Source organism: Trichoplusia ni, chromosome 4 (assembly GCF_003590095.1).
Source record: "Trichoplusia ni isolate ovarian cell line Hi5 chromosome 4, tn1, whole genome shotgun sequence".
Lineage (NCBI taxonomy): Eukaryota > Metazoa > Arthropoda > Insecta > Lepidoptera > Noctuidae > Trichoplusia > Trichoplusia ni.
Window position 1 is genome coordinate 1,695,817 of NC_039481.1, and position 121,896 is coordinate 1,817,712.

Here is a 121,896-nt window from a genome sequence, read left to right on the forward strand (position 1 = left end):
AAAAAAATACAACACCTACTAATTGACAAAATTCCGAAGCAAACAGCCTGTATATAGACTTTTAAACATGACAAGGGGTCAATCTGCGTCACAGTCGAATTGTCGACAACAAAATGGCACCCTTATGGTGCCTATTTAAGGGTAAATGCCAAGGGAGACCATTATAGCACAGTAAGGCGTCGGTAATTTCAATTTTTTTTCAAAAAAAACACTCCTTTGTCGCCGACCTTCGGAGATTCACGGATCGCTGGCCCTTTTATCTTAAGATAATTTAGTTGGAGAAATATTTTCCTACGAAGGCCCGACCAAATTATTGGAAAGATTGTGTTTATTCAATTTAAGATGGAAATTGATGAGTATATATGTATCTTTGAAGCTGTGTAGTCTGAGAACGGTATAGATTGGTCTGCTGTTGTTGTTTTTATAGAAAAGAGAGATTTTCGACACACATTGACCCTGATGGTCATTTTTTTGGGTTTTATAATAGGAACCTGCTGAAAAACATATAAATATATTCACTTGTGTTAAAACTTGTTGGATTTCACGAGAAATGCCTTGAATTGAGCTAAACAAAATTCGTTGAAATGGCTTCAGCCGCTTGCCATATATATATTCCTAAATACTATATGTTACAGATAAATTAAATCTACATACAAAACAAATAATCATGCTCATCACAAATTATTCTTCCAAGGTGGAAATAAACTCGCAGCACTCAGGGTCACTAATGAGGAGACCGTCAGGCTAGTCAATTCAATATGATTATATAGATGATTTTTGTTTTATATACTGCCAACACATATAAATATAGTTTACAAGACTCGATTACATAAGTATTTCTGGAGTGTGAGTGCGAATAGATGATATGTCTGTTCGTACGTTTGTTGAATTATTTATAGGCCCAGCTTATAATGCGGGGGCGGTCCTAGATCCATGTGGGAACGGCTGGTGTTATATCGATGTTGATGTAATTCTAGAATAGTCGTAAATATTGGATCCGTGTAGGATGTGAATAAATACTTTTTATATCATCGAGTTATTTAGAAACTCTATTATCTCCTTTTAAAACCTTTTTAGATTCGTTTCACATTGTGTTTTTGATTAATAGATAGCGAAGAATTGTATACGCAAAAAAACATATTATGCAAAAAAATTAAATACCAATTTTAATGTATGTACCAGGTATTGAACCCAAGCAGATGCAGAGCACATTCTTACTAATGCCGTTAAGGTAACAGCGTATTCTCAGTACATTCGCAGACAAAATAACATATTTACTAGTTTTCGAAATAGTAATTATTGATAATATAACATTACAAATGCGTAAATACCTTTTGTTTTGGTTCGCAGTTAGCTGATATATTTGCCATCGCTCTTAGCTAAGAGTCAATAGGGAAATTGGCAAACTTTCACACAAAGAGATGGATGTACGCAGTTCCATCACGAATAGAAAAGTTTTTTCTAGAAAATTATGTAAGTAATTCTTGCTGACTAATAAAATATCTCGGTGGGAATTCGTTTTTCTTTACGCTTTCAATTCATGGCTTAAAAAGTTAGGTGTAATCTTTGATTTTTTAATTAAATCAAGTGGTTTGTGATTTTTGATTATGTATATGTAGTATACAGTCTAAATATGAAACATTCCAAATCCGAACAGTGAAAGAAAACGAACAATGTTTATAGGTCAAAATATTTATTCGAAAAATAAACTAAACCTAAAATATCGAAGCCCTAAAACCAACAAAAAATAAAATACGAATTCTATTTCTTCATATTTCATGTTCGTTTTCAAATGATGTAATTACTAATGTAGTGGCCGTATACAAGCGGCACAAAGATAGTCAACAAACAAAGAGATTTTAATTAAAACGGGAATGGCTGGCCACGGCTGCCAACCGTGGACGCACGCCTTAAGATTTTACATTTAAATTAACCGAAGCATGACTATATAAATGTCACAAAGTCCATTCGAGGAAAATCTTGGAAATGCTGATCAGAAAATGGAAAAAGATTGCCTTTAAATTTAGTATTTTAATTGTCTTTAAATACTGTATAGTTGGAATTTTGCTGGTCTAGATTTAAAGATGTTTTGTAATTGACCTCATTTTTAAACCCCGATGCAAGAAAAATTGTGTTATAAATTTCATTTTTGAAAAAAAAACACCTATCTAATAGTTTTTGGAACTCAGGATGACGGATTAAATAGTTTTATTTTGTCAAATACCTAATTTAGAAAAATCGGTCCTGTTAGTAAATGATCAGCGTGCTATGCTGTGGAGTTGGTTGTATCATCATAGCTGGAGAACTTTTGAATCTACAGAGGCATATAATCAGGATGCCGTCAAATGTCGACCAATACAATATATTCCACACTTAACGGTGACAATAAAAAAAAGAAAAATCACTCAACTACCCAAGCATTATTCAAAGCCAATCCGACCCCAACCTTGCCCTATTAAAACATAATTAACCTCTTTTTTATCAATTCTCCGCGGTTAAAACACGCACCGTAGCACCCTGCTGAATACTTCGGCAGAATCTTTCCAGCCTCATTTACCACAACTAATTACTTGCTTCGACACTTAATCTGCCAAAGTGGCACCCATAGTTACGGGGCAAATTAAAAGGAACCACTTTGTTTTGAATGGGATGTCCCCGGTTTAAGGTCCTTTTAATCTGTTTTCTATTACAGGGTTTGGAAGGTCAGACGGTAATTAAAAAGAACTCATGTGACGGAAAGAAAATTAACTGATATATATTGAGTACTGTTATGAATGAATGTTTTTCTCAAAAAAGTACGTAACAGATCATTCAAAAACATCAACCTTTTTTGATGATAATTCTGTAGATATAGCCGTGTATGCCGTTTTCGAAACTTATCTACCGCTTTCTTTAAAAGTTGAAGCCACCATATAATAAAACTACAATCAAAATCTTTATTCAAGTCTATCACAGCATCCACGCAGTACTTATGTAGAATCTTTCAATTATATATACATAAACATAAATTAATTTAACAACCACTCTTGCCAATACTCGATGGCGTGACCTGGATAACACAGGCGTCTGGAACATTTACTCAGACGTTGCTCTACAATATACCTTTAATGAAGCATTAAGTTGCAAAACGTAGCCTTATTTCGTGGGTTGCGTAGATCGTAAATCGGAACACTATGAATGAAGCACTGCTGTCTAACCGTCTGCTGCTAGACTATCAAGCTATTAGGGTTTCAAGCTAATAAACCCTAATAGCTTGATAGTTGAAATTTTTACAGATGTTGTATTTCTATTGTCACTATAACAACAAATACTAAAAATAAAGATCGACGTTAAGCAACTTTTTGAAGTCATAAATTTGTTTAATGACTAAATTTGTAGATCCCCTAACTCACATTAATCCGTCAGCACCGATTTGTTTTTCAAACATTTTTTACTAAAGTGTCATGTCAGTGACCTCAGTGTCGTGAGTTTAACTAACACTTGACCCGTTATTAGAAAAGTTCAGCCTCTCTTAGTAATAAGCATTTCCTGATCCGGTATGGCCTCCAGGTGGGAAAAGCCAGGCGCAACAGCTAGTTTAAATTAAGCCTTAAGACAACATATTGCCAAACTGAAACCATATTGCGGTAAATCTCATGAACAAAGAAATCGAGTCACAGAACACTTCAAAATATTACCTACCATAACCTCGCAAAGTAACTCCATTGCAGATATGGAAAGAGACACCGCTATATATTGTGTAGAGTGCTATCTCGCTCACACACTTGCAAGAGCCTTACTGAAAGCGGTAGAAAGCCTCCGGTTTCTACAGCCTGTGACTGCAGTGTACTTGTTCCTTTATAGATTTATATGTAGCTGACATTGTTATAGAAAAGGAATCGCCGTCGGCAGTTCTGGAAAATTCGAATGCATTGGAATTTGTGTTGAGGAGGAGCTCGTGACTAAGCTATAACCGCATAAGTGATTCGATCACAGGTTAAGCTATGCTTGACGCGGTTGGTCCGTAGATGGGTGACCATCTTTGTCATAACGAGTTCCTCCGTGTTTCGGAAGGCACGTAAAATTGTGGGTACCGGCTGTTATTCCTACATCTTTGACAGTCGTTACAGGTAGTCAGAAGCTTGAAAAAGTCTGACAGCCAGTCTAACCAAGGGGTATCGTGTAGCCCAGGTAACTGGGTTGAGGAGGTCAGATAGGTAGTCGCTCCTTGTAAAACACTGGTACTTAGATTAAACCGGTTGGACTGGTAGCCGACCCCAACATAGCTGGGAAAAGGTTAGGCCAATGATTGGAATTTGTGTTGAGGATGTACATATGTATAGGCGTAGATACTGTATACATAATATCTTTATTTTAAAAGAGTAACTTATGGAGTTTTTCTGAATTTTCTTTTCCATAGGACGCGGTGTCGGTCTATTGGAAAGATAAACGTTTTTCAATAATAAAAAAGACGAATTTAGAAACATCTCCAGGGCTTATCGAAATATCCCTTTTAAGGATACTTAAATAAATCGTCATCTAAACTTACAGACAACGTCTTATAGTTAATACTTATAAATGCCTATGTCCAAATGTGAACAGCGAGTGAAACCTCCCCAGCTAGTAGCATACATATATTTATATGATAATATCTTTACAAACACAGACACACTGATACAAACACATATATGCATCAGCTAAAGATCTTTACAGAGCAAACAACTAGTAATCAACATAAAATTTCAATTTGGGGGTTATTTCGACGCATCATTTGTCACATGATACGTTAGCCCGAAAGTATAAGCATTGCTTGCTTATATAAAGTCGCGATGCGTTTCACTAACATTCTAGTCACATGCACAAAAACACACAGTCTCAGAAGAAGTATAAAAATGCTTATCCTACATGAAACCAGCAATACTCGCGTTTGTAAAAGTATTCACAAAGTTAAAACATACCATAACTTCAGCGCACACAAAAACACAACTTAAATCACAGAACTACCAAAAAAACATAGTTTACAAAATATTTCATTACAAACATGAATTCTGGGTTCACTTAATGACTTGTAAATAGGGGGAGGGTTGGGTCATTAATAACCAGGGGGGGCTGTCTTCCGCAGCTCCTTCGAGCAATTAACCCATCGCATGGCACTGTCGGGGGCTACCAGTAAGATGTCTCCACGAGAACCTTTGAAACAAATTTTAATGTAATTTTAAATAAATTGAGAAGATTATAATAATAGAGATGAAAATTACAGTAATAATATTAAATAACTTCAACAACGCCATCTCGTCTCTAAACAAGCAAAGTTGGTACTAGGCAACTGATAAGCATACTTATATATTTCTAAATACATACGTAATTTAAATAAATTGCACCTAAACACACAGAACAAACGATCTTCACACAAACATTTCTGTTTATCGTTTTCCTCTTATTCTAGAAAGAACATTTAAACACAAACCAAAACTGTTTTTTTTTGTATTATTTTATATTTTATTATCTTTACGTAACATTAAAATACAATTATAAAGTAACTACCCAAGCTTCGATACTGTTCTGCCTACACTGTGTCATACGAACAATGTTTATAATGTAATCGTGTGCCTTACCTACTTATGCATATAGAATATCGTCTCCACGAAAGGGAACATTAGTCTTCTCAAGTGTTCTAAACTTGATACTTTTTTGAAATCGATACTTGACGACCTATTAAAATAGACTAAGGATAGGCGAGTAGCTGAAGTCACCAGCAAAACCCATAGGGCGCGAGGAATCGCGATGTCGAACATCGCTTAGGACAAACGTTTCTATGATCACCGAATGCTTGTCTAGATCTGTGTCTTGTGCATGTGTCATGAATGTTTGTGAAACTCCCCGCGCCACAAGGATTAAACTACCTCGTGTGGAGTCATTTTCTTTACAAAGAAATCTCTTCTCTCTCGCTCTTTATCTCCATTTCACAACTCTATTTTCCTCGTGAATACAAAATCAACAAGTCCGTCTAGTTTGATAAGAAGTTTATTTGTTACAGAGTACATCATTTCAAAAATGCCTCAAAAACACGAGTGACGAAATCAAAATCAAAAGGTTTTATTTCAAGTAGGCCGTTTTCCAGGCACTTTCAAAACGTTAAGGTGATGGCTCTAGTTGCGCGACGATTTTTGTCTTGCAGAATTTCAAGTTTATTTCAATTTTTATTTTTAACCAGTGTTTTTTATACAATCTCTAAAACATACCTTGGTATAAAACCTTGTTTTAAACCTTGCTTTAGGCTTTCGTTTTTCCTTTGTCGCGTATAAATCTCACACACAAGCTCTCGAGGACAATACCTCTCTTATCCCACTGAGGAGTAGAAGAATTGTGGTATTGCATTTTGAGCTCTATTAACAAGAAATAGATCTGAATTGTTTTATATTTTTATGTAAAGGAATAAAAAACATGTTATAAGGTTTAGTATGGAATGCAATTCAAGCATATGCCTGAAACAAAACGTCTATTTTAAATAAACTCTACTCTTTGATTCCATACACCTAACGTTTTGACGTACACAAGCATATTCATAAAAATATCGCGTTTCACTTTTGAAACACATTTAATGTATGTTTAAACAAATTGAAAACGAATGACACATATTAGTTTTGAAAGCATCGTAGTTACAATTACCGAACTACACGACACGATTTAAACAATATAAAATCAAAACAGTGCAAACACGATGCATAAAACGCAACATAAAATAACGAACAGATGTAATCAGCGTACGAAAGCGTAAATCGCAACATAAATCGGGCGGCAACTTTTTAATTTTACGTGTTTACGCATAATTGCGCTGCGTTACGCGTAAACGACCGTAAATCTGTCCGATTGGTTATTTATACGCTATTTACTGAATGAAATATAAGCGGACATGAGTGGAGGCTTGAAACTGCGGCGAATTAGAAGGTTCCACGCTCAGGAGAGTTGGAGAGATGGAGAGGTTTTAATCAATCAGTGAACTCAAGTCTAATAAATAAATATTAATAAAACTGAACGATTAGTTTTATTAATATTTATTTTTTAAGTTATGGCCTTTCGCAGGCTTCTAAAATCAGAACCTCCTGATTAGCCAATTTTTCATGCAAAATGATGTCCATGAAGCATGTTAAAATGTAATAAACTGAATTGAATTTCATCATTTCGAACGCAACACAAGAGTTACTTCAATAGTTGCTTGTTTTTTGATCTACCAATTTAATTAAAAAAATAGCTGGTGATAATTATTGTGACTCTCGGTTTTGATATAGAAAATATTTTTTCTTGGTTATTCTAAAATTGATTGACCCTCACTCAATTGAAACCTTGATTCCAATAAAAACACAAATACTTAAAATATTAATATTATAAATTACAACAAGAGATAGAAAACAAACCTGTTCTCAAAATACAATACCTAAAAGAGCAAAATTATTAATAAAAAGAGTACTTTGTTATAAATACATGATCTGCCGTCTCACAGCTCACGGCAGTTAACTCAATTATTTCCTAACAACATCACAGAATCTATTTTTCTTCCATTACGGAAGCTCTCTTCAAGAGTTTTAATATTAACTTTACAAGAAAACTCGATTACTTCATTATCAGTTACTGCCGCTCCGTAAACTGTAAACATATAGTAAATTGATAGATATATAAATAACACTTGTTTCGATATTATTCGGTGAACGTGATGTGAAATATTAAACGGTGTATCATGTCAGTGGTTGTCAAACTGTAGTTAAATTTTATGTTTACGGTTCCGTATCCAAGGCTCTACTGCCTATTCGTCTGTCACAAGGCTTTTCCTCATGAACAGATAGCTACACAGTTGAAATCTACAGATGCAATGATTTTTAAATTTTCACAGATTGTCGCTATATTTACAAATAATTTAACTAACAAACGAAGCAACGCCAAGTCATTTCCATACATTCGATCATTTTCTTTAATGCTAATCATAAAATAGTCGACTGATTTGAAACTAATTGCATCAGTTGAAAAAAGTACGTTAAATTACTCAACAAAAAGTTTGACAACCACTGCCACATAATAATTTAAATAACAGTTATTTTTAAACGACACATTTAAGTGGTGGTATACACAGTCTGGACGAGTCGTTTAATTGTGTATTCATGGTCCCATCTGTTCACAAAAGCGACAATACCATTGCCTTACGCGCTAACGAACTATATGTATTTTATTTTTATTTTATTGCACTGTTTATAAACGTACAAAAAATAGAAGTTTTTGCTAAATATGTATATGAAATTTTCGTGAAATACATAAAGATGAAATATTTTCATTTTCAGTTTTAAATATTTCGTACGAAAACTAAAAATATTCATTTTTTGATAAACTTCAATTATTTCCTTCAAACTAGAACAAACTGAAAAATCTAAAAACTAAACTACGTTTACTGCCTTATAGTTTTTAGATCGTCATGAGATTGACACTTGAATTGTGGTCGATATTCAAAAACATTTCTCAAAAATAGGCCTGGTACAAATTGGATGAAGAATCCTATCGGAACCGAAGCTATCGAAAGTTAATGAAATACAGCTCTTCGACAGACTGATAGACAGACAGACTGCAGAACCATAGTTACAAGGTTCTGTTTTCAACTTTAAATACAGTACCCTGAAAAATAACAACGCGGATTTTTTTGATATTGTTGATTTCCAAGATTTTCCGCTTTCATCAAATAAATCTCTTCAGCTTTGTTTTATTAGTATGGATTAAACTGTATAACAATAAATAAAAACCACTTTCCAAAATATTATATTCCATGAACTACGTGAAAGCCGGTTTAATCCGGCTAAATCCAACTCAATCTAACTTTATTACATCAATTGCTAGCACCAAAAATTAAAATCCGCCTCCATTCGCGCTGGTGTTGCCAAAATATTAAAATTAAAAAATCGTAACTAGTTAGATTGTACTAACAGAACTCGATTTGAAGTTTTGAGAACGAATGTTTGTTTTTTAATGCATTTTTTGTAAATGGTGAAAAGTCTGATCGTTTTTTAGTACATATAAAAATGTAAATGATTACATAATATATCTAAAATATGTTCATTTCTATAGTATTTTGTTTTGTGTAAGGACGCTAACAATTATCTTTATCTGAGCTGTTACTATACATTCGTCAAAGGAGTATTCGTTAAAGCGAGACGCCGCTTATTTTAATCAGTGAAACCTCACTCTCTCGCAGCAGCAACAGTCCTGCTTCAAGACCTCATGCTGCAGGACTGACCTGCATGGTTGCTGGCTGGTAGAGGTCACTACGGCAAACTGTGCCGTGCCGGTTCGATCCCCGCATACAGGCAAGCCTTTGGCCTTTGTTTCCACGAATGCTTGCCCTGAGTCTGGGCTTTTTTGAGTATGACTCGAGTGTTTGTGCAACTTCCCGCGACACAATAATTAAATTACATACAGCTGTAGTCGTCTTCAAAAGAAAAACAAGGACTATATCTGCATTACATCCAATTCAATTCATATAATCCTAGCAGAGAATTCTAGTCAATAAGCAATTGGAATCTGGTCCAATTCCCATTGGGTAACCAGAACATTCTTATTTTATTAATTAGGTTAGGTTAGTAGAATTGTTACTAGAACTAAGTGCCAGCTCAGAGATCGAAGCGAGTTCCGTCGAGTGTGATTATCCGAATAGTACTTATTAAGTTCGAAAGTTCGAAAACTTAAGGTCTATATACACTCAGATTATTTAAGAGTCATTTGAAGAATATTTTCATAGTAATTAGCGTGCCAATGATTCATTATTGAATGATGCAACGGTTAACTCCCACGTACTTATCTGGATTGCCCGATTAGTTTTGGACCCAACCGGAGTGCTTAATCTGGCGGTGAAGTCGAACTTCAACTTCTTCGACTCACGACTCTAGTTGGATCCGAAACTAGTCAGCAGTTTCAATCCCGAAAAAGATAATAAACAGAAAAATTAAAACTCTCTCTCATTTGCTCTTTCATTTGTGTTATAATTCTGGACCAAGTTTTTATTTCATCCAATTTTAAGTATAACACACAATTTAAATACCTTATTCAAACCTCCTCGTAATGCACGTATAAGATAATCGACTCTACAACTCATTTAAAGGAACTCTACAAAATTTCTTCATCACATTTTAACAATCATAAACAGTGCTACATCCGAGAACGTCGTTCCTTGATAACTCCGTGGACAAATTTCATTAAGTCCGGGTTCCGTAAGTCTCATTTAGTTCGGTAAACACTAGAACAGGACAATATCCTCTTGTTGTGCTCTCAGACCCTCGAGATGAAGCCCCGCCTTAAACATAGTTGAAAGGTTTTTTTATTAGATTTTGTAAACGTTTACACTTTTTTGTTGGAGGGTTTTAATGTGTTTCTTTTGTCTTCGATTTTAGAACGTGCTGCATGTATATGCATGGTTTTAATGCGTATCAATTTCATTAAAATTCAGTTAAGGTTTAAATCGAAACCAAATTGAAACAAAGCTTAGTAAAGCAGGTAACTCACTGTTAATATATAGATGTAGCTTCCTCTTCTACGAAAAGTTGTATTCTCCTATTTTCTGTGTGTTTTCAGCTCTAAATCTGATAAACTGTTGGCCCTCTGCAGTACAATACAAAAATAGTACTGAAAAGACTCAACAGCATTCTGTAATAAAATCAAATTAGTCCCAATTCAGTCTGAAAACAAGATAAACATAGAAATTACTAACTAAAATTCACGAAGCATTTATTTTGTGTAAATTGAAAATTCGATTTGTGAAAGATTAGAAATAGCCTGACGACCCTTACTGTTTACACTAAATGAGTTATAGTTATAAAGTAAGATGTTAAAATATTATAAAAACAGCCATCTTGAAGGAATTGTAATAAGACCTTATTTAAAATGTGTCTATTTATAATTATTAATAGCTTTATAAATGCTACATAAACATGCTATGTAAGCTGGTTCCTATCCTGATCCTCATCTCTGTGAACTTACCATCAAGAAATTTTATTTAATCTTAAAGAATACTATACACTGAAATACATATTTAAAAAAGAAATACTTACTAAGAAAACCGAACACTTTATTTCCATACAAGACTTAAACTCGATCAAAAAACATTGTTTTGAAAAGAATATCTGCCCGCCAGTCCTCAGTTACATTCCAAACAGGGTGTCCACACGTCGCCTACGTGACCAGAATAATCACTCTCAAAACACCCTGTATAACGCGAATTCAAAACAAAATTATGTTATCAACTAATTTGTGGAAAATGGATTTGTGTAATTACTTTACGTTTGTCGAAAATTTTGTTATGACGTCACAGCAAGAATGATGGGTATGGTGGAAAAATGGTGTCATTAAATTTAGTGAACAAAGCTTTTTTGTAGAGCATTTTTTTTCGTTGTTTAATTATTTCATCCTCTTGATTCAAACATTATTAACCTACAACAGGAAGATATTTTTGATTTCACATTGATAAAAATCAGTCATAAATATTGTGGTTATGATAGAATTGTCTCGAAAGGTTTGAGATGCTGTTATCCATCTTCACATTTAAGCTACTTTCTTAATCTTCAAATCGCAACACGTCATGTCTTCTAAATCTCATCTTTATTAAAAAACCCATACACAAACCCGGTTCTAAAACAAATATCGTACCCCATAAAATGTGTACTACGCGAGAAATGGCCTACGACGCGTACCAGAGAATGCGAAGCGCTACGCTACGGTGCCTACGTAGCTACGAGACCACTCTACCGGCTATACTGATAATTATGTGTAGATTGTGGTAAAATGTATTCCACTTTTGGTTAATAGGATTAGAGAACTATTAATATAGAAAAGTAAGTAGATTTTGATAAGAATCAATATCTCAATTTATATATCATATCATATTATAGAAATATGTAATGTAGATTTGTAGTTCCTCCTTTTGATTTGCCCTAACAGGGTCCATGATATTGTAAATATGAAGGAGGCTTAAAGATAGTTTAAGCCTCTTTTACATCTATTGTAACATTATGGAATGCAAATAAATTTATGAATATGAATACCTGCATTTTACCTCTTTCAATCATGTAAAAATCTTTTAATTTAAATCTAGCTCAGAACTAATACCTTTATTTTTTTATTAAAAAACGCATAATTTTCATTTTAATCCGCTCACAAAGAGGTACCGTGCCCACTAATCTTGTCCACGCAAGTTATAAGTCATCCCTACGAGAGTAATACTTGTCTGCAGTCTAATTTTGTTTTAGGGGTCCTTGCACTATTAAATATAAACTTATTCTTGAATATAAGACTAATTTAATCAGAATTGCTCAGAGGAGCTACAATTTTGAATTTCTTGGAACTAGTTTAATATCAAAGCCAATAATTGAAACTAAACTGTCAACCGACTCCAAAAATGAGGAGGTCCTAAATTTGTCTAAATTTTGTTTTTTTTTTGTTTATTATACATATATCTGATACCCCAGAACCGATTTTATTGATTTTTCATTTAACTTGAAATAGCTTTCATTTGGTCCCATAAAATACATCAAGTTTGGCTCAGCTGTTAAAGTTTAAATTTACGGAAGTAGCATCGCAGTCTTCTTTTTAAATTCGAACACTTGTTCATAAATTTGAGGTACTGAGACTAGAAAAAGGAAAAAATATATAAGGGTACGGAACATGACACGTAAGCCAGCTATTACTAACTTTATAACCTGAACCTAAGTTGAGCTTACGTTACTTCGAGACCGCATGAGAGTTAGTTCAAAATCTTCTAGAATTTACAAGCAAGAATTATTTGACCAAAAATATAAGTGAGTCCTTGAGAGGATCAAATATATATTATGTAAGTATTTAAAATAAAATAGTGACGTGTTTCTTGAAACCTGCAAAAATAACATTTTGTTCATAAGCATGTAGAGAACAGTTTCTTCTTAACAACGACTCTTAATTTTAACTGGCGTCTTATTTAAACACTAGCTGTTGCCCTTGACTTCGTCCCCGTGGGTAGAAGATATAAGTTATGATTTATACCTGCCCTGTTTTTTTCACATTTTCCATTGCATCTTCGCTCCTATTAGTTGCAGCGTGATGGTTTGTAGCATAAAGCCTTCCTAGTAGTAGATAAATAGTCTATTCAACACAAAAATAATTTTTCAATTTGGACCAGTAGTTCCTGAGATTAGCCTGTTCAAACAAACAAACAAACAAACTCTTCAGCTTTATATATTAGTATAGAGTATAGATTAGTATAAATGAAGCAAAATTCTCATAATGTAACTTTTAAATCGAGCTCTCTTTTTTCGTTCGGTAAATATACGTATTATTTTAAAAAATAATTTCTTTATGCAATTTTTATTGACGAAAAGATGTTGGTCACGGCTTTTCTGACAAAATAAAAAGAATAAATTAACGAGCGCAACAGGCAACAAACACTCACACTCCCGCATTTTTTTTATAATACAAGTGTGAAAATCTTGTATCTTAATAAATCCAAAAACAAGTAACCAACACAACTGATCTCCAACCTTTATCAATCAGTAAAGGATTAGCTACAAAGCAATCAGGTCCGACATCGGCGTATCACTGGCATCGGTCACACGCAACAATTGTGAACACTTGATTAATAGTTTAGCATTCACACATCTGACTAGATCTCGCTAATCAATCATACCTGAACCCCCAGATTTGTATGTCGAAGGTGACGCGAAGCGACGTTCAGGTTTCGCGTTCTGTATGTTCAAAGACTTTAAAAGTCTTTCGGTATGAATAATTTTATGCTTGTATTGCAATAAAAAGAAAGCACACGGCTTTTTTTTGGGTTCTATATGTAAGGTACATTGGAAGAGCTCAAATCATTTGTCAGGGTATTTGATCAAAGAGTTTATATAGTCCGAGGGCCAGATTTCTTAAAAAAAAATCTGCATGTAATTTTTATTGTATTTTATCAAGAAAAAAAATACTGAATTTTAGTCGACCATCCCAAAACGTATCCAAAATAAATCTTTAAAATAATACACTGACCATAAGACGACTAGAAACTTTACTAGATATTTCCAAAGCCTTTACAGATTTGACAACACCATTGAGGAACCCTGTGCGGTGTCCAATTTGTATCTGTAACTTTTTTGTGTTACAATTTGCCATGACGCGCCGTCAGATGAATGTTGCCAATGTTTTGTTTTAGATTGAGATATTTTATTCCGATAAAACTGGACACGTATCGGTTGGAATTGAAACAATATTAATGGATGCAGATATTTGATTTTATGGTACATACAAACAAATATCACGAGTAAAAATGTTCATGTTATTTTTGTTTGAAACCGAATTATTGAAGTACATGTATTTAGTTTTGTGTATTGATATCGAATAACCTAATCACATTGAAGTTTTTGTTTGAATAAAGGCATGAAAAAACATATTTGGTTTTGACAACAGTCTATATATTATTATATACCTGTATGTAACTTATTGTACGGCCGAAAGGGTATTGGACAAAAAAAACTGTTTAGTAAACAAAATATAACGTGCAGTGAAATAAAATCTCGTATGACGTCATTTCACAGTACGCTCTTTACTAGTAAGTGATGTCACTGGTCCCACTAATATATATTTCATCATCTTAACTACTACTTTACTACTAATCTTTATTACTTCTTTATGAAGTGAAAAAATGAAAAATACTTTATATTTTTGGGAAACCTTATTGACAAGATTTTTTTTGACCAAAACTCGATTCGACCGTTTAGCTGGCCCTTAAACTTACTCACTCATCAATTAAATTAAAACTAATCCACCTAAGAACAATTTGATCATATTTAACCCGCTTAGCCCAAAACCCGGTTCACACATGTACTGTACAATACTACATCACATAATCCAGAATCGATATCACTCGATACGTAACAAGATCGAGTTTGGTGCGATTCGTGACATTTAAGGCAGCGCGTGACTCCATTTACCGACGATACAAAAGAGGCGAGATCAAAGGGGCAGCCCAGTTAAATACTAGTGTTGTACTCTGCAAGACGTATTTTAAAATCGATTTGAAATTCTATGACAAATATATCGATATTTTTTTACATATAATTTCCATTTTCCGATTAAACCTTTATTATTTTAATATTTTTGAGGTAACATCGCAGACCAATATCTGTTAAAATTAAGCTACTTACACTAAATTAAATCATTATTTAAAGTTACTCAGTTAAGTAATGGAATTATTCAATTGTTAAACAAAGGAATTTTTACTTTTCATTAATGCTCGCTGTTCATAATTAAATTTTAAAATTATGGGTCTCATTATGAGACCTGATTCTCCTTTTATTGTGACGCGAATTTAAATATCGATCCCTATTAATCGATTTTATTCGAAATCGATGCAAGTGCAATATTTTGTAATTTCCCCTCTCTAGTAGAAATCTTTCCTTTGTACGTGAAAGATGTTTTTGAGGGGTTAAATTTTCGAAATTATTTGGCAAATGTTTGTAGCGACGGTATTTATATTATAATACGTCCTATTGTAATGAGGCTGTACTTAATGAGGGTTCACTTTTACAACTACGATGTAGAAAGTTTACAACTATGTACTATTTTGCCTTGCTATGACTCTTCTTTTTTTCTCTATGTGTTTGCCGTTTCTTATTGTGTTTTCCGATGATTTCCTATTTTTTTTAACCTTTATTTTTGACATCATCACACGACAAAAAGCATTGTCTCTCTCAGTTGGCCTGTTTACCAGTAACCTTTTTTTAACGTCCTACGCACATTTGCTCTTACCTTACGCCAATATTGATAAACAGTTCAAAAACATCTACAGGTATCTTTTCACATACTGCCATATCATATGTGAGTTATCTCCCAATTTCGGTGCAAACATTCCAACAATATGCTTTATAGTTCCGGAACCAAAGAAAGCAATAAAATACGAGCATTTCAAACGCGTAAGATAAAGTGGGCGTATTTGATATTTTTCGTTACGCCCTATGAAATATGTAAGGCATTTATTACGTAACGTCCCAATAATAAGGCGCATTTTGGTTGTAACTTAAGCCTGCTATCATCTCTTACAGACAGAGTCGCAATTGTGGGAGAGAGATGCAGGATTACGCTTTATAATGCGCCATCTCGCTTTAGCATCAGCAGAAGTCTTATTTTTAGATGTGGTGGTATGATATTCCTTAAGTTATTTTTCCCACCTGTCCCGCCCAATCTTAGTTCTACTAGTTGTGTTCCAATAGATCCACAATTAATTCCATTTCTATGATCTTTCCAAATAATAAAAACAAATTCGTCTAGCTACGAGTAGTCGCAAAACCTGAGACTGTCTAAAAGTCAAAATATTTTTTTTGTGTTTATTATATCGACTTTATATTTCACAACACAAAACTTATAAGCTGACTTGATAATATCCAATTGAATTTCTTCTCAAATATTATGTATATAGGTAGTATTATCTATTGGGCACATCTTTTGTCACTTTTGTCAGAGTGAAACGTGACGACACGAAAAGGACCCTGATAGCGCTGTCTCCAAACTCAATTGTGTTCGACAAACATATCTTCACAATTTATCACTAACATCAAACGAGAAAAAAAAGCGAATTGAAATACGAACATACGTATGAAGTTACAAGTATAATATGTAATATTTCTTTCGAGCTCAAATGAAACAATTTTTTCACAGTCAAATTTTATGTTTAAGGCAGTCATTCGTATGTCCTGTTCTGTTTGATACACTAGCAACAGGTTTATTGAAGCTCCATCTAGTCTTAAACTAAGCAAAACTTGTATTACGATTAATAGACAACTGATAAACTTACTTGTATATCCAAAGATACAAATAAATATAAAAAAATACACCCAGACATAGAACAAATCGTCACCTTCCGCCCACCGCCGTCCACCGTCACCTCACACAAATTGGTCCTGGGTGGAAATCAAAGCCACAACCTCGCTAATCTCTAGACTAACAGGTACGATGTATTTGAATTAGCCTGAGTATACCGCCACGTCTTAAAGTACCTAATGCTATTTTGGGAGTGAAAGAGATACTTTCCTAGACTTGTCGTTAGACTTTCTGAAGACCTATCGTCTCCTCTTGGTGGAAGCGTGACAGAGCACTGCATGACGTTAAGCTGCTTCTCTATTTTGAGAGGCGAAAATTAGTGTTTTGACCTAAGTACTACTCGATAATCTTTACCGTGTAATTGCCTTAAAGTTTCTCGAACCTTCATACCACAAAAAAACATAAACATCCTAGACAACAAAACAGATATTTCTACAATAAAAAATATATAATATTAAATAGGCAAAACCGACAACATTTTCCTCACATTCAAAGCAGCGGGAATATTCAGTCGTTTATTAATCCTGACGCCACTAGACGGAGTCAATTACACGGAGAGAATATACAAGTCATTATATAGTCACACAGTCGCATAAACTTGGATGTGTGGCCGTGAGACACGCGAGAAACATTCACGCAATATTTCTATAACGCCATTTTATTTTAAGTAAAAAAAAGAGTACGTGTATCCGTCACCACGCGATTGAAATAAAAGTTTTTCAAAAATTTTGATCGATTTGTTTTTTTGTAACTGTCTTTTTACGAAATCAAAAATATTTAAAAACAGGATGGTCAGAAATGTATCGCCATTTGCCGTTACGAACTGTTGTTGCATTATCGCCCAGTTAACTAATAGTCGCAAATAAAAGCGCTTTTTTATATTTTTTTTAATTCCGCTTTAGTGTGTAATTTCGTATTAATTTTCTCTTAAAATAACCGAAGGATATAAACATCTCCTAAAGTAATATTATTATAGTTGTGGAAGCGTGATAGTGCAATACACGGTGTAGAGCGACATCTCTCTCACACACCGTGTAGTGATGAAATGAACTTCTTCAGAATTAACTATCAATTTATTAATATTTTTAGATACAAGTATTTTCCGCCGTCATAACAAATTAGATTAATCCTCTAAAACAGTCAGTTAAGCGAATTGTTCCTTAGCATTCATATCACTACGCCCAACTCGTTTTCTATTAAATCTGCCGAGTTGCTACCTCTTTAAATAATATTATTGTAGTCGTGGCAAAGAGGCGACGCTTTTCGCCGCGCGAGGCACAAGTAGACGTGCCATTGGGCTCATTCGAAGAAAACGAATTGTAGACAAAATGTACACTATAATTTAATTCTACCACAATAATTAAACAACAAATACTTAAGTAAAATTATACAATTCACTTTATAAATACAGACATTTAATTTGAACATTACAAACACTAATTCCCGCTGAAGGACGACCTTGTCTCGCTCAAAGTGAAATCAAAATCTTTAGTTTTACCAATTCAATTTGAATTTATATTCAGTTATATCTAGAATGCCTATTTATGCCTATTTCGTATTACCTTAATTTACCTTTGAATCTAAATTATATTAGCTTATTTGTGAGGTAATATGGCAGAAAAAAAGAGACTCGTTGCAATTTAAATAATTTGATTTTTGTTTTTAATATTACTTGGTGATCATAATTTTTAATTGTACTTCATTTTGTTATATCCAATTCTATTTATATTTATTGCTGTTAAATTATTGATCGGTTGATTAAATAAAAATTGATTCGATCATTTTTCTTCTTTAGAAAAAAGGGAACTGCTTAGGTACTTTTACACGATGAAGAGAAAATGGCCGTCGTAAAACAGCGTTTCAAGTCTGTAGTGTAGTTTGTTAGCCATATATTTCAAATCAGTAAACTAAATCAATACTAAACCCGCTTGTTTTCGATCCGTCGCATCAAAAGCTTTAAAGCCCAATCCGTAGACACATTTCGCGCCATATACACTTTTAAAGGATCGCACTTGACGTTTATTTCCATTTTTATTCTTTGTAATCTACGAATTTAATATAGCCGCCATAAAAATATGGCGTCTGAAAAAAATGACAAGCCTGTTTAATTTGAACGCGAGGGAAACAGGAATGGAACGCTTATATAAATTTCGAACTTGCTTTCGGCATGTGTTATTCTGTTTACGCGGGATTTTTTCGATTCGATTTCAAAAAGATTCTTAAAGGCCAGTGTTTTAATTTCCTTTTCTAATTACCATTTCTTTTTGAACGAAATTGCGTTAATATTGCTATGTTGGTGCTAAATTTATAATTCAATGGCGCAAAATGGTTGCCTAAGTTGCTGAATCAAGGAGTAGGTACATAAAACGTTTTAGGTCCGGGCAGGTACTTACTGAATCCATTGAGTACCTTTTGTAAAGTGTAGATCTTGTGCTACCTACCTCACAATGAACAGTCCTTTCCTTTGTATTATCCGCCATTACCAGCACTCTCATAAGGTTAAGGTCGATTCAATTCCTATTTCTGATCTTTAACGTCTTCAAGTAAATTGTTATCGACGTCACGTTACAAACGTTTCGACACAGAAACGATATTTTAACATTAAAGGTTGAGTAACACTTTAAAAATATTATACACGGGTATAGCGAATGGTATCTGGTGGTATTTATTCAAAATTGCACCTTATCTGAATAGTACAGCTGATATTTTCGAATATACTGCACCGCAAATTTATAGCGTCATTCACAGAGCGTCAACCGTCAACCGACTGTCATCGCGGTTGGAATATCCATTTTTAGTTGATCTCTGAAGCCCTTACTATGAAGCGTTGTTCGAGTTCTAGTAGGATTGGTGCGGTAGGATTATAATTTTTGATCCTGGGAGTGCACTAAACCATACACGTGGCTCATTAGGTCTTGATCTCGCGTTTAACGAGGCGTGCCTAATTGCGGAGCGCGCCCCTCTCCGCAAAAATAGCGGGTGGCGGAATACATTACGGTAATTTAAAATTTATGTTTCACACTCTTTAAACTTTTTTTATGGTAGAGTTGCTAGAATGTTTGCTTGGTGTTGCCAGATTTTTGTGTTTATTTTACTCGAGTTTCGTAATTAGAGTGAAGAGTTTGTATGGGTTTTTGATGTTGTATGTGGGCCTAGTGGCGAAATGTATGGGTTGCACTTAAATATATTGTTATTTTTAATGCAATTTTTGTTTTTCATAACTTTTATCTGTCATCATTGCTGTAGCGCATATAGCTTTAGCGTGCCCTTTAACTCAAAAAGACAAATGACAATCCAATTACAAATACAATCGATCAACAAATCAGACTACAGCCCAAGTACCGTCAATCTTAACAGATATTACACAATCCATCAACACGACGGCATATACCGATGTGTGACCGCATAAAAACACCATTCGTTTGTGGACAACGAATCATTATAGTTTCCGGCTCATTGCGCGCGCTCGTGCTCGGCCGAGCGACGCGAGCGACCAAGCCGCGCGGGTAAGTCGGAATGTCCATAACGAACGATGCATTCACCTGATATCTTAGCTTTAAAGAGAAAACAGATTCTACTTAGCTGAGTGAAAAATAGAGATAGGAATACAGAAATAATGTTCAACATACGAGGATGGTTTTTGTAGAGTTAAGGAGATTGTTAGTTGTACATGTATGAGAGTTTATCAACTTGGTTGTAAATAATTTATTGGTGGACAAAGTTTGGGTGCCATCTGCTTACATAAATAATTACTTTTTTAATAACGTTTTACTCAGGTGTAATGAGCAAACCGTCATTTAGAAAATTATTACGAATTTGCCTCACGAAATTTATTATAATAAAGATCATTTTAACAGAAAGATTTTTTTATTTTGCATTACAATCTATAAGGACCTAATAACATTTTTGACTCTTGTAATTACTAAATCATGCAGTAGTTATTTGGAATGCTGTTTTATAATAATGATTACGTGTAGAATTAAACTGTCGAAAAGAAAAAATCAAAGAAAGCTAACCGAAAACAAATAAATATCGTCAAAGAAATATTTATAGCTTACGATCGACGTGTACTTCACTAAAATGTCTCTCTTCAATCAAAACCCATGGTTACATAAGCCATACAAAGTCGATACTTATGTCACGCGCAACCATTTATCCGTTATGCCACCCATTTGTCGACCATTGTTAATGATAGAGACCATTTTTGGGGTACCGTACGTGTGATAAAAACGAATTTCAATGGATTTCCCATTAGTGATGATACGATTGGACACTACGCTATTTCAGAACGACAATCATTTAAATATCTGTTTCGGTTTTAAAGAGAATCCTTTTGATGTTAATTAGTTCACTTTGTTGCGATTCTGTTTCGTTTTATACGGTGGTACGGTTTTATGTATTAAAGATGGTATCTCAATGACGTGTGACTGAAAACTACTTTGTTATATAACTTTAAATTTTTTTATATATTTTTTTTAATATTGTATACGGATTTTTATACACTTACTTTTTCAAAGTTATATGTACATTTTTGATTATTTCAACATTACAGAAACAAATGGTGAGAAAAACATGAACTCTAAATATCTTAATTTTAAAACCGCAGTGATCTGGCGTAGTGATCAATACTCAAACCTTCCTTATAGGTATGGGAAGTGGCCAATGCGCAGCAAGAGGACAGTTACAGGCAGATTATTCAAGCAAAGTTTTCATTCCAAACAATATCAATCGGATAAGCACAAAGATTTCCTTTTGCCTTTTTATTTCTATTACTATACACCAAATAGGGACTGAAAGCGACATTTCATATACATTGGCCACTTCTTAATGATGGCCATTAACCACTTCGAAACCAATCAGTCACGTAGTTACCAAAGAAATTGTATTTACCTTATTACCCTGCCAAATATTCTTGAAGGCTGTCGTAACTACGGCCTAAGCACCGAAGTACCTACATAATACGGTCGTATTATGTTAGCCAACGAAAATTGCATTCACTAAGCGATTATAGGGGCGACGCACAAGGAGTTTAAGTCGGAGGTGCGAAGTATTTGTTATGTGGGAATTCCAACGTTTTTTTAATATATTTTTTTCTGTAAAAGGAAATTAACGACATCATGTCGACCAGCCATTTTGCTTCAAGTTCCACAGGGGTGGCTAGCAGTCTGGTTGCTAGGGTGGTCAGTGCAACCTGATCCAAACGAAAGAAATTGAACGAAAATGCGTGTCCCTGTTAGTGTCGTGTTCACATAATCCCACCCCACTAGTCTCAGTAATGCCACTTCCCACTAATATTATAAAGGCGAAAGTTTGTGAGTGAGTGTGTGTCTTTGTTACTTCTTCACGTCAAAACGGCTGAACTGATTTAATGAAATTTTGTAAGGAGTTAGCTGACACCCTGGATTAATACATTTTACTACGGGAAAAGTCCTATCCCCATGGGAAAATACTCTTTCCTTGGTCTAGTCTTGAATGGAAAGTACTTGGTGTTAGATTGTAAGTACTTTGTGTTAGATTGTAAGTACTTGGCGTTCGATAGTAAGTACCTGGTGTTAGATGGTAAGTACTTGGTGTTAGATGGTAAGTACTTGGTGTCAGATGGTAAGTACTTGGTGTTGGATGGTTAGAACTTGGTGATGGAAAATCTTAGAAATATGAACAAAAACTGTAAGTTTTTTCTTGTTTTTTAATATTTTTAAACATGCTGACTAAAAAAATCTCTTTTCAAGTTGTAAAACAGTTGTGTGCACAAAGGTGTAACAGGTTTTGAAAATTGAGAATGAGGCAAGTAAAATAATAGAAGCAAAACTTACTTTATGTAATTAACATTACTACAATGTAGTAATTACTTACTTTGACTGATTTCCCAATGGGTAATTAAAGAGGTATTCCTCTTATAAGTAGTAAAGGAAATTACTGAAGAATAGTGTTGATAAACTTATCTCCAGGGAGAAGGAAGTCTTGGAAATATAAGAGTTTATTAGCTAGTAATAAGTGCTAATTGCGACTGCGACGAGCTGGTATAAGTTCAATCACTGCCGCGATAACTGAATGGGATCCGATTGTTCTCCTAAAAAAAACGGACTTTTTGAGAAATGTAAAGATTTCATAAACATTCCATTCTCCTGCACAAGACACGCAGACTCAGAACAAGCACTTGTGGATCAAAAGCTTGCCCTAGCGGGTATCGAACAAGCGACACGTCGCACTGTTGGTTTGGCGTTGCGACGTTTGCCACAGGGCCATTCATGCAGTCGATTTATACAGTCTTTAATAACGAAATGAAATGAAATAAAATCATTTATTCTGCAAGTTTTTAGAACGTTGGAGTCGAAATTTCCTACCTGAATACCCTGAGAAGAAATGTCGAAACAAACCCAGGGGTCAACATACTCAGTCTCTTCTAAAGTCAACTACTTCACCCGTACTTCTCTAACTCGGTCGATTTATATCTACAATATAATCTAGATCTCAACATCACCTGTATCAGTCCACACAAAGACGCCGCCCAGTGCGAGCCTATCCTTCCCTCTATTATGTTCAAGCATTAGTATTCCACTCTGTCCGAGTGTTTCCCTTTATATTCCGAACGTGATTCTAACAATTCGGCGGATATCGAACGCGATTTGTAGGCCGCGGAACGATTTGTGTTGCCAATTGGTTCACAATGTGTAATGTAATCCTTCTTAAATTATCGCTGGATCATCGCTAGCTTTGAATGTAACTGTTGAACTACGAGTGGATGCGTTATATTGTGATAGCAGAGCGGTTGTTTTAATTTGAACTTTAATAATGTTTCAATTGGGTTGAATTTCATGTAGGGTTGCCATTCAATTATTTTTCTTCTCCTACACTAGGGAAACTTGTGTTGCGTTGTGTTTTACAAACATTCAAGTCGCATGTTCAAAGACACCCAGACTTAGGACAGGCATGCGTGGATCACACAAATGCTTGTCGTGTCATCAACACGTTGTCGTGTCATCAACACGTCGCGCAGTGATTTTCGTTTAGTCACTTCCACCACTCGGGTAACATCTCAGTCAAAGAAAGTTGTACGCCAAACAATATGAAAAAATAAGAACACTATGAATAAACACTGACGTTACAATAACTGACCTTCTTATCCGAAACGTTCTTGACAGATCGGTCGTGATCAGCATGAAACAGTTCGGGTTTACACATACACAAGTATAACTATCCTTCAGAACTAAATTGAAAACAATGGAGCATCACCAAAGAATTAAAACCTAATCTATCCTTCTCAGTCAATCTTTCAAAACGGCTTTACCGTCACAGAAACAGTTTTGACTGACATCATTCACCTCACTCCAGACCGCGTAAAACTTAATTGTGACAAGTTAAATCCCGTTACATTAATACCAACTTCTTCTGAAAATGAAGGAAAAAATGTGGTTTGCTAAGAACAAGAAGCTTGGTTGTCAGGTGATTATTATTAATTTGTGCTTTTGTCACGGAAGCAGACAAAGATGTAGATTCGCTGACGAAATTTTACAGATTTTTTTTTTAATTTTTCGAACGGGATTTTGCTGTACTAAGTTATTTTATTCTTGTTGGTGATAAACTCAAATGAGAGAACTATTTGTCTAATCGTTAATATCACACTGGGAAATAAGTAAAGTACATTAATTTTTACTACACTTCTTTTTATCTTTCGAGAGTAACTTATGTATTTCCTTGCTGTTTCTTCTCTATGGGAACTCAGTTAGGAACAGTGTACTAAAAGTCAATAATTATGTCATCTTACATTTCTAAAGCGCCTCTTTTGGGCCTAATGGAAATCCGAATATTTCATTTTTGGTTTTCTGTTGAATCGAAATCTAGATTCGCATGACCTACAGCAATATAACATATGATACGCCATAAAAGCCGCAGCCACAGTTAAAACAAAAGCAATAAGATTCCCATGACTTTATAACGTCTACTGCGACTGAAATGAGTATGTTTGTCTTTTATAGTACTACTCAAGACGCTGATATCGTATTGTTTTATATACATATTGTATTAACCCCAAACTAGATTATACAAGCAAAGATATGGCTAGAATAACTGAGGTTTAATAACTGTCATTCATCTGGTTATGATTTATATAATAAGCTTTTCTTGTATAACACTTTGAGTATATATTTTCTAATATGATCAAACTGAAGAGGTTATTTGTTTAACGCTCTATTCTAGAGTAAAGAAAAGAAGTTTTTGTGTTCTTCTTCTTCTTCTTAGTCGTTGCACTCTTGGCAGAGTGGTCGTGGTCGTCATTTTAGCTGTTAGTGGCTCGCCTAACTATACGCCGCCATTCCTGTCTGATGGCCGCCTTTCTGGTGCAGACGTGCAGGGAACTGTCCACAGCTGCTCTTATCTGGTCCGTCCACCTCATAGGCGATCTACCTCGTGCCCGAGTGCCTTCAACTTTGCCCTGCACTACTAGGCGCTCTATCGACTCATCGCCACGCCGGGAAACGTGCCCAAAGAAATTTAAGATTCGAGTTTGTACTACGGAAGACATTGTTTGTTTTTGTGTTACAGAATTTTTAAGAAAGGCTGTTTTTAGCACGCTGCAACCAATACGGCCGTATCGGTTGTAGATTATAAATGCGAGTGCAACCGCGAGAATCAATAAATCAACTGCAAAAATAGGAATGTATTTTTATAGATTCTCTTGCCATTCTTCTCTATAGGAATGATAAAAGCACATCTACCATACTAGAAGGTATCATAAAACCGAGTTCAAAAGGATACCATGGATTTAAATTAAAATACAAAAATATTTATACAGGGATTCTTTAATCATTTGTGACAACAACAATAGTGTTATTAGATAAAAAGAAAAACAATCTCTTATCCTAGAGATAATTATTTACAAGACTAATCTTACCGCTTCCCGATGTTTTAATTTAAATAATACGAAGGCGTTGTTTGTCGTTTCTATAACTTCTATAAAACTGCGCACCCTTCTAATTTTTCCAGGAACAGTGGATTAATACCGACTTTCTTTGAAACGCCTTTAATTAAAAACCTTAAATGAAAACCACTGTTTTACGACAACACTCGGTTTTTTTTAACGATTGTAGGCTAAGGTACGTGTTGAGTCATTATTATGACAATTTAAATATTTTACTTTTCATTCTAAAATATTTCACTCTTATTTTTAACCAACTTTTTTAAAATAGTGGTTATTTAGGTAAGTACTTCGCAAGTATTACGAATTAGAAAGGTAATTCAGAATAAAGTGATTATTTTTAAATAACTAACTTTTTACAGACGTATTAAAAACATTTTTCTTTTCAGACAAAGGCCTCTCTCCATTCAGCTTCCGGTTTCTTGTCAAACGTTGCTATTATCAAAACTTTCTTAAAAGAGTCAAGTTCAAAGTGCTAACTTCGTAAGTTAAGACACGGTTTCAGAGTAATATCATTTACAAAGGAATAACAAATAGTCAACAATATGTCGTGAGGAAATAAAAAAAAATTAAACAAGTATTTCACTGAGATTTTTTTTCTTTGGAATCGAAGTACTAGTCAAGACAAATCATATGGATGTGAACACGATGTGGCTATGTCGTCACAATGCCGATTTGTTTCTAGGTCCAAGGTGTACGCGAGGATCGGACCTGCGCCACGTTTTGTGTGTTGACCCCAACCCCTCGGCTATACGTGCAGACCAGTGGGTAAAAGAAAAAAAGAAGGACATTATTTAAACTTGCCTTCAAAAAACGTTAAAAGAAGCAAAGTAAAATTTCATACTCCGATAAATACCTATAAAAACCGATTTCGATAAAACAAATTACATTATTGATAAAACTTAATCCTGTAAAGGCCACAAAGTGCTCACTTTTCAGCACATTCGCGTTTCTCGTAGCGAAATGAATGAATAACAAAAATAACTGAAACACACACCTGTAAAACCAGATCCCACAAAATAAAACCAAGTTATATCCAATTTTCAATTAATCGAAGTGTATGTGAAATTGTGAATACAACACTAACATTATAAGGAGGGGTGCACACTGACGGTGAATATTTTTATCCGACGACGAAAACAAAAAGATGAGTAATGATTTTGACAGTTTCTGTATGAAATAAATCTCTCCAATAGCAAGCTATCGATCTATCTTCGGATGCTCGTATCCAGCTCCTGCCAGCCATCTTGCGCTGATCATTACTAATAATACCATAAACCCAAGCCCCTGCCGTCGAAAAATAATATTGACCACACCAGCCTATATACGTCCCACTGTTGTGCAAAGGCCTCTACCCGTATAGGAAAGGATTTCAGCATTTATCATAACGCTAGATTATTGCGGATTGCAATATTTGGGAACCAGAGAACCCCTCTTGGCTCAGACGTTCGGTTATTTCTTCACCCCCACAAATTTCAAACGGGTTAACAGATGTTTATCAAACATACAAATCTGTAGTTAAGAACACTCGCTCATAACACAAAACAAACTGAATTGGAATACTTCTTTCCGTTCCGGGGCTATGATACCAAAGACATACACACAGACATCTCGAACATAATACTCTCTTTTCTTACGTTTCTTGGTTTAAAAAGAAGTGTCTTTAGTCTTTTTACACCTTGAAAATAACTGAGTTTATAAAACGTTTCTTCTTGTTTATATTTGTCATAACTAAATTTAATCTGCCATTTTCTTGTTTATTTAGATTGAAAAGAAAATAGCTGTTGTTGAAATTACCTTACTTTCAGTTAGTCAGTATTTTTAACGATACCCAAGTTTACTCTAATCTAAAAATTATATTTATCGAGCAATTTAAAAGCTGAAAGAAAATAGCTCTAAAATTTTATTACTTCGGTAATAGGTTTTTAACATGTGCAACACTGTGGTTCGGTCGTTGCCATTTCGGTAGCCGAGATACGCTGAGTTGAGATTAAAAATTGTATTAAGAAGGTCTAATATGATGAAAAATGTTTTTATCACGGAGTAAAACTACCATGCCACATATTGCAGAGATTGGTACATGGGTACAGTTGTAGCAGAGAGAATTTTACGAATAACACATTTCATCGAAGTTTTAACAAAATGTTGTATTTTACAACATTTTGTTAAAACTTCGATTAGCAAAGAAACTACCATATTTATTAGAACCGAAAATGTAGCTTATGACCACAAGAATACGATGCAAAGCGCCGTAATAACAGTCCTGGTCTAAGTATTAATAATCCAAGCAATGTTGCTAACTATACAACTATAATCAATATTTTATTTTAATAACACTTTACTCAAGCATTTTTATCCTAATTTATCGCGCGACTAGTTTCACCGACGAAACTAGTCAGGCGATCCGGATAAAGACGTCAGAATAAACCATTATTAAAATACATATGTTAATATGAATCCACACGAATATTATTATAATAATATACAACGAATAATGTTATAAAGTTATTGTATTATGGACTGAAGTGGCAACAACCGTCGCCTCCCAATCTTCCACGAGATTAAGTCGGAGCAACAAAAGTTGAGCGAGTGTCCGCCTAATGTACAGGTACAGGAATTAAGTTCCATGATTTATTACCCCGGATCTTGCCCGGGTATAGTTTTTGCAACGTCTAATTATGGTTGGTAGTGTAATTAATTCGTTTTCTGCTAAGCAAAAAATTTGTAGTGCTGCCATAATTACAAAATACTAAAATAGCAATAAAAAAATGTTTTTTTTTTTAAGATACTGAACAAGATTTATAACTTCTACTAGTAAATTATAGATTGATGTTTTATTAAAGTCGACTTGCTACCCACGAACGCTACTTAGAATCGTGTGACACAACAATATGGTTGGGCGCCATGTTTCTGAACCAAGAGTTTTGACAGTTTAAATATTTTGTCATTATTTTTTAAAACTAAATATTCATAACGACTGAATATAAATACTATTTGTAGGGTCTTTATACACCGATAAATAGTGAACCGGTTTTTAGAATCTAGACTGAATGGATAATATCGTTAAAAAATACCTACATCTTATGAAACTGGTAATTTTACTAAGATAACATCCAAGAGTAACCTCAACCATTGTATACCGGACTTTACACCATGCAAAGTGTATTAACATATATTTTTCAGATTGCAGCACGTCTCATTAAGCAGCGCTCAGTAACGAACCAATTTAATGGAGTGCCTTTAGGGGAATTTCGCAGTATTGTTTTTATGTGTGCATTACCGAAGATTATTTTACAGTTATTTGAGTATAAACATACATATATTATATCAACGGCTTGCTTATGTTAAGCGCTATGAATAAATAAACAAAAATAAACTCTTTCGCCTATGCGGCCCAGGATAGATAATCGTAGAAGGATTTAGGAGAGAATTTTGGGCTACAGTGGGCTCTAACAAAAATCTCCTTTTCCACCTGGAATTCTTGCTGGATTTAGGATTTCACGAGATAGCATTCATGTAGAGCTCTTATAAAAAAAAAAACAATAGAATGCATGCAATATATTAAATGTTATGTATAAAATGCTTTTTTATCATTTGAATGTTGGAAATTACTAAACAAATGACGGCTTGGAAAATACTTTAATTCGATACGTAATAGTTACAAAGAATTGATTAAAATCGAATAACCCGTTCTCGATTACAACGAAAGCTGTATTAGTCGTTCTATTTACAACTCACAATGGTATCGATAACTCTGTGCTATCAATCTTGGCGCTAAACTGCGACAAATTAAAACGAATGATCGAGAAAATATCGATTTCACTGCGTTCTCTCGATCTATTCATTATTGTCAAACTATTTTGAAAGACGAAGCTAAAGTAGTTTGTCTTTGTCATTTTCCTAAAGAATTATGTTTTTCTAATGACATTTAAAATATGTTTAGAACCCAAACGAAAACAAGTCATTATATAAAATGATGTGCAAATTATAGCTAACGAAATTAATTAACACCGTTCACATGAATGATTGTCAATTATTGAATAAGAAGGATTGAATGTCACTGATTAACAACCTTTCATTATTTCGAGAACTCCTGTGCACCCTTACTAACTTCAGGACTACTGATTAACAGTCACAAACGCAAATACAAACATTCCGTTCCAAGATGAACACGCGAATCCAAAAAAAATACACGTCGATAAAATATATCACGAAAACCAATAAAACGTGAAAAATAGTTGCCCATCTCGAACGCAGCCGTGCGTGTAACGGAATATCTCACAATTGGTACACCGCGAAAATGTTTGCCGCGCATAAATCAAGTTGTCAGTGTTGCCGTTATAAATTCGCGGGCCGCCGCCGCGAACGCACCTGGCAACATTACCTTGATTGCGAACGCGGCGCTGCATTTGCCTTCCCGCCACGTCCCGAACACTGGTGAAACCTGCCAGTATACTCATAGCTACCACACTCCCCTCAACACGTACTTTTTAAAAACACTGCGGAACTATTTGAGAGTTTTGCGCGTCCAAGTTACGGTGGTCGGTGTTGGGACCATTCGTCACCAAACTTTCTTGCTTTACGTTCTTTATGCAAGGCTCTTTGTCTCTCCGTAATGAGTCAAAAGTTCTTGGCATTAGACTGGCGTGTTCTCTGGATGTGGCACTTGATTGGACTAATATCAAAGTTATGAATGTGTGAGCAGATGCTGAGTTTTAAGTGGAAATAATTTTAGTTTAACTTTTAATACACTTTAGTGTGTGGTTTTGGAGTTTCAATTAATTTTACTATGTTTATTAGTTTTGTGTATTCGTAAACAATGCTCCTCATACTTCGATGTCATGTGGAATTTCTAATAGCTTGTCAATTGTTTGTTTAACAAATTCTTTTAGCAAATCTTTTAGCAAATCTTTTAGATTAGATACGTGACTTCGCAAGTCGTAAAGCGGCATATACGTCATTTGTGAAAATTTCAACTGAAATTCATTGTTATGACAGTTAGTGTTCAGCCCCGTACCGAATTTATGATTATTTTGTTGGCAAAATGCTAAGGAGAATACGACAGTGTCATTCATCGGCAATTGGAAATAGAAGAATGGGGGCCCTGATTTATCACTAGGCTGTGTTACTCATGAATCACAGCGGATGCCTCAGTAATAGCAACAGCCTTCCTTGTCATATAAGGTGATACTTACCTGTAAAGATAGTTTTAAGTAAATAACTTTCTAACCGTTTGGTTACGGAACTTCACAAAACTTTTACGAATCATGCATAATTGGTTGTAGTATTAAACTCCGGTAACATGATAACCCGGGCAGAGATAAGTTGGTGTCGTATTTTAATAGAGTGATATGCAGACGATGGAATAAGTTACCGACAACGCAGCGCCAAAGTTCCCGCCGAGCTACGCCCTGTTTAGTTTGAAAATCAGGGCGAATGTAGAAAGCTATTGGGGTGGAGGAGGCAAAGAAGAGAGGAAAGAAAGCAGGACAAAACTGGCAAAAAAAGAAGGATGCTTCGTTCTTTCTTTGCCTTCTTCAGCAATTGATGCCCGTCTCCCATCTCTCGTCTCCCTAAATGGAAAGTAGCTTTACATAGCAAACGTCTATCTGTATTTTTTTAATTCACATGTCAAGCGCTGTTTACTTTTTTTAAAAATAAATATAGTGTGTGTCACTTGCAGTGATATAATGTGTCCATTGTACGTTTTTTAGCAATAAGTTAATGAATTTATAGTGAATTTAAATAAAACCGGTTGAATCCAAGTTGGATTCGCTTTTCGGCACTGAGAGTTCCATAAAATAGGCCAAAAAAACGAATTGCGTTTGAGACTTTGGGTACGGAACGCTAAAATCTCACATGTCACATCTTGAACACTAAAAATTATTACTATATTTTAGCAATAGCTTAAGAAGACACTAAACAAGACCGTTAATTAAATCACTATTATTATTTTTCTGCTGGTGTGGCTCTGCGCAAGACCTGGCATCAATTTCTTAATCGAATAATCCATTATATTTTTCATAATAGTCTGACTAAGAAGCACGCTCCCGGGCGTCCCAGATCAGACAGCTTGATCGATCTTAGAAAGGTACTGCTAATCCAAGAATTATTACCATTATTTATTAATAATTAATATCAAATTGAGTTGTGAATAAAATATTAACTGAGAGAGCTTAGCCATTATTCGATTACTACCATAATTAAGAGCATAAATGAATAATAGTACTCTTTATAACTTAAAGATGAAATACATAGATCAAAATTCTAGACTGAACTATAATCCAATACAAAAACTCGTAGCTTTTCGTAGCACCGTCGTAGCCAAATATCTTCGTAGCTCGTAGCGGTATCGGCGGCACGTCGAGTTCCGTAGCGCGCGGCTGCGTCGTCAATATTGGTTAATTTGGCTCGCGGACTATGCGCGCCGCTCGGTCCCGCCCGCCGCCTGATCGGTGATATTAGTTGCACATATGGGTTATATTATGTGCTGTTTAATTGACTCGTATTGTCTAGAATCGGGTTTTCTAAATAAAATCTAGGGTCGGGCTTCATGATTCTTGGGTGTTTGGGTTAGGAAAAGTCACGTGAAATGAAACGAAGTCAAACGAAATGACAATTATGTTGGATGGTCATTAGAGTGTTTTCAATTTGGCAGATAGGAAAAATACAAAATATTGATAACATACGACAATCGATTCTTCTTATTGCTATCAAGTGTTTCATTTAATTAACCTAAATAACTGTAAACATTATTTACATTATGACAATTCTGTGAAATTAATAGAGCTGTGCGTAGTAATTTTAATTGGCCGAATGCTTGCCATCATTTTGTTCAAAAAAAGTTTATGAAAAAGCGTTTTCTTATAACAAGTGTCACAAGTTCATAATTAGATATCAGATCAGACAGCAATTGAAGAACCTAACCTTACTCACACAAGCAAACAAAACATAATCTCACACTGGTTATTCATTACGTCTATTAATTTGTGCTATTCCATCCATTCAACTATTGAATTCTATTTCTACCATTTACCTGACAAATTGAACCGATTTTCTGCAAAGGCACTCAATCACTCAAAGTGAACTAAATCTACACATTGAATGCATCGGTGACGTCATATAAATAGAGGGTAGTCGGCATTAATTATTCAGGTCATATTCGGTGACAGACACTCGACATTCTCTCACGGCGAGTCGTGCGAGCAATGCCTGTGATATTCATGTGTAATGTTACTACATATATGTTAGTAAAACGAGTACGTATGGGGTATTTTCATTTGGCATGTAGAGTCGTGGGGGTCTTGCGGTTTTATATAGTATATGTACATATATGGGTTTTTAAACGAAATGCTGGTTTATCCCAATTTTGTAGTTATATTTGATTGTTGTTTTTTTTTATTCAATAGGTAAAATTGTTCGTAAATGATATGTCATAGATTCGAACGTCACGTAGGACTAGCATTTTTATAATCAACGTAAACTTGTTCGGAATGTTTTAACACGTGAATTTATTTGTTTAATCTCTCAGGACTCAAAAAAGTTGGTTCCGTAACGGGGAGGGGCGTGGGATCTATTTTTTAATAAAATCGTTGCATCGATTCCGAGATTCTCAGCTAAAAAAACATAAAAAGAAATACATACAAATTGAATACCTCTACCTTTTTTAAAATCGGTTGAAAAACTACTAGTAATAAAAATAAATAGTCTATTAACATTCTCGACCTACGCAAAATTTACACTATAAATCGACTTAGCCACATCACATGAAGCTTAATATCATCTAATACGTACCTTAAATAGGCTATTTATATACATTACGTTCAGTATAAGTTTTATATGGTTCTATGAAAGCACTTATCACAGTTATCACACTTTATGTTAAGTGCCTCTCAATGCCTAACGTCTTGCTATTATTAAAGTTGCTGTATCATTGTATCCGAGTCACACTCGAGCTATAAATAAAAGCTATTTTTATATTAAATTTAGATGATACATATACTAAACTCGTTGAAAACTGAAATTAGCACATTGGATATTTTTTTAAAGGGATGCTTGTGGAATGGTCTCCTATTTCATTATAAACTTGTGTGATAAACGCGGAACGGGCAAGAAACCTTATTAGCTACTGTTTTGAAAATAAATATTAAAACATAATTATTTAAGTATGTCAGCAAGAACAGTTTAAATTAACAAAACTCATAAAATAGACAAAATGGCAAATAAAAAGACACCCAATCGCGGAAGACAAAATGAAGGAATCAAATTTCACTGGGATTTGACTGGCTGTACCATTTACCATAACAATTCAAATATTTCAATAACAGACGAACACTCTACGTATCCAACAAAACAGTTTCACCCCAAGTTTTGAGCAGAACTTGCCGGCTGATTGATTGCACGAGCCATCAATCAGAAACGTCGGCAACATTCAAAGCACAGCCAAGACAAACTTGTTCGTCACCCGCTGAAGGCTTTTAAAACATGTGTGTTACCTCTTTGTAACGTAATCGTCTTGATATCGTAAAGTTTCTTAAGTGGAAACATACTGGTTGGAAAGTTAGGGCGTCTACGTTGATATTAAATTTGATCAAAACTCCTTTTTTACGCCACGTCTAATATACTATTTTGCTTTTTTAAGGACAGTATCTATGCCTCGAGCTAGCTTCCTTGAATTTATTGTAAGATTTAACAGTCCTAAAGTAAGTGCGTATTGTGTTCATGTTATATTTCAAGTTTACTCTTAATTTAATCTTTAAATACTATAATTTTTTACATTAAATGAATTAATGGCTCTCTAATGAAAATGCCTACCAGCTTATTGCTTATTTGCAATACATATTCCGGCCCTTAAGCTACTAAATCAAAGAGGCAGTTAACGTGCATAAAATATAAAATACAAAAAATAAAATACGGCCATATTAAAAAGGAGAGCGTACATTTATAAATAGAACTCCAATAAGCCCCGAACCCCGGGTACAGGCGCGCACATCCCTACATTCCACCGTGGTAAGTACACTCGAGCACACATGCTCGTTAACGATTCTTAACAATCCCTGTACTAAACGTTTATTACTAGAGTTCTACAAAATGAAGATTTGGGATCCGTCTGGCGGCTTGTAACCGTCTTATTTCAATTTACAGAACTAGCGGTTACACAAGACTTGCTTTGCTACAACTAATTTAATTACGACGAAATTGATTCGTTTATGTTTGAGCAGCTTAAGTACTTTGACACGTGAAAATGTAGCGTAACTAAATATTAATGACTACCTGACACGTGTCTACTTCTACACCTAAAAACAGTGTGGTATTTTATGGGGAAAATGATTTTCAAACTCGGTTTAGTAGTTCTTGAGATTACCCCATCCATCAATGCACAAAGCAGATGCATCAATGAAAAAAACTTGCTCTCTTTACTTTTAAAGAGGTCATCTTCCTTTTTATTTTTAAAAATAAAGATTATGACAGCATAGTAAAATGACAGATAACTTTTTATGTAAGAATGGTGGAGAAATATAATTCTTTTAAATTTATAAATCGTAAGGAAAAATATGGTTTGTACACATAATATAAAATTAAACTTGTGAATATAATTGTATTAGTAGTAATCACATTTTAATTGTGTGGCGTAGGAACAATAGCACAAAGTAACGCAAATCTCCGGTTACCAACGACTTTGTCTCTCCAACTATGCAGAATTGAAGACCCAATTCGTCCTAACCTCACACTTAATCATCGCTGTAGAGAAACTCTGCAAAAACCTTTCAAAATCCTCTTATTAACGTTTTCCTCTTATATATATTTCTATTTTCAGCTTTTAGAATTAGACTGGTGGGTCTACCTGATTATAGTTTTAAGCTTGTTCGCCATCTGTTTGGGCCTCAATTATGTACTGAAGAAAGTTAATGGTAAGACAATAGTGTTTACTGAATATTCTACTACCTAACAAAGTATAAACCCAATCAAACGTGAGCAGAATTCGCTGCTGCTACTGTAGGCAGAAGCACTTAAGAGTACTTTGAATATCATTCATGGTCTTAGTCTTGGAATGGAAAGAGGTAAAGGATATTTTCACTTGTTACAGAAGCAAAGCTCGATGGGAGGTTTATTAGAATGCGTCAAAAGGCGTCAGCAACGCAATCTACACAAGTCCAAGGGCCTCAAATCGAAATGGAAACAGCCAGGCCACTGGTTATCCAAAACTATTCTGAGAGATTATCCACCCCACCAGGCATCTCACTTGTATTCAATCAAGAAGAGAACTTAAAGTGCAACCGAAGAATGAGGGACTTAGAAGAAACTTACAATATTATTAAAAATTCATTAAGTGCAACAAAACAGGAAGTACAATCGTTAAAAATGATACATTCACACGACACTCACGGGTCTTCGTCCCTTGCCCTTAATTTAAGTGGCATTAGAAAAAAAGAACCTACGAGAAAAGAAAATATTTCCATGGGTCCATCAATATTAGATTCAAAGCCTAATAATTCTGTTGGTATGTCACCGGGTGATAAAAGAATGAAGGAGTTGGAAGAAACCTATAATATAATTAAAAGTTCGTTAACAGCGACGAAACAAGAAGTGCAATCAATAATAAATGCTCCGTCACTTAACACTCGCGGGTCTTCGTCGCTTACTCTAGACTTCTGTAGCATATTAAACAAAGAATCTTTTAGAATCAAGCCAACTAGCTCAATTTTACCGGATACTTCAACTAAAGATTCAAAGCCCAATAGTTCTACCGAAAAATCTTCGGAAGACAGCACAGGAACCCAGTAAATAATGCCAGCCTATAAATGACTAAAGGCCAGGTGGTAAGGTACTTTTGTTGAAAAAAAAAATATGGCAACAAGATGAGCTTATAATGACGTTAAAGGATTATTTATTTAAGTGTATATTGAAACTATTAGTTATTCCTCGTGCCATAACTTTACTACCTTAGCGCAACTATGTAAATAAATATAAACTTTTTAAAAGAATTTTATTTTAATTAAGTGTCTTCCAAAATTGGCACGTCTTATTACAGCTGGAGCTTTGATTGATACACGAAAAAGACCATTTCCTATTTTTTAAAGATCCTTGCACTGACAATGTTAATAATGTATGGAAATAACCAAACTTTTGTTTATGAACGCAACATCAACGAAACGAGAACGTCAAATCGTTTTATTTGTTATCTGTAATGCGAATTACGAGTAACTGATCGCCGCGTAAACATAATACGAATTGTTTTCAGTCGATTATGTTACAGGAATTAGGTTACCAATAATTTATTTCTATTCTGCAACCATATTTCTTTAAGTTAAAGTAATAGTATGATCTCGCTTTGAAAGTTGATTATTAGTTGAGTTGAAGCCGGTACCAGAATGACGTCGATTATCAAGCTCCACTGCCTCTCAGGGGCTGGAGACGAGACTCCTCCATGCTATGTCCTACAGATAGATGAATTTAAGTTTCTTTTGGACTGCGGATGGGATGAAAAGTTTGATATGGAGTTTATAAAAGAACTGAAAAGGTAATTTGAGGTTATGTTTTGAATTTCTTATTTGGTTTTTCTAACACTGAGTGGTAGGAGTCTATCTAGATGGTTTCGCAAAACGAATAAGTTAACCACTGCCAAACTACAACTACTGTTGTATTGCCAATGTATAACATAATCATTTTTGCCTGCACTTTCGCCTTTACTAGCCCTGGGCTATCAAATATAAATATCTACACACTATATTGTACCTAACTAACATTTATATATTCATATCCTATTATTTCAATACACTATGATTTTTAATGCAACCAATGTAATTCCAGACACATAAACACAATAGATGCAGTATTAATATCACATTCGGACCCTGTTCACCTCGGAGCCTTGCCCTACGCAGTGGGGAAGCTCGGCCTCAACTGCCCGATATATGCAACCTTACCGGTATACAAGATGGGTCAGATGTTCATGTATGACTTGTACCAGGCTCACAGGAATGTCTCGGAGTTTGATTTGTTTACGTTGGACGATGTTGATGCGGCTTTTGATAGGATTGTGCAGCTGAAGTATAATCAGAGTATTGATATGAAAGGTGAGCCTGCTTTAATTTTATTTGTGACATTATTGACTTGATATTTCTTGGTTTAATGTTAAGGTTATGAGTATCACAATTATTGTGGCTTTCTATTGATATTATTTTTATTGATTATGGCTTTTTATTGATATTTCCATAATTAGTTCAGCTGATCCTGAGATTTACCCCTACATCACACACATGAAATCAACCCATGTTTCTTGGTTTCTGATATTCAACATTACTATTATGAAAATTTTGAAATCTCATCTACAAAATTAGCTATTGGGTAACTGCTTCCCAATATCACTCTTTAGATAATTACCTTACCAAATATATTTCCAACTCTTCAGGCAAAGGGCTAGGTCTCCGTATAACCCCATTACCTGCCGGTCACTCTCTCGGAGGTACAGTCTGGAGGATAGCAGCACCTGGTGAAGAAGACATAGTTTATGCTCCTGACTTCAACCACAAAAAGGAACGGCATCTCAATGGATGTGAGATTGAGAGGCTCATGAGACCTTCACTGATGCTGCTCGGAGCTATGAATGCAGATTATGTTCAACAGAGACGGAGATTGAGGGATGAGAAATTGATGAGTGAGTTTATAAAGTTTTAGGTAGTAAAACGCAACCTTTAACCGACTTCTAAAAAAGGAGGTTACTGAATTCAACCACACATATGCTATTTTTATGTTCATTCATGCCTCAAACATACACTTAAAAGGAAAAAGTAGCTTATAACCTGGATTAACAGTTTTATGGTCCTATGGGATAATTTTCGATCTATAGCGCGCGGCTTCACTGGCTACAGCTAGTATAGAAATAAAGATGGATACAGTATTATAAATTTCATAACTGACTTGACATTTTCTAGCAACAATCCTGTCGACTCTCCGCGGCGGTGGGTGCGTGCTGGTCTGCACGGACACCGCGGGCCGAGTGCTGGAGCTAGCCCACATGCTGGACCAGCTGTGGCGCAACAAAGACTCCGGGCTGGTCGCCTACTCACTTCTACTGCTGTCGAACGTCAGTTACAATGTCGTCGAGTTTGCTAAGTCTCAGGTGTGTGTGGTATTTTTGAGCGATTTTGTTCACTTTTTTTCTATAAAATGTATATTAACACGATAATTTTGCCTCATGCAATTTTTTTATTTATCAAAGCTTATAGTGTCTTGTAGTCAGTCTTATATTAAAGTAGTATTTTTAAATGACTTATTTCACATATTATTACTGTAAAAAGGTACATATCTTCATAACTTCGTCATGTGCATTTTCTAAAATGAGTTCCGTCACTCTTTGCATAATTAGCTAGTATTGTAAATAACTGCTCACAGACCACAATAGAATAAACTCAACTCAATTTACTATCATTTCTCTTTTGTCCTTCAATACACAGATAGAATGGATGAGCGACAAACTGACTCGTGCCTTCGAAGGCGCCCGCAGCAACCCGTTCGCCCTCCGGCACCTGCAGCTGTGCCACTCGGTGGGCGAGGTGAGCCGCACGCCCGGGCCCAAGGTTGTGCTGGCCTCCTTCCCCGACCTGGAGTCAGGCTTCGCCAGGGACCTGTTCCTGCTATGGGCTCCTAATCCGCAGAATTCTATTGTATTGACGGCTAGGTGAGTAAAACGTCAGGTCGTCAACGTCTTTTAAAAAATAATAGGAATGATGACCGTGTATAAAAAATAGATAGCAGTTAGATCATTTAAAAACAGCCAATTTTTGCCTTTTTGTGAATTACAAAAATTGTCAATTATCTTTAACTGAATTCACTAATTGATATTGTTTTAATTCACCGTCATTTCTTCTTTAATTGAACTATCAATGTACTTCTCGTTATCCGAAATCGATACATCTTATTCTAAAAAACTAGATAAAATTAAGTTATGTTTATTCATTCCTTAACAAATATAATAAACATAATTTTTTCTTGTTTTTTTTTTTTAACATAAGATATTTTTGCGTATATCTAATACTCGTCGTCCATTTCTCCACTACCCAGGACTTCTCCAGGCACGTTGGCTCGTGACCTCATAGAGAAAGGCGGCGACCGCACCCTCGAGCTGACCGTGCGGCGTCGCGTCAGGCTCGAGGGGGCAGAGCTAGAGGAGTTCATGCAGAACCAGAGGGTCAAGGTCAACAATACTGTCAAGTTAGTATCTTTTTATGTATTTCCTAATTTATTTACGCACGACTTAGTAAAAAAAACATAAATTTATAAAATATAAGGTACAAGATGTAGCGTGCTGTTTATTTCAATGTGTATTGTGTATAGATGAAAATTTATAAGTAGATTTGAGGGTGTAGTATAAATAGTCCGGTAAATGAGCCATAATCTCTGCTTGCTGTGCTGTTTTTTAAATAGGTATGAAATTACAGAACTGTGACACTAGAAAATCTACATGAACATTATATTTTTTGTCCTTGTGATAGTAATTGGCATATTATTGTATCTGACAAGACCAATAAAACAATTGCAAAATACTAAAGAGGCTTACAGCCATGGAAGAAGGCTGTGTCTAGTTCGGCTACAAATGATACTGACTTAAATTCTGTCATACTGGCCTTTTACAATTGTATAGTGAATGAAAAATAAACTGGCCTTACTATAGGAACTACATTAAATATGGTGTTGGGCATAATTTATTTTAAATCTCATAAGTAAACTCCTATCGAATTGTGACCTCAGTATGGTCGGCTCCAGGGAGGAGTCGGGCGGCATCTCGTCGGACTCGGACTCCGACGGGGAGCTGGAGATGTGGGTGGTGACGGGCAAGCACGACATCCCCGTCCGCCACGACGTGCGCGCCGCCGGCTGCTTCAAGTCCAACAAGCGACATCACGCCATGTACCCCTTCCACGAGGAGAGGACGCGCGCCGATGACTACGGCGAGATGATTAAGGTATTTTATAAATTGTAGAAACTTTTAGTAATGCGATTTGGGACTTTTGAAGTGTTTTTTATAAAGTCGCTTATGAATTGATGATTAATTTGTGTTTAATAAATGTTGTTTTTATTTGCTCTTAAAGACTATTTGTCAAAATGTTGCTGGTCGTTGAATAATAACCTAATTAAAGTGTAAATGTTAAATTATAAGAATTGATGAATAGCAATAAGATCAAAATTATATTACACAACTTTAGAACCACACATCTTTCGTTGTCCCACACAATGCCTAGGCAAAGTAATTTAAATAATTCCATCATCATCATCTCAGCCTATAGCTGCCCACTGCTGGACATAGGCTTCTCCATACATTCTCCAGCGCGACCGGTTCAATTTCATTATCTATCTATTTATTTCACTAATATTTTGGCCTTGTTTACTTAGCCTGAAGACTACAGATTAGCTGAAATAGTGGACGCGGAAGGAGAAATCCGGGATGTACCACCCGCTCCAATACCTAAGCAAGAACCAGAAGGTAAAACTTAAACTTAAAATATTTCATACGTCCTTTAAAAACCAAAACACATATATATATATCTTCCTTAGAACACAAATGTTGTTTCACAATAACTTTGGCGCAGAACGTATGTAGTTCGACGAGGTTTCAAAAGATGGCCGTTCACTCACGTATTTTGATACTTTTACAAATTTTCATGTGGTTATAGCAGATAACTGAAAAGCAATAATGGTAATACAATATTTTGACTCCCTGCTCTTACAATCGCAAAAATGGCTAGACACTACTGAAAACTAGGGCAACTTAATGGTTCTAACTATCTGGTAATGATAGTTTCTAATAGAATTTTCTTGCAACTGGCAAGTGTGAGTGACTTGTTATTTATTATTTCAGAGGAGATGACAGAAATCCCTAGCAAGTGCATATCGTCGACGCGTCAAGTGCAGATCAAGGCCAACATCCAGTACATAGAGCTGGAGGGCCGCTGCGACGGGGAGTCCTTACTGCGGGTCGTGACGCAGGCCAAGCCGCGAGCCATTGTAGGGCTCAGGGCACATCGGGGGGCCTTGCAGACACTCAAGTAAGTACTTGAGAAGTTTGCTTCTTGCCGGGGTAGCGGGATTAATTGAAAGGGTTGCCGTGGTATACAAAGGGCAAATTAAAGAACATGGGTGGATTTTAGTCAGGAGAAATCTAAGACTCCCTGCCGTTCAACCCAAAGCAGAAGGAGTCTTTGATGATTTCCCGTCCGGAAAAAAGGGGGTTGGCTTTCTGTTAAACAGTTAGCAAACACAGTTTCCGTTTTTTAATGTGAACAATCTTGGTAGTTTTAGTGTCCAAAAGTTTGGTTTATACATGTTTGACTTTGTTTATTTTTTGCAGAAAACACTGTGAAGCTGAGGGTATTGAAAAAATATACATCCCATCAGCTGGTGAAGTCATAGACGCTACTACTGAATCGCATATTTACCAAGTAAGTCTAATTCTAAACTTGCCGTTTTGAAAAAAATAAACTACTGGAACTCTTAATGCTCTACAAATTAGCGTGAGCGCTTTTCTCCTCCGTAAAGGTCTCCAATGCTAAAAATACCCAAATCTCACATGTCCCGTATTTTCATATAGTATCGAATCTTTACTTCAACACATAATAATTTTGTGTTGTCACCAGGTGAAGCTGACAGACAGCCTGATGTCGGGGCTGGCGTGGCGCTCGGCGGGCGACGCTGAGCTGGCGTGGCTCTCCGCGCAGCTTGTACCGCGCGCTAGTCAGAGGGAGAATGCCACTGCTATAGGTAAGGCAGGAAGGAAAGGTTATCCTGACCGCTTCAACTATTTCAGTGAAATAATTGTAGAGATTTAAGGAGCTATTAGTCAAAACTTATTAGATTGACAGAATTTATTATGTTTTTATCAGGATAATGATTGATTAAAGTTTAAATAATTTAAACAGTTATGAAAAGGTTAATAAATTTTTAATACTAATAGTGTTATTATCAGTTTGGTTGGTTCGAGTCAGTTTGGACACGATAATAAAATTAATAACTTGTTAAATGTATTTTTTTATTTCAAAAGTCATTTAGTAGGTCAATTGCTATTTCTCAATATTCGCTCAGAGGCAGGAATAGGTTATCCCGGCTGCAGCTACTAGAGTGCCTTCCCATTCTCAATTGCTTCAGCCTCTAGAGTGCTTTCCCATTAATTATTTGCGGGTAGGTACTAGATGGATATGCTCTCGGTGGCTATCGTGTTAATAATGAAGCCCTGCCCAGAGGAGGCCACGTCGGACGTGTCGATGTCGCTGGAGGCGCAGGCGGCGGGCGGCGCGCACGCGGCGTCGTTCGTGAACGCGCTGCGCCTGTCGGAGCTGCGCGCCGCGCTGCACCGCCTCGGGCTCAGCAGCGAGTTCAGCGGCGGCGCGCTCGAGTGCTGCAACGGGACGCTCGCCATACGCAGGGTACGCACGGACTACATTATAATATATATTTTGCCCTACTAGCTTTTCGCCCACGTCGAGGTCGGTTATATCGCGTTTCCAAGAGAACTCTTCAAAAGTCCGGGATAAAAACTATCCTATGTTCTTTCTCAATGTCAACTCTATCTCTGTACCAAATTCCATTAAAATCAACTCTGTGGTTTAGACGTGAAAGCGTAACAGAAAGACAGAGTTACTTTCGCATTTATAATATTAGTAGGGATAGTCAGTGGCGGCCTTAGGGGGTGGCGAACAGGGCAATCGCCCGGAGCCTCGCGCCCCTAAAATTTTTGAAGTTTATTTACACTTGTCACGGCAGTTTTAAAGTAGCAAATACGCAGATCATTTGTTAAGGACCTTCCGCCCGGGGCCTCGCAATGGGTATGGCTGCCACTGCCTATAGTTTCCTTTACCGATCTTGAGCACTGACCTCCACTTGCGCAGAAGTGATTTTTTGCGTCGCTTTTGCGGCATGAAGTGAGGTGCGGGGCGGACTAAAGTGCAGTGATTGGAACGCAGCGCATCGCGTCATAGCCTTCATGAAATACATTAATTTAATGTTTTAAGGGTCTTACTTTCTTTCACAGTTGGAGAATGGCCGCGTCGCGTTAGAAGGCGTCCTATCGGAAGAGTACTACAAAGTGCGAGAACTGCTCTACGAACAGTTTGCTATAGTCTGATATCGATAATGAAATACGTTGGAAATTGTAAATATTCGTCTGTAAGAATTAAAAATATTTTATCCTTTTTTAGTCTATAATTTTAGCATTCTAGTAACATTGTTACCTTTCCATCCACGTCATGAAATATCCACGCTGACATAACACAGTAATACAACATTTTAAATCTATTTAGAGTCAAATTTTTAGATTTGAGGAGAAAATATGTGTTGTCTGTATCTTCCTGAATGACAAAAATAGTGCAGTCGAGATCCCGACTCACTACACTTCATCAGCGCCATCTATGCCGTTAATAGCTACTTACATCACTCAGCGGTTGACAGCTTCAGTTCACTTCAAACCCACAAGATGGCGTGAAATTTATGTGATTGATTGGACTCTGCGACACAGCGTTTTTTTTAAAAGCTGATATTATGTGTATATTATTTTATTCAAAGAGAAACTTAAATATTTGTACGAGCTGTTTTTAAGGTAATTACCGCGGTGTCACCTAATAACCAGGCCACTTTGCAAGCCTAGTAAATGTGGTTGAGTTAGAACATTGGAGTCAAATACTTGAACCTTATTCAGATACCAATAGCGGCGTCAATGCTTTCTGTGAGGATCTTTTCCAAAATTTCACTACTACAGATAATTATGTAATGATAATGTGATACTAATGACAAGAATTACGTAGGTAAAGTTACTCAGTAAAAGTAATTAAGAGCTATCGACTGTCAGGGATAAATATACACAAATAAAAATACAAAATAAAATGTCACCACTTCATATATTTTATTTTATATCCGGGACCGGTTCACATTAATAACATTATGTAAAGAAATAAGGTACGAATTCATTAAATACAAAATTTAAGACACGGGTATTATATTGTTACCTAGGGTTCACTAAGTTTGATCTGAGATTACATATCACTACCTCACCTACTTCGTGAGTACATATACACTACAATTTTTATCAATCCAATCAGTTCGTATAATCAAATAAAAATTTAAAAGGCAATCAATAAATTTTTTGATATATTTTTGTCATTATAAACATAATTTTTGGCTGCAATCTTTACGTCAGCGGGTATTTAAAGCTGCCAATAGCATAAAATATGGAATATAATTTAATATCGTTGATACATAAACAGGTTTTCTATTACACCAATCGAGACTTTTTTTTCTTCGTCCCCTGACGTAAAGCCTGCTCCATTGCATCACAATGTCCCCTTACACCGCTATATACATCAGTAATCGCAGACCAATAACGATGATAATTATTAAAAAACTTAATAAATAATTCTGGCACAGTCACACTTCACAGCTCACACGCGCTGACTACCACCGGCACGGTTACGCATTAAAAACTAATAAATAAAGTAAATATTCTTAACATAAGAATAACTACAACAGAAAGTTAAAATAAACTCGCATGGAATTAAGATACGTAGAATTTCAATTCTGTGTAATCGAGCCGAAATATAACTTTCAAAATTATTCGTTCCCTACATTAAATTCTAAAGCCATCACATTGATTCGTTCCTATCACTAACTTAACGAATCTTTTTGAAAGTTTCATTAAACTTCTACCGTTGTTCTGTTTGTTAAAAACCACTGGCTTGTTCGCACAATGCCATCGAAACGTAACAGCTAATAAGCCATAAAACAAAAAAAGATTAAAAATTAACATAACTGCGAATCGTAGGACCTCTGACGTCACTTGCCTGGATTGTATTCACTTACAAGACAAGATAAAATGCACTATTTGTGGGTTACACAGGAGAATTTTGTACAAGTTCGCCACAAACAATACATTCATTTTTCCATCAATCATATCATCATTGTAAGTGACGGTTACAGAACAATGACGTCAGCATCTAAATTACTCATATCCTTGTAAGAACCGTGCGAATACTATTCGACACATTTTTGAGCAAAATCACAACAAAAATGCACCTTATTTTAATACAACAACCTTAAGTTAACAGTAAAATTATTCTCCTTACATATAATTTTACAAAATTAACCGTACTGCGGTGCAATTTTGGATAGATTTTTCTTTCAAAGTTTCTTTATACATCTTAATTTTTAGTTCTGCCGTTATCCCTTTAGTTTTTATTGTAATGTATGTACACGATGCCACACCTCCTCGGCAGTCTTGGACACAGTTGCAATGTTATATTTAATATCTTTAAAATATTGGGATGCATTAGGATCTTCAGCCAGAAAACAACAGACAAATGTTTGCTACTGAATCATAGTTTTATTGCGTAATGAAAAGGAAACTCTCACAACCACAATTTAATCAAATTTCACGCTAATTAAAATAAACATCCTCTACTAAAGTTATTTAACCAACACTTTAGTTCCAAGAATGCCGACAGAGGCGCTGGCGTCGCAAAACAGCTTATGAGTACTTATCGTACTTAATATATACATAACGGAATAGTCGTCAATAATGGTAACAGGTATTGAGGTATTCGATATCATCTGTTCCACAAATGTTAACATTAAGTATATTTACAAAACCAATATCGTTACTTATTATAAATCTGTGATGTTATGTAACACTTAGGTACAGGTTGCGATTAATATGGAGAATGCTTCCGTAGTTTATACCGGATCCCTTATCCACAACCGCCGTAAGATTCCTATAACTGAAAGCTCCGAATTTATTTACAGTAAACGAACAGAAGATCTACACTCACCGGCACAATTAGGGGAACACAAAAAAAAGGTTGATTTTTTCTAACATTGTAGGATATTTCTATGAGTGCTTTTGGTTTGAGTGTTAATAACATCATAACAGATTGCTCTAAGTACACCCAAGTCTTATTGTAAGTGTTTTGACAAGAATTTATGGATTTTTAAGATTTTGCTCACTTAACGTTTTTTACTCATTCTGATAAGAACTTCAGTGGATGCTGCTAAAGGGAACTGTAGGTCATTTAACTGTTTACATTTGTATAGTGCACATTGTTCCGATACAAAATGAGTGATTTACCAGCAACTTCTGCAGCCAGGGCTTCAACCATGATCGAGGAAGGGCACACCTATCGCTCAGTCAGTCGCGCATTGGGTGTATCGACATCGGTGATTTATCGCGTCGTCCGACGTTATAGGGAGACTGGATCGTACGTGCGCAGACGAGGGCAGGGCAGAAATCGGGCAACTAGCGCCTTAGATGACCGTTTCTTGGTCATGCAGACTTTACGAAATCGTCTTCAAACAGCTGTTCAGACCCGAAATCGTTTAGCAGAAGTCCGTAATGTGAATGTCAGTGAAAGGACTGTTAGAAGACGGTTAAATGAAGTTGGTTTAAACTCTTACGTGCCAGCAAAGGCTCCAAAACTCGAGGTAGCTCATCGTGTAGCAAGACTGGCATTCGCTCGAGAGCATCGAGATTGGACAAGTGAGTGGGGCCGTGTTTTGTTCAGTGACGAGAGCCGATTTTGTGTAAATTTCGTGGATGGGAGGGAAAGAATGTGGAGACATCGAGGGGAACATTATCGCCAAGCAAATTTCACTGGAACTGTGTCGTATGGTGGAGGGTCAGTGATGGTATGGGGTGGCATATGTTTGGGAGCCCGCACGGAGCTAGAGATCATCAGTAATGGATCGCTAACTGCACAGCGGTACATTACAGAAGTGTTAGAACCCCATGTCATGCTTTTTGCCCCATCTATTGGTGAAAATTTCATTTTCATGCATGATAACACACGGCGTCACACTGTACGCATAGTGAGTGACTACCTTAATGAAGTAGGTATCACTCAGATGGGCTGGCCAGCGCGATCACCGGCTATGAACCCGATAGAACATGTGTGGGACTACCTGGGAAGAAAGGTTCGACAAAGAAATCTAGCCCCTAACAATGTGGAAGAACTTAAATCGGCGTTAGTGGGAGAGTGGAATAACTTGCCCCAAGAACTGATCGACAACGTTATCCAAAGCATGGGAAATCGTATACAGGCTTTAATTCGAGCCCGTGGCGGCAATACCCGGTATTAAAATTTTCTTTTATGGGTGAACTTTAAAGTTTTTGGCAGATTTCAATCATAACGAAAAATTGTTCAATGTTATTTATTTGTAATTTTGTTAAATTCTTCAAGAATAAATATTGTGTGAGTTACTAAAACATTTAGTTTTGTTAGGTTGAGTACAACTAATAATTGTGTAACTAAAAAAAATATGTATTACTTGACTTTGTAAAGAAAATCGACCTTTTTTTAGTGTTCCCCTAATTGTGCCGGCGTGTGTATTTAGCGTCTTTTTCATGAATAAGGGTTGTTTTGTCCAGAATATTTCCTTGTACTTTGTACTATACACTAACTACCTACAGATATGTTACAATCACGACATTGTTATGATATCCACAGAAGCAGACTCCAGTATCCTTGCTCCAGTGAATTGTCAGCTGAAAATATTTTTAATTGCGAATTGTAACACTGGGGTACCTTATAATATCCAGGACAAGGGTTCTATATTTCTACATTAAACGCCTTTAAAAATACATCCATCTAACACGGTCACTACAACTAGTCTACTATTCACAATGACCGGAGATTGTGAGAAACGAGGATAATATACACAATGCCCGGTCATTGTTAACATGAATTAGACATATTCACTGGTATATTATATCTACACAACAAATAGCTTAATTATAAATATAATATTGTTTGTGGAACAGCTCAGGATAAACATTTATAACCTTCGTATAGTGAATATTGCTACATAAAACGTTATTTTAAATAAATTCTATTTTGTTATATGACCATAATTTTATAAAACAGTTGTACATTAGGATAATAACTTCGCTACTGCACTGCGGATCGGTTTCACAGCATTGCCTTTACGTATACTATATCCAACAAACATTTAAAAATAAATAATTAGAACTCCATATTTTTAAAAGCGTGCTCTAATATTTTTTCGAGAATTTTCTTTTTGATAATAATTCTAATTCTTACATCTAATTATAAATTTGTACTTATATTCGGAGATTTGCAATGTCAAGACCATGAAGCGATCTAAAACTCTCAACGAACGAAAGCTTCTAGGAAAAACCGCCGCAGTGCTGGTGGCGCTTTAGTTAGCGTTCAACACAAACAGAATAAAAACAATGTTATATTATAATGATAAATGCGCCGAATACGGCCCCCGCATTTACCGAGACATACATAGACAAGTGATGCATACGGTCGGGGAAAGAATACCTCCGAGCTCGGCGCGCCACGACCAAACAAAACAAAAACAACAATATTTGTCTCTTTAAAGCTAACAGTACTAACACTCTGTTCAGAACAGATCTAATGACGTTTCAGGTCACTAAAATACTATAAGTAGCGTCACAGCTCGCGGCGAGGATCTTTTCCTCGACCATACTAATAATCTCGAAACTTTTAGTAAAACTAGATATATTTTTTTTTTAATATTATACAAAAATAGTAACAAGTTTTGTACTAGATCCGTCCATCGTTTTGTACATTGGTGGCGCGGGTGCCGACGCCCGCCGCGGTGAAGAAACGAAATCATCGAAATCGAAGGTGAGCGGGGTCCTCGCGGACGTAAATGCAGTGGGTGCGGGTGGAGGCTTACCGCAGACAGGCCTCCAGCATCTCGACGAACAGCTTGTTCATGGGCGCGCGGCGCTCGCGGTGCACGGCGGCCCAGAAGCGGCGCGCCGCCACGTCCGCCAGCCGCAGCGCCGGCAGCACCAGCAGCAGCTGCTGCAGCGCCGCCTGCGCGTTGTACGGCCTGCGGGGGGACCGACCAGCGTTAGCACCAGCACGGAAACAGTTACCTACGGCTTGAGACTGGTGCCGCGGAAGACATTGGACATTAAATAAATGCTCGATACTTGTGCCTAGTGACAGTCGTTAAGCACCTCCAATAATTGGCAGACATCAAATAGGCAGTCAGAACAAAAAAAAATAGGTCATTCAACAAAATTCCGTAAAGATGAAAACCAATCACATAAAAGCTTAGAATTGGCTCGCTAGAAAATAAAAGTGATCCCAGAATATCAAGAGAAAATGCTAGCTAGAGATATTATGAACATCTAGTTGTATAACAGCCTCACCTAAGAGCGGACACAGCATCGTTGAGCGCGCCCAGTATGGAGTCCCGGAAGCGGCGCAGCGCGGCGTGCTCGTCGATGCGCGCCTCGGAGTTGGCGAGCGCGAGCGCCTTCAGCAGGTAGCACTCCTCGCGGAGGGCTGTGGCACGCTCCAGGCGCTTTGTTACTCCGGCAATCTTGAATAAAGGGATCACTCGTAAGATAATGGTGAGGAAAGTTAATAAATAAGAGAGGGTAATTGTAAGTACAGATGTAAACGCCGGTATTCTTTTAATTACTTTTAGTACGAACATTCGTCAAAAATGTTCAAATATCAGGTGAAGCTGTCAAAGTTTACGAATATAAGTTTTTTTTTAAAGAAAATGTTGAACTGCTTTTGAAAAAAAATACTTTCTGGCTATCTAAAAATGAACAAAAATATAAATTTAAACTTAGCAATAGGTCACTGAAAAAGCTCACAATACTTGATGCTACAATTGTCTATGCCCTTGCTATTTAATTCAGGTCCAGTTACTCAAGACAATTCATGACATAGCATATCTTTAAATATTAATAAAATTACCTGTCCAAATAAATCATGTGCGCCAATCTCCCTCGCCTGCTGCTCATCAAGCGCGAGGTCTGTCGCGAACCGCAGCCGCAGCGGGCTCCCGCTCGACATGGACCGATACGCCAGCATCAGCGACAACATCTCCGCCCACGTGCTTTGTAAGAGACGCATCTGTAGGCAAACAATAAAAAAATGTGAGGAAAGAAAGAAGAAAGCGTCTCGCGTATATTCCAAATTGTAGTTCAATTATGTTTTTCATTAAGAAAGTATTCTCAAAATCTAATCCTTTGTCTTAAGTTGTTTTTTTTTGTGTTGAATAGACCATTCATCGCGGAAGGGTTTAGGCTATATACCATCACGCTGCGACTAATAGGAGAGAAGATATAATGGAAAATTTTCTAACCACGCGGACGTAGTCGCGGGCAACAGCTAGTGTGATATATGATGCATCTACTAGCTATCACCTATCCCCACCCCAAAGCGTACATGGTACCTTTTAATCCCCACTCCATACTACTCATACGAGAGCATTATGGGCCTAAGGAATTGTCAAATACAGCTGCATAAAAACGTTCACCTACCTCCAATGCAAAATAGAGTCAGTGTATATTTTGTAACTATTTGTGTATATGTATACTTATATATTGACTAGACTACAATCTACACTTCAGGCGTTGCAGACAACCTTAACGCCTGTCAGACGAAAGGACGGACCTGTTATTAATTGTGATTTTATGTTAATTATACTTAGCTTTAATACATATATTTTATCACTTACTTAATTTTACTTGGATATTGTATAAAAATAATAACAAATAGTCTGTATCAGGGCATATCATACAATATTTTTTAGGATTTTTAAATGTTAAGAATATTGGATTTGTTAGATAAATTGAAATTGCAGAATAACTTTACAACATAGTACAAATAAATACACAATAAAAAAATACATAATTTTATGTACTTGCACCTAGTCTATAAGGGAATAATAAATACGCAGATGGACCGCGGGTGTCAAATAACCTTTATAAGTTTTTAGAAACCTTGAGGTGTGTTAGCAACGGGACTGACCGCCCAATGAGCGGGTAAAAAAACAAAACACTGTTGCTTCAACGCCTCCGCGAATAAGATCGATTACAGATTAATTCAAGCGAGAATCTATTCAGAGATCTTATTTAAAAATAATAATAAACGAGGCAAAACCTAGGTAATGGGGTGTTTTAAGAAAACATTTTTTATAAGATATTGGCTATTAAAATATCAGCCTCATAACAACAAACACATACAAAAGAATGCACCAAAATGATATAAAAATACAATCTTTTACATGCAGGCTCACACACACATCCAAAGAGAACCTTGACTTGAGCGTGACACACATACACACTCAGTAGATTAGGATATCATACGCACACATGCAAACCCCCGAAATGTTAGCCTCCGCGTCGCTATTAAATAATGAATGCATTCATAATTGTTGCATTCAAGGTCCCAGGCTAGACTATTGTAGTTTTTGCCAATAATTATTCTATCTTTGATGATATATAGGCAAATTAATTTGTTTTAGGTACTTTAATTTAGATAAGTTTTTTTTACAACGGTATTCCGTCGAAGGTCAGTGTTGCCGTATAAATAAAGAATAGGCGTTTCAAGGTTAGACCGTCTGCATAATTCAAACTTTAAATTTGGAACTCGGCAATGTGCAACGGGTTGAGACCGGTAGTACATATTTTAGTTTGAAATATTTCGGAAAGAGGAAAATTATTCATTTAGCGTAATCGATATAATGTATCAAATAAATATAAACTGAACGGCCTTGGAAACCGTATAATTGTATAAATAAATTTTAATTAGTATTACTTTAAATTAATCGTTTCATTTATCATAAGTTATCATTCTAAATATTTTTGGGTTAGAACGTTTGTAAAAAATTTAGCTCATCAATTATTATAGTATATGCAAGAAACCTAAAAAAAACTAATTTATTAACCCGTGACGAATGTTATTTCCCACATAATCATTTATACTGATGTTACAAAGAGGTAAAGTTTTTAAGGTTGAAAGGGATAATTTTACAAATTGCTACCACAGCGCGTGTAATAAATTTACAGCTTTATTTCTACGGTGGACATACCTGATCATTCAACTGCAATTCAGTAAAGCCGGGTATCTGCTTAGCCCAGCCGATGACTCCGACCAGTTCTCTGTCGTACAGATCAGCTAGGAGAGCGAGTGTCTTGGCGACTGGGTCTGTGACGCCGGCAGGTGGCGCTGAGCAGGTTAGCAGCTCCGGTTCATATGAATTTAGGGCTTCTAGCACCTAAAAGTAGAAGAGCTTAAGGTTACAATTTGATTGATCAAAGTTCTTATTTTTTTTAAGATTTCGGTAAGCAATGAATTTATTTATTCCCTGTTATCCACTAGAAGACATTCCTCCATATTTAAAAGCAACCTGTTGCAAGACAACTGACGATAAATTTTACTCGTTTAGATCTTAGGTTCGTTCTAATAGTGCTTTAAATTCTGTGGTTTCTTTCAAGATGCATCATTACTACCCAGTATTAAGTCCTCCTTGTAAGAGGTTTAAGAAGAGCTGCTGTGTTAACATGAGTGCAGTACATGTTAGTCTCATAGAAATTGTGTTATTTTACGCTGCTTTTGAAAACATAAATGTACATTAAGATTATACATAATTTATTTTTAAAAGCCTAAGTTATAGTTTCTTGCCAGTTCTTCGCCATAGGAATGACAAACCGTACACGTAGAGTCATGTAGCAATGCTCTAAAATCGCCTGAAAAACAGCCTATTTGAAATAAAAACTTTTTTTCCTGTTATACCTTGATATCATCCAACTGTGGCCTCGGCAGGGGTGCCGCAGGGGCATCAGGTGCCCGCCTGTACTTCTGCCGGCCTCCCCGCACGCGGTCCAGCCTGACTCCTTCCCTCAGCATACCAGTACGGAGGCACTTGCGGAACCGGCACGCCTGGCACGCCTTCCGCCGCCTCTTGTTGATCTCGCACTCATTTGATGCTGGACATGTGTATTCTATGTTGCCCTGTGATATGGATAAGATATTTGAGTGAGAATGTTGCCATACAAATTATATTATTTGAATTGCAATACATATTTAGGCATCAGAAATAGTAGATAGATATTTTTTTTTACATTTTTCAAGTATTCAAACTTCAAATCAATATGAAGCAAAATTAATAGATGTTATACGGGAAATTAATTTCCACTAATGTAACCAAAGTTGAGAGATAAAAATAAAGCAAAACATGCAGTCAGTGTTTTCTTTTTTTGCTCTTCCTTGTTCTAAACAAAGTCCCTTAATAAGTCACTAAGTCAAACATATTCGATGTAATTATTTTTGGTGAAAAGCTTGCTTTAACTCTTTTATGTTTATTTAAGTCACTTTAATTACAATTAATTTAACTATTAGATACATTCGATTCTAATAACGTAAATTAACAGTATAAATAAAAATCATCTTAGATCTCGTAATCAAATGTTAGTGTCCAACTGTTGACGAGTGACGTAAGCGTGTAATGTAAAGTGTAAGTGTCAAAATAAGATATCAAAGTTTTATCACCTTCCTACTCACCTGAATAGTCCTCTTGAAAAACGCCTTGCAGGCCTCACAGCTGGCCACTCCGTAGTGGAAGCCGGAGGCCACATCGCCGCACACGAGGCACAGCCTGCGGGGCGCGTCGTCATCCCGGGCCCCGCTGGCCGCCGCCGCTGTGGTCGACGAGCAGTGCTGCTGCTCCGGGCTCGTGTTACCAACTATTGTACCGTCTCCCGGAGACACGCAGAACTTTATGTCCTCTTTTGTTTCTATGTCCAACTGTTGACAAAGGAGGTTTTATTTGGATCAGTCAAGTCCACGTTTTACTAGAGAAGCTGACGATAAGGAAGAGGTGGGAGAAAAGAGTTCCCAAAACTGGAATTTAGTAAGAGCTGGTGATAGGGCCTCCTAAAGGATTTTTCATCTGAAGGGATGGGGGTGAAGCACTATCAATGACCACAAAAATAATTAATAATCCAAAGACAAACAACTGGAGTAAATTTAATAAAACAGGAAATCGCCTACGAATTATACGAAAATAAATTATGTTGAATCAACCTGCTATTTTCACAACCACTCAAAATAAAAATATGTGTGAACATTTTTATGTGCGAAAACAGAGAAGCTCACCTCATTTCGTCTCCAAAAACATAACACTGACTCATTACAAAATATCACAAGGATCGGACAATCAACCGAGAAATACGATTAAAATAAACTTAAATGTCTTGTAACAGCCATAACGTTTGTGTTAATTGTATAATCAAATTGGATTGCACATCGTTTGTGAAGCTCAAAAACACACCGTGATTTATACAAAAAAGAGGGATACATTTTTTTACCGCAAACGATCTCCGCAATATCTTTTATGACTCGTAATGAGTGCTACCTTTTTTTTCGGCTAAAGTCTCAATTACACACAGGGAACCCAAAGGTTTTTGGCCGAATGACTGTCAATACGAAAATCAATCAAGCTTATACTGAGAATCGAAAGAAAAAAAATCTGACCTTAACTTAGAAGTCTTAATACTTTCAGTCTGGAAATAAAAATTGGGAATCATATGAAAAAGTGTAGTACTTTTATGATGTCGAAATTTACGTAATATAAAATTCTGGAACTCTGAGAGCAAATTCAACTTTCAGCCAAGCGAATTCTCAGAAAATCTAATAAGTCATCGAAGAAATTTGCCTTTGGTTTACAAAAATGTGAATGAAACCGTTTAACGTACGACTGAGCAATAAGTTTAAATCCAATTAGCTTCTCACGTAACTTTCAATTGGCAGACATAATGGTATCGACTGACGTACTTTCAAGTTCCAAACTCAGAATTGAGAACGTATTAAAAGTTAAATAACTTATTTAGGTCACATTGCCTGTATGAAAAATAAACCTCGAAATTATGGAAATTCAAATGATCAAAATGGAGCTTGGAAATGTCCAGAACAAATTGGCAAAATTACGAAATCATTTTCTTTAAAAGAAATCTTGTAGCCGACACGAATAATTCTAGAGAGGTCTTACACGGCCTTCCAGAATTGAAAATATATTTTTGTAATTAATTATCAACAACACCTCATTTAGGTATCAGTTCATAGGACTACCAATTAATCTTTTATTTTCTTGTTGTTAGGTTCCAAATGGTTCCTAATCCTTACCTCTGGCTGCATCATAGGCATAGTCCGGGGGTGCAGTGGTTGAGTGTGCGGAGGCTGGGGCTCCGGCGGCGAGTACTGTGGAGTAGGATCTGTCTCTTGCTTGACGCGACGGAGCATCGGCTCACCGCTCACTGCTGACATCATTTGAACCTGCGAAAGAAACCATCAAATTCAAAACTTGTTTCAAAAATTGCAAAATTATCACGTCCATTTCATTTCCTCCGTTTTCGTCCAGTTATATTTCTTTTAATGAACAGATATGGGGCTCTACCACTTCCTCTTTCATATTCTTATAGTTGCAGAAGCGAGATGGCGCATTTTACACAGTAGGGCGACATCCCGCCTTTACATTGCAAGTGGCGATAGGTCTCTATTTAATGGTTACAAAATATATTCCAATTTTCCAGAATGTACAGAGGATATTTTAATATAACATTACAGACTGTAGGACGTTTCAATAACAATTTTCTGGGAGCCCTGTGACTTGTAAGTCCTCAATACCCTGTCACGAGATACGCAGAATTTAATAACGGGCGACAAGTAGAAAGCCTGATCAAACTCATATTTGTTCTAAATGAGTTGGCTGCGATTTTAACAAAGTTTAGTAAAGCTATTATGTTCAATACATACAAGAGGTTTTGTTTAGCAAGGACGTATGCTGTGTTGTCCGAAAATACTGTCTTGTTAGATAGCAGACGATTGTTATCGTTCTAGTAACCTCGTGTATCTGCGTCACACTATTATTAATATGATTTGTTTTAGCGACAAAACGGGCAGACACATAGGTGTGCCCCTAACCAGTACTTTCGACAAGGCCTTAAATTATGTAAAGATAGATCGGGCAAGGCTGTAGTGACGCAGACAGGCACCAGTAAACAGGTACCAAGTAATTTAGTTACAACATTATTAACGCTAGACGTAGCTTCACAGACAACTGTTCAGAGTTACTAGGGTAGTAACTCAGTTGTGTAGCGAATTGTATAATTACAAGGCCTACGGGTTTGGTAAAATTAACATACTATATTTTCCCTATATATTGTTATCGTAATGAGGTTCTTAGAGAATTGGCTCAAGAACTGACGCTCTAAGATACACGATACATGGCGTATACAGAAGTGAGAATCATGAAAGACACTGTTCAGAAGTAAAAAATTACGGTTTCATAATGACCATGCATAAATATGAAATGTGATTACAATTCCGATAAGGATCTAATCAAAAACCGACGAAAGTTCTCATTTATTTATCGGTAAGGAGAGTTACACAGTACAATTAAGTACATAATTATAATGGACAATTAGAGATCTGAACAGGGATTTAGTATCCCGAGCCTCACGCACCAAAAGCAGGTGGTCGTCAACCTTTCAATCATCTACCAAGGTTTTGTGCACCAGAACAGTTACTAAAAACATTTTACGCATCAAATAACTATTAAACCGGTTACATAGGCATCTGGCTCCCAGATTCTATTTCATTTGAAATTATTTTTTTACATTGCTTGAATCACTATCTACCGGTGACGTCATTTGTTTCTATAATAGGCGTTCTCAAGGTCTCGTTGAGGTAGGTCGGGAATGTTTCACATTGAATAAAAATGTATCATTCGTTGCGCACATACCGACTTATCTAATCTGGGTATGAATTGTACAGTTTTATTTGTCGGCTCTATTACAACTTATTTATTTCTTATTTTTTAAATATATTATGAATTATTTAAAGAGCAAAATTAAAAGTACTTGCCTAATAAAATTGACGTCTTTATATTAAATATTGTCATATAAATGTGTTTTATGTTCCTCTATCATCCTTGACTCCCAATTTTTTCGTACGTCGTTAGAGACTTGAATGAAACGGAAACGATCAATAAAATCGTTGGCATGATACGGAACCATGCGAGCACTAAATAGTGAGAACCTGAAGTGGACACCAGTAACTAGTAAATAAGGAAAATTTAGACGTAGGTGTGGCAAACATAACTAGTTTTGTGGAAGAGACTGCTCTACATCGTTTCTTATGCTTCCAAAGGTAGGTACTTTAAGAGGTGCTGGCCCTCTGGTAAAAACAAAATGGTCGAAAACTATTACATAAATAAAATCAAAACAAAACCTCTACAATTCATAAAGCTGTACAAAACACTGCATAACCATTTACGCATTTCTTATCAAAACTGTAAATATCCGAAATTAAATGTCGTAGGTCAAGTGTATTTTTTTAAACAATTCTTATCAAAAAAGTTATTAACTAAAATATCCGCTAACGTATACATCATGTACGGAAAAAAATTGTAGCACGTGATTGAACCAAACTTTAGAGTATTTTTATCCCGTAATTTGGCAAAGTTTTGCCCCAATTTGCAGGACTTCAGTCAAAAGAAAGACCATTACATAGTCCATTGTACTCATACTTCAACCATTTAAGAAAGCCAAATTACATTAAAGCGACAATTTAATTTTTAGGGTGGCTTTGACACCCACGCCTCAAAGCCAACCTGTAATTTAAATATTCAGACGTTTTAATTTTAGAGCCACACACTTCATTCGGGGTTAAGTGTGGTCTCACTAATGGGACCTTTGATTATGTCATGTGTGAAAATTATTCCATTTCAATTAAAGAAAAAATTAAAGTCATTTTAAACAGTTTGTATGAAATGTCAAAGTTTTAAAGCTTATGTAAGTGAAGGTCGCATTATGAAACGAAACGTGGTCGATTAAATGGCAGCCGGCTTCCTGAAATCCTGACCTACACATCTTTCCTTTCGGCGTAAACAAGCAGATACAAAGTATCTGATATTGCCAGCTATAAAAACGTAATAAAGTAGATATAAAAGTCTATGCTTAGATGAGAAAACAAATAATTTAAATACAGAATATTATTTCGGTAACGTTCGTTTTTCAAACGACAATAAATGAAAAAAAACATGGCGACATTAGTCATTGGATGCGCGCGGATTGGGCGTACACGTGAAAAACATCGTATATCTTTATTTAAACAGAGTTGCTATTAAAATGAAAAAAACAAATTTATCTATCAAAAGATAAGTACAAAAAGTGTTCAAGGATGGATCGGCGGGTTCAATGTACTCGTGACATTGCTCTGTGCATGTGATAATAATCGTGATGCAACGTAAGTAGGTGAATAGCTATCCAGTACCTACTCATGCATCACTAATTATTGCTCGTCTGTTTCATAATGTTTGTTTTGTACGTCTGAAAATTAATTATACTGACATTATAATTGAATGAGCATTGGAAATAGGTTTTTGGATTATGTAGGTGTTGGATATCTGTTGATTTTACTTTCTTTGGTGGCCAATGCCTTATCTTGCGTGGAGATTATACTGATAATGCAACTGAAATGCATTATTACACGTGATGCAAGTAATTCGATGGGAATTTTGAGTTTTCCTTTTTGTGTGAATTTTCTTAATTGTAGAAACTCGGTAAGCCGAAAATTACGATACGTTTTTAAGATCTTTCCATTAAAAAAATATAAAGGTATATTTCCATATATTTTTAAGCCATTGAAGTGGGTACATAACTACTTTATACCTTAACCAACGCCAATTCTTGAAATATTTATCTACAGTAAAAACTTAATGTATATCAACATCCTCTTATTAACAAATGTGACTTGAATACTACTGGCACAAGACAATAGGTCTAGAAAAACCAGACTTAAAGTCCAGACTAAATAATACGCTACCGACATCCTTTGTCGTGTTTTAGGTTTAGAAATAACTTATTCGGTACTCTAAACTGTCTAGCCGTAAAAAAAGGATGATATATTTCATTTTAATAACATTGTGGTTTCTTAGGTTTACGCGAATGTTAGACATTGAAATGAAACTACTTTTACGGATTTTATCGCGTTTTAACGGGCAGTCTGCCCGTGACCATGATACCTGCAAAGGTGTCGAAACGTCGGGAACTAAAATCAAAAATTAAACCGCGATAAAATCCGTAAAAGTAGTTTCATTTCAATATTTAATAACATGGACATAGGGTCGAAAATTATTTACACGTTCTTTACTATTGTATAATGACACAACAAAACTTTAATGATAAAGGTTTTTAATTTTTATAATTTATATGAAAGACTTAATGAATGCGTTTCAGCCACGCCTTGTTTACGTATCTTTAATAATATTTTCACCTATGTACTTCCCAACAAAGTACATATTATAAAAGTTGCTGTTTTCTCTTAAAAACATGGCGCATTTACTACTTTCTGTACAGCCTTTGCAAATGGCCGAAAACGAAAATCAATTTTTAATCGCTGTTCATTAAAAATCCCGCTGTCTAAATTAGAGAAAGATGTACTTTTAATAATATCATCTAATAAAATTAAGAATCGGTAATCGTTATCCTTATATTTACTAGTAGCTTAGAAAACGATAAATCATTTCAGCGAACAACTAATTAAAAACGAAAATACAATAGAAAATAATAATAAAACAGTCAACGAAAATGGAACCTGCTTCAAAACAAAGCCATGATTATAATAATACAAAAAAAAAATACAGTCGTCGAACGTTACGTAATCGCTATTACTTATGTATGAGCTCTTGTGCTGGTTGTAGACAAAACAATTGGTATGTTACGACTATACATAACTGGGTAGGATAGGTCAGTAAGGCAGCTGAATCGATACTCTTAAACAAAAGGCACGTCTTTGTTATTTTAGCTAATGACTAAGAGCTAACGAATTCCGATTCAGTAGAGTTTAAGACAACGTGCTCTCCAAAAAAAGAGTTATGAACCAACAAATAATCCTCAACCAATCAATATATCCAATTTGGAAAAGCGTTTAAAATAGATTTGTACGTTTTGTTTAAAATAAATAATACCAGTTTCCAAAATTTAGGTATTGTTTGGAGATAAACACAAAAATCAAATTCAAAACCTGTTGTGCACCAAAATGGAGTGATGACAACAATTCTAGAAATTTAAGTACCGATATCTACATAAAATTGCTATTAAACATCCGAATCGTCTTAATCGTTGTTGTTAATCGACAAAAATCGAATCGTACGTCTGAAATCTTTGAAACAATCAAAATCAATATTCCACGCCTTCAGAGTTTGAACTTAAATAGTATTTTAATTATAAAGGTACTAACTAAAAGCGTAGGCGGTTACAGAGAGGCGTGTTATGTATAACTGTTACCTATGACGCTCTACATCCATGTAGACTTTACATATACAATCTCAACACAAAATGGCTGCACGCCAAACAGGTAAAAACCTACTTCACACCAGCTATTGCGACATAAGGCGTTATTCATCAAACATTTCAAATCCGGATTCTTTGACGCATAAGCTCTTCAAATCTCTTCAGGAAAGAATTGACATGAATTTAGGTATGCCATGTTACTCACTAATAATAATTGCAAAAAAAGAAATACTTTTATTCGTATAACACCTGATTCCTCACTGCGCCACAATACTATTTATGTGTTGGCACAAAATAGGTACGTAGGTATTCATAATACGCGGTCGAGTTCAGCGACCGTGCGTCCGTGGTCTCACCTTCGTAGATAAACGTCATTTCGAATAGAGCCGGCGGGCGCGCGACCGCCAAACCGTGTTCGTAACTACGCCGACGTTGAGGCAGGCTCGCCGCTCGGCACCGTCTTGTGTTACAAATTGGGGCACCAATATCCCACACTCCTTCGGATTACAATGAACAAAACATGTTTGGGACAAAACTGATCCCTAGGAATATGCTCCAGCCTTAATCTTTTTAATTGATTACTATTCCAGGCAAAGATGTATTAAGAAATTATAAATTATTTAGGATACAACAGTTTTTGTATTACAATTATAAAAGCATGTCTTCCTAGCTCAGACGCTTAGTTACAATAAATTTTATTTAAATATAGACCAAATACAAACTACGTTCAAGGATAATTTGCATGTAGACATTAAACAACATTTAAGAAATCCACAACGTATAATTTTGGAAGGATATGCACGTTAACCTTGAAACCTAATCTAACAGTTAATGCATTTGGCCACCTCGACGCCCCACCGCGATTAAGTTTGCATAACAAAAACTTGCCTGACAAATACCGACCCAGATCCGATTTTAAAACTCAATTAGCTATACAGATAACTTGGAGAGTCATAATAATAACGTAGGGGAATAATAAACGGAGAATCATTTGAGCTGTATCTAATCTTGTGTGACGTAGCGTCACTAAACGGAGGAGCGTTGTTTTGCACAGTAAGCAGCCGCGGACGGCTTGCCGGCAGTGCTTCGCCGACCCGGACCTACCTCAACACGCTAATATTCAAGCGCTACGTTTTGTACTTTTCCATGTGTTATCATGCAATATTTTTAATAAAAGATAAACGCGCGAACGCATTTCATACTGGCATTGTGATAAAACATAAGTACACACACGAAATCGTTCGTGTCATATATGCATATAGTAAATGATCACGAAGTTTACACAGATGCATCCTTTTGGCGCACAATGTACTCTTTGTGGTAGGTCTGGAAACAGATCGAGCTTCAAGTCTCGACACGAATTCAGACAGCAAACCTTTCATGAATATTCTATAAAAAAATACACAAACTCTTAATAAAATCGTCTCGCTTTATTAAAAAGCATTTGACAGACAGGTACGGCCTATCGAAGCTTATATCACGTTTCCATCGTTCCCTGAATAATAAATCAGGCTCAGAAATGTTGGAATCAAATATGTACTTTTTCTTTTTAAAGGATATTATTGATCTAGGGGTCCGTAGCCGGAGCGAACAGGCTCCATTTTTGCCCTACAGAAAAAGTGGGCCATGCCTTTCCTTCACCTTCGCCCGGAGAGTTCAGGCCGGGTTCAAATGTAAGTCGTTAGATCACAACTGTATAATACCAAAGACACAAATAAATTAATATGCACATTTAGCTGTGTCTAGCATTAACGAGGTGATTTTTACCAGTAAGTTTATAATAAACACTGGCAGTGTGCAGGTTGAGAGGATTACATCACAATATTTTTACGTAGCGCAATAAAAAATCTCAAGACCAAGGCCAAGTGAACTGTTTTAGATGTGAAAACTCTTGAGCTATTTTTATTTAATCACAGAATTCTTTTTGAAAGCGATAAGTGATATGTTTTTATTATGTTTTTGTTACAGATTATCATGGTAGGTGAAATTCACTAAATATGTTGTCGATAGCTAATGTATTTGATATAAAATCTTTGATTTCGATTTGGGAATTGCCTGATTTGCTACTAATGGCTCGGATGAAGGCTTATCAAAATGAATCACTAGAATCGTCTGCTGATATAAAAAAATACATTGTTTTTAACGTTAGAAGTTATTCTCTCGTGATAGGTATGTCCAACAACAGTTTGGAAACAAGCCAGACAAAAAAGAGCCGATAACGTAAACATAACATGTTGTTTGAGATATTCAAATACATAATTCGTCATTATACTGTATCTAATCTTTACCTATCGTAAGGTTCAGTGGGTACAACAGATAGTGCGTTGTGTTAGGCAGGTCAAGATTCGGTGAGCTGTGAAGCTTTGCCCAGGCAAATTCGGGTGTGGAGGTAAAAATAGGTAGTATGAAGGTGTAGTCTGGTCGGGTGGGGTGGCGGGGGAGGCTCGAGCGGCAGGGATGCGCGGGCGGGTGGTGTGTCTAGACATCGGCCTTGACCGCCGCGCGGTTTCCGCGCGACCGAGGTCGCCACGACCCACAGCCTACAGACCGACTGTGGGCAACGGTATACCTAGTCCAGTGGCATATGCCCTATATTCATTATGTGTATATAAACACTGGTAAAATAATCCTGTGAACCTCCCCTTGGAAGGACTCTACCAAGAAAAACAACAGCGATAGCGGAAAACCTGAAAACTGTGTCACTATGTTATGTATTTTAAATTGTTATTAAATATGTACATTAAACAACTTTGCAAAAAAAAGCCATCATAGAAAATTGTTTAGTACATTTCAGTAAACCTACGTGTGAATATGTAGATATGGAATGTTAACACTCTTATTAAATAGTGTTTACTTCTATCAACCAACTATTATTAGAATCAAAATAAACTAGGTAGAATGTGCGCTAGGTATAACTTGTATGTATGTCTATAAAATTCGGTCGAACAACACAGTTGAGTGAGGAACGCAGCGTCTCGCAACTCGGTCCGTGAACTCGAGCGCGTTTCGACATTGCGCCGACATTGAGCCGGGCTAAATAACGCAGATAGCGAGGGGTCGACGACCGACATCGCCCAATATCACGCGGACGATCGCAAGATTTTAAACCACCTGCCTTAGCCTCGTGTACGTTATATAACCACGCATCAAGGAACGGCACAAGACCTACCCCAACGAATCATCGCATGCCCGCAAATTACCATTCTTTCATTCCGGAGCACATACTTTTGTCAACATTTCAATTTTCTGGAATGCATTTTCCACGACGAATCCAACTCAAATATAGGTTGCAATGAAAAACCAAAAAGCAGTGCATAATTGAGGAACTCGCAAGAATGCCAGCATCAGAGAGGCCACAAAATCGCGGATCGGAAATGATGTGAACAAGGCGCGCGAGGGTGTGAGAGCGGGCGGGGTGGGGGCCGAATATCTCGACTCGGGGTGACATTGCGCGGCCGTCGACACTATGCCCGACCTACGGCACCGGCGCCCGCCGAGCCGCGCAGCCCGCGGAAAAACGACGCCTCATCCGCTCTACTAGCTCGGCTACACAAATTCACTAGACCAGAATGTTCAACGTTACGCATTTCAACGAATCACGCATCAACTAACCAAACTACTTATTAAAAGTCGACGTATGACACTCAACTTGGTAATCCTGTGTTATTTTGCAAGAGACGGTCGAACACCGTTGCTATTAAATAATTCAGAGCTCGTCGCACTGTTACATAAATGACGCAATGCGTTTTTGAGATACTTTTGTTACCAAAATGGCAAGGGATAAACAATGCAACACGCTGTGACGTAAATTACATAAGCGCTGGTATTATCCCGCTTATCGGGGTGTTATGCAAAGGAAAAGTTTAACAAGAAACTCATAAGAATTCCTTTTGCGGTGACGTTTTTCCTTTGTTACAATTTCTCTGCCAGATTTTCCCTGTACCCTTGGAATACCGTTACCGTAATATTTAAACATTATACAGATTTAAAATTAGGTTTTCTAATTGGGATCGGAACGTATCACGTGTTTCACCTTTAAAGAAACATTTGCATTGGCATAATTGAATTTTTAGAAACTTCTTTCGTCATTGGAGACGTTGACATATAAATATAGTAGGCAAGCACTATTACAAATAAACTTAAATAACATTATTAGCACATGTTGTAGGCAAAGTGATTAATGGAGACAAAAGGACATTATTCTTAATGCCCACATTACACTTGTGATAAATGTTTAGTCTGGCGGCGATGGAAAATTCGAAGCAGATACAGCTGAACCTAGGTCTAGTTTTAGATGTGATCTAAACAAATTCTTAAGACCAAAAGTTTGGGCAATTTTTCATCAGAAACACTTACTTCAGTCAGCATTATTTTAGATTGTAGCAGATAAAAATCTGCTTAAATCTAAAATGAAAATATCATAATTCATCAGTAGCCGCATATGGCCTGCATCTCACAAATAGAGGAGTAGCATTCGTTTAAAAACTATTAAAAATAAACAGTTAATTTATCAGAAAAAAGAACTAAAAATAGAAAAGAAAGCTTTTCGAATTTGGTTTAAACTTCGCGAGGAAACCATTCAAGACTGGCAGCAACTTTATAAAATTGTATAAAAGCTTGTAAGACTGAACAAATGCTTTTAGTACTTTTTCGTTTCCATAAATCTCTTTTCAAAATAATATTATTTTACATTGAGTTTATTTGGTACGGAGCTTGACATATTACTAGTAATCAATAAAGTACAATTTACAAGTGTCAAAACATTCATAATCCTTACCTATATTTAAATAAATACGAGACTGTAATTTATCTTGGTTTAAATGTTATTTCTACAAAAGGCATATTTGAAAAGGTGATATTCTTGAATTATAATTTTGATCAACGCAACAATATTACTAAGTCAAATTTTCAGAGGCACTCATAAATTAATATCAAACCACTGCTAAGTTTCACCCAACTAAAGCAATCAATTTAGCCGATGAGAAAATAATTAAATCGTCTTCAAGCGCAACCAGTTGCATTTATGAATAATAACATACAACAAGATAATATAATTCATTACATAGTAATAATATTTAAAACGGGTACCGAAATAGAAACCAGAACTCTAAAAAACAAGCAGAAGCTTTCCGGTCTGGCTGATGAATTAATAAATCTCATCTTAGGTCCTAATGATAATTCATCATAAAGACTAATAATAGAAAATTATAAATGAACTGTGAAGTAGTCGAAGAGCAAAAACCACCGGAACGATGATTAGGTACCTGAGCAAAAACTAAACAAATATGTACAAAAAGTCTTTCGTATCCTAAGATGGAAGACATGTATCTCTGTCGGTTAACCAACCGGAATACCTACCTACCTACCTATTTAGACAAAAGTGCGGCAAGTGCAACAAAATTGTATACGGTTCATCGACCAAATGACATTGAAAAGTCAGACAAAATGCAGTTTTGTTTTCATTATCATCTATTGCGTGATGCAAAAACACTTTGTTTAGAGATATTATTCACAAGTTCCTAAGATTTTAATCCTGGTTTTACACGTGAGGATGCCTCAGGGGACGATTTTAGGTCCCATACAATTTTGGCACTATTTGACGAGGATTTTATTACAGGCAAAAATGTTTATGATTGGCGCAATTATGTAAGAATTTTCGTGCAGTTAGATTACATCAAAATAATTCTATAAATAAGATATTGACAACTATCATTTACTATTTACACTGTATCTAGTAGATAAGGACTATTTATTATAAACAATTTGCACTTTATCTACAACGACGTCACGTTTAAAGACATATGTTATTATGTTTATTGGTCGTTTTCTGTCTTTTCCAATTTTAGTTCAAAGATCAGCAATAGGACAGATAGGGCTCCGTCCGATTCTTATTATAACGCATATTATAAAATTATTTATGTCAGATTGCATGATATCTAAATAAAATAACCACAAACCAGTGCGATGATATTTGCTACATACTACCTATCTACCCAACATGTTTCGGGGGTTATAGAGAACTAGGTGCGATTTACGACGACCATAAATACGAAAAATGTATATAGTGATTTATTGAACAAATCAGTAGGTAGATGTTAACGCCCCTATCCGATGTTTCTTAATAAGATTAATGATTCACCTATACAATGCACCTTCAAAACTTGTAAAGGCTAATGTACTCACATTGTGAGAAGATTCGATCATATCCAGTGTATTGGCTATATTTGAAAATAACCACGCATCTTCTACCGCACACATTTTGAAGCTTATAATAAAACAAATCACAGCACTTGAGCACTAACATAAAGCGCATTCGAGTTTAACGCACTGGTACGTATTTATTAAATCTTGTGTATTTTGCGGGAGCACTGTAGGAAATTACTTGATGCGCGGTGAGCGGCTCATACGCACTGCGGCGCACGCATTGCGTACACGCAGGCCACGCCTCGCCGCCCCACCAACGTTCACGGTTCACGCATGCGCCGCCCAACGACTTGCCACGTGCTAACCGACTTTCAGATTGGTCCCTTCGCGTACTAACCGACGAATAAAGGCAAAACGTTGATTTTCCTGAAGCGTTGCCAAAGGACTGAGCCCGTCATTGGTCGAGCGCAAAGTTGTTATGTTACGAATGTTATCGGAAAATATTAATACCCTTTTGAAGGCAACAAACAAAGTTAATTTAGTAGTATTGTTTTTTAAATGCACGTTTACAACGACAACGGTTATTTGTACCTTTTGTAATGAAATTGATATTGCATAACGACCGAGTTTCTTAATGATGAATTATGTTGCGTGGAGTGTTAATTTTATTGCCCTGGTTAATATAAATAATCTTTATCGCTGTGATCTATGTAATTACATTGGGAACTGTCGTGTTAATCGTTTAAAGTACAGAGTACTACACGCCTATCAATTTATAGTAGGAGGCAAATGTCTTGGATATCTAAGTTACAACTACCATAAAGCGATATTACACTTTTAGGATCATCTAAAAAGGTTCACTTAAAACTCGGAAAATGACCCTTCACTAGTGAAAGCACTGAAAAGGGCAAAGCCCTGAAGACAAAGAGGCTAAAAATAACCAGTCTACATGTAGGTCAGATTGGAGCAGACATCTATTCTTTTAATCCATTTCGTCTGAAATTCTATCAAGTTCTGTGGTTCTAACTCGGCGACCTCACGGTAATTGTCACACGTCATCCTGTCACGATAGCTACACGTCCCAATTACTGGGTATTTTTAAAATCTTCGGACATTTTTAAGTTCGTAATGTATTTGCCAATTGCATAGAATATTTTCTGGCTATTTATTCCTTCTTCAGCTTTCGTTCACACTTGTATTTATTATAAGCTTCATAAAAGATGTCAGCGCTCCCATGAAGTCGTTTCATATTTCAGTTCAGTTTGAATTACTAGCGATAGCGCAACTTTAAGTAGGTCACTGGGTCCTATTTGTTTTTGATGCTAAACTTCTTGGAAATATACATCTCGAAAGTAGTGTAAGTATAAGTTAGTCATTAGACATCTAGACATCCAACAAAGAAAACAAAAAAGTCTTAGAAGTTAAATCTATAGAAGCTTTGAAAACTTAAATCCTTGATCGATCATTGGTTGGTTGGCTTGGCATCTATCACACAAGAGCCAATCTTTTTATACGAGTCCTAACAAACTGGAGAATTTAAGATTGCGTCAGCTCCCTTCTCAAGGGTAGGCGAAAAATGTTTGGAGACCATTATTCTTCCAAGAGCAATAAAAGAAAAATAGGTAACAATTTGAGCCAGACTGAAAAATGGACCGAAAAGCTTGGTAATCGTTAATCCATAGCTACCCCAACTAGTACTTTAACGGGAAATTTCCTAAGTGCGTAGTTAGGCACAGCCAGTTAAAAAAACGCATTTTTAGCAGGCCATTTTATTCTTTTTTTGGGAGCTTACATGTTTATTTGACCAAAAGCAAATCACATTGCACTTGTGTATTACCAAAGTTATAATGTTTAATGCCTTTGATAGATGTACATTGTATAGGTACACTCTTATAACTGATACCTATTTTTTCAGATTATCTGTTTTCGTAAACGGAATATTATCTGCCGATTAAGAATTTATTAAATCGCAAATTAAGTATCCATCGTATTCTGCCTTATTACACAACCAGAAGAAAACGAAAATCGTTTTGTATGTCAAGGACGTTGATGCTGCAGGTTAGTTTTTTTCCAGATCTACCATTCCCATAGTCATAACAAAATAAACCAAAAACTAAGTCATTCATTACCGCAACAAGGATACAGAGTCGGAAATTAAGTATAAAAGTCTACACGCTACGGGAAGCAAATAAAAAAAAACTGAACATAGACTGGCTAAACGTTTAACAATATTATACAGTTTAAAGGACCTATAGCCACATGATGTCATAGACAAAAGGCAAGGCAGACAGACAAAAACGTGACCATATACCTCCATACGTAGATAATTTGTACCTGCAGGATTTATTAATATTACCGTCTAGCTCAATTTGAGACAAGGCCTTGAGGTCTGTTGCCAAGTCTGACTTTCTAGCTACAAAAAAGCCAATTATTTTCATTACTGCGTCTATTAAGTTACCAGAAAATAATGAGTGTTTTCGGAATCTATCATTTCTGAATTCATCTGAAACATTTCACGGTGAGCTAAAGGATCAAAGGCAAGGTGAAGATTTGTTAGAATCTTCAAAATCAAATGTGTATAAACAAAAGCCAGTAGTATGTAAAGAGAAATAACACAAGCCAGACTCAGGACTCGTTAGTGGGGAATCTTTTGGCATTATCGATAAACATCCCGCCGGCGGGCCCTAGGCTGTCTATGTATAGGTTGTCTTAGGGCAGGCATGCGGCGACGGCGCGCCGGCTCGACAGAATTTGTTAGCTTTTTTGGCGGTAGGGTTGGCTCCGGTTCCATGTAATTCGCCTAATACCGGTTTACTGAAGAAAATGGAACGTTCTTAGTGAATTATTTGATCTGCTTCAATTGACACAGTTTTTAGCTAATAATATAAAGAGCACTTTGGGAAATTTTCCCGTAAAATTCTATGAATAGTAAATGTAATAACCTTTTTAAGCGTTGCATAAATTAGGAACAAGGACGTCTCATAGCTTTGTAACAATTATAGTCTTATCTGCATTTGATATTAAAAAACGTTAATCTATAGTTTTTTGCTTTAATTCTGATCAGGACTTCCTATAATGCCTGTACACTGAAAATCCATTAATCATTTGCCTAAGACAGCCCTAATACTTAATTGTGTGGGAGGAGGCGATTCGTGGAACAAAGTTTATATGTGTGTGCGTATATTTCAAATACAAATAAAATCGCACTTGTGTGCGCGCCGCCGGTTCATTGTCAAGGCCAACAGCCAAATCTCCCGCTCGAGCCCCCCTCACTCCCGCCTCACTCCACCCATAGTCAATTATTCGAATTCGCCGAAAACATTGGTGTGCTACACGCATATTGCTCGGACAGCGAAACCTTCTACTTCATCGCTCCTAAGTGGAGCAGCAATAGTCATCAAACGGTATTTAACTATGTTTTTTTTTTCGTTGGTGGTCATAACTTCTTCGTTTTTGGTACATGGCCCGTAGTTGCCGCCGACGCGATAATCGAGTATTTTTAACGTTGCATATCGCATACCGCCGACTTTTTATCAACGGTGTGCCACTGCGGTTGTTTGAAATCTCAATGCAACAAAAAACGTATAGCTTGCAGCTATCGATTTAGACTAGACACTTAATCATCACCAAAAGGTGCAACAGACATTACGTCTTCATCAAGGCCACATTGAGGTCTCTCCACACATAAAGAATTGAAAGCACCTAATATTGACCATACAATACTTTGGGTGATGGGCAAAAGATTCCAAGACCACCTAGTGAAGACCTATTTCTTCATCTTCAAACAAACCTATGAATGTAATTATTTTGCATACATTTAAATTTTACTGCTCAGTTTTTCAGTATGGAAAGATCCTTCAAAGTTCTCAAATTTGGTCGCAGTTCTATGTAAATTGGGTGACTAATAAAATATCGTCTGGTATTACATAACCATTGTTGAGCATTGATGAGGAAGTCTGCATCTATTTAATATAGATAGATGTATTTTTGTTGAATACGAAAGATAGCAAAGGATAGTTTTTAGTTTAATGGATGATCACAATTGATCGCGGAAGCATTCACATAAACTAATTATTTCATTATCTTTGGAACCTGCCCTGCCCGTGACCAGTAGTCTTGTAACCTAAGGTCGATTGATATCAAAGTATCATCAACAATTAATTAAAGATATGCGATATGCAAACTGTTTTGTATTATTTATACAAAGCCAGTACTAATAGTTAACCATTTACATCGAGCTATAACTTTTGGATATGATAGACATCATTTCAATTAAGACTTTTTATTCTTTCCGTTTTCAAAATTCTTAGTTTTTGTAACATACGTTTTACAGTATTCAAAACACGTGATATGTATTAAAACATCTCTTATCATAATTATTACACTGCGCTTTGTATTTTAACATGTAATTACTTCCTGATGTCATAGCAAAGAAAGTTAATTCGACTAGAAGATATTTAAATTTAAGCAAAAATAATACGGGTAATAAGGGTACAAAAACCTACAAAAATAATGCCTATCTAGAAATGTGTTTCTTTGGGTAATCTACTTCATATTTTGGACTTAATTTTATACAAATAAGAGACAACGCTTAAAATATGTGTCAGGAATGGAAAGATTGAGCCGATAAGTACTGTCAAGGCCGCGTTATATCACCAGCGTATGCATCACGTTGCAACAAAAAATGATTAGATAGCACCGAAATAATCTGACTAAAAGCTACATATATTTATACAGGTATAGCCCACTTTCAGTCTTAAAATCTCGATCATAATTATCAGAAATATATTAATACTGACTTTTATGATAGTAAAGAAAATAAATATGAAATGAATACAAAAGTACTAGAAGTATGTTAAACTTAAGAGGGAACTAACCTATATCTTGGAAGTAGGTAAGTGCAACCTAAACACCAATGAAATTAATACACCAAAGTCTGACGGCAAAACGAACAGAGAAACAAAGAAACTTATTGATGTAACTCAAAAGACTATTTATAAAACAGAACGCATCAAAGAAGCTATTATACGCTTCCGAGATAAAAAGCCTCGCTATCAAACCGAACAAGATTATACAATAAACGAAAAAATAGACAACATTAAAAATTTGCCCACGCATGCATAAAAATTCCAAATAAACGAAGCCTAAATTGTAGGAACATAAAAATTGGGGTTTGAAGTTTTGTAAGCGTTATAAAATATTTTCAAAGACCGTTCTAATTATGTAGTAATTAAAAAACAAGGCTAGAAGTGATTTATACCAGTAAATAAATTTCAGTAAAATTTTGGTAGAGTGAGCTAAGAATGGAAAGACACTGTTAATTTTCAAACACAATAAAAAGAAAATCTAACCAAAACTAAGAGTAAAGGGTAGGAAACAGTTTAATGAAAACGAAAACGGAAGAACTTTTGGAATTGCTACAAGACGCTTGGGAGATTTTTCTCTGAGCGTTATGAAAATAGAAGCTACGCACAAGGCTGAACAGTTAGGCGGGTAATGGTAGGCGGCGCGATCGATCACGGTTGGGGCAGGTCGGGCACGCAGCGCTTCACGTGTTGAGCTGTCTTGAGAGCCTAGCCGTCTAGAATACTAGAAATTCTGGAACCATGATATCTACGATGATGATGTTCTTCACGAAACATGATGTTATTTCATAGGTGGGTTTGTTTCAGGTTTTTTTTCTATTTGGAGATTTTTTTGTATTTTGTTTTATGAATTTAGTAGTTCTTATCACATTTTTTTGGCTAATTTTTATACACTTTGATTATTTAGGATTTTTGGGGATGTTTTATTACAGCTATTATGCTAATTAAAAATTTGAAGAAGAAAATGTTTTAGACAATGAAATTAAGTTAAATTCACTAGGAATTAGAATAATTGAATATATTATTATAATTTGAATATTTTTTTCTGAACACTAAATTATAATTATTATTATTTATTGCTTTAATAAATATTTTACTAAACACTGGAGCCGTATAAAAACAATAAACACATAAACTTGAGGAAATATAAAGCCAGGGCGATAAATATTCGGCAGCCGGCGTTGATAAAATGTTAGCCTAGGTCAAGGTAAAATTCATATTACAAAAAAGCCGGCATTTTTAGCATTAAAAACCACAATAAATTAAATGCGACATCCATGATAAAATATAAAATGTACGCACCACATCCTCCATCTCCATCCAGTCCATGTTGCCTTGTTATTATGTGTCTAGGTTAGCTTAGAAGTCTGGATGTAGTGCTGCGCGAAAGTACTGCGCGTCGCGACGTTCGGTACACGAGTGCAGCGTGTAGTGTGTGTTGCACCGAAAATTCGTTCCCGCAGCACAGACCCGCGCCCCTCACCGCTCCCCCGGGCTCGCTAAATTTTCAAACTTCGTACGATTCGCACAACGCCATCTAGGGGCGATCGGCGCCCCATTGCCTCCGTGTGTGGCCTTGAACTTGACTGTACACGTCGCGAGCGACCCAGTTTTGCGGCGCGTCCCCCGCACCGCCGGCAGTCGCGCGCATTGTCACGGCCGAGCCACCTGAATGGATCTAAGGCGGCATAAGGCGTATATTTGCGTGGCGGCGGCGCTGAACACTCTCGTTTTCACTTTGCTGTGTTACGTCACGCTGCACGTTACATCGGTGGATTATCTCGCACACGTACAACGCGGACGATAGCAGGGCAGAAACTTCCCACGAATGTAATAACGGTATGAGTATGCTGATTTGTCGTTTCCTTACAGAGTGAACTATTGACATTGTTTGTCCAATTTTGTATAACTTTGTTTGCCGAATTTTCTTTGTAAATATTCTTATTGATAACTTGTAATAGCTGGAAATGATTTAACATTACTATCCATTTTTATATTTTTTATGTGTCATTTGCCAAAATCAGGGAGAAAAAATGATCTTGACCAGTCCCAAATTCAAAAGTCAAGAAACAGCTCTTGCACTTAATTAATACAAGATGTCTTAGCAAGCATATTATATTCAAACGTCTGTTTGTATATTTCAGGAGGTGCCTTTTGATCAGATGCCTTGTGAATGGCGGATAAGTACAAAGTACCACAGCATGCGGCATGCACGCGCTTACGATCAGTTTCTGGAGCGATAAATCAAAATTGTAAGATCATTTAAAATTAAGCACTTATTTTTAATGACCATGATTTGCTAACAAATTTTAATGAGGTTACAATAAAAAATACTTGTCTGATAATGGCTAATTATATTTTAGCCGAGATGAAAAAAATGTTTTGATAGTTCGTTTTTTATTTACATTAGTTAGTCGCTAATGATGTTGGGTTTCTGTTAGGAAATAAGTAAATGCTACTGATCGTCTTGGGCAGACTGCTTATGTCGAAACGTTTCTGTCAAATTCTCCCGATTACCTTACTAAAAAACGCACTCGAGAGTTACATTACATCCCTTAATTGCATTTGGAAAATCTTGACTTTAAAAGTATAAAGATTCGAAAAGACATATTTTTATGATCTGATAGTTATAACATATTTAATTACTTGAATGCAACATTGAGCCGACTTGAAGCCTACGTGCGTGCCCACTATGCGGGGGTCTGGTCCAAAATTAACTCGAGATACTAAACGTTATAACTTTGTTGCTGGATGTTTTTATTATACAATACTAAGAGCTCCAAGGAGTATGACCTAAGCTGAGATAAGACTAATATAAGGCCGCATAACATTTCAGAGTACTTCAGTCCACACGAACGAGAATATTGACTCGGATTAAGGTCAATCAATGAACGGGGATGCACGATGCGCTATGCAGGAAGACAGCGAGCATTTGTAAGACCTCAGTTCAATCAGAATTGAGTGACGTAATCAACAAAATATTTGTCATTTCCTTTCTGTCTTGAATGGAAAAGTTCAGGTGAGTTTTGGCTTCTTATTTTTATGGTAATATGTAATAGATGTAGTTTTTTTGGTGCTTTTACTTTTTCTTTTCAATGATGCACAATTATTTCTACAAAGTCTCAGTTTTTCGCAACACGACAACGCAACGATAGTGTTAATCGCCAAGCTTTAAACTGAATAAGTATAGTAATGGTATGGAGTATGGTTCATTTGACTTTTTATTTTACCGTTATAAATTTTCGTTTGTACGTTTGTTAATTAAGGAATAAATTTTACCAATACGAATAGATGTTAATTGTTGGTAATGCAAGAGGATTTCATAGATTATTCCATTGCCCTTCAAAAGCATAAAAGCATTTCAAACAACCTATGCAAACAAGTGTAAGCAAATAATTACTAATGTTTGTAAATTATTCAGCATTTTTAATTACTGAACAGTAATTTATGAAGTTCTTCAACTGTCCTTTCTTTTATTCCATTATGTTTCTTGTCTAGAATAATAAAATCATTTTATTTTTATTTGATTATTTATTATTTTGATCTAACATTTATTTACGTATTATAATTTGATTTTTCCAGATGCGTATCATACCAGACTCGATACAGAAGATAAGATAGACAGTTTATTGGGTCATCCGCGTCTAAACGAACCTACATCAACAAACAACGGCAGTCAAAACAAACAATCAAACTCATTGTTTCGGTGTGACTCACCAGCGCCATCTAGTTATGGAATATGACATTAAAGGATAATGTTTACTGCAAACGGGTACGAATTGAAATGCAGCCAAATGTAAGAGTGATTCATTTAATTGTAGGTTGAAGAGAAATTGTTAAACCAGCTTATAGGAGTGTTCAATGTAGGATAGGTCTCATGTAAAGAGACGCTGCTCAGCAGACTATTTAATGACATACGAAAATCAACCATAATGTATTGGAATCAAGGTTTGAGATTTATATCAGTGTTGCAGTGACTTGTATTATGACGTCACAAGTCACTGGCTCGAAATGTTTCGGAAAGTGCTAATCAGAAACAACCTTCTCTTGTCTTTCAAAAGTGAAATGTTATCGAAATCACAGTTCATTGTTTTCCTGACTAATGAATTAAGACGAGTACGCGGTCAAAGACCTTAACTTAATGCCTTTAAGGCCATGAGTTTTAACAACCCATCAAGAAAAACTTACTTTAATATCACACATTACCACAACTATAAAAATACGAATTGATTGATATGCAAATAACTTTTTTTCTTTGAATTCCATTTGATTCTATTACGGTACATTTGAAAAACAAATCTATCGAATTTTTTCAGCATTCGGCAATGAAAAGCGGAGGTTACTTTTGGTGTCAATAACCTCGGTTCAGTTAGGCGAAAACAGTCGGCGAACGAGTCATCACAGTTCGGTAAAATAAAAAATAAAAATATGTTTTTTTAAAAAACGGCGCCAACATTAATACTTGTGTTACAGGGCGTTTCATAAACAATCCAGTCACATAAACAAAGACACCGTAAGCAGATTAAAAGTTCGTGGATTACACAAAACGCTTTACGCGAAGCGTGCCCGCAAAGCGTCGCGCATAGTGGGTATGGCATGGAGACCGTAAAGCATTTGGGAATGATTACAGTAAAAAAAACTATAGCTTTAGCTAGTATAATGCAAGAAGTAGAATAGCGTCTCGTAGAGAGACTAGGCGCTAACGGAATTTATTAAAAACACGCATTTTCCTTGTTCCGATTATTTTTTTATATTTTATCAATACTATACATATACATATTTTTATTTTGTCTTCTGAGATTTTTTTAACATGAAACGTTACGTAAAACGTACATAATATTACGATTAAATAGAAAATAATTATACTGAGATAAAATCTGTATGACGACATTTTTACAAAAGACAATAAGAACTTCAGATCACCAACATCATACCATAAAATAATTTGTGATAAAAAAAAACTATGTATTGATTTATTAATTAAAGATGATGATTCTGTAGCTTAGTAAATTGTGTGTGTGCTTAAACATCTAACCAACTTTAAAATTACATAAAACTAGATTGTGAATAAATCAAAATAACTGTCTAATACTATCATGACTGAGCATAAGTATGTTTGATGTTGTGTTTTTAGTTAGATTAGCTTTAAAACTCTTTGCTTAGAAATATCTCACTCTAGGAAAAAATAAAATGCCAAATAACATAGAAATGTTAATGGCCACAACATGCCATAAACAGCTTCATATTTCTGGGTGTATTTTGCTTAAAATACTATCTAACTGTATAACATAATTAGCACAGGCAAATGCAGAACAGCAATTTATTAACAAACATACCTTAACAACAGTAGATTGACAGCGGCTGTCTGTCACATATTTCTCCCGAGTTTATGATACCATTGAACGGTGGTTTGTGTCGAGACATCGCAGAATTGTACCTGAAAATATATCAATTATATATACACAAATATAAGGTGAAGGTAAAAAAGGTGAGGAAACCCGAAAGAAAAAAAAAATAACAATAATCACCAAGACAGGAGTGAGTGGTGATCAATATTTGTTCCTCCTCTTTTTTTTTTTGAAAGGGTTTTTGTCCACCAGTGATATTAATAGTAAGTTTAGTACCGACTACAGACAATTACTGTCCAAATGCTGAATAAATAATAAATTATAAATAACAAAGCATAAATTTTAAGTAAATTACCAGCAAGTGAATTGTGAAAAATTAAGAAAAATATGGTTTAATTAATTTTACAACTACCAATTACAGCATAATATACTTTCTTCTTTATTGTGGTTGAAAGAAAAAAATAAATTTGCAGGTCAGAGTTTTGCTGACATAAATTAAATTAAAAAGAAAATGCAATATCGTAAAATTATAAACAGTTTAAAATCACAAGCTATTGATTTCATAAGAATGAAAAGCCAATCAGCTAACACAAATATTATTAGATAAAAAAATTATGGAAGACTTCCAACTTAGAGCACTTTGTTTATACACAACTTTATCAGTATCCAGTCATGTCATCGAACTCTACATCAGGAATACTGCAGGAAGTCTTTTACACGATAATTACCGATTAATAAATGGATTTCTTTTCATTTCAAAACTAAACTCAACCATTATGTAAACATATATATATGTTTAAATTATCTCTACTTACGAGGACTCGTCCGTAAATAAATGTTGCACTATTAGTATTACATATTACCTAGTGAAAGTTTTTGATTAAGAAATTTGAATAATGTAATAATCTAGATTTTTTCTGGAAAACTTAGCTGAAGAACTGTCAAACTACCAAGGCTGCAGTTCGGATTTCACGATTTACGAACTATTTCCGTTGTCATAAACACCAAAAACCTTATTATTTACAGATAATTATTTTATAAAAAGAATGATATGCAAAATGTAAGTTATTACTAAGTTTATATCCTAACATTAAGGTTATAATGCTATTATTTATCCACTTGCACTTTCGAGTAAGAACTGCATTACACAAAATAACATGCTTAAAGTTTGACTGTCTACTGCAGTTCGCTATCTCACCTGCACACTGGCAAAAACATATAAATGTTTCTTTTTGTCATGGTTCTGTTCATGCTAGACATACTATATGATATTATGAAACCGAAACTGGAACGAAAGGAAATAGACGTGTGTTACCATATAAGAAAACTGTAATGTCAGATAATGGGAATGTTACCTTAATTAAATGATATTCTAGTAAAACGATTCATAATAATATCCTATAATTATTTATCGAAGGGTTATATGATTCTGTAATCATATAATCGCAATAATATTTTAGTAAATAAATTGAATGCAAAGCGCCTTCACACCTGTAATTTGAGATCTTAAAATGACCTTGTTAAATATTAATTCAAGGACTATCGGCATTATAATCACTAAGTTTCATCGATATTAAAGAAAAAAAATACTACACTTTATAAATAATAAACAAAATTGATTTCATTCGATTTTTTCATTTAGATTGACAATCCACCACATCTTTTTTTTTCATTTAACGCAGCCAGCCTTTTGGTTTTGTTAAGATTGATTGATTCAATTGAGTATTCACATTCTTAAACATAATTATATTTAGATGTTTTTTATTTATAATATAATATAGGAGGATATATTCCGCACGGATATTTGTAACGTTTAAAAAATGCCTATTTTTTGTATTTTAATGCGTTCCGTTATGTTACTGACGTGTAACTTATCATGGCAACTTTCTTCAAAAAGCCGACGACGTTTCTCATTTCAGGCCAACTCATCGGTCCTTTTGACACAGAATATGTTTGTTTTCAGTTCTTTATGTTATGAATTGTGAATTAATTATTACAAGATAGATTAATAATTACAATTAATAACATGGAGGTACATTATCTCGTGTTTGTTTTGTGTGCAATATGGCAAGGCACGAATGCCATCATGTGGAATCTGGCGCCTAACACTCAGAAGTGTTTGAAGGAAGAACTCCATGCAAATGTGCTCGTGGCAGGAGAATACGAAGTTACAGAGGTTACCGGACAAAGAGTCGACTATGTCGTAAGTTTAAATCATGTATTTTCTTGGCAAGATTCCACGGCCAATCCGGCGTGAGATAACTGTAAATATCCTGAATTCTTAATGCTATTGATAATGTTGCTAAAAATGTCATTCACAAACGACAAAATGTAGTTGACTGTCGTAAAATTATCATTATTTGGGTGGGCAATGGGTAGAAAACAAGACTGGAAATCCACCATGAAGGTTGTATGATGTGAAACTAATTAGAACCTATAATATGCTCTTATAAATGGAGTTGAGTTCTTATCAGAACTGTTTTGATATGGTAATCATTCTGTTTTCATATTAATGATGTATATAATTTACATCAAAGTAACTTAAGGGTCCTTACAACTTGTGTTGCAACTGGGGAGCCAAACACATGAATTTTATAATGATGATATTAAGTTTTTATTCTTGTGTCTAAAGTAAAAAAAAAATGCTATAAATAATGTAGTAAATAATCAAAAATTTCATTGAGTACAATTATCTCACTGAATATACTTTGTGTTCACTGTTTTATACTTTCATTTATTTACAAAAGAGTATCATTCTGGTTTGGCCAACATTACTTATATTAGGTCTAAAGGCTTTTTTCTTACTGGAAATAATCTTCAATTTTCAGATCCGAGACTCAAAAGACCACATATTATCACAGAGAGATTCAATAACTAAGGGCAAATTCACATTTGTGACAGAAAACTATGACACATTTGAAGTTTGCTTCATTTCAAAAGTACCACCAGGTAATTACAAGGCCACCATACCATAAGATGTACTTCATTGTCATAATGTTAAAGTTAATGATGTCCACAATTAATATTATTATGGAACATACAAGGTGATACCGCATAAGTTACAGGAATTAATACTGATGGTCAAAATGATAATTGAAAAACATTATGTTCCTATTGATGCAATTAAAAAAAAATATCTCAGTTTGTATGTATTTCTAACAGTTCATCAACTTTTTTTGTTTCAATGTGGTACTAAGAATAGTAATTGTACTTTCAAATAAAAATATTTTTTCTTTCTTGTATTTATTAGTGTACAAGTACCATAGTAATGGCTTATTATAATACTTTCTATTTATTTTAGAACGCCGCGGCGTCGCCCAAGATGTGATGCTTGACATCAAAATTGGTATTGAAGCCAAAAATTATGAAGGCGTAAGTATAGATTTTGTCTCAATATTTCAGTAACTTTTCAGAAAAATACTACAATAAAATGAAATCTGCCTAATTAAGTAGGATTTTTAAAGCACTTGCTTTCAGATTTACAGCAATATTTTTCTTAATATTAATTTCACTTATTAGGGGTTTAATTATTTATTTATAAGTAGCATATTATATCTTGCTTTTTTCAAGTTTTATGATCTTATGTTAATGTATTTTTGGTTATCGGTGACTCTTCTATGACAACCAACCAACTTCAGATCTCTTGGGTAATATTGAGTGCTTTAAGTGTGACTAATATATAATTATATGTTTTGTAGCATGCTGAAATATAATGCTTTTTTATAAGTTAAGTATAACAGTAATAAAATTGTCAAGTGGAAATCTTGTCTTCTCTTCACTACAATATTGAATATCGTATTTCGCACATGCAAATGCTGGGCTGATTTCAAATATATTTTCAAATTGAAATCATAAATTAGGTCCCTTCTTTGTTTGACCTGTAGAGTACAAATTTGATTTGTATTTGCAGTCCTGAAATAAAAATGTTTTGTCTTTGAAAACATCTCATGTACCTAATCATCATACAGGTGAGCTGTAACTTCAGCAACAAATGCACTAACACATATTAATAATGCGCATAAATTAACTTCAGTCATTCATACAGTTATACACGATGATTTTTAGTCGTCTTACAAAAGTAGCCCAGTTCATGTATCCGACGTAAAATACCCCTAGGCGCGGTTTTTTTTTTATCATCAACTAAGATAATAAGTACAACGAAAAATTAAACAAGAGAAATCTGAAATATACTCTTAAAAATGGTAAAAACGCCGCCGCCCGCGTTCCTCACCATTGTAACAAGGCTCGGACCGCGCTCGCAACAGAGCTGTGTTTCTAAAAAACTGCGAATTGCATCATAATATTGAATAAAAATTGCATTTTAAATTTATTCAAATCTCATAAATACCTATTTTTGTATCATGAACGTGTTCTAGTCATTGGATACATGAACTGGGCTGCTTTTGTAAGACGACTAAAAAATCACGGTGTATACTTCAGTCTAAATATTAACAAGATTTGTTGCCTGCATTGAATTTGTGGTTTTGTTTTGCCATGTTTATGATTTTTTAATGGATCCAGTTTTACTCCTTAAATACATACTATAAACATCTTTCTGACGCCGCTTTATTCTTGTTGTTTATACGATTTTAATCTATGATCATTTTATGAGATTCCTCCTTTCATATGTTTAACTAAAATACGTCTTAACACTTTGTAATAAAAGCCCTGACAATATCATTGTAATAGTACTGATGCGAGGTTAGGGTGTTTTAATATGAACTTGAAATGACAACTAAATGTCTGTTTTTTATTTACATTTTACTTAGCTGGTACAAGCCCAACTTACTCTCTCTTGAGTTTCACATTCTTATCCCTAATACACTTTGAGACAACTACCAAGTAACAATAATTTTATGTAATATAAATTGCCCATTGCTGGGCAACATTTGCCTCCACTTGACTACCACAATGATTTAAATATTATATTAACTTGGTAGGTTACACCTCGTCCTTGCAGTATCTGGAGTAACAGATGGGTGAAAGACTTAAGCAGTAAGAGTAATCTCTGTCTACCCCAGAGACGAAAAAAATCCATGAGGAAATTCCCTTCCCCAAATTCAGGATTGAACAACTAAAATATTTTGATTGAACATGCTCATATAATAATTAATAACTAAACAAGGAACTTACCTTCGCTACAGAACGAGACTACATAATACGCGGTGAAAAGGGCTGTCCAGTCTTTCTCTAACAACTCCAACAGTCTTGATTGACAGTTAATTGTAGGGCCCCAGTATAAAAGATTAAATATTATGTTTTATCTAATGTGTTTTTAAACTTAGATCAGATACTACTTTTGAATTTTGGTTGTCTATACAAGTAAGGTTAGTTGTAAGTGTTTTTGTTATATAACTAAGAAGGTTTTTGTTATCTAGATTGGTGAGGCGGCTAAGTTGAAGCCAATGGAACTGGAACTGAAGAGACTAGAGGATCTGTCAGAGGCCATAGTTCAAGACTTCACACTAATGAGGAAACGAGAGGAGGAAATGAGAGACACTAATGGTAATTATATTCTTAATTAACAACAACTGATTGTTCATGATATCTGTTGATAAAAATAGTAGATGATAACTTTACATCAATGAGAAGACTTTAAACAAAAGTAATGGTACAGACATACTAAAACCATGTCAGATTTTGTAAAACGCAAAGAAAATCATCTTCGTTCCTTACCTTTATGAGATCGAGTCCTTCGTCCATCAGTAGTAGAGTACTAGAAATCTTCAAAATAACTAGTATTAAAATTCATTCATTCATCATTATGCATATGCTCAAAAATATAATTATAATTTGAGCTCAGTCTCCATTGTTCTTATGTTCCAGAGTCCACAAACAACCGCGTCCTATTCTTCAGCTTATTCTCCATGGGATGTCTCCTGGGTCTCGCCACGTGGCAGGTTCTCTACCTTCGCCGGTATTTCAAGGCCAAGAAACTCATTGAATAGCACCTTATAAATTTAACCGCGGCTAAAGTTGCTTGCGGACATAGACTATTTAGAAGTTTGCAAATGGTGCATGTCTGTGTGTCCTGTGTAAGGATTTCTTTTTAGTCTTTGTATCTGAAAGTATTCCTCATTTATTCATTGTTCATAAGCGTATTCGTTGTTAATAAAGATGTAAATATATTTTCGAATCTAATTATATTTTGTTAACCAAATTGACAGTAACGGAGTCACGTAGTAGAATTCAAAATCCTACGCTGGCAACACTGCATTCGATCAAACCTTAGTGATAATAAATAAACATTTCATCACAATACCCCGCAAACCACTTTATCCGCGACCATAGATCTTATATTACTTTATATTTAAAAATAATAAAAATTTTGGAATACTTAATTCAGATTTATTATTTAATGTTTTTTTGTTGTAAATGATTGCGTTCCTGTCTGTTTACGAATGTGGTAATAATATATTTAATTTATTATTTTGTTTTATTGAGTTCTCACCAATTGTAAGCATAACACTACCTTCTATTTAGTATTAATTCCAAAAACTTTGATTTTGCTACAGTCTTCAATTTCTTCAACTTCAAGTAACGTTATTGCTGCGTTACGTTACGTCCGCTGCTGCTACCTTTTACCCAAAAAGTATCATTTAGAAGAATGATAAGTAAATAAAAGTCATAAATTATACGGTAACTTACGTTTAATGTCGTAGAAACTGATTTAATCTGGTTGAGAGTATACATATCTTACTCAGGAAGAGAAGAAACGCAGATACATCCATGTAGATAATATAAAAGTACTATAGACGCAAACACACCGAATTGTTTGACTACTGGATATTAGAATTAAATATTGAAACTAGCCACTAAGTAAAGACGACTGACTGTATTTACAAGACTTAACCACACTTGCTAAACATTGATTTCGCCAGCTTACACTGATAACAGGCACAAGAAAGAATTTATCAGTTATAATTCTATTACACGTCTATACAAAATACTATAAAATATCCATCAAGATCCGGAGAAACCTTCAGGTACCCTATGGAATATAAAATGGTATTCGTGAAGTTGAAAATAGTTTTGCCAGTACCCTTGAAGACGGTATAATATAAAGGTTCTTTTCTCGATTTACAACGTGAAGCTATCGTACTACTAAATATATGAATTACTGTACTTACGAATGAATATATTATCAAAAGTTTGAATTATGTAAAGTATGTATAATACTCAGTTTTCGGGTTTAAAATGGCACGCTAGATTACAAGGTAAGTCATTCGAGGGTAAAAGTTTCAAAGACAAGATGCAAAGTAGATATTTTAGATAAGAAACTGAAGTATAGTATCATAGTATGTAACAGCGTGATTTTTTTTTATACTAACTATTTATATAAATAATGCACCAAAGTTTCTTTGACACATCCCTTAGCGCGTAAACTAGTACATTTAAATATTTGAAATTGGAATTTTAGTAAAAATTAAATGCATTTTTTTCTAACTACACTATTTTGGGTCATGGTTCGATATATGAATGATTAAATATGACCTATATTATATTAAAGAGCATGATCATTATGTACCTGTATATCCACGCAACATTTCTCACATTATGTTCGTTCCTCTTATTTTTTAAATTAAAAATAATTAGAACGAGTATATCACACATTATAAGAAACCACAAAAATAATTTAATTGTAAATTAACTATCAATTAGCTAAACTTGTTTAATTCGTAATCATTTAGTACGAGGCAACAGTCATTATTTTCATTTTCAGTAATTATTTGAAATTAGGGAAGTTACTAAATCGATTTATTAATTGGAATGTTAGAATACAAATAAAATGAAATACAAATAAAAATACTATAAAAAATATACTACACTGTTGTTTTTTATAACATACAATTTATGCTAATATACATTAAACCAATACTTTTCAAGCTGGTAATTTTGCAGGCATTACTTTTTTACCATAGAATTGTACCAGTAAAAATAAAATTGAAGAATTTCTTCATCACAATATATTAAATCATACAAAAATTGAACCTACCATCATTCCGACGAAATCATAATTGCACAGTACATTTATCTAACTTATTTTTCCTTATATACAAAACATGAATCCACTGTGTGGACATGTGGAGTGTACATCAAGCAATCGCATCAGAGCGGGTAGTAGTCGAGTTGTACCGTTAAATGTTTGACTCCCACTTCCCGGAAGATCCGCGACGTCTGCTCCGTGACGTAGCGAGGGTCCACCTCCTTCGCCACCTCGATCTTGAGCGCGCCCACGTGCACGTCACTGCACAGAGTCCAGAAGTGCGGCTCGTGCACCGCGTGCACGCCGGCCAGGCCCACCACCCGCGTGTATAGGTTAGGTAACGCGCGCTCGAGCGAGGTTGGCGTCCGTTGCATGAGCACTCCCGCGGAGTCGCGCACTAGAGGTATGACACTCGCGGCTATGAGGAGCGCGATGGCCATGGAGCAGATGGGGTCGGCCCGCATCCAGCCGAACATGCGCATGAGGATGGCGGAGATGATGACGCCGACGGAGCCGAGCGTGTCGGCCAGCACGTGCAGGAACACGCCGCGCATGATGGCGGAGCCGGCGCCCGTGGGGGCCTCGGGCTCCCCGTCGTGCGAGTGTCCGTGATGGTGGTTGTTGTGGGAGTGGCCGTGCCCGCCGCCGCCGTGCGAGTGTCCGTGCCCGCCGTGCCCGTGACCATGCCCGTGGTGGAACGCGTATATGCCTACCATGTTTACTAAGAATCCTAGTATAGACACCAACAGTAACCGCTCGTGTTTCACCTGAAAATTATCACAAATACAAATAAGTATGGTAAATCGATTCCTTGGGTAGGAAGTATGTTAGGAGCGTAGCTATTGCAAAAATTAAATAATTATTAGTGATCATTTTAGCGTAAGGCAATAATTTAATATTGTAGTTAGCTCGTAAGATTTCTCTACTCCACCCAATAAATACTTCATGATGTTAATTATAATTTTACGGTAAGGAGATTGTCGTCAAGGCTTTTCACCTTGCTATTTATTTACCCTAGGAATTTTAACAACAAAGCCTAAAACTCAAGACAGACTCCTACATTTGTTAAGATTTAAATGTATATTAAAATATTAAACAGATTTGAGTATTTGTTCATTTATACACCTTCATCGAAATCTAGCATGCCGATTTCACAAAAAAGTAACACCTACAAAGTAGTTTCAAGTTATATTTATCGACCATAACAGGTGCCGCATCCGGGACCTAATTACTTCTTCGAAACCATAAATATTAGAGCCTGTTAGCGATTAGGACTCCAATTTCAAATTATTCGTAACTGCCACGTCTTTAGTCTCTACCTCTAGATCTTGCCGACGATAAATATTTCATGAATAATCTATGTTTGTTTACGTATTTCAGTAATAAAGTCTTCCGATACAGCCTGAATAAATATAATCTTAAGATTGCAGTGATAAATAGGATTAAGACACACCTATTTAGGTATTTTTTGTATCAATCTCATATTCAAATGGGTACCATAATAAAAACGATGCAAAATAGTGTGTCGCAACACCAGTTGCCTCTCATAAAATACTTTAAGTTTTCCATAAACGACGGTAGTTAAAACACTGCTAAATCCACCATATTATTTTCAGTCACGCATACACGAAAGGTAAGATTTTACTTTAGAATAAAGTTGCAAGAATTTACAATTGATAATTTACCTAATTCATATCGATAACTAACGCTGATAAATATTACATCATGGGGAAATGGAACGTGTTTTTCTTTTAAATACTGTCATCTAATCAGGCGTCGTTAACTTGTGACGTCATAATACACGTGCCCAGTATAAAAGGATAGGGCTTATCTGTCTCACGTTAGGCTGCAAAAGGTGTACACGTGTTCCTTCGTGTAATTTATCGAGTAACATGCACTACCTAGTTATCTGTCTTAGTAAGAACTTGCTTATCAGGATCCTAGTCGAAAAAGGTTTTGCTGAGCTTACGATTTTTATGTTGAAATCGAGAGTGAGATGAGAGATCAAAAATTATTTTGAAAAATATATAGAAAAAGTTTAGTAAGTACATGTAGAGTTATTGACCATTCCCTTTATGTAAACAATACGTGAGATTTAGATGACAATGTAGGTAAATATTGTTGCAACATTCTCTTCCGGGACATTGTCAACATGAATGCGCTGTCGTTAAAAAAGACGTAACACATTTATTATTTTGTTGTAACAATTAAGTTATCGTATTTCATGCACCTTGACAGCCACACAGTTAAAATTTTCCCAGATTATGTTTTCCGAGTGTCGCTATTACAACTAAAAATAAAATTGATTTGAGGCAACGGTTGTTGTGGTCATAATATTTTGAGTTGGGTACTTTGTCACCCAACGTCGTTTGTTTTCTTCGTTTTGTCTTTGGTCAATTAGTTTAGAACCCTCAGTGAAGAGAGTCCGATTCGCACTTTGCCCGTTTTTTCAATAAATTGATAGCCACGATGTTATTGAAAACTATCCTAAAATTAAATAATACTCATAACTAAGCAGATTTTCGTTGATTTGACTGAATTTTCAAATTTTCTGTAATATTAGGTAATACATAGAAGTCTCGTTAAGTGTTTTTCAAAGCAATAAATTGGGTACATGTAAACTTCAAAATATTACGCGAGATAGCGAACAAAAAAATGAATGAATACTATCGGAGCACGAGAAATTGATTAAACCCGCATCAAATTTACGCTACGATGATTAAAAACACATTGACCCCAATCTTTAATATTAGTTTCATTTTAACAGCTGTTTCATGATTGCCAGTTTTAAGTACAAGATAATTTCCAATCAACCAATAATACTATCGTAATGAACGATTCTGTGATAGAAAAATATATCCAATTAAATCGAATCCAAAAATGAAAATAAATGGATATGAATTTGGCTACATTTAAAACACTGTTTATTAAAGAAGAAACCACAGCTGTCAAATATAATGAAGTAAATAAATTTAATTTATAAGCGAAATGAGAATTGAATATGCACAAGGCCATATCCAGCCTTTTGTATCTTTACACTACTTTGTGATTGAGCAAAACATGAAGACTGAAGTCTGAAAATGTGTTAAGATATATACTTAGTCATATAGTATCTACTCTCCCCTCTGAATGTTTCTAAATAAAGAACAGCCTTCACAAAATAAGCGTTGGTAAAATCGGTGCGCTTACAGAAATTACGCACTCATACTCTGGCTATAAAGAATCGTGAGTGAGAAATGTGGGCGATTTAGGACTGCTGTTCTTCCAAAAATGTATTCCTGTTATAGCAAAATAATAGAGAATAAAAACCGGTCAATTGCGAGCAGGAATCCGACCCTGAAGGTTTCGTACAAAAAGGCTACTGTTGGACGAAACAGTGAACACATAATGACATATTTATAATTGTTCCTTAAACCTTAATCGCTATTTTTATTACTTGTTGTTGTAATTGAGCCAAATTTAGATGATTTAATTTAGACGCTTCACTAACGGTTCGTGCGATATAGCCTGGTGACGGACGGATGGACAGAGAGCGGAGCCTTAGTAATGGGCTTCCGTTTTACCCTTTGAGAACCTAACGTCAAAACCGAGAGTTTTTAGTCTTGAAAAATTCGTAGTAGCATTAAAACATGGAAAACTTGTACATCAACTGTTAGGCGGTACGTAGTTCGCCGGGATAGATAGTTGAATATAAATATTTTTAAGAATGAATCCAAAGTTTTTTTTTTCGGAAGCTTAAATCTAACTCAAGTGTCATTGGTGGGTTTATAAATAGTAGAAATAAAGAAAGAAAATGCCAAAATCCACATAAATTACAGCTCTTGAAGTTGTCACGGTCATTCCAAAGAATATACAAAACGAACTAAATAAAAAAAGAGAGATATCTGAGAAACGAAAATCTTACAAAAGACCTTAACTACTCAACATAAAGCACATATTCCTTTATTTCATGAATTGAGTCATATACTCGACACAATAGATTCAATGGGCCCACTTGTACAGCCGCAACCCCAAGGTATTTACGGTAACAATACAAAGTAAGAAATACTTATAAATTACGTGCCAGCTAAATGTACCAAAACGTTTGGCAATGCAATTTCGACACTAAGTTAAAGAGCCTGGTGTCGAAAATAGATTGTACAATGTTGTTGAGTGAAAGTTATTGCAGCTTAAGTAAATAATGCATCTGTGATTGTTTTTTTTTTTAATCTATTGTAGACGAGGCTTCAGTACACTGAAGGTGACTATGCCAGCCCCATGGGTGCTTTCATTTTAACTACTTCATTTACACATAGTTCCCCATTCTTTCAAACCTCTCTCTTAGGCAAATTTTCGTAAGGCCATTCAAAACCTTAGATTCTTCAGTTGATGGTTGCTTCAAAAGTACATCCTCCTTCCACCACTCCCAGCACAACTTTCGAACCCAAGGAACCACTTCACATCCATACGGCCTAGATTGATTTTGTATTGATTTAAGGTATGATTGTGTTTTCGTAGGTAAGTAGAAACGATTGGTCTGTATCTAGGCAGTGTCAGTGCAAGTTTGAAGATATAGAGGGACAAAAAAAATGGCTCGGCAAATTTTGCAGCAGTTAGTAACAACAAGAAACCCTTGGACTATCATGGCGAAACATTCTTTGCTCCATTTCCGTAGCAAAGAGATGTAAATATCGGTTTCCGTATTGTCATGAAGCTTAGTCATTACCTACAAGAGTTTTTGATACTTGTAACTGTGTAAATTATAAAATAACTCTTTCGCTTTCAAAGGTCATTACTTCACAGCATAAGTAATTGTTTTTGAAAGAATATTTTCATAGATTTACTGTTTTGCTTCAAGTCAATGGGACCATAAAGCCGATTTGTTCCACTGATAGTTTAAATAGACATTTGACTGTTACATTCATATAGGACCTTATGGGAATAGCAATAAGATTGCATATTGTAGTCAATGTTTATGATCTTATCAACTTTACAAGGAAATATGTGAAAGTATTGAAATATAATTTGGACCAAGTAATTCTTTTCAATTTGTGTAGTTGTTAAGTGCAGTCAAATCTAATTAAAATAATAGAAGATGTTGTTTGCATGGCAAAAATTAAAGCCATGAACACAATGCAATCTTTACCAAATGAAGTCCTTAAATTATAAATTTTCTGTTATAATTGCACCTACTTTCATAAGATTTGTACACTGTAAAACTTCACTATATTTGCAAATTACTTTTTTGTCATATCACTGTTTACCCTAATATGTGTGCAGTTTTTGGAACAGAACAATGTAATATTAATTTTTCAATTGAGACTGAAAAGCCAAAAATATGTTATGTCATGTTGGAACTTGGTGATTAGCGGCTGTAGGGTCCAGTCACTACATTTATTGCATGTCTTTTGAGATATTCATTGTAGATATAGTTATTACACAGATTGGTTATTATTTATTGGGTGGTATGTAAGTATTAACTTTTCCCGTCTGTATATTAAGTTGATCCATATTCACATATTTCTACCTCACTTCAAGACCTCTCTCTATGTTACGTTGGCCCTAAATGACTGATAGCAGAAATGAAAATAATTCCATCAAATAAACATTAGCATTAAGTTTAGAAGCATAGAGTTAAGGCATCAAAGAAGTATTTACCTCTGGAGGCTCAATAGCCCTTTCTACAGCCTCGCTCATGATGAAAAATGCAATAAATAATAAGAACAGTCCATTAACAAATCCGGCCAGGACTTCAGCTCTCGCGTATCCGTATGAGTATCGTTCGTTTGCGCGCCATTTGGACACTAGCGACGCAGCCAGCCCCGCCACTAACCCCGTACAGTCAAAGAACATGTGGAATGCATCCGAAATTAGACCTATAAACAAAAAAAAACAGATATTTAGCGACGTATGTTTTGCAATATGTTAGAAACAACGTTATCAGAAAGAAACAATAGAAATCGTAAATATATTGTTTTCAGTTAACTTACCTAAACTATTTGTCCATATACCATAAAATAACTCGACAAAAGCAAAGGATAAGTTTAGTATAAGGAACATAAATAAATTCCTCGAATTCTTATCAGAATAAATTAGTCTCATCCAGTTTTGTAGCTTTTCACGTATTCCACCAAGGGTTCCACGCGGAACCCTAGTGTCCTTTTGCGTAAGGGGCAACATTTTTATTCCTGTGTTTTCTAAGGGTTCTTTTCACGTCATTTCACTCAAAAATCACAAAAACTGAACGTAAGTAACATAGCTGCATACGTGTACTTGACAAGCGGTTCTAACCTCGCTCGGTTAACTTTTAATGTTATATTTTTAAAGAACTATTATATTAAATTGTGTTTAGTGGCTAGTAATGCAATCGATGTAATTTACATAAACTTTAATTATGATTTTTAAATTAAACTAAACTTTACATCGTGCGACAACTCAACTTGAACTTGTCGATGAACTGTCAAAAAAAAATATTGTTACCAGCTATAAAAGTTTCTTGCCAACGTTAATATTACTAGGACCGTTGTGAAATATTGATCGGAGGTAAATCAATATCCATCAGCCCCAGCGCTTGTTGTTCAATCATCAATGACATTTTATCCGACGAACTTTAGTAACTTTTGGCGTACCAGCTATATAGAAAATTGCAACTTATTAGTCTTGGACGTCTTCCCACTTTCATAATTCTTCTATCTTTACTGTTGCTCAGATCCTCTAATCTCAAACGGCTGAGATACTAGTTTGAGCAGTTTGGAATTCAAACTTTAAGATCGATTGTCATACTGATAGGTCTTGTAAAACATCGCACTTCGCTTGACCCAAAGACTGGCATTGTCTTAGCTTTTTCATCCAAGAACGCAGCATCTGCCTGTGCCATCATTAGCATTTTGGGCCTACTGCCAGCCGATAGTAATGTAGGCGATTTATCATCAATGGATCAGTTTGTAAATATTTCAGAATTTTATTTACAATTTGTAGCTGTAAAGATCCAAAAGAAATATTATAATTGTACATACTTTGAAAAAATTCTCTAAATAAAGGATTTTGACAAGGTGCAGTAAATAGAAAAAGTTGATGGCAATTTAAAGTTGATCTATTTAAATAAAACATTCAACATTTTAAACTATGACTAGTGACATGATTAAAAGTTTAAAATAAACATTAAAACATGACTCAAACACCTGTTAAAACTTCTTAAACTGTATTTTAATTATTTTTTCTGCCAAGATATCGTAAAACAAAAATGTCAAATTTTGTACTTTCAACAATTATATATCAAAACAAAATTGTTTACATTGTAGAATTAAAAACTTTTCGATTATTTTGATTGTCTATGATAAAATTCTTTCTCGGTAAACCAACACTATACTTACTACGATTGGCTGAAAGCAGCGAAGTAGGTTGACAACCAATAGAAAAATAGTCTGTAATGTAATTGAGAGCATACTTTTGGATGAGTCATAGACTTTAAATTGACACTCGTTTCCGGAAAAGTTTTGCATAAAATCTATGAACAATAGTTTATATTGTTTATGACTTTGAAATGCACATTCCCTTTTTAAGTTTATATTGTTTGTAAAATAGAAAATAATCTTGCTAGTCCTGTATGATATAGTATTTATTACATCGGAATTAATTATGTTTAGATATAAGTTCAAAATCCACGACAAAAGTTTTTTCCCGCCTACTTTTCAAATCAATTCCACCGGAAATTCGTCTATAGATGCGTTTGTTTCCGAAAAGTGAACGTTTCACGAGTCAACAGCAACGTCTTTCGAGAAGTTCTAGGCGCTGTTTGCGACATTTTTCCTTCTTTTATCCGTCATCCAATGTTTTATGTGATGAAATAACACGTTGATTAACGCTTATTTTCAATATTAGTGTTCATAGTCGTAATTAAGTAATCGCTAGATTACGATATAAGCTAATATGGGCGACGAAAGCCATCCTAAAACTCTCTACGTCGGTAATTTGGACGCGAGTGTTACAGAAGTATTCATATGTACGTTGTTCGGACAAATAGGCGAAGTAAAAGGTTGTAAGATAATCCGCGAGCCTGGTAATGATCCCTATGCCTTTCTTGAGTTTACAAGTCACACGGCGGCAGCTACAGCTCTGGCCGCCATGAACAAGCGAGTGGTCCTCGACAAGGAAATGAAGGTTAACTGGGCTACGAGTCCTGGCAATCAGCCGAAGACTGATACCAGCAACCATCATCACATATTTGTGGGTGATTTATCACCAGAAATTGAAACGCACATATTGCGAGAGGCATTTGCGCCATTCGGTGAAATTTCGAATTGTCGGATAGTCCGCGACCCACAAACGCTCAAATCTAAAGGGTACGCTTTCGTGTCCTTCGTAAAGAAGGCTGATGCGGAGGCTGCTATACAGGCAATGAACGGGCAATGGTTGGGCTCGCGCTCCATACGTACGAACTGGTCGACACGCAAGCCGCCGTCAAAGCCCAATGAAGGTGCACCGAGCAGCAAGCGAGCGAAACAGCCGACATTCGACGAGGTGTACAATCAGAGCTCACCAACGAACACGACGGTATACTGTGGGGGATTCACTAGCAATGTTATTACTGAAGAGTTGATGCAGACCACATTCTCACAGTTTGGCCAGATACAGGATATCCGAGTGTTCAGGGATAAAGGTTATGCCTTCATTAGGTTTACAACTAAGGAAGCAGCAGCACATGCTATTGAAGCGACACACAACACAGAAATTAGTGGGCACATAGTCAAATGTTTCTGGGGAAAAGAGAACGGAGGCGGTGACAGTCAGGTTTGTATTCCACCCATCAGGTAAATAATGCCCTCTTTCAGGTTGCTACTGGGTCATTTACTTGTCTATAATATTAAGAGACTTAAATCGGAGAAGGCATAGAGAATTTTAGATATTGTTACTGGCTGGTTCAAGCAGTATTATCATTAAAACTTATGAATGTAATAGAAGTGTGTTTTCGAACATTCTGTAATAATGTTTTTGGCACTTCTTGGTAAGTAAATGGATAAATAATGGTAATAGTAGTTTAAGCAAAACAAATTTTAGTTAATATTTGTTTCAAGGTTACCAAAACAACAAATGTGTATCATAGCAGAAACTTATTGGACTCTGACTTTTTTAAGCATCCAAAATATTGAAAATAATTTTAAAAGTAGAAATCATTCCGTCATCTAGTTTCTTTAATGTTACTATAAATCTTATATCACTATCGTTAAGAGCCAGAGATAGTAATATTTGGTAATTACATATAAAGAATAATTGGTATGTATTATTTGTTCAATATTTGTCCAAGTATGAATTGTCTTGGTAAGATAGAATCAACTTACATTATTATTTATGTCATTGCCACTGTATTATTGATTTAATAACCAATCCCTAAAATAGAAAGTAATTTACATTATCAACATAAAAATGGATTACATAAATCATGTACTTATAAAATAATTTAATTCCAATGAATGTCATATTAAAACCCAAGTTTTTTAATAGAAATTACATTTATGAAAATTAGAATGCAACCTCTTTTGAATGTTGTGTGTCATTTAGCATAAATATAAATTATGGTGCCATCTTTTCCTCTGGTGTATGTAAATCAGATCTAGGACCAGTTTTATAGTGTACAATAATAATAACCTGTTGATTGCATAGATTTTAAGAATATTTTATAGGTTATATCATGACAATCAAAAACAAGTAGCTCTATACTGATAATTATTTCTAATACAAACGATTATTGTTGTACCCTGAAAGCATAAAGCCTATTATTTCAAATTAAAACTGCAAAGTCACCCTTGGTTAATTCTTGAATAACAATGGAAAAGCTACTTAAAATCTATGCACTTATAGTTGCTTTCCTTAAACAGACTTTCTCATACACAAAGCAATTAATTGGCATTAAATGAAACAACAGCTGTGGTTGAGACATGACACTTGTTGTTTCAAATGCAACAAAGGTTTTGGTTTTGTGCAATACTCATGTGTATAAAATATCCAGCTTGAATAATGAATACTCGATTCATTTATATTTTCCTGAAGACTAATAAATACTAGCAACTTTAAAAGCTAGGCTAAGCTACATCAGATGTTATTGTGGCACTGGCCATTTGCTTCTTAGAAATCTGATTCATCTTGCGTTTAACTTGTCAATATTCATACCACAAGTTAGATGGTATCCTGAAAGAACTATTGTAGGTTACTTAAGGAAGTTTCATAGGATCATGATAAAAATCTAGCTCAGGGTAGTTAGATTTTTGTCTACAAATAATTATTGCTTTATTTTTAAAACTAAACTTCTAAGAAATAATTAATTTTGTGCAAAAAATAATGTTTATTCTGTTTTCTGTAGATACACCATTTACGGAAACGGGAATTCTTATTTGTATTTATACCGACCTGGTCCAGACTTTCCAAATGTGCTAAATGACAATAACACTATTAAATGCTTAAAATCAAGATATCTACTCAATATCTCTACTCAGTATGTTTATTATACTCATGAAAAACTATGATAAAGATATATCTAGGTCACATTTGTTTAATGAGCTCATTACAATAAGGGACCTATTTTACTTATACCATTACATTTTTACATTACTTTTACCACACATTATAACCTGTTCTAAATTAGCTAAAATGTAACATAATTTTTTTACAATTCGTAATGTTAATGTTCATTAGTCTCTCATCTCGTTCAAAGGTTACTGAATTCTTGTAAGACCGATTACTTTAAATTAGGACCATTCATGTAGTTAATTTTTGAGTCATCAGAAGTCACCTCACGCAATATAGGATGTTTTGTACTGTGATTATTGAAATGGTTAAATGTTTGTTTAATATAAATAATTGTTAATTACAGAGTACGAACAACGCGACGGCAGCGCCGCCAGCGATGGGTGCGCAAACGCAGTACCCTTACCCGTACCAACAAGGAATGGGATATTGGTATGCTCAGGTAAATGAAAATATATCTTTTTATCCTTTTTCTATAGTAACTTAATATTAATAACTTAAATTATTATTATTCATCATTAACACTAATGCAGACATGGTTGATCAGTATGGCGTTTGTTATGTTTACATTCAAAAAGTTACTTGTGACACGTCTTTCACTAAGATAGTGCCAAGTTCCACTAGCGACATGGAAACACGTCGGCGCGCGAGCAGGCGCCGTCTCATGAAAGATAAAATGTAACTTGACCTACTTGTGGTAAATCTATGCCTACAACTAACCTCTTAATCATTCTCTTGTTGTTAAGATGTGACAATAAATGTATTTTTTTCTTGTTCCGCATCCAGAATCAGGTAGGATATCAATTTTAACTATCATTGGTGTGTTGTATTTAGGGCATTAGTTGTCAGCATGCGTTTTCAAGTAATGTTTGTGTAGCACTCATCGTGACGTAATTATCTGTAATGTGTAGTAGTAGCCTTGTAAATATTTTATAGTTGAACATAATAATGGTTGCTTCAATGTCTTTCCAATTTTTCATAACAATTTTAATCTTTCGCTTGTTTGTAAATCAAATGATAAAGTAATTTATTGCGGTTTTTTCACCAATCAAATATCTTACGATTTTCTAAAATTGTTTCTGACTAATTGAGTTCTGTATGCACAACGATTTTTGCAGTGTAGTGATTTTTAAGACCAGGAAGTAGAAATTGTCCTTCATAAATCCGTCAATTCGACATTAAGCCGATTAATAAGAAAGATAAGTTTGTTTATCATTAGTACAACTTATTTGATGCATAATACTTAAGACTCAAATCGTGTCGGGTCGATAAATTGTTTTCTTTTTGCAACCACGTGCCAACAGTTAGATAGTTGGCAAAGTAAAGTATTAACTAAGTTCATGTAACCTAATTTTAATCGAAAAATATAACAAGGATGCTTAATATACAACTTGAATAACAAAAGCGATCTTCAAATGACTCTTCTTGTCAATAAAAAACTTACAACGAGTTAAATAAGACTCATAAACTGTTTAAAAGATCGTTTAAAAGGAATAATTGTCTTTATTGTCATTCAGTTGCGATATAAGACTTCAGATTTAGTCATTATTATTTAGATATACAATCTGAAACACGCGATAACGGCCGCACGATTGGCGCACTGCAGTGGTCGCGGGTTCCATTACTGCACGCCACACAAAATTAAATATCAACAGACAGACATTCTGTGTCTGGGATTGTGCGTGACCGGTGTTTGTAAACGAGTCCACACATACAAAAAATCTGTCTGTTTTCATTTCACTTAAAAAAAAAAAAGTTATTCGTACTTATAAAATATCTTATCACTTTTCCTCAAGCAAGATATAGTTTGTTTTCGTAGGAAATCTCTTTATATCAAAAAAGTCTACGATTCGTTAACCGAAATGGGTTTCATAGTTAACATGCATAAATATTCTCATTATGTTGTCTAGACGAAAACTTTCCGTTTAACTGTAAATCAACAATTAACAGTGTTTCCGTTGCTATATGGGAATATCAATTTATGTTAATGTAAAGGCGAGCTTAGGAATTTTATATCACATCGTTAAAAGTGGTTTAAATGTAGAAGTTGTAAAAAGTGAATTGTTTTTATTTATCGTATCAATATTTTAACATTGAACGTTCATCATCTTTCAGTTTATATTTTTTGTAAAGATTTGTTATAACGTCAATAAACTACAAGATTAGTAAAACTGATGTTATTTTATAATAAAAATGGTATAACTTATAACAAGTTGTTACAAACATTTGGTCCATTTAGCCCGCAACAGGTGGTTACTACAAAAGCAAGTTGAAACAATCGTTTGGAGATCTGAAATACAGTAACAGTTAACATCACGAAGCAAACACGTGAAATATGCAAATGCGTTCATTGAAAGTTTTACGCTCAGCCGTGAAGGTGGCTATTGAATTTAAAATGCGACGTTTTGTGAGAGTTACATTTATGCTGTAGACGGCCTGCATGGTATTGAAAATTTGTTGTTGTAGATTAAGCGGAAAATTCAAATTAAATTGTTTCTCACAAATAAAAAAAGATATAAAATGTTTTCGCATAGTTTTTAGTTCGATTTATGCATCAATTTTTTTAAGGTTTCTATTTGTAACCAAGTCTTACAGCTGACAGTTTCTTTAACTGATTTTCGTAATTTATGTGTGAATGTTTAGGAGCATTTAGCTAGTTTTCGAATATAAGAAACAAACCAAGTCGAATTTTAATATGCATTTAAAGCAAATGTTTTTGGTATAAAGCTTGTAGTATAATTCCTAAAAAAACGGAGTCAGTTTTCAATTTGACAAATATGAAATATAAATAATATTTCTTCATCGACAAATATTGGTGGATGTTGGAAACTTAACTTTATCCCTGTTCTGACGGAAGTAGGCGGTAAAAGCCGACTTTTACCGAATATTTGACATAACGTGTTATTATGTACCGAATCAATGTTATCACGGTTTTACATAGCCTTACCAAAACGAACAAAATAACTCTTCCCAGATTGCGTCACTCCTAGTTAACTAAAATATAGAAATCTTGTTCTTTACTTTCCAGTTCCCATGCATAGGTATTTATAAATATGAATAACAGTATTTTTAAGATATACATAATATTAAGTTATTCATAAAACTACACACTATTGGAAGTATTTTGAAACCTATTTCTAATTAAGCTCAGTGCACAAATAAACATTTACACTCAAACCACTTTTTGTTTGCATTATTTATTTTTAAATGCTTTTGCTTCATGTCATTGTTATAGCCGATTACTAATGTATGTTTGTATCATTCCAGGGCTACCCTACGTTACAAGGATATATGGCGCCCGGCTATTATCAGCAGTACGCCACAGCATATAGCAACCCGCAGGCTGCGGCGGCAGGTATATCTCTTTAATATATGTTTTTTTAACACCCAAGTTTTTATTATGTTCATACATAACATAAAGTTTGAATAAAAACGAAAATATTGGAATGTAAAGATAACTAGAACTACATAATTTAGATTAGTAGAATTAATCGTGACAGGTTTTTCCTTTAACCATTACCTAAAGTCAGTTAATTTCCTACTATAACATGTTATTAATAATTCAGTAACCGTAATATAAATTCTGATTGTGGACATTTCGAATTACTCATTTCGATAATAAAAAGCGTTTTTATAAAAAAGAGATACAGTTTTATGCATTACTTTTTTGGGACCTGAAATGTATTAAAAAAAAAGTATTTACATTTAATTTAGTTTTTTAGCGACTGGTAAAGTGAACTGCCGTTAAAAGTAAGCGATGTTGTCAAACAGCACATCCTTATCAGCTGTGCTATCAGTACCTTAATTCTATTGTTATCTACTGGCGCGTTAACTGGAGAATATTACCAACCGTTTTATGGCTAGTGATCGCGGTTTCCAATACAAACATACATTTCTCTCATTTTACCATTACATAATTTAAGAATTCATAATATTCTTAAACATACGGATTTTTATGGTTTTGTTTTTTACTTTTTCATATTTCAATGCTGCTTTGTGTACTCCCAAAGTAATTTCCTTCTTTGAGCTACATAAGTTATTAGCTCTAATTTATTTATATTTCAAAACATGTGTTTAGTTGCTTTCACCAGCTGTATAAAAATCTGGTTTTATGAACAGTAATAAAAAATTGATCTTATAACCATTGTGATGTTAAAACAAGTCTTTTTGGCACAAATACTGCTTTGAACTATTTACTTAGTTATCAGGCTGGGTAAGAATATCTACATTAATAACTGGTAGTTTGCCAAATTAATAATAACTATTGGACTCTCTTACCATATTAGCAACCAACGCTATTTTGTTATTTCAAGAGAATTCGAGACTCACTGGATTGGTAACCGTACGAAATTGTTTTCTGATCCAAAAGGGTAGTGAGATATTGGTTTCACTACAAATTAAATATACTATGCAGTATTTGTTGAGATGTAAGCTTTTCTCTCAATTTTGTTGGTGTGTGTTTCGTGTGTACTGAGCGCGCGTTGTGTTGCAGCCGGCTACCGCATGAGCATGCCGGGCGGCGGCGGCGCGGGCGCGGGCGGCGGCTGGGGCGGCGGGCCGCAGCCGCTGATGTACGCGTCGCCGATGCCGTCGGCGCAGTACCCCTCGCAGTAGCCCGCCGCCTCCACCTCGTGCAATGTCGCTCCTCATTCTGTGCCTCATGTGATCCCGAGGGGATCCTACCTAATACAATACAAACTCTGCGTCAATTTTGTAAAACTGTCTTTGGACAGATAAGTTTTGGTTTAGATTTTATTTTTGTACGAGTCCGAGCGGTCTTCCGTGTAGAGACTTCTGATAAGTCGGTTGCGTGTACGCAACAACATTTGTAAAGAATTGTTCATGTTACTGTATGATATGACGGCGATGTGGTTCACGTCGTAATTGTATATTTCAGAGCATTGCACACTGTCGAACGTGGGACCTAACATCGTCAGTGAGTGCGGGTGGTGTGCCGAAATATTTAAAGCAATCGAGTTATCGTACATATCTCGAGTTGTTGACATTGGCAGAGCAGTCAAACAGTGTACAAAATGTTGGAAAATAGCAATACCGTTCAGCTCATGTTCCAGGTGGCTAGAGACGACCAGCAGTTGTCCGTGCCCACTTCGTTATTACCGAGTGTCGACCTGCGCCATCTAGTTACATAGACACAACTACATGACGCTGGTCGCTACACTACAGTTTCGGATTCACGGCCCAACGGTGTTAGTCGACCTACATAGATAGGACATAACGAATAAATTATAAATTTTTAATGAAAGTTATAAATACATATATAGGGGGAGTAGTGTCGCGAGTGGCCTCGTGTACATACGTTGATATTTATTGGCGCCCTGCGCTGGCAGACTGAACTATGTTCCCCGAGACTCCTCACACGACGCGCCAGACAGTTTTAAACCTATTTATATTAAGTTGGGCACATGTTGTTTTGTTTGACCTGAATTGTTATGATTTATTGTATGGAAACACTGGTGAGTCAATAAAGCTGTGGGTCTGGGACAACGGGTGTTTGATTTGCCGTCTAGAATATAATATAGCAACTGTATTCTGTTTGTTTCTGGGTCCAAATTTTATATATGAGTCGACTGCTAAGTCCTTCTGTGATTGAAAATACAGCAAACGTTCAGATGACGTGAATGCATAAAAATTATTGTAAATTCATAATTAAAAAGGTAAAATTTTGTAAAAGGATAAATAAATAGTTTAAGTTTACAATTACTTTTGATTATTGTTGTATTATTAGCGGCGTCGATCTCTGTTGCTGTGTACCCTTTATGTGAACTATAACAACTTGTACATATATTGGTGTTAATCATCACAAAGTGATTTTTTCACATTTATACTAAATTTAGGTAGATAGACAATTATAAATTGCTTTGTAATTACCGCTCAATATAAGTATACTTAGAAGTTATAACAAACTAAGAATGCTGAACATATACAAATTGAATTAAAGGGAAATATTTAAGTAACACAAAAAGTAATTTCAATATACACATAAAATTCCATTTAAGCTAAATGGCGTCCTAATACACCATAAAAACAGAAAACAGAACCTTACATACCCAATCAAAACATGAGAATGAAATAACTCAGTGCCACCTGTTGGCTGTAAACAAACTATTAAAAAAATTATGATGAAACATGCTAGTCTAGCCCCTGACTAGTACTAATAGTGAAATTCACACACAAGGCAGTAAAACTTCAATACAAGTGAGACCTATTCGGTAAAGTATCTATATTACTAAATCTGAACAAGATGAGATGAATTGAAGATAATCAAACTGCCACTTATAAATGATTAAAAAATAAACATTCAGCAAAACTTTTATTTTGTACTTGGCCATTCTACTAGAGGGCGCTAGTAGTATGAAGGTTCCAAGATAATCTCTTATTTCCTAAGGAGTCTAATCTTATTTCTTATGAAATACATGACGGTTATCTACCACATAAGTCCTGGGTTGGAACAGGATAAAAAAAGCCAATCACAGTAGATAGCAATTCCGTGGTCTCTGTTACCAGGGAAATTGAAGCATTTCGGTAGCAGTAGTTACAACTCTGCCTCTATATTTTCAGAACGCGGAGTAAGTCCAGAAGTCCTGGGTAGGCAGAACTGAGACCGGTACGGGAGGACTGACCTCGAAACCGCTAGATAAAGTAAATCACCACGGTTTCGGTCGTCATAGTACTCGTTCCGTGCCCGCTTTTGAAATCATGACGCCTCGCATCATTGTATTGCATTTCTTACGGCTTTAGGGCTAGTGAGATGTTATATGAAGATAAGCAAGAATAACAAGTGATTCTATGAGTTGCACGCTACACTAAAGTTCGTGGGTTGCGCTTCCACAAATGACTCAAGCCATATGCGTAGATAGGGTTTGTATACCTACGTAAAAGCTCCCACAGAGGAAAGGAAATTCCCGATGTTGTTTATAGATGAAAATTGAGATAAGAGACACTTCGATGTGATGTGACATGTATTTTATTTTAAAGTCACTTACATTCACATATTGTATTTACATGATAAACGTCTTTGGCGTCTGGTTAACGCGATCATGGTTTAAGCGATTAAAATAGCTGTTTTTCAACTGCACGCCATTAATCTGAAAAACAAGCGTAGGAGGCATCCTTCTAGACGTGGTAACCTCGGCAAGGTCGTCGAGAGTCGGCCGACTGTTACATTAAAACATACAAACAACTGTGGGATATAAGAACAAGGATGAATGTAATGATGTCACGGGGCAACAGTAACTATCTATGAAAAGAAGGAAGACCTTTCCCCTTCAGTGGGATAGACATAAAATACAATATCGAGTACCTGTAACCAAGAAGCCCTAAAGAAATTAAGATCACTATAATGTAGAAGAACATATTATCGGTATGGGTGAGTGTTGCGGGTTCGATTCCCGTATTGAATTTTGATATCACAAAATAAATAATGGTTTCCATGTCTTTTGATTATGAAACTGTCCCTATGGATAGTGGCAAGTTGGAAAAAACAACTAGGTACCTACCAGCGAAGTGAAAAAACATGAACTGAGGGATACCTACCTATACATATAATAGGTATATATTTTACATGAAACATTAGTTGACCGACGCATGCGATTTTATGCAATGCCCTATTTATAAGTAATGGAAAGTTAGATTATGTGAGTGCTTCCGTTTGAAAACTATTTGCTTGCATTGCACTGCGTGAAACCTGGCTTGCGGTCAACTATGTTAAATACCAACGCGCTGAGCTAAGCATGCATGCGCTTACAAAAACAAACACACCGTTTGTCTTATGAAATTTATTGTCTTCTTTTCCTTTTCTCTTCACTTTTCGCTTCTTCCCGACTAATTTTCTTCGGGAATTAATGATATGGCCGGATTAATGCAAAATTCTTGTCGCAAATAGGAGTTTTGGATACGTAATTGCACTTTTATATCATTATTTACGAGGCTCTTTACCTATATTCATGCAAGTTAGGTAGGTTTCTAAACGTCTTTCGTGTTATGCGACAATCCCCTTCCTGCCTCACTGGGCCCCAATTCTGCTACTTACAATGGCCGATGAATTAATGAAATTTGGCTCAAAATGTCAATTTTCGTATTCTCATAAGCATTTTATTACACAATAATAGAAAATTCAGTGCGGGACGGTACACTCAAGGTCAATACAATTAACTTTCAATTATTATATAGGCAAAATGCTTAAGGTAATAGGAATAACTTCCAATTTAATCCAGTTGCCATTCATTCATCGGCCATTGTAAAATAGCAGAATCGGGGCTCTGGTATACCATGATAGGTGTTGACTTTCTCTTATTTAAAAATCCTAAGGAACTTAGACACGTATAATATATACTCCTGAAAGAAGATACAGGTGAGTCTATCGTCTCGCAGTTCTGTCTGTAAAATTACGTGATGACTCAAAACAATATTCATGATTTTTTCTAGATGTAAATAAGAAATAACATTCAACGCAAATAACCCATCAGTAGGTATAATCAACCTACACGAATGCTGCGGCCTACAGTGGAATCCGTGATATACACATATGTGATGATTCAAGCAAACGAAAAACACTTCATAAATTAATGAGTATTATTACCCTCTGCTTGAGTTCTGTTGCATGCAGCATTCCTCACGAGATTTGATTATCCTTAACCCACTTGTGACATCACATTCAACAACAAGCATTTTATAATTTCTGTGTAAAATTCGTGCGGGCTTCGGGAATGACGTGAAAATTGCAATGACAGTGATCTAAAAATAAGGTCGACAGCGTCGCGCCGCTGCGCGCGTTCTCTCTTCAGTCGAGGACCAACCGCCGCGAGTTACAGTCGAACGAATCATAAATCAGCAGCCATGGTATACGAGAGTGACTTCTACACGACCCGCCGCCCCTACAGGCCCAGCACCAGCTACAGCACCGTGACGGTGAGTGCTGCTGCCGCCCTTCTAACACCTTCTACTGAGCGTGCCTCACACCTCGCTCCACTCTCTCCCGGGAGCCGGACGCCCCTCGCACCAGCTCGACCCTCACTGTCGCTCGCGTCCCTCGACAAATTGCTCTGACGCCCCTCCCGCCTCATCGATGTACAAAGTGTTTTTGTTCAGTGATTTCATTCCGCAACAATGATAACGTGATACTAAGATCTCTCGCTGTCTTCCCAAGTGTCAACTTGATCCCGTTTTTGTTAGTCCGCTTGTAAACATTATTGCTATTCTTAAGGTATTCGACGTCGTTACATCGTGCTCTATGGACTTAGGTTTTGATAGACGTCGTTCATGGTAGCGTTCCGCAAGTGGGTCATTTCGTATCGAGAAACTGAGTCGGAAAGCGGAGCTACCGGGCGCGCCAAATATAGCCGCGGCTGGAGTCGCGCCCGCCCGACTAACGGCGACTTCTCCGCTTGCAGCGGCCGCTCGGCGACTGGGAGAAGGTGCCGTTCGTGCCGCGGCCGAGTCTCGTGCCGGATCCGGTGACGGCGTACGGCCGGCGCTCGCGGCCCGGCGCGCGCGCCTCCGTGCTCGAGCCCGTCACCCGCCAGAACATCCCGCCGAAGCCAGAGTCTAAGCTGGCGCCACTAGCGCCGTACGTTTCCCCGCGCGACCAGACGCGGCTGCGCGTGCTCGCGGCCGTGGGCCAGCGCGAGCGCACCTTCGAGTCGGACCCGCTGGGCACGCCGCGCGACCACATGGACGTGGTGCTGGCGCAGTCGCACGGGCGTCCCTCTCATGCGCCTCATCGCCACGTCTTTTACAGCAACTACGCGTCGTACTGACGGGCGCTATCTCTCTTTGTCGTGTGTCGCTTTCGCTAGTAAGCAATAGTCGGTCGGGTCGGTGCGAGGGTGGGCGGCGAGGTGTGATCGGCGGTTGCTATAGGGCGCGGTTGTTGCAGACGCCGCGCCACTACGTGGTGGTGGACCGCGACCCCGTGAGGCCGCGCCGCGCCGAGGAGCAGTACTCGTACTCGTACCAGAGCACGAGCGAGCGCTCGACGGGCAGCGGGCTGCCGCAGCGCAGCTCTTACAGCAGCACGGTGGAGCGGCGCGCGGGCAGCGGCCCGGGCGGCTACTCGTACAGCAGCGAGCGCTCCAGCAACCTGGGCGGCCCCGGAGGCTACTCGTACTCGTCCGCGTCGAGCGGCCGCCTGCCCTACGGCACCACCTACCGCCACTACTCGTACCGCGTGTAGCGCCCCGGCTCCCGCCCTCCCCGCCCTGCCCGCCTCCCCACCCTCACCCCATGACTCCAGCACCCCAGCTTCCCTCACAAGTAACTACCTAATCAGTATTCGCAGTAACGTAATGTGATCGCTCTACTTTATTTGTTCACAAGTGGAAGTTGATCTAGTTGAGTACTAGAGCTTTTTAATGTTACTTTAAATTATTGTTTAAAATGTGATTTAGACTGAATTTTTAATAAAGCTTGCGTTTTCTAATACATTTCTATTTTCTTTGTGTCGTGTTCACACAACAACCCAGAGACGAGGGGTCGATGATGAGCTCGATCCTTGTTTACTAACTCTATGTTCATGTTATTCCTATTCTGTGTATTTTGGTTTTGTCTACATTTCTTACTTGTTTTATTTTACAATTCTTATAGAATCTGTCAATTTAACTATTTACCTATGTGTTGAAAAGTACCAACAGTAAAATCTGCTTCAGATATAGGTAACAAACGAATTACAAACACAAACAAAGTTTGAAAATAGCCACAGTTATAACATGCGCACTGAAAGCTGTAGATGACATCATCGTATCTTACTATACCACCCAAAAACAACACTAAGTATTTTTTTGTAATAATTTACGTCGAGTAACTGTGTAGGATATATTTAGGTACATTGTTAGACAAACAAAACCAGACATAATGTAACAATAGAACATGAACTGTACGAGGAGAGGGCTACTGGCTGGAGGACTATTGTAATTGTGAAAAAGAGACGCCACCCTACGCTGTAGAGAACGCCGTCTTGCTTGCACAACTGCGCCAGTCCTCCTTCGAAGATGTCGGTAGACTCTCTGAGCAGACATATATTCCTTGGTACAGCCAAAGAAACAAATATAATTATTATAACCGTGCCTATTCTCCTGACAGCCGTTGTCGTCAGTGTACTACCTATCGTCTTTACTACCCTACTATCACTCGCCGTACATTACGTACGTACCCAAGCTCTCTCAGGTAAGTTGGAGATGACTGTAGATAGCGCACTGTATGTAAATCATCCTTGGCTGCCGGGTGTACACCGCCATACACCGTCATCTAGACATGCACAATGCACTGCTAAGTAAGTAACTGCTTAAAAGCACTTAAGCCAGGTACATCAAGATGCACTCAGTAAATGTATATAGTATCAGTTTTATATCAATTTGTAAATATTCCGTTAATTTTTCACCAGTTTCAGTTGTTAGTTTTACATGACATTGCACGTTTTTTGTAAATATTTCAGTACCGTGCAGTTTGTTTACACCGACACTTCTCAATGTGATGTAATATTTGCATAGACACAACACAGTGTAAAGAACTAAATCATGCTCAAAATTAAATATATTTCTTTTATTTCGAGTACTTAGGTACTTTCTTTCAAAACGTTAATATTAATGACTAGTTATTCGTTTGCGCGGTTCTAAAACATCATACGTATGGAGAAGAATCCGCAAGAAACTGCCTTACACTTTTAAAAACAAAATTCTGTAGGAATTAGTAGGTAGGAACACAGTATCTTAAATATATTACAGTATTTATACTACCCTACATTTGATCATTTTACACTACGTACGAGTACCTACCACGCTATTTCGAGATTAGAAGAATGTAGTAGAAATATAAACACATTCCAAAATAAACTAACAAGAAGTTTAAAGGAAAACTCTTCGATCAATCAAAACTGTTTTAGTTTACCTCGACCCACTTGTGATCAACAAGTCGTAAAATTAAATATTCAAGCATTGTTAATTTCCTAACAACTCGTGCCAGCTTTTGAACTGAAGGGCTGAAACGCCTACCTATCTAATTTATACCAAGGAATGTGGAATGGAAGAGATGTTTGAATAGTCGATTACGAAACTCAATTCAATTTCATAATGTTGTCACCAGTTGACCAATATCAAGTATTTTATGTGAATTTAATTTAGAAGCTGCGATAAAAGTTTACAGCGTTAGTGGAATTTTGAGTCGAGGATAGGAGTATCTAAGTTCCTTAATTTATATGAAATTGCCATTTATGTTTTAAAATTTCAAAATATCATGAATACCTGTGATGCTAAACATACTTAAAGCATAGGTTTCATATCTACTAGATTGAATTATATATTTATAGGCTATAATTTATGAGACACTGCTTGCAAAGCATAGGTACTTTGGTTGTTTAAGTAACAATTGTACTATTTCCGCGCTATGGTTGTTATGCACTTATGGCTTACTACCTCTTAAACTAATGTGGAAGATGGATGCGGCGCTAAACCTTGTAGATAGGGTTGGCTTTTAAACGTCATGATACAAAATTTGCCCTAGGCTAGACTAGACTCCCGGAAGGAATTCTTGTGTCGCGGGGATCTTGCAAACATCCAAGTAGTAGGTATAGATAGATAGAATATTCTTTATTGCACACCACATAAGTACAGGATTTTATATCAATAAATAAATACATGGTGCCACAATGTACAAAGACATTTAGAACAGACTTAGAACAAGCGTTCGTGTATCACACAAATGCTTGTCCTACGCGGGGACAGTGGCGTGGTCACCTGTGCCACTCTGTGCCCCGATTCTGCTATTTCCAAAGGCCGATGAATGAATGGCAACTGGATTAAATATGAAATTATTCCTATTCTCTTAAGCATTTTGCCAAAACAATAATTGGATGTTAATTGTATTGATCTTGAGTGCACTGTCCCGTACTGAATTTCCAATTTTTGTGCTGAAAAATGCTTAACAGAATACGAAAATTGACATTTTAAGCTAAATTTCATTCATTCATCGGCCATTGTAAATAGCAGAATTGGGGCCCTGATCCATGCAGTCAATTATCTCTTTTTTACGCGATATTTATATGAATTTTCCAATTTTTACAAGTGGGCGCATGGCTTTACAGAAGACCAAGCCCCTAAAACATCGAACAACTCTTACCGCCCCAAGACCGGGCTTATTCGAAATAAAGAATAAACGGCCCTTGCGTTTAGCGCGCTAGCAAATACTAGTTTAGTCCAAGTTGAAGTCTACCATAAGGGGTAACAGCATAATCAGTAAATAAACCTAATAACAACTCTTAGATAGTACAATAGATTAATCTATGTACAATTCAAATATGAGTCTTAATTTATTTCAGCCATTCTGACTGTCCTCATAATCATAGTTAAGAAACACCTGTGTCACGAATAGTTTAACACCAGCCAAAATGTTGATTCAGATATCACTCCATCCGTCTGGCATGATCACCACAACCATATAAAAAGATAAAATATTACCCATTGAGCTAAATGATTGTTTTATATCTGAAGCGAATAGATTTACACAAGTGGGATCAACGAACCTAGAATCCGCCCTTGAATTGTTATTCAGCTAATATAAATATATGTCTCGAAATAGTTTGCTGATGTAGAAGCAACGGATGTACGCCAGTAGGCAGGCTGTCTAGCGAAACGTAGGTACTTGCAATTTTCTCTAGATTATTCGCGTCATATTTAAATAGCATTTTATATAGAATTCCGTTAATGCAGTTTGAACAGATATCCAATTATCGGAATTGCCCAATTTTAAAATAGAAGTTTGAGTGAGAAATGTCTACCTGAAAGTTTTATTCATGACATTTTTGCTGCAATGAATTAAAAAGTCCATATTCTTCAATGTTTATAAATTATTTTCTGAAATTGCTTTAGTTAGAAAAATATAATATATGCAAGTAACTGAAGGTTTGGCAACGATGTAAGACCGGATGTCTGACAAGTTCTAAGAAATTTCTCTTTTGGCAACTCTTCACCAAGGTATAAAATCAAACTCAAAATCTGTTAGAATTCCTATAGGTATCCATGTGGAACCGAAAATAGAAGTGTACAATATAATTTTGTAATTCCTTGTACCTTCTAGAGGAAACCAATCCATTTCTATAAATATTGAGCAGATGTGCAAAAGAAAAATATAAGGTAGATATTTAATATGCACCAGCTAACTGCTTAGTACCTAGGTGTGAGCCAACTCGCAGTGAGCTAGCGTGGTGATCAACGCTCAAACCTTTTCTACATAGGACGAGGCCTGTGCCCAACAATTGTACCTACTTCTTTAGGCTGATATTTCATTAATAGGTAGTATTCACGAGCCACAGGACTACCTAAGCATTATATCACGGGCATTCAAAGCTTAACTTAGTTTAGGATTTTCAGTTACAATCTCGTACCGAGAATTATCCACGAGGCAAATGGGAAAATTTGAACCTGCAATTTATATATTTTGTATAAAATTTTATACTGTAGTAAAATCCAAACATTCTGTTCTGAAACGTGACTGAAATGTATGTAAGCAACATTATTTGCAGACAGCACGTTTCGAGCGGAGAAAAACAACGTTTTCCCAGGCGGTTAGGAATAGGGTTCGAATAGTCGGTGCTAGTTGGTATACAACACATTATAATAGCTACGAAAATCGTTTTCACGTGTGTTACACAAGGTTACACGTGTTTGTGAAGATTGCATCTATGTAAACACTCCAAATATTCAAAGCAGTTCTGTAAAGCTCGTTCGATTTTCTGACTTGCTTCAAACAGCAAGTGCGAAATAAACGGTCTATATTTTTATAACATTTTTGATGTCTAATTATTTGCGTTATTTATTATACACACATAACCACACCGGTTATACTAATTACGGCATACGACGTAACATTCGCCTGGCAAGCGGCCAAACGAACGTACTGTAATCAAACCAACACTGGCTGAAAACATTCTCCGTCGCAATAAAAAGTATTTGCAAAACATGTCGTTTACAATTAAACAAGATTTGTTAGGAGCTTTAATTCTTTTAACAACTTATATTAATCCTTAACGATTGACATTGGAATGAGCGACCCGGAAACATTCGAAAGTGGATTAGATAGTGACATTGACACTGGTTATACGCGGATTGTGGATAGATGTACCTAAGAAAACAATTAAATGCAGTGGTTGCTTTCATAAGTCTACAATTCTTAAAATTGATGAATCATTCACGTTTCTTTACTCAATATTTCGTATCTTTATTGCGTTGTAAAATGTACATTTGTAAGTTTGCCTTAGCTGGTGAGTTGTAATATAAACACTATTTTGGACCCTTTCGGACACAGCATAGCATATTTTTGGGAGAAGAGGAAGAGAACTTAGTTTGTTTTTAAATCGTTTGTTACGTTAATTGAAATGTTTGCACCCGTCAGACTAATTTTTATTCAATTTTGACAAAAGAAAAGTCATGTTGGGCATAAAACAATTCCAAACTTAGGTAATAAGATCTTTCAAAAGCCAGTCAAGATACTTCACCAACCTTGAGAAGTTTTCAATTTATGATGTTTACCCAAAACACCGGACGGATGTATCACTCCCTAGATAAGTGTGGAAACAAAAGCTGGAATCGGATCAAGGGAAAGAATTTTTGGCAACAATACAAAGGCCAAGAATACTGGTAAACGCCCATGTTATTATAAGAAACTTATTTCACAGAAAAAAAAAACAATTTGAGTTCATTCTCACCAGCTGGATAGATAGAATAGGACGATCATGAATCAACTGATTAAAAGACTATATGATTAATAAGCTGGCAAAGATGGTCATGGTAACTTGATAGCATTCCTAGCTGGTCTTCCAAAACGTTGTCACGTTTCCTGTTGATTGAAACTTGGCAATTAAACAACTGACTATTATACTACACACTCATTATCTACAGTCTGTAATAAGTCAAATAAATTTAACGAAAAACAGAAAGAAAAATGTATCATCCGCTCGTTATTGCAAAAAAAGGTTTTAAAGATCATATTTCTTTTGTACATAAATAGAAATTGGAGAATATTCCATGGTAATAAAAGTTGCAATCACTCTCGACTGTTGTGCGCATGTGCGCAACCAAATCTAAATTTACAGCGGCCGATGATTCACGTCGCCATTGAGACGTACAGTAAGGTCCTCCACCGAAATAGCCCTATGATTTGGCGTATTATAAACACACACATCGTGTAGAATTCCATGTTTTGTTCAGATTTTCATCAGATATTTTCCGCTTTGTTAAACCCACAAACATATCTCGTTACATTTGCACCGGGCAGTGCTTTAAACAATGCTTGGTACATCTCAGAGCTGTCATTAGCTTTTCACAGCGTCAGACAAAAAACTGTTTTGGTATCTAGTTGCATGTTTAGACTTTTATGCATGAAAATTACGATATATAGATGGAAGTAATATCGTTATGCTTGTTTCTTCCTCTAGTTTAAAGTATAGGAGAATGCTGCACGTAAATTTACTATTTTGAACATAACAGTATTTTATGAGCTAAGTACATAAGCCACGTTTTCTAGTTATTTAATTTACAAGCTTTTGTCGAATATTTAGCTGCAATTCATGTTCGTATTAAAAATAGCGGCTTGAAAAATACAAACACGAGTACATGGTCTAGGTCACACTGAATTAAAAAAGTAAAGGAAAATTTTATAATGTATGAAAATATCACAATAAAGAAGCTTTGAATGATGAGATTTTTGATGAATTATTGCCCACACGTGTCGTTAAAACGTGTGTTAAAGAGGCCATATGCTCGCATGTAAACGTTGGCTTTCATTATACTGCAGCGTTTATAGCTTCGGTGCTTTGATTAACCTTGAGTAAACACGAATTTTCAGGCTGAGCTGATATACAGGCCGACTTCTCGCACTGTCACTCGACTCGTCACATACCCGGAGGCGCCCCACCACGTCGTCCGCGTGCGCGTGCGTCCATCAGTGATCCTGCGTGAGCTGGACCGCATTGCGTACCGCCACCGCCCCGCTTTGTCCATCTCAGCTGTCGACGATTTCTGCCGCTCTGAATCAACCAAGGTACCTGTTACTCGAGAACAGAGGGTATTTAAAGAAAGGGGCAGCTTTAAATATCAGTCTCTTGTTGTGATAGAAGCGATGCCTTTTGCGCTGTGTAATGCTTGCTTCCACAACAGCACTGGACAGCACGCATAGCTGAGAGTTATAGGTCAAAACGCCAAACTCAATGTGCGTGACGAGGTTCGGGTTCGATCCCCGCATAGGATAGACGGAATTCTTTAGTACGCGAGTAGTTGAAAAAAAAACAATCTAGCTTCAACAATTACTTAGCGTCAGAGCGTCCAGTAGAATGGCGCAGAAAAACCTTGCTACAACAAAAACGTTTCGTTATATGTTTTCAAGATTAAATCCTTTTTCTAGCTAGGTATCTTAAATATTTCAGGCCTTCCAAGATGAGACAAGCCGCATTCGCGCCGATACCGCTGCCTTGTTGCAGCGCGCGCGTTCTGTCGTGCCCCGTGCTTCATCTGTAGCACCCCTCGACACAATCTACTCGTAAGTAAATAGACAAAGCTCAATACAACATATTCAAGAAGATTTTGTAGGCCGTGAGAGAACAAACCTCGAACGATTTGGAGAAACAAAAATATCTTTTTCGAATTTAACGCTAGAGCATTTGTAAAACCTTCTAGATGTATCAGATTCAAGGCCAGGTCATGTTTTTTCTCGGCCATTTTGTAGCTGTAGTCATTACAATGTCTACAGTACTGAAATAGCTCATTGATGCAACAATTAAACGGCCGCCCTGGCAGTGACATTGATGATTGACGACACAACTACCTGTCGCATGTCATTTGGCAATCATGTACCAGTAGTGATACTAAAAAACCTGTCCTGGTGCCAAGCAGTAATGAACTTGAGGGAATAGTAATGAACCACGAAAAACGAGCTTCCAAAACCCTGGAAAGGAAGGACATCCGTATTTATTTCTTGACGTGCTTGTTGACTTCGACTTGTATGTGGTATTTGGCTTGTGACGTTCGTACCCACCATGCATCGCCGTTTAATTATAGCCTGGATAAATGTCAGTCGACATTAGCCGTCCGAGACGAAATAAAATATGTTTTAATTTAACTTCGGACATTTATTACTCGTGAAATATAATTAGTAACGACCGTTATACTTCATAAACTGTGGTTTGATTGTTTATTATTCTACATTTTAACAGATACTCGTACGGAGAGCCGGTCCCATACCGTTTCAGCAATGACGCGTACGTCGCTAAGCTGCTGGTGCCCCTCCGCAGTGTGGCCGAACACATCAACAACATCTCCCACTACAACGAACCCGCCAAGAGGTTCACCGGTAAGAGAGTTGCACTCAAGTGGGCCACTTACTGGTTCACGTGGTTCACATGACACAGTGGATATAACACTCGATGTTAATCTACTAAATGGATGGAAAGCCCTTATTTATACTTATTTAATCTTTGTCCAATAACTGTATCGTCCTTTGTTCTTTAGTTTGACCACCGACTAACAGTTAAAATTCCAGTGTGTCCCTGTGGTAACCGTGGTGTTCTTGCCAGGACGCGGACACCTCGCATGCGTCCACTACTCCGGTAAAAAGGGCTTCTCCAGCCGTAAGCCTCTCTACAAGGAACTCAGCATCAGGGACGACGTGAACCTGCTCTCTTTCTATGCCAAGAATAGACTGGCAGCTGCCGGTTTGGCCGTCGAGAGTGCCACAGGTACCTCGTCAACGTCGCATCGCTAGCGCTCGCTTACAACCCCTCGCTTAATTCTTTAAAATGAGTTTTTAAACCGGTCTAAAAGTGAAAGCTGCGCCTCAATTGGCTCGGGGCACTAAAAGATTATTAAACCGAGAAATAAAGTCCGTGTCTAACCCTGCGTGTGGTGTCTCTTGCAGCGGCAGCGCCGGAACAGCCGACGGCGGCGCAGTGCGCGTAGCTCCCCGCGGCGCGGCGCGGGCGCCGGGGTTGGCCGAGCGGGCAGCCCCGCGCTCGCGTCGCGTTCGCCCTTCGCGCTCTCTGATCTCGGTATAACACGCTAGAACTAACCAAGATCATTTATTTTTCATACGACAGATTATATTTTTGTTACTTATTTTTACCGACGAGTTCCGACGAACGATTTTATTTTATTTCTAGTCATCGTTGTGATAGCGCGGTGTTCTGCACCGAAATATTGTCGGTGACCGAGACGTCTCGTTTTCACTTAACTCGACTGATTTTACTTAACAATAAAGAATTTTTACTGAAATTGTAGTTGTTTTAATCATCTGCACGTTCGTTGTTCCCAATGTCACGCTTAAAAATCCAAGCTTTTGTAACGCTTAGCTTTTACACTAAAAATGTTTCTAACATTCCGTATAACAAACATAAATAAAAAATGATAAAACACTGAATAATTAAATTACTTACTTGTAAGAACTCTATATCGTCAAATATTTATTTACCAAATACACAAAAGCAATATTCAGAGTACAGCTCAAATTAATTCTACTTCTGGGACATGCTCATATTTCATACATAATGTGAATGAAATAATGCTTGAAACTACAAGGAGACCGATCTCGACGCCACACTGGACCACTGCACTATCATTTGCATTACAGCATGAAGCAGCACTGAAAGAATACGATGTCATAGCGAATACCATGCCATTCATGGGTTGTCATTGAGCTTGGTGCTGGGGTCTAACAGCTTCGATTAGACACCTCATGATCACGACCATTGTGCGGCGTCGCTTACTTTCTGATTTCGTTTCGATCGATGACCATTGACATTCATCTATCATGTTGTGAAGTGATTAGCTTTCGAGTAATTGAGAGCTGACCATTTCACCAATGGTCATGTTTGGGAACACGCGTAACATTGGCCTGGGTGCAGTGAAGCTGCTCCCATGGAGGCCGAGCCGCAAGTTCCAGGTCCCGCAGATGATGGAGGACCCGGCCTTAGAGCTGAAGGCAGCCAAGGCTGAACGTGAAGCCAGGTTCCGTGCCACTACTGCTGAGCCTGTACTGGCCCCAGCTGCTGACTTGGCTGAAATTAAAAGGAAGAGGCAAGAAGAAGCTCGTGCTGCCGAAGAAAAGTATGTATTTTTCGTTTCCTTATTATTAATAATAAAATAATGTTAAATATTTTATAAATTTTTTTTGTTTATTACAGAGCTTTGAAAGAAGAAGCAAAACGTGAAGCTGAACGCAAGGCTCAAGTGAGGACAATTTTATGTTACCTTTATGTTTTTCAGAGACTAATAAATTTTATATCACTGCTCAGAAGGCCGATTGGTTGGGTCACCACGTAAAACGACGTGTCGCGGGTTCGATCCCCGCTAAGGATAGGCGTTTGTGTAATCCACAAATGCGTATTGTGGGTCAAAGTGTTTTTTTTATGTGTTGTGACTTGAAAGTTTATGAATACAAGGATCAAATTCGTCAGCTTGGAAGTAGTATTAAATTATTCAAGTAATGACTTGTTTTTGTAATAAAATATTAAGAGAGCTTATTACATATTTTTAGGCCGAACGCGAAGCTGCTGAGAAGAAGAGAGCAGAGGAGGAAGCTCGCAAGGCCGAAGAAGCTAAACGCAAGGCCGAAGAGGACGCAAGGAAAGCTGAGGAAGAAGCTCGTCTGGCCGAGGAAGCTCGTAAAGCCGAGGAGGCCAGGCTAGCGGAGGAAGCCAGGCTGGCCGAGGAAGCCAGGATTGCTGCCGAAGCTAAGAAGGCAGAGGAAGCCAGACTAGCAGAGGAAGCTAGATTGGCTGAAGAGGCCAAGCTCGCAGAAGAAGCCCGTTTAGCTGAGGAAGCGAGGTTAGCCGAAGAAGCCAAGTTAGAGGAGGAGAGGCAAGCGGAACAGAGGAGGCAAGAGGAACTTGCTCGGTTAGAGGAACTGGAGAAACAAGCGGAAGAAGAACGCGAAGCCGAACTTGCACGACAGGTAAAATTATTCAAACTTTTCAAACCATGCAAATTTCGGATGCCAACAAGTTAGTCAGTACGTTAAGAAGGCTGACTGCCACATTATTGAGCCGTAAAGTTGCAATTATGGACGGTGTAATATGTAAAATGCATGTGTATTCCGGATAAGTATAATTTCTTGCTAACTTTGAATTATTTGAACAATTATATTCCTTGCTTTCTTCCAGGCTGCTGAATTAGCTGAAATCGCCAGACAAGAGTCAGAACTCGCTGCCGCGCGCCTTGAGGAGCTCTCACAGAGTGGTTCTGCAGCGGAAGTCCCGGAGGTTGAAGCTAGGTAAAAAATATACATTTTATTTTATGAAATCCAGAAGAATGAAGAATTCAAAGAATCATTTAAAGAAGTAGTGGGGGTGAACACTGAAGAGAGTTTTCTACAAAACACAGATATTTGCCTGTTCTTAGGATTAAAGCTGTTACGCCTATCAGTTGGGAAAAGATAGGAAATTGAGAAATAGGTTGTCTTAAACCAAAACAAGTAGTAAACTAAAAGATCACAATGCTAATTTAGATGTTCTTATTCCCTTTACAGTGAACCAGTTGCAGATGAGCCACAGCCCATTGTCGAAGAGCCCGAATCTCCCGAGGTAGTCCCTGAAACACCCGCCGAGGCCGAAGTTGAAGCCGCAGAGGTCAGCGAAGACGAACAAGCGGAACCCGACCTAACTGACGAGGAATAAATAAAAACTAATTAATATCTTAAAGTTAAGCATTTTCTGTATCAAATATATGTTAATGCTAAACATGATTCATGGGCATTTTGGTCTAGAGTAGACATGAATGATGTGATAGCAATAAGGTGGTTGTCACCATCACCGTCCTTTCTTCTGCGTAATTAAATTACGCAAAAATGAAAGTTGTCCTTCATAGAATACGTATGAATAGGAAATCGTCTACCACCGTTAACCAATTAAATTATTAAACTAAAAATTAAATGTTACTAGCATAAGTGTTTTAATGATGTTATATTTTGTTAAATTTTAACAATAAAAGACATATTAACATTCTGGATTTCATTTTTGTGACACTATAAGTGTGTCATGGCTTAAGGCTTATAGGTTGTGAAAAACTACAGAGCAGAATTATACTTCTCAAATATAAGCCATTTAATTGATGGGGTAATGCCTTCTAAAATAGTTCAAGATGAATTCCTTTTACGATGTTTACTACAAATACCTACAACTATAAAATAAGATCACATCTGTTGAAATTACTGTGAGTAACTACAAGTTTAGTATGAAGTTTAATTCTCACAAAATGTTACCTTTCAAGTTTACTATCTGCATTATGCATTTGGATGCATAGTGCATTAATATCAAGTAGGCAGGTAATAAGTATGCACACATTACTATAAGTTTGACTATTTTAAATAATATGGATAAAAAGACACACCTGTCAAATTAAACTTTGTTACAAATATTCGCAAAATAAATTTCTGTCTCTGAAAAGAGTTTTGAACTAGGGATTTGAAGATAAAGAACAAAATTTGTTATATATATTTTTAATATATAATTTACTTAAAAACTAATTCATTACACTATTGTTATAAATCCATCTTAACCACTTTTTCTGCAGTTTTTGCTACCTCTTCTTTTGTCACTGGTTTCTTATCTAATTTTTTCACGGGTGCTTTGACTGTGGATGGGGATGGTTGACTAGCTTTTGGCTTCTTACTTATTTCTAAAAACTCCTTATCTATAGCTTGAACTTTTTGTTTTATCTGAAACATATAGTAAAATTAACAAAATACAATAATTTCTTGTGGTATGTGTGGATTAAGAGAACTGCAGTGGAACTTAATGATAAAGATTCTTAATTAATGAGACTTGGAAATTGAATGTGACTTAGTGACTTAGCTTTACTGACATCAGAAAATAATCAATGAGCGCAAAAAGAAGATAGGTTTATTGGATACAATATTGCGACATTTTACATAAATTGTATCAACCATAACCAGTATAACAATGTTTTTATTTTCACATATAGGCATCATACCTAGGGATAATGGAGCAATTTTAAAAACAGGTTCAGAATTTGATATATTCAATAAAGAGCAAATGAAACTTACGTCTTTTAATCCCAAGTTCACCGCTTTCGCTTTAGTTTTCTTCAGGCTTTTGGCGCCTGCAACTTTAAACACATTGGCTTTAGGGCCTTTTTTGTTGTTTTTACCCATATTTTTAAATTATTTTAATATTTTGTCTTCAGATTTAGGTTATATTATCTTCTGCGACGTGAGATTTTACGTCAAATTGACTTGACGTATTGACACACACAGCATTTGAATTGATCGGTTTTACGCACATCAAGCACAAACAAATATTTGTCTAAATCAGAAAAAACGTATAGTATTTCCTAAAATTACATAAAAAAACTATTATCCGTTAAATATTATATAAATATTCAGTCACTTTATAAAAACAGCTGCTCTTACTTCATGCGTGTATCGAAACGTAATGGTTGATAAAACGCGAATGAAGACATTGCTATTTCAGTGATTAAGGGGCTAAAATATAAGTTTTATCAAAACAATTGCTTTCTTATCTTTGTGAAGAGTTAGATAAACGCCGTCAAAATTACTTACTACTCAAAATACAACGGGAATATTTCCGCCATGGCTAAGGTACGATTTTTGCACACCTGTTTACCTTTATGCATCTTATCTGTTTTAGATAAATTATTAATGATATTCACAATACTCGAACCACAAGTTTATCCATCTAGATTAACTGTGACTATAAATAAACTTGAACGTTACTGGTTTTACTCGTTTTGTTGAGAGGCTCCTGCCGCTTCAAACCGGCCAGTGTTAAGGCATTTACGCAAATAGTCGCGCTTTTATTTTATAATGGGTGATATTGTTGAAACTAAGGTAATTTATGATTTAAAAATTTTCATTAAGCAAATTTTAAGCAAGAAAGTTGTATCCTAATTTGTGTGTATTATTTTATACTTTATTTACAGCCAGTATTATACTCGTACTGGCGCAGCTCATGCTCGTGGCGAGTGCGAATCGCGCTGAATTTAAAAGAGATACCTTATGATATAAAAGCTGTGAGCCTGATCAAAGGAGGTGGGGAACAACATTGCAATGAGTACCGGGAGGTGAATCCAATGGAGCAAGTGCCATCACTTTGTATAGGTAGGCAATTTTCCCAGTTTTTTTATGTTCTATGTCTGTAAAAAAAATAAAAATACTTAATTTAAAACCAAGCAAGTTTGTGTACTAACCTTTTTGCACTAATACCTATTTCTCATACAAACTGTCTGAATTCTGTAAACTGCTTTTATTACATTTTTAATCCATAATCTATTCTAATTTATTTATTTATTTGCAGATGGGCACACAATTGTAGAATCTCTAAACATAATGCATTACCTTGAGGAAACCAGACCTCAACGCCCACTGATGCCTCAAGATTGCTTTAAGCGGGCTAAAGTGCGAGAAATATGTGAAGTGAGTTCTTTTTGTACTAAGTAATTTATTATCTAAAAAGAAAACTGTTGTTCAAGACATTTACTTTTTAAGAGTTTCGGGGAGTTCATTCTGTAAATTTTATTTTAATGTTTTCAGGTGATAGCTTCTGGCATTCAGCCTCTTCAGAACCTGATAGTCCTGATCTATGTTGGAGAAGATAAGAAGAAAGAATGGGCCCAGCACTGGATTACCCGTGGCTTCCGAGCCACTGAGAAACTGCTCTCAGCATGTGCTGGGAAATATTGTGTCGGAGATGAGATTACTCTAGCAGACTGCTGCCTTGTGCCACAGGTGTTTAATGCTAGAAGGTAAGAAAATATTATCACTATTTTTTTTAAACATGATAGCTTCCCAGCTCCTGCTGCAGAGGAAATACCTTCGTTTTTTAAATGCATGTTGCCATACTGTGTGATTGAGATTGGGAAATATTTTTGCCAATAGAAGCAAAGACTTCATTAGGCAAGCCTTGATGATGATACCAACCTAGATATATATATATCCATAATATTATGTGTAGAAAATTAAAATTAGAATTTTAAATTCTACTGTGACAGTGTAGTTCTATAGTCACAACCAGAAAATATATACTTTATGTATATACAAGATTATCTCGTATATTTAAATATATACGAGACTTTTAATATGATTGTCAATTTTCAGATTTCATGTTGACCTGCGCCCGTTTCCCATAATTCTGCGCATAGATCGTGAGTTGGAGAACCACCCGGCTTTCCGCGCCGCCCACCCCTCGTCGCAGCCCGACTGCCCACCAGAAGTTGCCAAATAAACGGATAACATCAGAACCACATATTAGTCGTTTCCTGTGCCTATCCGATACAGTTTTTTAACGCATATTTTGCTTCAAAATATTTTTGTTGATAAGAGGCCAACCTATTTTAAGTAGGCCCTAATTTGTTATACTATTTAATGGATACGTTCAAAAAACTTTTTATGTTACAAACGCGCGGGAATATTTGAAAGGTTCAACAAGTTGACTACCTGTGGAGTTTCTATTTTTATCTGAATGCTCGTGGTGCCAGACGTGCATGGTCTATGGTTGGTAATACAGTTTGATTTCCTGATTCCATTTTCAAATCGAAAACCTTTCTCGTTAAAATCATTAATGTTTTTTTTATAAACTTGGATTATTATGTCTTTGATGGATGTACTTAACTTTTATTTAAGAGTAATACAACATTCCAGGGATCAGACTTTATAAAATATGATGATATAATTAAAACCTAATGTTATAAGAAATGAGTGGTTTAGTGCATCATGTTATCACATTCAATGTAAGCCATCATAATCAATATTAGTTTTAGAATGTACATTAGCATTACTATTAAAATATAAATCATGCTTCACAAACATATACACACATATAGTAAACAAAATATAATATACTAGTAATAGCTGATACTTATGTATTACGAATTACCGGATTAATGGAAACATTTAAATTCCGAGGTTTTCAAGGTTTTTGCACTTTTATACAAAATCGCTGCTGTTTGCCCCTTTCGAATTTAGTCTTATCTTAATGTAGTTTGGTAAATTGTAATCAACTTTTGTAAGGTTTTTGGGTATTAGGTAATCTGTATAAGTATGTATAATTCAATCTATAATATTTTACGAATTATTTATGCGTTCTTGCCATTATGATAATTTCTTATTTTGTAAGAAAAATTTTCGTTACATGTTGTGTA

General features: G+C 36.0%; 8 protein-coding genes and 1 long non-coding RNA gene across 24 annotated transcripts; 7 read left to right on the top strand and 2 right to left on the bottom strand.

Moving 5' to 3' along the window:
* The first annotated feature begins 33,924 nt into the window (after nucleotides 1-33,924).
* LOC113492482 lies at nucleotides 33,925-36,738 on the top strand. 2 transcript variants are annotated; one of them, XM_026869950.1, is made up of 3 exons: nucleotides 33,925-35,310; nucleotides 35,389-35,664; nucleotides 35,841-36,738. In XM_026869950.1, the coding sequence occupies exons 1-3, from the start codon at nucleotides 35,259-35,261 to the stop codon at nucleotides 36,536-36,538; spliced, it is 1,026 nt and encodes a 341-aa protein (XP_026725751.1). In that variant the 5' UTR covers nucleotides 33,925-35,258; the 3' UTR covers nucleotides 36,539-36,738. The 2 variants fall into 2 exon arrangements, with proteins under 2 accessions (XP_026725751.1, XP_026725752.1); XM_026869951.1 differs by having other exon boundaries at nucleotides 35,571-35,664.
* A 184-nt stretch (nucleotides 36,739-36,922) lies between these two features.
* Nucleotides 36,923-43,938, top strand: LOC113492478 (probable cleavage and polyadenylation specificity factor subunit 2). 2 transcript variants are annotated; one of them, XM_026869940.1, is made up of 13 exons: nucleotides 36,923-37,274; nucleotides 37,565-37,830; nucleotides 38,166-38,411; nucleotides 38,689-38,876; nucleotides 39,211-39,434; nucleotides 39,818-39,967; nucleotides 40,505-40,718; nucleotides 41,147-41,237; nucleotides 41,613-41,799; nucleotides 42,102-42,192; nucleotides 42,388-42,511; nucleotides 42,989-43,173; nucleotides 43,779-43,938. In XM_026869940.1, exons 1-13 carry the CDS (start codon nucleotides 37,126-37,128, stop codon nucleotides 43,869-43,871), a joined length of 2,208 nt encoding a protein of 735 aa, XP_026725741.1. In that variant the 5' UTR covers nucleotides 36,923-37,125; the 3' UTR covers nucleotides 43,872-43,938. The 2 variants fall into 2 exon arrangements, with proteins under 2 accessions (XP_026725741.1, XP_026725742.1); XM_026869941.1 differs by having other exon boundaries at nucleotides 40,520-40,718.
* Nucleotides 43,939-44,621: 683 nt separating this feature from the next.
* On the bottom strand, nucleotides 44,622-78,806 carry LOC113492479 (steroid hormone receptor ERR1). Of its 6 annotated transcripts, none has more exons than XM_026869945.1 (9): nucleotides 78,057-78,806; nucleotides 77,230-77,330; nucleotides 55,714-55,863; nucleotides 54,082-54,336; nucleotides 53,326-53,544; nucleotides 52,622-52,807; nucleotides 50,500-50,658; nucleotides 49,941-50,113; nucleotides 44,622-49,615 (listed from the first exon to the last, which is right to left on the bottom strand). In XM_026869945.1, the coding sequence occupies exons 3-9, from the start codon at nucleotides 55,855-55,857 to the stop codon at nucleotides 49,453-49,455; spliced, it is 1,299 nt and encodes a 432-aa protein (XP_026725746.1). In that variant the 5' UTR covers nucleotides 55,858-55,863; nucleotides 77,230-77,330; nucleotides 78,057-78,806; the 3' UTR covers nucleotides 44,622-49,452. The 6 variants fall into 6 exon arrangements, with proteins under 6 accessions (XP_026725746.1, XP_026725747.1, XP_026725745.1 ...); XM_026869946.1 differs by lacking the exon at nucleotides 78,057-78,806 and adding an exon at nucleotides 77,422-77,569; XM_026869944.1 differs by lacking the exons at nucleotides 77,230-77,330; nucleotides 78,057-78,806 and adding an exon at nucleotides 73,196-73,316.
* On the top strand, nucleotides 73,444-77,223 carry LOC113492484. Of its 4 annotated transcripts, none has more exons than XR_003400507.1 (5): nucleotides 73,444-73,732; nucleotides 74,038-74,145; nucleotides 74,730-74,912; nucleotides 75,476-76,301; nucleotides 76,367-77,223. It is a non-coding gene; the product is annotated as an uncharacterized LOC113492484 (long non-coding RNA). The 4 variants fall into 4 exon arrangements; XR_003400508.1 differs by having other exon boundaries at nucleotides 75,476-76,296; XR_003400506.1 differs by having other exon boundaries at nucleotides 73,544-73,732; nucleotides 75,476-75,689; nucleotides 76,210-77,223.
* Nucleotides 78,807-79,130: 324 nt separating the features above from the next.
* Nucleotides 79,131-83,668, top strand: LOC113492483 (transmembrane emp24 domain-containing protein bai). Of its 4 annotated transcripts, none has more exons than XM_026869952.1 (6): nucleotides 79,131-79,444; nucleotides 80,070-80,190; nucleotides 80,543-80,613; nucleotides 80,880-80,888; nucleotides 82,620-82,746; nucleotides 83,045-83,668. In XM_026869952.1, the coding sequence occupies exons 1-6, from the start codon at nucleotides 79,268-79,270 to the stop codon at nucleotides 83,197-83,199; spliced, it is 660 nt and encodes a 219-aa protein (XP_026725753.1). In that variant the 5' UTR covers nucleotides 79,131-79,267; the 3' UTR covers nucleotides 83,200-83,668. The 4 variants fall into 4 exon arrangements, with proteins under 4 accessions (XP_026725753.1, XP_026725756.1, XP_026725754.1 ...); XM_026869954.1 differs by having other exon boundaries at nucleotides 79,136-79,444; nucleotides 83,068-83,582; XM_026869955.1 differs by lacking the exon at nucleotides 80,880-80,888 and having other exon boundaries at nucleotides 79,133-79,444; nucleotides 83,068-83,582.
* Nucleotides 83,669-84,271: 603 nt separating this feature from the next.
* On the bottom strand, nucleotides 84,272-91,685 carry LOC113492481 (zinc transporter 7). The gene is made up of 3 exons (XM_026869948.1): nucleotides 91,198-91,685; nucleotides 90,866-91,083; nucleotides 84,272-85,995 (listed from the first exon to the last, which is right to left on the bottom strand). Exons 1-3 carry the CDS (start codon nucleotides 91,385-91,387, stop codon nucleotides 85,351-85,353), a joined length of 1,053 nt encoding a protein of 350 aa, XP_026725749.1. The 5' UTR covers nucleotides 91,388-91,685; the 3' UTR covers nucleotides 84,272-85,350.
* A 1,262-nt stretch (nucleotides 91,686-92,947) lies between these two features.
* Nucleotides 92,948-101,443, top strand: LOC113492485 (nucleolysin TIAR). The gene is made up of 4 exons (XM_026869956.1): nucleotides 92,948-93,997; nucleotides 96,075-96,170; nucleotides 98,996-99,083; nucleotides 100,221-101,443. Exons 1-4 carry the CDS (start codon nucleotides 93,137-93,139, stop codon nucleotides 100,340-100,342), a joined length of 1,167 nt encoding a protein of 388 aa, XP_026725757.1. The 5' UTR covers nucleotides 92,948-93,136; the 3' UTR covers nucleotides 100,343-101,443.
* A 2,444-nt stretch (nucleotides 101,444-103,887) lies between these two features.
* On the top strand, nucleotides 103,888-117,719 carry LOC113492487 (uncharacterized protein CG45076-like). 2 transcript variants are annotated; one of them, XM_026869957.1, is made up of 11 exons: nucleotides 103,891-104,656; nucleotides 106,826-106,909; nucleotides 112,580-112,774; nucleotides 113,157-113,269; nucleotides 113,943-114,079; nucleotides 114,303-114,464; nucleotides 115,626-115,827; nucleotides 115,905-115,950; nucleotides 116,258-116,674; nucleotides 116,883-116,992; nucleotides 117,248-117,719. In XM_026869957.1, the coding sequence occupies exons 1-11, from the start codon at nucleotides 104,585-104,587 to the stop codon at nucleotides 117,393-117,395; spliced, it is 1,686 nt and encodes a 561-aa protein (XP_026725758.1). In that variant the 5' UTR covers nucleotides 103,891-104,584; the 3' UTR covers nucleotides 117,396-117,719. The 2 variants fall into 2 exon arrangements, with proteins under 2 accessions (XP_026725759.1, XP_026725758.1); XM_026869958.1 differs by lacking the exon at nucleotides 106,826-106,909 and having other exon boundaries at nucleotides 103,888-104,656.
* Nucleotides 117,720-119,189: 1,470 nt separating this feature from the next.
* On the top strand, nucleotides 119,190-121,587 carry LOC113492488 (probable maleylacetoacetate isomerase 2). 2 transcript variants are annotated; one of them, XM_026869961.1, is made up of 5 exons: nucleotides 119,190-119,338; nucleotides 119,680-119,857; nucleotides 120,054-120,172; nucleotides 120,290-120,501; nucleotides 120,854-121,587. In XM_026869961.1, the coding sequence occupies exons 1-5, from the start codon at nucleotides 119,330-119,332 to the stop codon at nucleotides 120,978-120,980; spliced, it is 645 nt and encodes a 214-aa protein (XP_026725762.1). In that variant the 5' UTR covers nucleotides 119,190-119,329; the 3' UTR covers nucleotides 120,981-121,587. The 2 variants fall into 2 exon arrangements, with proteins under 2 accessions (XP_026725762.1, XP_026725760.1); XM_026869959.1 differs by lacking the exon at nucleotides 119,190-119,338 and adding an exon at nucleotides 119,467-119,587.
* The last annotated feature ends 309 nt before the right edge of the window (nucleotides 121,588-121,896 follow it).

Excerpts from the sequence above, each read along its gene's own strand:
- LOC113492482 (XM_026869950.1), top strand. The coding sequence starts at position 35,259 with ATGGTGGAGAAATATAATTCTTTTAAATTTATAAATCGTAAGGAAAAA. Across the intron at positions 35,311-35,388 it reads AAATCGTAAGGAAAAATATG|GAACAATAGCACAAAGTAAC; the intron begins GTTTGTACACAT and ends TGTGTGGCGTAG. Across the intron at positions 35,665-35,840 it reads TGTACTGAAGAAAGTTAATG|AAGCAAAGCTCGATGGGAGG; the intron begins GTAAGACAATAG and ends CACTTGTTACAG.
- LOC113492478 (XM_026869940.1), top strand. The coding sequence starts at position 37,126 with ATGACGTCGATTATCAAGCTCCACTGCCTCTCAGGGGCTGGAGACGAG. Across the intron at positions 37,831-38,165 it reads TCAGAGTATTGATATGAAAG|GCAAAGGGCTAGGTCTCCGT; the intron begins GTGAGCCTGCTT and ends CCAACTCTTCAG. Across the intron at positions 41,238-41,612 it reads ACCTAAGCAAGAACCAGAAG|AGGAGATGACAGAAATCCCT; the intron begins GTAAAACTTAAA and ends TTATTATTTCAG.
- LOC113492479 (XM_026869942.1), bottom strand. The coding sequence starts at position 67,142 with ATGTGTGCGGTAGAAGATGCGTGGTTATTTTCAAATATAGCCAATACA. Across the intron at positions 53,545-54,081 it reads CTATTCAGGTGAGTAGGAAG|GGCAACATAGAATACACATG; the intron begins GTGATAAAACTT and ends TCCATATCACAG. Across the intron at positions 50,114-50,499 it reads CACATGATTTATTTGGACAG|ATTGCCGGAGTAACAAAGCG; the intron begins GTAATTTTATTA and ends CCTTTATTCAAG.
- LOC113492483 (XM_026869952.1), top strand. The coding sequence starts at position 79,268 with ATGGAGGTACATTATCTCGTGTTTGTTTTGTGTGCAATATGGCAAGGC. Across the intron at positions 79,445-80,069 it reads GACAAAGAGTCGACTATGTC|ATCCGAGACTCAAAAGACCA; the intron begins GTAAGTTTAAAT and ends TTCAATTTTCAG. Across the intron at positions 82,747-83,044 it reads GGAAATGAGAGACACTAATG|TCTCCATTGTTCTTATGTTC; the intron begins GTAATTATATTC and ends ATTTGAGCTCAG.
- LOC113492481 (XM_026869948.1), bottom strand. The coding sequence starts at position 91,387 with ATGTTGCCCCTTACGCAAAAGGACACTAGGGTTCCGCGTGGAACCCTT. Across the intron at positions 91,084-91,197 it reads TATATGGACAAATAGTTTAG|GTCTAATTTCGGATGCATTC; the intron begins GTAAGTTAACTG and ends TTTTGTTTATAG. Across the intron at positions 85,996-90,865 it reads GGGCTATTGAGCCTCCAGAG|GTGAAACACGAGCGGTTACT; the intron begins GTAAATACTTCT and ends GATAATTTTCAG.
- LOC113492485 (XM_026869956.1), top strand. The coding sequence starts at position 93,137 with ATGGGCGACGAAAGCCATCCTAAAACTCTCTACGTCGGTAATTTGGAC. Across the intron at positions 93,998-96,074 it reads ACGGAGGCGGTGACAGTCAG|AGTACGAACAACGCGACGGC; the intron begins GTTTGTATTCCA and ends TGTTAATTACAG. Across the intron at positions 99,084-100,220 it reads CCCGCAGGCTGCGGCGGCAG|CCGGCTACCGCATGAGCATG; the intron begins GTATATCTCTTT and ends GTTGTGTTGCAG.
- LOC113492487 (XM_026869957.1), top strand. The coding sequence starts at position 104,585 with ATGGTATACGAGAGTGACTTCTACACGACCCGCCGCCCCTACAGGCCC. Across the intron at positions 112,775-113,156 it reads GCCGCTCTGAATCAACCAAG|GCCTTCCAAGATGAGACAAG; the intron begins GTACCTGTTACT and ends TAAATATTTCAG. Across the intron at positions 114,080-114,302 it reads ACCCGCCAAGAGGTTCACCG|GACGCGGACACCTCGCATGC; the intron begins GTAAGAGAGTTG and ends TGTTCTTGCCAG.
- LOC113492488 (XM_026869959.1), top strand. The coding sequence starts at position 119,564 with ATGGGTGATATTGTTGAAACTAAG. Across the intron at positions 120,173-120,289 it reads AAGTGCGAGAAATATGTGAA|GTGATAGCTTCTGGCATTCA; the intron begins GTGAGTTCTTTT and ends TAATGTTTTCAG. Across the intron at positions 120,502-120,853 it reads CAGGTGTTTAATGCTAGAAG|ATTTCATGTTGACCTGCGCC; the intron begins GTAAGAAAATAT and ends GTCAATTTTCAG.